The sequence below is a fragment of the Hyla sarda genome, chromosome 10, assembly GCF_029499605.1.
Source record: "Hyla sarda isolate aHylSar1 chromosome 10, aHylSar1.hap1, whole genome shotgun sequence".
In the NCBI taxonomy this organism is placed as follows: Eukaryota; Metazoa; Chordata; class Amphibia; order Anura; family Hylidae; genus Hyla; species Hyla sarda.
This window is the reverse complement of record NC_079198.1, coordinates 21745562-21889740: the sequence shown is the minus strand read 5'-3', so window position 1 is coordinate 21889740 and position 144179 is coordinate 21745562. Positions and strand designations below refer to the sequence as shown.

At 43.6% G+C, this 144179-nt stretch overlaps 2 protein-coding genes and 2 long non-coding RNA genes across 9 annotated transcripts in view; 1 reads left to right on the top strand and 3 right to left on the bottom strand.

The window, feature by feature from the left end:
* Window positions 1–4293, bottom strand: part of PRR12 (proline rich 12) — a 100975-nt gene extending 96682 nt beyond the window's left edge. The window contains exon 1 of the mRNA XM_056543825.1: window positions 4173–4293. The gene's annotated coding sequence lies outside the window, so the exon portion shown is untranslated. The remainder of the gene's footprint in view (window positions 1–4172) is intronic.
* The window catches only part of LOC130294248 (uncharacterized), a 20464-nt gene extending 3397 nt beyond the window's left edge, over window positions 1–17067 (top strand). The window contains exons 2-3 of the long non-coding RNA XR_008848452.1: window positions 15060–15211; window positions 16638–17067. This is a non-coding gene — a long non-coding RNA (uncharacterized LOC130294248). The remainder of the gene's footprint in view (window positions 1–15059; window positions 15212–16637) is intronic.
* A 27959-nt stretch (window positions 17068–45026) lies between these two features.
* PRRG2 (proline rich and Gla domain 2) lies at window positions 45027–108272 on the bottom strand. 6 transcript variants are annotated; one of them, XM_056543834.1, is made up of 7 exons: window positions 108251–108272; window positions 69123–69234; window positions 60924–61087; window positions 54909–54957; window positions 51721–51853; window positions 48872–49027; window positions 45027–46624 (listed from the first exon to the last, which is right to left on the bottom strand). In XM_056543834.1, the coding sequence occupies exons 2-7, from the start codon at window positions 69223–69225 to the stop codon at window positions 46594–46596; spliced, it is 636 nt and encodes a 211-aa protein (XP_056399809.1). In that variant the 5' UTR covers window positions 69226–69234; window positions 108251–108272; the 3' UTR covers window positions 45027–46593. The 6 variants fall into 6 exon arrangements, with proteins under 6 accessions (XP_056399809.1, XP_056399807.1, XP_056399804.1 ...); XM_056543832.1 differs by lacking the exon at window positions 108251–108272 and adding an exon at window positions 103563–104016; XM_056543829.1 differs by lacking the exon at window positions 108251–108272 and adding an exon at window positions 103259–103351.
* A 5775-nt stretch (window positions 108273–114047) lies between these two features.
* LOC130294247 (uncharacterized) lies at window positions 114048–121861 on the bottom strand. Its single transcript, XR_008848451.1, has 3 exons — window positions 121817–121861; window positions 118715–118808; window positions 114048–114277 (listed from the first exon to the last, which is right to left on the bottom strand). It is a non-coding gene; the product is annotated as an uncharacterized LOC130294247 (long non-coding RNA).
* Window positions 121862–144179: the final 22318 nt, after the last annotated feature.

Genomic DNA, 144179 nt, shown 5'->3' with positions numbered 1-144179 from the left:
CTATTTTAGCCCATTTAACAGCTTAAAAAACTTTGCGTGCCTATAGCTTGAGTATTGTGCAATGATACAATGATAACACACATAGACAGGCCACTCTGTCCAAAAGATGTTCACTGGGGTCGGCCACCCTATGCAGGGCCAGGGGATTCTATCTACCTATGGTTATAATCGCATTATTTTTAGAGCCCGGATCTGTCAGATTTGATGGCAAAATAAAGGAACATGGAGAAATTAAATAAAATCTCTACTCTCTATCTCTATATTGTATGTCTATCTATTGTCACGTGCAGTAAACAACACATATATATTATTGTAGGCAGCTGATAAATAATACTAGGTATAATAACCCTAGAGGGAAGAGTCAGAGAACTAGAATGGGAAACCATTGGGAACTCCAAGTCCCTGTTGTGTCTAGGTAAAGGGAAGACGGTATTATCTCGATGTCTGGTCTTACCGGAATGACATCATTATTAATGTCTACATATGGATTGCTTCAGACATCCCACACACCCAGCGAATATCTATTCCTCAGCATTATTGAGTATTCATTAAACACGTGGGATAAACATACCCATACAATTACCGCACATGCGGATTATCTATTTCTTTAAATGGATATGATTTTAAGTGTAAAAAGAGATTTATGGGATTCATATGAAAAACAGGAGCCAAGGGGATGCAAATGTCAATATAGCAATAAGAGAGTTTATGTATAGAAGAATGTAATGGAAAGCCATTGATTTGTGCTGCACGAATGTGTGGTGTAAAATAACCTGTATCATTTCATTGCAATAGACGGCTAATATGAAGACCCACACAGCCTTACCACAGAAATGAGACAGAACGAATAGATAATTGGGACATAAAAGTCACATTTATGAAGCGTCAGGAAAGAGAAAACACTCATCCTTTTTACAATGGAGAGTTGTCCTGGCATGAGCAGTTTATCTCAGGAGTTTGACCTCACGCACACTGTATGTATAGATCTGTAATATGGCACCCATAGGCATTCTCATGTGGACCCATATGGAACCTGTGTGTGATGGCACAGGTTAAAGGATTACCCCACCCCTAGACATCTTATCCCCTATCTAAAGGATAGGGGATAAGATGTCTGATAGCGGGGGTCCCAACCGCTAGGGACCCCCACTATCTCGACTGCAGCACCCCAGACATCCGGTGCATGGAGCAAACTTCGCTCCATGCCGGATGACTGGCGATGCAGGGTGAAGGCTCGTGACGTCACGGCCACGCCCCCTCAATGCAAGTCTATGGACTACGAACTCCCATAGACTTGCATTTAGAGGGCGCGGCCATGACGTCACAAGCAGGGCGTGGCCATGACGTCACGAGTCTCCAACGCTGCACCCGACTCTCTAAATGAACGCCGGGTGCAGCAGGGAGATCATGGGGGTCCCCTGTGGTGGGACCCCCGCCATCAGACATATTATTCCCTATCCTTTGGATAGGGGATAAGATGTCTAGGGGCGGAGTACCCCTTTAAGTGCCCCAGTGCCCTTACACATGCATACTCGGCCAATCACACCTGTTTCCCAAATTGGGAAAGCGCATACAGCAAATGTCCGACTCCTCTGGTGGTGGTTTATCTCCTAGAGCACAATAGGATCAGAGAGCTAAAATCCACTCTCCCCCACCCCTCCATTATCTACCAGAGGGAAAGTCAGAAGACTTCTATACACATTAGATGGTCAGCTGATCCAAAATTGGTGGGTTAGGACAAATTTAGTTACAATGGGCACTGTAAGAAAACTTTTTATATGTTGAAAATCCTGGCAAAACATTAACCTCTTTAATATACAGTACTTCATAAGAAAATGTTATTTTCCTTTTACAGAAATCATTGTCTATACAAAACACCACTAGGGGTCCCCATACAATCCAGAACATAATCCTGTCTGGCTGCAGCATCATCTTTGTCTAAGCTGAAGCACAGACTGGGACAAAGTCTAGGAAGTTAGGGCAGTACTAGCACTCCGCTGTGCTACCTTCTGTCCTATCAGACTGCAGCATGAAAAGGGGGAGGGAAGGGGGTTACAGTGCAGCCTGCAGTGATTGGATGAAGAGACCCAGCACAGCACAGCAAACTCAGTGGGGGGGGGGGGGGGGCTTGGGGAGATGAATCACACAGAGTGAGGGACACGCCTCCTCCAAAGCTGAGAATGACAAACCAAGTAATCAACATATAATAGGTATTTTTGAAAGAAATATAGGTGCTGGACGCATACAAAAAAAGTAACATTTAGTTTTTTGAGGGATATGACAGGTATGTTTAATGTATATATAGTCAGATTAAGCTTTTATAAGAACATGGATGTGAAAAAGTGGTTCCCACCCTGGCAGACTTGACCCAACCATGCGATACATGTATGTCCATCCATTTCAAACTTTTGAGGACCATAGTGAATCCTTTTACTATTTTTTCTTACAGCTTAGAGAAAACTGTATACACATTATTAAAGGAATATTCTCATATCATGAAGTGATATTGCCAGGATATCCCATTACTTCATGATAGCTGGGGATCCAAACTCTGGGACTCTCACCAATACCAAAAATAAAGATGTCGCGGCACTAATCTTCCCTTGCACAGCAGTGCCCTGCTGACCCGTTATGCAGCAGGGCCACATTCAGTGCTACCTTCTGTCCTATCAGATTGCAGCATGAAAAGGGGTCCATGGAGGTCAGACCCCCACCATATACTTTCCATAACTGTTGGCTGAAAAGTTAATTCAACATCTCTCCTGATCTCCCGATACACATGAATGTTTGGTGCGGCTGAGTGTTCGCGTGTTTGTCTATAGGGAAGGCAGCGGTGAGCTGCAACGAGACCGCTCTGGCAGGGACTTATTCCTTCCACAACAAAAGGGTGTGAGACACTGACAGGAATAGTTGGGGATCTCCAAATTTCCCCAAGGTACCTGTAGTGTGGGGATACCAGGTTTCAGGAAGCACACATCTTATCCTGGGAAAGCTGGGTGAAAAATGGGAAATCCAGAATGGGTTAAATCCCTAGCAAGCTAAGTCTCGCCAGGGATTTAACTATTTCTGGATTCCCTATATCTCACCCAGCTTTCCCTGGATGAGATGAGTCCTGTGTCAGGCGTGGATTATCTCGGACCAGTCCCGGTTTACAGACTAGCCAAGATCAGCACAGGTGCTGAAGACAACTGGTCACTGGACTTTAAAACTAGGTGCGAGTCAGGCTGAAGGTGAAGCTATGAGGAACCTACACCACAGTTTGTCGAATCGGTCGAAAGCGTCAAGAACGGATGGCTTTAAAAATGTATGGGTACTGCAATTCCACTTGTGACCTGTTGATGTCAGTGTACAGTCCACCCACTTTATACAGGGGGAGGGAGATTTATCAAAACCTGTCCAGAGGAAAACTTGCCCAGTTGCCCATAGCAACCAATCAGCTCGCTTCTTTCATTTTTAGTAACGCCTGTGAAAAAATGAAACAAGCAATCTGATTGGTTGCTATGGGCAACCGGACAACTTTTCCTCTGCACAGGTTTTGATAAATCTCCCCCTATATGTTTTTGACTTTAAAGGGGTATTCCAAGAAAAAATACTTTTTTTTTTATCGCCCAACTGGCTCCGGAAAGTTAAACAGATTTGTAAATTACTTCTATTAAAAAAAATCCTAATCCTTCCAATAATTATCAGCTGCTGAAGTTGAGTTTTTATTTTTTTTGTCTGGCAACAGTGCTCTCTGCTGACATCTCTGCTTGTCTCGGGAACTGCACAGAGCAGAAGAGGTTTGCTATGGGGATTTGCTTCTACCCTGGACAGTTCCCGAAACAGGTGTCATCAGAGAGCACTTAGACAGAAAAGAACAACTCAACTTCAGCAGCTCATAAGTACTGAAAGGATTAAGATTTTTTTTATAGAAGTAATTTACAAATATTTTCTGGAGCCAAATAATTTCTGGAGCCAGTTGATATATATATATATATATATAAGTTTTTTTTCCTGGATAACCCCTTTAAGACAGTAAGCCAGGGTTTTCCATTGTGTCTCCAGCTGTTGCAAAACTACAACTCCCAGCATGCCCGGACAGCCAAAGGCTGTCCGGGCATGCTGGGAGTTGTAATTTTGCAACAGCTGGAGACTCCCTCTATAGAAAACATTGCAGTAAGTAGTACAATTACCATGTCTGGTAGCGTATCCATTGTATAATTCAACTCCCTCTGCGTCTCCATTCATTGATGCAGCATTTTGTTTTTTTTATTCACCTCAACCCTGCCCCATGAATTTTGTCTTTGTATATTTCTCTTTGCTTTTCAGAACAAATAGGGGGAGCTTTATCAAAATCTGTCCAGAGGAAAATTTGCCCAGTTGCCCATAGCAACCAATCAGATTGCTTCTTTCATTTTTGAAAAGGCCTCAGGAAAATGAAAGAAGCGATCTGATTGGTTGCTATGGGCAACTCAGCAACTTTTCCTTTGCACAGGTTTTGATAAATCTCCCCCATAGTCCCTAGTAGAGATGAGCGAACTTACAGTAAATTCGATTCGTCACGAACTTCTCGGCTCGGCAGTTGATGGCTTTTCCTGCATAAATTAGTTCAGCTTTCAGGTGCTCCGGTGGGCTGGAAAAGGTGGACACAGTCCTAGGAGACTCTTTCCTAGGAATGTATCCACATTTTCCAACCCACCGGAGCACCTGAAGGCTGAACTAATTTACGCAGGATAAGTCATCAACTGCCGAGCCGAGAAGTTCGTGACGAATCGAATTTACTGTAAGTTCGCTCATCTCTAGTCCCTAGGTCCAGGCCTCCCTCACCCAACGTTCCCTAATGCTACAGCTACGCAGATTAGGAAGAGGAAAACAGTTCTATTCGTTAGAATAACCTAAGATTATCAATAGAAATTACACTTTACATTTAACACAGCAGGAAAGTTTCGGCGGAATGTTCTTCCACACTGTCAATACATCTCTCCCCGAGAGCGCTGGGTGCGCAGAGTTTGATATCAGCCACATTATCGACTATATATAACGGCTGATCATTTCTCTAGATGAGTCCACTGGGATCTCAACATCTGTCTCTCTCAAAATCCATATTTTAATGAAGACAGACAACGGTACCACAATGCGCACAAAGAGGCCTGTGCGAATCAATGAGAGCGAAGGTCAGCGCTGCTAAATTAATACGGAGAGCGGCGGTGTTATCAGGAGAGGCGACAAAGCTGAGCTGCCTCCCCAAAGGATTTTGCCCTGTTTGAATGCGCTACAGCAAAGCCCTGTTCGTATAACGTATCTGAATTTGAAATGAGTGGCAGAGGGGTTGAGGGACTATGTGAGGACTACGTACAGAGACACAAAAATTAAAGGGGTAGTCCAGTGCTGAAAAACTTATCCCCTATCCTAAGGATAAGGGATAAGTTTCAGATTGCGGGGGGTCCGCCCCCCGCGATCTCCTGTACGGGACCCCGGCTCGCTTTCCAGATAGCGTGTGTTGACCACCACATGAAGCGGCGGCCGACACGCCCCCTCGATACATCGCTATGGCAGACCCGGGACTAGCCGAAGGCAGTGCCCCGGCTCTGCCATAGAGTTGTATTGAGGGGGCGTGTCAGCCGCCGCTTCATGCGGTGGTCAACACGCCCCCCTCCCGCTGGCTGCCAGGGCCCGTACAAGAGATCGTGGGGGGCCCCAGCGGTCGGACCCCCCCCCCCCCCACCACCCCCACCCCCGCGATCTGAAACTTATCCCCTACTGGATATCTCCTTTAATAGTCTAGACATATCGAGGGGAATTTATTATATTCTGCATCTGGGGCAGTTTGGCAAAAAGTAGGAAAATGGCTTTGCACGAAGGGGGCATGGCCGTCCCCCACACAAAATGTATTATTATTTATGTCTGCTACCAGGTGTAAATTGTAGTGGAAACCTACGTCAGCAAGGGCAACCTCAGAGGTGCGCACCCCTCGTGATGAATCCAGTGCGAGCGTAGACTGGCGGAGGTTTACTTGAAGGAGAACTCCAGACAAAATTAACGTATCCCCTATCCACAGGATAGGGGATAAGTAGCTAATCGTGGGGGGTCAGACAGCTGGGACCCTCCCGCGATCTCCAGAATGGGACCCTGACTCTTTCAATGAGGAGCCTGCATTGTCTACTGGTAGACGGCACGCTCTCCATTCATTTCTATGTGAGCGCCGATGATACCCGAGTGCTGCACTTGAATGGAGCAGGTGCCGTCTACCACACACGTTCCTCACTAAAAGTCAGGTCCCAATCCGGACATCACGGGGGGTTCCCAGCGGTCAGACTCTCCTCAATCAGATACTTATCCCCTATCCTGTGGATAGGGGATAAGTTAAATTTGGCTGGAGTTCTCCTTTAATACTGGAGCGTGAAACACTGTTCTTAGTAAATTACCTGCTTCGTGTGTTGTATTCTCCACTAGCACCATTGCATCCAGGGGTGTAAAGAGTAACAGATATTCTTTGATGCCAATAGCAACCAATCAGCTTTAATTTCTCATATTGGTTTAATACCTGGAGTAGCGGGTCTGCTGTACCACTGTGGACAATGGTGAAAGCCGCACCAGGGAGTGGAGTCTAAGGAGCCTCTGGTTTTCACCAGAGCCTGCCACAAAGCGAGATGGACTTGCTGCGGCAGGCGAACTCCCAGGTCGCTATACTGGTGCGACTTGCCCACAGTGGTGGCAGAGATGAGGCGAGGTACAGATTTGTAAGGAAACTCAGAGTCGGGGACTGGCAGGTAGGTCAGGACAGGCGGCAGTGGTCAGGAAACGTAGCAAAGGTACTGGTACACGGTAGACAGAGCACAGTATGAATGCTTTCTCAGTGGCAATAGAGCACAAAGATCCGGCAGGGGTCAAGGGGAAGTGCAGACACTTATGGGGTCAGCGCACAGCAAGGACCAATTAGCGGTGTGCTGGCCCTTTAAATTTCAGAGAGCCTGCGCACGCCCTAGGAAACCTAGCCTGTGCACGCGCATGCCAGCAGTCAGAGGAAGCTGAAGAGACAGGAGCGTGGAGAGGTAAGTAACTGCCGGCACGGTGAATGCGACTGAAGCCAGACATGCTGGCCGTGGCGCTGCTCGTCCCTGAACCAGTACAGGGAGATGGGCTGTGAGGACGGGCTGTGAGTGCGCCCACAGTCAGCATGACAATTGGTCTGGTAAAATTTCCCTCATAGTCTTGCAACATCTGGAGTGCCACACTTTAGGGAACGCTGTTCTTACTCAATGCAGTTTTAAAATAAAATTAATATGATTATTGACCCATTAACACTGCAGAGATTCCATGTGGAATTTCCTTGCCGAAATCCACTTGCTGCAGCTTCTTATTGATTTCAAAAGGATTTTGCTGTTTAGGTCGCACATCAGAAGTTCTATAGCTGAACATATAGTCAATCCTTAGGTAGAATACAACAGAGAGTTACATTTTTCGATGGGACTGTTCCTTTACGAATAAACTTGAGTGACTTGTGGGCTCTCATGCGCACTCCCAATGTACTTACTGAAGTCTTCTCAGGGGTGTGACAGAGGTTGTAGGTTTATTTCTGCACAGGATCCCATATCAATGGTGTTAAATATTCTGCAACCAACACAATCCAGCTGGCCTAACTAGATGGGTGCCCCCTGATTTGGCAATCAATCCTGATAACTGGACCACAAGGCATGTGGCATCTTTTTTTCTCTGTCAGGCACTTTAGTTTCAGCCCTTCTCCTGAAAGTCCCCTTTGTTAGGAAGTGAACACTGGACACCTTGTCAGCAAAGAGGAATGGCTAGGTGAATGACTGGGTCTCTTTTTCTCTGGTTCTCAACTCGTTCTTAAAAGGGTACTCCGCTGTTAGACCTCTTATCCCCTATCCGAAGGATAGGGGATAAGAGGTCTGATCACGGGGGGCCCACCGCTGGGGACCCCTGGGGGCCCAGCAATCAGACATCTTATCCCCTATCCTTTGGATAGGGGATAAGATGTCTAACAGCGGAGTACCCCTTTAAACTCAGCTAGGGACAGGTGAACCTATACCTGCCATGTGATGCTGGCCTTTAACCTCTTCAGGATGCAGTGCGGGGACCGGACCGAGATACCTGCTGAAATCATTCAGCAGGCATCCCGGCACATTGCCGAGGGGGGGGGGGTCCTGAGACGGATATCGACGGTCAATTTAGACCGGCGATTCCGGTTACCGCCACTCGCCAGGCGGGGACCAGACCAGGATCTGCGGCAATTCTGCCTCATGGGGGTCACATGACCCCATGACACTGATAAAGATGATGATCAGTGATGTAATATACACCACCAATCATCATCTGTACTGTACTGGGAGGTGGCAGTGTTGCCACCCCCCAGTACAGCTGTGATTGGGCGGCCGTAGTGACCACACCAATCACAACAGTATGGGGAGGAGGAGGGAGGTGGGTGAAGGAGCATGTTGCTCCGTTCTGCCCACCATAATTCTGTGATCTGGTGTGCAGGGTAGAGCCCCGTGCTGCCATCTCCCCCCTCAGTGTAAAAAAGTGCCCCCCTGCCCCCTTTCTGTGGCCCCCTGGTACAGAAAGCAATCAGGGACAGTTTAGATTAGGTAGGGACAGGTTAGGAGTAAAAAAAAAATATATATATATTTTTTAAGCGTAACATACTGTAGGTTTCCGCGGGTCCGTAGCACCTTTTGCTGCATGACCCCGGCCCTACTGGGTTGCTGCAGTCTGCCTCCAGCATTTTTATTTTATTTTACACAGACCTTTTATTTTTTATTTTTGCTAAACGTGTGACCTGGCCTTCTTAGCTATAAAAGAGCCATCCGCCACTGTTAGCTAAGGTCCACCGCCACTGATCAGTCCCATAGTACTGATCAGCGTTTTTTTTTTTTGTGGTGCCGGCTCTTTTTCGGGTTATAGTGGCTTTTTAATTTATTTAGTTTTTCGCACCTACAGGCGGTCCATGCCACCAGTACGGCAAAGCAACCTAATGTGGGAGAACTGCAACCTAATTTGGGGGAACTACAAAAAGGTTCGACATCACTGGGTTAGGGTGGGTTAGGGGGGTTAGGGAGGTAGTCTCGCATCACACCACACACAGCACATACACAAATAAAGTTTTCCCCACACACACACCCTCATCCCCATCAGAGTAGGAAAATGGCCCGCAGGGCGTTTTCAGCAGAGGAGGCATATGCCATACTTGCCTCTCACACTGAAAGTGCCACAAAGGACGAGTAGGACCCCACCTTCCTTATTTCCTCGTCCTCCTCATCATCTAGTTCTGGTGATGAGCCACCAAGGCGGCGGAGATGCCGCCATGCAGGACCACACACCTCCTCTGCTCCTGACCCTTTGCCCCATGCTGGTATAAGTCCCCCTGGCGCTCATACTAGTCAAGCCCCCCTGCCCCTTTTTGGAGAACTAGTCTGGACTGAGCTAGTGGGCCACGAGCCTGTGATTCCTGAGTTTGTTGGCGATTCAGGAATCAAGATTCACATCGTCGGGTTTACTGAAATGGACTTTGTTATTATTTCAGTGACAACTTTGTCAATCTGATGGTTGAGCAGACGAATCTGTACGCCCAACAGTTCGTCGCTGCAAACCCGGGTTCACTTTTTTGGCTAGGCCCGGTGGCTGGTTCCCAGTCGATGCAGCCAAAATGAGGACATTTTGGGGCCTCGTGCTGCATATGGGCCTAGTCAAAAAACCCAATGTCAGGCAATATTGGATTGGGGACGTCCTTTACCAGACTCCGCTCTACAATATGGCCATAGCATGTCCCCGGTTCGAGGCCATTTGGAAATGTTTGCGTTATGCTGATAATGCGGCATGTCCCCCCAAACTGATCCTGCGTACAACCGCCTATATAAAATCAGGCCGGTCATCAATCACTTCGGGGCCAAATTTTGGGAGGCCTATGTCCCTGGAAGGGAGGTCGCTATTGATGAGTCTCTCATCAGCTTTAAGGGGAGACTCAGCTTCCGACAATACATCCCAACCAAGCAAGTGCGGTATATAAACTTTGCAAGAGTACCTCATGGTACACTTGCAAGTTTATGGTGTATTAGGGAAGAGATTCCTGTATTGAACCCCCAGAATGTCCCCCCACTCCGGGTGTTAGCGGGGAAATCGCTTGGGGCCTTTCGCACCCATTGCTAGATAAAGGTTACTACCTTTACGTGGATAACTTTTATACCAGTATCCCTCTCTTCACATCCTTTGTTGCCAGATCCACGGTTGCTTGTAGGACAGTCTGGAAGAATCAAAGAGGCCTTCCTTCCTATCCCCTGCAGACTCCTATCCACGGGGTGAGTCCCGTGCCCTTACCCATGAAAACATGTTGCTGGTCAGGTATAAGGATAAGAGGGATGTCCTTATGCTGACCACAATTCATGGGAATTGCAGCACCCCTGTCCCTGTACGAGGTACCGTGGGACCGTTCCTCAAGCCCGATTGTATTCTGGACTACAATCGGTATATGGGGGGAGTTGATCTTTCTGATCAAGTCCTCAAGCCATATAATGCCATGCGGAAAACATGGGTATGGTACAAAAAAGTTGGGAGAAATTTTTGGGTCCATTTTCTCCTATTACCCCTTGTGAAAAATAAAAATTTGGGGTAACACCATCATTTTACTGTTAAAAATCAAATTTTCCATTTTCACGTCCAACTTTAACGAAAAAGTAAAAAAGAACTCAGGCTCACGATACCCCTTGTTACTTTCCTTGAGGGGTTTAGTTTTCTTTCTTTTTTTTCTCCTTATACCACTTTTAAAAATGAAAAAAAAAATTGGGTCTACAACATGTTAGTGTAAAAAATGAAGATTTAGATGCTGCTATTCTTGTGAAACAGGGTTAACAAACTTTCTGAATGTCATTTTCAAAACTCTGAGGGGTGTAGTTTCTATAATGGGGTCATTTATGGGGTATTTCTCACAGAAAGGCCCCTCAAATCCACTTCAAACTTAACTGATCCCTGAAAAATTCAGATTTTGACATTTTTGTGAACATTTTGAAAATTGCTGCTATACTATGAAGCCCTCTAATGTGTGTGCATCGGAATAAACCATCATGCAATAGAGCAAAATGGAATGGAGAGAACGAGTTCTTACATCTAAATTTAAATCCATAGGCAATTAGCTGAGTCCATAGCATGAGTTAATCCTGCTGCTAAAACGGCAGTGTAACCCTTGGGAGCCCTGTTGCCTTACTGGGACTTATGGTGCTTTTCACCCACTTGGAATATATAGACTTTGAGACTGTAAGATTTCCCACGCTGACTAGGGTTCTGACAAGGTCCAGTTACTATCACCACCAGGGCTTGACTTATCACCAGGGCACACTTTCAGAATGGCGGGGCTAACTTGATTCAAAGATTTTCTCAGGCTTCCCTCAGGCTTCTCCACACACGACTTCCACCTCCTTTCCACACTGTACTCAGCACTGAACAGGTCTTAGACTTGGGCAACTCCTCCCCCCCTTTAATATATACTGGAGGCTTTTGGAGTTCCCATTGGGCAGAAAGGGTCACCTGATTATCACTGCTCCTCTTGCTCTTAAAGGCACAGTACATAAATTACGGAATACACAGTGAATATAGAAAATATAATAAAGTGCATATTGAACATAGCAAACATTTTCACAGTAGCCCAACACAAAAGCAGCCGGCATGCCCGAGGAGATCCGCAGCCCACACACCTGACAGCCTTTGGTGCTGGGACACCACAGTCAGGTCCACTTTACAATGTAGTTGTCACGATGCCGGCTGGCAGGTAGTGGATCCTCTGTGCCAGAGAGGGATTGGCGTGGACCGTGCTAGTGGACCGGTTCTAAGCCACTACTGGTTTTCACCAGAGCCCGCCGCAAAGCGGGATGGTCTTGCTGCGGCGGTAGTGACCAGGTCGTATCCACTAGCAACGGCTCAACCTCTCTGGCTGCTGAAGATACAGAAGATAGGCGAGGTACAAGGGAGTAGGCAGTAGCAAGGTCGGACGTAGCAGAAGGTCGGGGGCAGGCGGCAAGGTTCGTAGTCAGGGGAGATAGCAAAGGTACTGGTACACAGGCTATTGAACACACAAGGAACGCTTTCACTGGCACTAAGGCAACAAGATCCGGCAAGGGAGTGCAAGGGAGGAGACTAGATATAGCCAGGGAACAGGTGGGAACCAATTAAGCTAATTGGGCCAGGCACCAATCATTGGTGCACTGGCCCTTTAAGTCTCAGGGAGCTGGCGCGCGCGCGCCCTAGAGAGCGGAGCCGCGCGCGCCAGCACATGACCGCAGGAGACGGGAACGGGTAAGTGACCTGGGATACGATTCGCGAGCGGGCGCGTCCCGCTGTGCGAATCGCATCCCCAACGGCCATGGCAGAGCAGCGCTCCCGGTCAGCGCTGACCGGGGAGCTGCAGGGAGAAGGACGCCGTGAGCGCTCCGGGGAGGAGCGGGGACCCGGAGCGCTAGGCGTAACAGTACCCCCCCCCTTAGGTCTCCCCTTCTCTTTATCGGGTAACTGCCTCCCCTGGGATGAGGACACCGGGAAAGGATGGAGGGATTCCTCAACGGCAGGCAGAACCGCAGGAGTAGGAATGGGGAGAGAGGGCAGAGGGCGAGACCTGGCACGGGGCAGTGTGACACCAGGACGAGGGCCATGAGGGGACACAAAAGCTTGCCTGATGGAACTGGGAGGGGGGGAGGGGCATTTCCTGTGGCAGGCAGAGTCCTTAAAGACCTTAGGGGGACCGAATACAGGAGGAACCACAGAGTTAGGGCAAGGGTTACTGGGAACCGGTTTTAGACAGTTCTTGGCACAAGAGGACCCCCAACTCTTGATCTCCCCAGTGGACCAATCCAGGATTGGGGAATGAAGTTGAAGCCAGGGAAGTCCAAGGAGAATTTCCGAGGTGCAATTGGGGAGGACCAAAAGTTCAATCCTCTCGTGATGAGATCCGATGCTCATAAGAAGGGGCTCCGTGCGGAAACGTATGGTACAGTCCAACCTGGCTCCGTTGACCGCGGAAATGTGGAGTGGCTTGTCAAGACGGGTCACCGGAATACGGAACTTATTCACAAAGGACTCCCGAATGAAATTCCCAGAAGCTCCAGAGTCCAGGCAGGCCACGGCTGAGAGGGGAGAGCTGGCTGAAGTGGAAATCCGAACAGGTACCGTGAGACGTGGAGAAGCCGACTTGGCATCAAGAGACGCCACACCCACGAGAGCTGAGTGCGAGCGTGCGTTTCCCAGACGTGGAGGACGGATTGGGCAATCCACCAAAAAATGTTCAGTACTGGCACAGTACAGACAGAGATTCTCTTCCTTACGGCGATTCCTCTCTTCCAGGGTCAGGCGAGACCGATCCACTTGCATGGCCTCCTCGGCGGGAGGCCTAGGCGCAGATTGCAGTGGAGACTGTGGGAGAGGTGGCCAGAGATCTAAGTCTTTTTCCTGGCGGAGCTCTTGATGCCTCTCAGAAAAACGCATGTCAATGCGAGTGGCTAGATGAATGAGTTCATGCAGGTTAGCAGGAGTCTCTCGTGCGGCCAGAACATCTTTAATGTTGCTGGATAGGCCTTTTTTGAAGGTCGCGCAGAGGGCCTCATTATTCCAGGACAATTCTGAAGCAAGAGTACGGAATTGTACGGCATACTCGCCAACGGAAGAATTACCCTGGACCAGGTTCAACAGGGCAGTCTCAGCAGAAGAGGCTCGGGCAGGTTCCTCAAAGACACTTCGGATTTCCGAGAAGAAGGAGTGTACAGAGGCAGTGACGGGGTCATTGCGGTCCCAGAGCGGTGTGGCCCATGACAGGGCTTTTCCGGACAGAAGGCTGACTACGAAAGCCACCTTAGACCTTTCAGTGGGAAACAGGTCCGACATCATCTCCAGATGCAGGGAACATTGGGAAAGAAAGCCACGGCAAAACTTAGAGTCCCCATTAAATTTGTCCGGCAAAGACAGGCGGAGGCTAGGAGTGGCCACTCGCTGCGGAAGGGGTGCAGGAGCTGGCGGAGGAGATGGTTGTTGCTGCTGTAGCTGAGACTGAACTTGCTGTAGCTGCGACTGTTGCTGCTGTTGCTGTGACTGGAGCTGCTGTAGCTGCGACTGGAGTTGCTGTGTCATGGTGGTCAAGTACGACAGCTGGTGCTCTTGTCGGGCGACCAATGTAGGGAGGTCGGCGGCAGCTGGCAGAGGAACTTCAGCGGGATCCATGGCCGGATCTACTGTCACGATGCCGGCTGGCAGGTAGTGGATCCTCTGTGCCAGAGAGGGATTGGCGTGGACCGTGCTAGTGGACCGGTTCTAAGCCACTACTGGTTTTCACCAGAGCCCGCCGCAAAGCGGGATGGTCTTGCTGCGGCGGTAGTGACCAGGTCGTATCCACTAGCAACGGCTCACCTCTCTGGCTGCTGAAGATACAGAAGATAGGCGAGGTACAAGGGAGTAGGCAGTAGCAAGGTCGGACGTAGCAGAAGGTCGGGGGCAGGCGGCAAGGTTCGTAGTCAGGGGAGATAGCAAAGGTACTGGTACACAGGCTATTGAACACACAAGGAACGCTTTCACTGGCACTAAGGCAACAAGATCCGGCAAGGGAGTGCAAGGGAGGAGACTAGATATAGCCAGGGAACAGGTGGGAACCAATTAAGCTAATTGGGCCAGGCACCAATCATTGGTGCACTGGCCCTTTAAGTCTCAGGGAGCTGGCGCGCGCGCGCCCTAGAGAGCGGAGCCGCGCGCGCCAGCACATGACCGCAGGAGACGGGAACGGGTAAGTGACCTGGGATACGATTCGCGAGCGGGCGCGTCCCGCTGTGCGAATCGCATCCCCAACGGCCATGGCAGAGCAGCGCTCCCGGTCAGCGCTGACCGGGGAGCTGCAGGGAGAAGGACGCCGTGAGCGCTCCGGGGAGGAGCGGGGACCCGGAGCGCTAGGCGTAACAGTAGTACTGTCCTTTAAATAAGTGGCAGATATTCTGGATTATCAGATACTGTTTTAAAGGAATTTCATTGTTTTTTTTTAATTATTATTTATGTATTTATTTATGTTACAAATCCTTTTTCTGGATTCTTCCTTGTTGCAGGATCCCTTATATTTACGGTAGGAAGGTCGCCTCGGCCTGCTCTGATGTCAGCAGACTATGTGGCTGGGCAAGTTCACTCCACTTCTATGAGTAACACTGGAGGAAGGCAATTCATAACATCGAGAGCATCAAGTCGGCTGCATTTTTAGGAGGTGACTAGTAACTTTCCAACCTGATAATTGTTCCCACCACCTCTTCCCTTTCCTGCTGTTTCCAGTCCCTGCTGCTTTAGGGCTTATCACTTACCTCCTGTCACAACAACTGATGTCAGAGATACACACAGGTTAAGTGGAAATGTCGCCGGGCATTGCTATTTAAACAAAAAAAACTGGGTGTATGTATATGCAATGTATCTCTGGTTCACGTTTAATGAGACTGTACAGCAGTGTTTCCCAACCAGAGTGCCTCCAGCTGTTGCAAAACTACAACTCCCAGCATGCCCGGACAGCCAAATGCTGTCCGGGCATGCTGGGAGTTGTAGTGTTGCAACAGCTGGAGACACACTGGATGGGAAACACTACTGTACAAGTTTAGGCCCTGTTCACAGCTTTTTATGTGAACATGTTCTGCAAATGCTCTAAAAAAAAAAAATATTATATATATATATATATATATATATATATATATATATCCACATATACATTGTATGTATGTATATACCAGGTTGGTAGGCATTGCTATACTGTTTTGTCACTGCTATCCTATACATTGAGGTACAGTAAAAAAAAAAAAAAAAAACTGTATAGTGCATGGTTTACAATAGGAGTTAATGGCCAACATATTTCCAAAAAACACCACGCCTGGTATTGCAGTCGTATCAGTATACCTATCAGATCCCACAAAAAAATTATATGTTACTCAGTACTTAATCCTGACCATGTACATCTAATTTTTATGCCTCTATTGCCTGTATTTATTATAAAAATCCTCTTTTCATTAGCTCACAGTGTTAGAAATCCTTTCAGGAAGGGGGCGTGTCCGTAACTTGTGGTGGTGGGATGTGATTGTTGTGTGGTGGGAGGGGGCGTGTAACTCTCTTGTGGTGGTGGGAGGTGATTGGTGTCTCCGCTCATGCAGCCTTGTCCATGAGTCATCTTTTGTCTGTGACTCATGGACAAGCCGATGCTGCTACAGGACTGGTTAGTGTCCCAGTAGGTATGGGGACTCCTAGTGGTGGGATTTTCAGGGACTGTTTTCTGTATTAAATATTAAAACATTTTGACACAACCATATTCCAAAAGTCTTTACAACATATAAAAGGTTTTTGGATCTGATAGTGCCCATTTAATGTAGCTGAGCTGCAACACCAATAAAAATACATGGACAGGTTATAGATGAAAGCAGCAATGTTTTTGTAACCCTTTGATGCAAAGATTAAGCAAAGGTGATGGAGGCTAACAAGCACCAGTTCTTGCTGTCCCAGATGTTTGGTGGGGGTTTGATGGTGTAGTGGATTGGTATGTACTAATATAAATACTCAAATAAAATGTCTATTTTCCAACATCGCTTACTAAGATACTTCCTGAGCTAATCTGACCCCTCCTCCCACCTGTTTGCTCCCCCCCTTCCATCATGCAGCGAATATGGTGCCCCGAATTGGAATGTAGCAGAGATAATAAGAAGTTTATCTAAAGAAGAAATACGCAGAAGAAGACATAACCAATTAGCAGCTTTCAACACCCAATTCAAGCAACCTTTCGCATACGTCATTATATAGACGTCTATATAACCCCTGTACATTTTTTTTCTGGTTAATAAAGAAAGTATCATCTCAACTGACACTGCGTCAGGGTGGTCTTTCTGGCGTGCGCACCACTCTTGATAAACTAAACAGGAAGCGGGCAGATTTTCACTGGGTACAACCATGATCTATGATAGAGGTGTTAACCCGCATCAGAAAGAAGCCACATTCTTACTATGACACCCACTCGCCTACATGTGCCTTCATAGAATGAACTATAGGTGTAGCATGCAATAGCCTTCCACCCAAGAGAAGCCGTCTGGTCTAGAGCCAAGCCCTTGGACAAGCACCTGTTCCAGTTACGCACAATCTTGCTGTACTGAGTATTTCTGCAGCGGAAGAGGCTGCAGGTCTGGCAGCAATCTGCTCAAGACAAATTACACTCTCCTCGAAGGAACTCGATTCTCGATATTCCATTATGCTTCCTATTTAGAATATAAAAGGCAAGTAACACAAACATGAAGGTAAAATAAGTAATAATAGAACAAAAAACAGCTCATACTGGTACAAATATGAGCTGACATATTAATACTGCATACAAATGTCTTAACAATAAAGCTAGGATTTTGGCTATGAGACAGGCCCGCCTTGGCTTTATGCCTATTAGGCCATGACCTAGAACTATGTTCACTATATGCACATTTAGGACATTGTCAGTCGGCAGCCATAACTCCGTCCTTGATCAGGTGAAACGGCGTCCCGCCTCCTCCTTCGGACCAATCGCCGCAACTCCGTCCTCCCTCAGGTGAAATGGCGTCCCACCTCCTCCCTCACACCAATTGCCGTCATCCTTCAGCCACAACTCCCTCATCCGAAACTCCCTCGTCCAAAACGTCATCATGCCTCAGACGATTCTCCCTCAGACGCAACTTCCTGCCGCATAGCAGACGCTGCACAGCATGTATAGCACGGTTGAAACTGTGAAACGTGCACGTGTATACTACAGACACTACATGTGCTATAGCAGGGCCGACACTGAATAGCGTGTACAGCAGAACCCGTATAGCAGAAAGCTGACACTGACTCCGCTCTACTACACGGCAGGAAAGTTTTTCGTCTGAGGGATGACGGAGTTTCGGATGAGAGACTTTAGGATGACAAAGGAGTGAGGAGGGAGTTGCAGCTAACACCTGATGGAGATTGGCCTGAGGGAGGAGACGGGACGCTGTTTCACCTGAAGGAGGACGGAGTTACGGCTGACGACTGACGATGTCCCAAAATGGACACCGTATTGGTGAATACAGTAAATGTATCCATAGATATCCATTGCCTGAGTCTTGTTACGGCCTACATTCGGGTGATTCCCATTAGGGTTTACACTTTTACACATTTTGCTGTATGGAATAGCGCAAGCTGCTGTGCTACTTCTTAGAACCATACACAGCAAAAGACACTAAGTGACATCCATCATAGGTATAGGTCAGAGGTATATGTCTGGGAACTACTATGTATCTCCAATGGATACTGCATTATGCAGTGAGAGAATAGTTTACAATTGCCTGCTAGTTTTACTATTACAGCCATTAATACATTGGTGTACTGGAATATCAAAACATTATTTCAGCAAACAGCTTAAATTCCCCAATTCTCTAGTGGAGCTACAACAATAAATGTATTATAAGTGCCCCCGGCCCTGCACCCTGGCATTCTGGACATTTATGTCCAAACGCCGGTTTCAGGCTGCCGTGGTCGTGATGTCATGCCCCTTCCATTAATGTCTATGGGAGGGAGCGTGACAGCTGTGCTTGCTCGACCCCAGCAGTCATGCGTTCCATAGAAATGAATGGAGGGGACGTGATATCACAACCACGGCTGCCCAAAACCGGCATTTTGAACATAAATAATCGCAGGGGGTGCCCGACAATTAGACACTTATGCCCTATCCTTTGAATACATTTTCTACGTGGGACTTCTCCTTAAATAAAAGATAATAAATTAATTCTCCAATACCCCCCAAATGGTCCCAGTGTCAAATACAACTTATCCCACAAAAATCAAGCCCTCATATTGCTACTTGGACAGTAAAACAAGCAAAATAACACATGTACTCTTGAAATAAAAAATAAATAAATAAATGCTTGGTCCTTTAAGGGGTACTCCAGCATTTGACACCCTATATCTTAAAGGGGTACTCATCTGCTCAGTGTTTGGAACAAACTGTTCCGAACGCTGGAGCCGGCGCCGGGAGCTCATGATGTTATGCCCAGCCCCCTCAATGCAAGTCTATGGGAGGGGACGTGACAGCCGTCACGCCCCCTCCCATAGACTTGCATTGAGAGGGCGGGGCGTGGCATCATGAAGGGGAAGGGCTATGATGTCACAAGCTCCCGGCGCCGGCTACAGTGTTCAGAACAGTTTGTTCCAAATGCTGAGCAGCGGAGTCCCCCTTTAAGGAGGTACAGCATTCGTATATCTCTAGCACTCCCACAAACAGGCATGGAGGGGGCCTGTTGATCCCGGGCTGTCTGGGGACATTCGGGCCCTGTTCTGAAGATCGTGGGGGGGTCTTCCTCTGTGGATAGGGAATAAGGTGTCAAACACTGGAGTACCTCTTTAAGGCCAAAATAGCCCTGGACATTGAAGGGTTAATTTTTATATGTATAAAGTGTATCAGAAGAATAGGTAGTGTTCTTCTCTGAAGTGTGAATCTTAAAACAGACTAACTGGTTTACAATTCTGAATTTGTTTATCCTATAGCGCCAACGCATTCCACAAACGTACAAACTCTATGAAGATGTCGTCCATTGTTGGATTTGAAACTAGGACCCCAGTGCTGCCAGGAAACAGAGCTAACCACTCCCAAATCCACACCTCTGCATGTATAATGTAGATAATATGCCTTGTACTGGAACGTTGTGGTCTTACTACAAGGAGCTGTCATTTGATTTTACTACTGAGCTTACATATTTTGGAAACCCCATTCCTAAAGACTCACTTACATTTTATACTCATTCTGCAGTGCCAACTGAGTCTAGAGGTTTTAGACGACTACTATGTTTTAGACGACTACTTTCAACGTGTTTCATTGCCTCACTTCTACTGGACAACTGGGTAAAGAATTAAGACTTAGACTATGAGTCATATCCTTGAAGTTGTCGTAGACAAAACACATGACTTTTTTGTATTGGATGGGCTGTGGTTACCTTGTGCATATTGTGTCTGGATTCCTGTAGGCTCTGACAATGTTTATCTGTTGACCTTTAGAGAAAAACTGGCCATGGACACTAGATTATTGACTTTGGATCCCAATGATGTAGAAGGGGATCCACTTAAATGGCCAGATCGATTGTCACCTAAAGACTGCCGTCAGGAGAATCAGATTGTTTTTTCCCTGTCTGATATAGCACCCAGTATCCATGTATTTTCCTTTGCCTTAGTAGGTTGCCCTTGTCTAATTACATGTTACTTGACAATAAAACACAACAAAAACCACAGAGGCCAGTTTACAAATCCTTTCAGATTCTTAAAGGGGTTATCCAGGAATAGAAAACAGAGCTACTTTGTTTCAAAAACCACTCCCCATCTGTCTCCAGGTTGGGTGTGTTTCTGCAGCTTAGTTCCATTGAAGTGAACAGAGCCAAGTTGTTAAACCACACCCAACCTGGAGACAGACGGGGAGATGTTTTTGAAAGAAATTAGCTGTGTTTTTCTATTTCTGGACAACCCATTTAAGGTGGCCCTGTTGTCTACAGGGAGGGGAGGAGTTATTTGCAGCCAGACTGTTCTGACACTTGCCTACCCCTCCCAGAACAATAGAGTAAGGTGGCAAATATCCATAAGGCCTGACCCTTTTCTTCACTGACATCATCTGTTGGTGGAGAGTCAGGAGGCCACCATACACCTTAGACAGTCAGCCAAACCCACTGAAGGAGGTAGGTTCAGACAACTTTTAGTCTAAGGTGTATAGGTGCCGTTACACCAAACAGTCTAAAATGCACCAAATTAATCACAGCGGCTCAGGCTGTTCAAAAAATGTGGTGTATCTTTAGATTTATGTAACTTTTTATACAGACTATTGCTTGGCTTATTTTTCTATACCAACATCTTGTTGACATGTTACTGCAAATTAAACCATGCCCCTTCTTGTCAACCAACACTCTCTCCTTGTTGAGTATGGCACAAAATATGCATAATAAGTTTGTCTAACACAAGATGCACTAAATCGGGGATACTCAACTTATTTTATCAAAGGTCTACTTACCTGGGTCTGTTGTCAGGTGAAGATTCAAGCTGAACAAACAGCGAGTGACTCTGGAGGAGGAAGCAGTCAGTGAGTGTATTTTGGAGGAGTAAGGCAGTCAGATGAGGGGTCTGTGGAGGAGGGAGGCAGGGAAGGAACCCCTTCTCTGCCTTCTTATTAATAATGCCTTTTTGTGCAAAACTACTTACCGGCCATTCCCATGTGTCCCTGTCCTCATCTGGATGCTGCTTGGTGCAGGCTGCATATCAACCACTTTGTGAAGCCTGTCCTAGGCAGACATCAACAGCTGCTTCGGTTAATTTCTTGGCCGCAGGACTGATGCAGCCTGCAGTCTAAAAATGAAAGTCATGGAACAGAAAGTCGATAGCTTGTGGCTCTATGAAAGCTGTCAGCTGTGTCTGCGTCCTGAAGATACAGACACATTTAAAAGCTGTGCCTATGTACAGTACAGGTCAGGGAATCCGACATCGGACAGGAGTCCCTGCTCTTGTACAAACATTCAGTGTTGCACAATACTATCCTTTCTATTGTCAAACTCCTATTCCTGTAGTGTAGTTAGCGGCTATGTATACAGTGTATGCATGGCCACTCATTAAGCACAGGTGGCTGATGCCACCTTCTCAGGAACTCTGTAATCTACTGCCTGAGGCGAGATACTCAATTTACCTCACTGCATCTGCTGCCGATGCAGATAACTGATTGAGGGGGCCACAACACACATTACCTACCAGGCACAGTGCCATACATTCAGTATTGGCTGTGCCTGGTATTGCAGCTTGTCCCATATAAGTTATTATGAAGAGCAACAATATCTGGTCCAGCCTCTATGGAGTCTATGAAGCTGTACATATTAACGCTATGCTCCTTCAATCAGCTGATAACAAAGTCAGACCCACACTACTCTGATATCGATTGTTTATTCTAAGACTAGGCTAAAAATATTCAAGCCCCGGAAAACACCTTTAATAACCTAATTTTTCACTGATGGTGCTCTGAATAGAAAGTGTCTTATTTTTCAAGTTGTGCTAAAGGATTTCATAGTTACTTCCTTTGACATCACATTGCATGTATTTGATATATTTATTTGCATTGGCAGTCAAAGACGGAATTATTTTTTAGATGATTTGGGAAATAGTTAGGAAACATTTCGCTTATTGACCTACCATAAAACCAGTTGCATAGTCTGGGTGGCCAAATGGTGGACTTATTCCTCCATATCTGGTAGACACATACAACCTCTAGAATAGGTAATGAGGAATAGACTTGGTTCTGTGTTCCCAACAGGTTGTGGCCCGCATTCTAACCCCACCTCTGACAGCAAATGGGAAACCCATGTCACAACTGGTGAGGAAACTAGGCAAACTGGTTGTGGCATAGATGTTTGGGCTGAGAATGTGTGGCCACTGGAAGATGGATATTAGAGAATTCATTACAAACAAAAGACTACGAGAGCGGCACCACAATTAACAAAATAGCTGACACCAAATAACAAATGGAGAAAGGATACACTCAGCGGGCATACAGGCAAAGCTTGTCCAGTGGTGGTGCTAGGAAACGAATATTGGCAACAATCAACCATAAGTAAATACAAAGAAAGAAAGGCATTCCTGCACTCACCACAATGGTACAAGATAACCGTCAACTCTCACAGGTCCTCCGTCAAACTGGCAGATATGCTTAGGGTAAGGCGCTCAGAGGCGACTGCCGGCGGTTTCATGCATAGAGACCATGCGTTTCTTCCGGCCTCAAAGGCCTGAAGAAGCGCATGGTCTCTATGCGTGAAACAGCCGGCAGTCGCCTCTGAGCGCCCCACGCTAAGCATGTCTGCCAGTTTGACGGAGGACCTGTGAGAGGAGACGGTTATCTTGTACCATTGCGGTGAGTGCAGGAATGCCTTTTTTTTTCTTTGACTTTACTTATGAATAAAAATATACCCCAGCGTTGTCAGGAGGACAATTGTCCTAGCCACATCGTCCTCTTGACAACGCTGTTGTTACAGTGAAACATGTTGAGGGCGGCTGTATATTACTATTTTAAACTGCACGCCGTCATAGCGCTCACTATTGGTGTACTGCAGCACCATTTATACAGTACATAGCAGACAAGGGGATCCTTGCTGATATATGAATGAAAAATGTCATTGTTGTACTATCACGGCATATTTTTATTCACGCTTGGGGATTTTTTAAAGGGGTACTGCGGTGAAAAACTTTTGTTTTTTTAAATCAACTGGTGCCAGAAAGTTAAACAGATTTGTAAATTACTTCTATTAAAAAAATCTTAATCCTTCCTGTACTTATTAGCTGCTGAATACTACAGTGGAAATTCTTTTCTGTTTGAAACACAGAGCTGTCTGCTGGCATCATGAGCACAGTGCTCTCTGCTGACATCTCTGTCCATTTTAGGAACTGTCCAGAGCAGCATATGTTTGCTATGGGGGATTTCCTTTTATTCTGGACACTTCCTAAAATGGACAGAGATGTCAGCAGAGAGCACTGTGCTCATGATGTCAGCAGACAGCTCTGTGTTTCAAACAGAAAAGAATTTCCACTGTAGTATTCAGCAGCTAATAAGTACAGGAAGGATTAAGATTTTTTAATAGAAGTAATTTAAAAATCTTCAGTTCACAGTGTAGAGACAGCACCGGCACAGCTGCGGCAACACCCTATTGTTCTGTGAGCACTAACGCAACCAAATGCTGGGAAAGCAGGGAGTAATGAGGTAATGCCGTCCGTACCGACCCGGGTGCTCAATCCTTTGTGAGTATACAAAGTAAAATCCAAGAAGAGCAAAGAAATAAGGAGGCACTCACGGTTTTGTCGGGGTGACAGCAAGCTTCTTTATTTCAGGTGCGGCGTGCGATCATCGGCGTGGGACGCCAGACCAGTGCAGAAAGGGAGTGACAAATGTTTCACGCCCCTTCTGGGCGTTTCTTCAGATTTACAAATCTGTTTAACTTTCTGGCACCAGTTGATTTAAAAAAAAAAAGTTTTTCACTGGAGTACCCCTTTAATTATGTGAATTAATAAAAGTTACATTTTAGGAGGTAGGAATATGGGGGGAATTAGTGACTCCGGGCTTCGGCCCAAGGGTTTGTTGGTATTCTCGTGTTAGGACCCCTCATCCTCCCTTTGTTGGGTACTAAGGTGATTATTATTCCGAGACAGAACGAGAATATGACTAAGATATGACTAAGATGTCCATGCGCACGTAGCCTAATGGAGCTAAGGAGAGAGCAATAATAGTCTCAAGAACAAAGCAATGTAGCCCACAGATATAAGGTTAAGGTCAGTTTCAGCTTCTTTGCAGTCTTAAGAAATAGTGCTCTTTTTAAAGCCTTAGCTTGAAACCGCTCATTTCACACTGCTCACCCCAGGTACTGCTCTACCCCAATTGTAATCCAAGGAGAACGTAAGTGAAAGTATGACCTATTTCAAAAGCCATCGCTGCTTTTGTATTTTAGGAAACAATTGCAGCGATTTTCTGTTGCTGAGCGCCTATGGAAAGTATTAGCACTCGCCTCTAAATAGCATGGCGGGTCACAGTCTTATACAGCAATTAACATTACAACATAAAGATATACATAATAAAGTCAAACCTCTGCTCACAATATGGTTTAATTCCCCTAAGGGAGAAATAAATGCTACTGTTAATAGTGAGTTTTTCCTTTTAATGGGGATCTTGGGTTAGAGGGAAAAAAAATAATATAAACCCAAACAGATTTTCATATGTAACCTATAACATGCTCAATTACTTATGCAAATAACTCTGTAAATGTAAGTTTAACTCTATATGTCAGAAGCATAATAAAGCAGACTTCAAGGCGCACGCAGAGCCTCAAGGTCAGGAGTGTTTTACAAGGGTGGTGTTCTTGAGCTGGGCCCCTGCGCTCTGGTGCCTGCAGAGATGTGCCTATTATATTGCCTTGAAATTCTGCAATTCACAACTATCATTACTGCTGACGAGAATGAAGACTGACACGATACACAATGCATTTAATGGATTTTTATCCATTTATCATTCACTGGTAAACGAAAGGCTGAGTTAAAGTTTTCCCATCAGGCTGTAGACATCAGTAATGAATAGTATCTAGGAACATGGCAACTCTTGTACGTACCCAAGGGAGGACGAGGTAGACCATGTCTTTCTTTTGGGACCTAGGAGAGAGCGGGGTCCATATTTGGTGTCATAATAGGGTGGCCATTTTTATATGTGTCATTTATGCCCCCAATATACTGTACATCTGTACACTGCATAATGTTCAGTTTAGCACAGTGCTATTTGGCGACACTGTTTTTGTTTTTTCCTATTTCCCTTCCAAAAGCCATAACTTTAATTGACAGGGAAGTATGGAGGCTTATTTTCTTGTGGGACAAGTTGTATTTGTACAAGTTGTATGGCACCCTTTATTTTACTACTAGCTGAGTAACTGACATTGCCTAGTCTGCATGCTAAACCAGCTTTCCCCGTTTCCTGAAGGTCCAGCCTTGAAAGATTGTTTGTCCTTCCTGTACTTCTTACTGCAGCAGTGCTGCTATGCCCTCTCCCTGTCCTCACACTGCCCCCCGCAATGTCTTCACTCCCCCTTTACTCTTCTTTCAGCTTGCCATGAAAAAAAAATTCCGCTTTGTCCCCTCTCCATGCCCCCAATTATTCTTTCCACATGCCTGCCGGACATTTAAATAATGCTTTACTATCACGTTGGTCTGGTGGCAGGATGTTAAAAACTCCTGGGCAATCCCTGCAGCCTGAGAGTAACACAATCAGGAGATTGGACATGGTACTTCCAGTACATCTCCTGTTTGCATTACTCTCGGGCTGCAGAGATTGTTGATTTCGGGACATCCCTAAACTATACTACATTTTTATTTGACAAATAATAAAGATTTGTACCAAGTTTACTTAAAATATCTCCGGCTAGGAAGTTATGCTAGAACATATGTATCCTCTTAGAGTAAAAGAAAGCTTCCTGGCACAACCACTATGAAACAGTTCAGACTGGTGCAAAAATTCAAAAGCTTCACTATGCGCTTCAGGTAGCGTGTCTGATTGGGGTGGTGCTACTCGTGCATGAGGCAGAAATTGTGCAATAACTCCATAAAGACAGAAAAAACGGAGCACTCACCACTTTGTAGTTACAGACAGGTACCTCTTTATTTTTCACGGGGCAACAACCGTATCGCGCTGTTGTGCTTCTTCGGGCCCCTGCTAGAACATACATATACCAAATCAAGAATAACAATAGCTAAATTATAAACCTTTTATTACAAAAAAAAAACCCTATTACAGAATAACGTACACAAATCCCCATAAAAACAGTAGATATCAATTAGTTCACAAAGTGCAATAATAATAGGGAAAATCCCCCGTGATACATGCCTCACCCGACGCGTTTCCCCATAATTCAATGAAAGAACATACGGTTCATCAGGGGTACAAAAGCAATTAAAGTGGTCGCTTTTGGACAAAGATACACATACACGTAATGAATACAAAACATATACATAATCATGCGATGAAAAACGCTCGGCTCTGCTAGTTATCGATGAGAACATACAAATACACATATATACAAACATATGTTGAGTTTTTGATCTATATATAGGTATGTATCGCAAAACAAAAAAATGTTTGTGTGACATGTTCATTTTATTTATGTGGGTCAGTTCAATTACAACAATACCAAATTTATATATTTATATGTTTTACTACTTTTTTTTTTTTTCTATGTGAACTGTGTGAGGGCTTATTTTTATTTGCACTGGAGCTGCAGTTTATATTGGTGTCTTTTGAGGTAACTATTATTGGTGCCTTTTGGGGAATTAGCCATTTGTTGTTCAGGATAAATAACATATTTTGATATACTGTATATTCTAAAATAGTGCCATGAAAAAAATAGAATTTGTCCTGCCAGAAAACCAAGCTAGTTTACCGTTACTTTGACAGAAAAATATAAAAGTTATGGTTTTCATAATGCAGAGATTAACAAAATAAAAAAATAAAATTAATTAATACATTGCTGCATCATTAAGTTGTAAACTAGGCTGCATCCTTATGGGGATTGATATCCTCCAGGCATTGTATTTACTTAAAGCAGGGCGAGCAGTCTTCTAAAGTTTAACTTCACAACCTACATCAGACATAACAGTTAAATAAAAGGCAATGCCCCATCTTCCTCAAACACATCTTAAAGGGTACCTCTCATCAAATAAACTTTTGATATATTATAGATTAATGTATGCAGAATAACTTTACAGTTGCATGTTATTAAAAAATATGCTTCTTTCTATTTAATTTTCCACTTTGAAGAAATGACCACTAGGGGTCTCCCTACCAGTCCTGGCAGCAAGCATTTCAGACTCATGCTGGAGTCCTAAACACTACGAGCTGCCAGTCTGCTTTTTTCACAAAGGAGAACACTCAGAGCTGCCAGCCTGCTTTGTTCACAGCCAGTTTGGCTGTGAACAAAGCAGGCTGGCAGCTCTGAGTGTTTAGGACTCCAGCATGAGTCAGAAATGCTTGCTAACAGGACTGATCGGGAAAAATACAATAGAAAGAAGCATATTTTTCATTAACATGCTATTGGAAAGTTATTCAACATTCATTAATCTAAAATATATCAAAAGTTTATTTGATGAGAGGTACCCTTTAAAGGGAACCTGTCACGTTGAAAATGCAGTCCATTCTGCATGCATCATGTTATAGAGCAGATTAAGCTGAGCAGATTGATATATAGGTCCATGGGGGAGGTTTCAGGATAACTTTTCATGTATTTAGGAAACATTTTACTTATTCTACTAAGTAGGACCACCCAATGAACTACCTTGCCCAGAATTTGCAGAGGTTTACATCCATAAATGACAAATTATTCTGGAACTTTTCCCTCAAAACTATATATCAATCTTCTCAGCTCTTTCTGCTCTATAACATGCTACCTGAAAATTGGAGTGTATTTTCGATGTGACAGGTTCCCTTTAAGAAGTATAGAGCTTGTTTACTTGGATCCCAATGTCTAGTGTTCCCTAGCTTCCTACAGATCTACAGATACCAGATTGGAATCCTTACTTCTGCTTTATTCTGAATCCATTTTTTTTTATTTATGGTAAATGAATGTTTTGTGTCATATGGTGGGCCATTCTGTAGGCACAGGTACACCTGGAAAGTGACATAGGACATTAGTCTTTGCAGCTTCATTTCAAGCTGAGCAAACATGGTATGAAGAAGAAGAGTGTAAAATTCATCTCAGTAATGATAATGATGTGAAGCTGGGGAGGAGGCTCGTGTGTGCTGGTTAATGGTGTGCTTCTAATGGTTCGTACACTGCCTGGCTGTGCTTAGATCTATCTGCAGTGAGCTGTATACGACAGATGCAAATATCCAGCACAAAAACAAGAACTTGGTGACTGTGATACTTCCCAGGATATAGGAACTATTGGAGTCATATATCATTCCCTGCGACTTTCAGTTTTGTCTGCAGCGGCCTATATGAAGAGGTGTGCACCTCTTCATACATGCCGACTAGTACATTTGAACAGCAGGCCAGGAAAAATAGACCTGGCCTGCTGTGCATAATTAATACACTTAGTGAGTCGGGTGCAATGTGTCCGGCTCACAGAGTGTAAGGAGCTAAGTAGTGAAGCTTTGCATCACTACTAACCTGCACCGCTATATACTGTACAGAAGCTGGACCAGTCACTTAATTGGCAGTAATTCCTGCTCTGAGCCATGGCAGCAGCTATACTGCTGCAGGTGCAGCTGGAGCTGGGCACAAGGCATATATTGTATGCCTCCTGTCCAGCCAGGAAAGAGTTAACTAGTTAACGGTGAGTTAACTGTGCATCACTATTTAACTCTTCTGGGAAGAGACAGTAACCAGTGTTCTATATCGATCGCTGCTTACTGTGCCCCCTTGCTGGGCTGAGTGCTCTGTGCTGGCCTAACATGGAAGAAGTTAACTAGTGATGCTGAGCACCGCTAGGTAACCCATTCAGAGACATACATTAACCAGCAATCCATATATATGCAGGTCGTGTTCTCATTTACTATGTTTTTTTTTTTCTTTTTTTACATGTTAAAAACATTATGTGTGAACACAGATCTTAAATAGTTTGTGGGCTTTTCCCTACAGTTTTTTTTTGTGTTTTTTAACTTTTTGTTTTTCAGATACAAGTATATATATTTTTAAATAAATAACATGGTTAACAAGACTATGAGGGTGTTTTATTGTAAATATTTTTTACCCTGGTAATGCCAGCCTGCAACTGTTTTGTATCTTGCTGGTTATGAAAAATAGGAGGGATTTCGATGATTGTAAAATCATACCTGCTCACTCTCATCTCAAAAGGTATATTTAAGCAGGGTGGAAGTGGAGTGCTGGGAAGAAGAAGAGATAATACCAAGTTTTGTCTATCTCTGTAAAGGGCCTTTAAAGAGTACCTATCATCAACTATACTGTCCCTAATCCCCCCCTCCCCATCTGTCCCTAACTCTCACTGACTATATCCCTGTCTTTATTTGTACCTCAAACCGCCTATAAATACCTTTTTCTCATCCCCTGTGGCTGCCCAAATTCCTGCCGTGAGCTAGGGAGGAAGGGGGCATGGCACAGCAGGCGCGACGTCATCTGATGCCTGTTGGGGCACACTTCCCCCCTTCTTCCTCTTCACACAGATATATATATATATATATATATATATATATATATATACACATATACATATATTTAATGCCCATTACCTTGCTGCTCCCTCCTGAAACTTTGATCAGACTCAGGAGAGGCAGACCGATCCTCTCCAGTGCAGTCGTGAGTAAGACCTCGATCAGACATAGGAGAGGCAGACCCAATCCTTTTCTGTGAAGCTGTGTGCTACACTGACATTTGGCAAGCCCACGCCGGCTCTCCTTGCAAGGGGGAGCAGCCTGATGACGCGGCTGGCCAGGTCAGGAGCGCCCGTGCTGCGGTCACAGTGCTTGCTCCCGCCTGTCTGATTGACAGGCGAGGAGTTGCGTTGTGCACTAAGATTTTGGTTATCCAGGAATAGAATAGAGCTAATTTCTTTTTTTTAAACGCTCTCTGTCTGTCTCCAGGTTGGATGTGGTTCTGCAGCTCAGTTCCATTGAAGTGAGTGGAGCCAAGATGTAATACCACAAACAACCTGGTGACAGATGTGGAGTTTTTGAAGGAAATTAGCTCTGGTTTTTGAAAGAAATTAGCTCTGGTTTTCTATTCCTGGATAACTCCTTTAATATATACTGTACCTCTCTAAATTTTAGATACTGTGAATACTTTGAATTTTATACAGTATGCTGTGCCACTTTTCCCCCCAGAATTTTATATACTAGGCCTTTCTAAAATGTATATATGGTACCACTGTGCCCTCTGAGAATACTGCTCTGTCATAAGGCCTGGCTCCTGGGGATGGACAAAAGTAGCCTTATAGCTTAACTGTGCTGCTTGCATCTCACAGGGAACACTGAAAGGCGGTACAGGGAGCCGCGGGCAGAACTAGCTCCGGAGCAGTGCATTAACTAATTTCTTGACTTATTTCTTAAATGGACACTGTCAGATTCCAAAACTTTTATATGTTGTACATCTTGGCAAAACATTAACCTTTCTAATATACAGTACTTCTTTGAAAAATGTTGTCTCATTTTTTATAGAAATTGTGCCTTATAAAATTTTTTTTAAAAAAAGACCACTAGAGGTCCCAATACCAACCAGAACGTAATCCTGTCTGCCTGTAGCATTATCTGAAGCTGAAGCACAGGCTGGGACAGAGTAAGTGATCTAGCACTCCCCTGTGCTCACTCCTGTCCTATCAGGGAGAGGAGGGGGTTACAGAGCAGCCTGCAGTGATTGAATGAAGAGACTTAGCATAGCACAGCAGGGAGGAAGTGAAAACATGGTGAGTAAGGGCAGGCTCAATGCTTGCCTCAGACATGCCCCTCATGAGCAGTGGATTTCAGAATGAGTGAGCAGCAGAAGAGAGGGATTTGTGAGCCAAATACAGAAGCTAGGCACATAAAAAAAGACATGAAAAGCATCTAAAAGGACAGGGATGTTTTAGAGTGCTATAGAGTATTGGGTGTCATTCAGCTTTACGCTCGTATTTGGAACAATTTTTATTCAATTTCCAATATGCTGGTTTGGTAACATTTCCAGATTACTGGGCGTCAGCTGGGTACGTTACGGGCCATAATAATTTTGACAACTCAGATGGAGCCATTTGCCCCCTCAGGTTTCGGTAGAAATGGGATTCATTATGATCTTAGTAGCTCTAGTGTTTGTGCCACAATGACTGATTTTGCAGATAGACAGATGCAAATGACAACCAAATACATGATTAAAAAAGGAAAAACATGATTGTGCATGTGCACATTATATATGCAAATCTGATGGAAGTAACACATAAGCATAAATATAATATCACCTTTAATTGTAGATTGATGTAAAATCACGGTAATGGATGCACAATCTAGCAAAGAACAAGTAAAGTGCAAGGGAACAAAGTATAAGAGATTATCTGTCTTCTTCAATTTATTCTTTGCTAAAGCAGACTCCTGCAAAACCTGGAATGACATCAGGAGCTGCCCTGTTTTTTAGTCATCAGGAGTCTTGGCCGGGCCTCATCTCCTCCGCAGACATTGGGGGAGATCTATCAAAACCTGAGTTGCCCATAGCAACCAATCAGATCGCTTCTTTCATTTTGCAGACGCCTTTTCAAAAATGAAAGTAGAGATCCGATTGGTTGCTATGGGCAACTCAGCAACGTTTCCTCTGGACAGGTTTTGATAAATCTCCCCTAGGGTATGTTCACATTACGGATTATGAACGGAATCTCCTCAATACTTCGGCGGTAGGACCGCGCGGCACTGCGTCGTCACCATTGACGGCTATGCAGTGTTCGTGGACTTCCGCGCAAAGAATGAACATGTTCTTTCTTTGCGCGAAACAATTTCAACGCCGCTGAAATTCCACAGTGTGAACGGGTCTCGCGGTAGACCCATTCACACTGATGTTTATGTTCACAGCGCGTAATTCAGTTCGCGGAATTCCGTAGTGTGAATATACCCCTATTCTGTCCAATTGCTCCACCTATCCATTGCAATAGAGTAGAGCTTTGAGAATTCACAGGAATACAAATGGCGCTGACCAGGATAGAAGGAGCAGGAGTCACAGCACTTCAGGTAGGTTACTTTATTCTGACCAAGATGCCACGCGTTTCGCTGCGCATGCGCAGCGAAACGCGTTGCATCTTGATCAGAATAAGGAAAGGGTCGTTCAATATATGCCAGTACCCTGAAATGCGTCTAGAATAATTTATATAGACGCACTGCTAACACTCTTTCATCCAGCAACCAGTGCGGTCCAGCTAGCCACGTATTTGGACTTTATTTGGGGATTCTAAGATCACTGCCAACGTCAGACGGTGAAAACACGAGATTCTTCCATACCTGCTGTGCATGCTACATCTCCTCACCAGACATTGGGGGGGGGGGGGAAGATTTATCAAAACCTGTCGAGAGGAAAAGTTGCTTAGTTGCCCATAGCAACCAATCAGATCGCTTCTTTCATTTTGCAGAGGCCTTTTCAAAAATGAAAGAAGCGATCTGATTGGTTGCTATGGGCAACTCAGCAACTTTTCCTCTGGACGGGTTTTGATAAATCTCCCCCATTCTGTCCAATTGCTCAGCTTATCCATTACAATAGAGTAGAGCTTTGAGGATTCACAGGAATACAAATGGCGCTGACCAGGATAGAAGGAGCAGGAGTCACAGCACTTCAGGTAAGTTACTTTATTCTGACCAAGATGCCACGCGTTTCGCTGCGCATGCGCAGCGAAACGCGTTGCATCTTGATCAGAATGAGGAAAGGGTCGTTCAATATATGCCAGTACCCTGAAATGCGTCTAGAATTCTAGACGCATTTCAGGTACTGGCATATATTGAACGCATTTCCGAGTACTGGCATATATTGAACGACCCTTTCCTCATTCTGACCAAGATGCAACGCGTTTCGCTGCGCATGCGCAGCGAAACGCGTGGCATCTTGGTCAGAATAAAGTAACCTACCTGAAGTGCTGTGACACACTGCTGCCACTCTTTCATCCAGCAACCAGTGCGGTCCAGCTATCCATGTATTTGGACTTTATTTCGCGATTCTAAGATCACTGCCAACGTCAGACGCTGAAACCACGAGGATCTTCCATACCTGCTGTGCATGCTACATTTATTCTTCCAAGTGCCGTATCAACCAGAATCACCGCTGCCAGACCAACTACGTAAGCCCGTCTCTCTGTCACAGTCTCTGCCGGACCTGACACAGTTTCATCTGCCGGAGGTTCATTTTCCTGCGGCAATACGGGATCCCTGCTATCGGACCAGCCCAAGCAGCGCTTGCCAGCGCTCCCACGTTCTTGGACCTATTGCAGCAGCACTTTGTGAACCATCGCTTTCAAAAACGCACAGCTTTACCAGATCCCACATACCAGCGTCCGAACTTTCAGGTAATATGTGTCTACAACGGCATTAGATACGGGTCACTATCTTATATAGGGGAAACCCTATTCTAGGAACTTTATCATACCATTGGATCGCCTAATTCACTAGACTGCATTGTAGCAGTGTGTAATATACAGTACTGTACTGAGTTCTATCCGAAAGTCCCACAGACGATGAATCCAGTAGAGACTGAGGCTGAGCAATGTGCATGGCTGCTACATTCACTCAGGAAGGCAAGAGACCTCCATTAGTGGGAATAACCCTCTAAAGAGTTTTTGGAATAGTATTTGCCAGTACAGCAGAGCTTCCGGCCACCTGCTGTGCAGAGATCGCACTTTATCGGAAAACACTAGAGGGGCTGTAGTGCTAAACCAGCAATGTGGCCCCTTCATTCTCTGGATTGGTAGGAATTCAGACCGTCACCAATTAAAAAATGATGGCATCTACTAGCAATGTGCCACCAGTTTAGGAGATTGGAATAAATTCTTAAAGTGTACCTGTCACGAGATTTATTGAAAAAATAGATAAATAAAAAAAAAAAAAAAAAAAAATGCTCCAGGTTTACTCATTAGCTAGTGCTGATCTTGTCCGTTTACTAAAACACTGTTTTTATTTTTTTTATAGCTCCTAATTCCCATGTTTATTTTACTCACACTGCATACAGTTCACTGAGAAGGAGGGGCGTTCCCTTTTCCTCACATCTCATGTGGGAACTTGATCCTCCACGCCTCAGAGCTGACAATAGGCTGCTCTGTGCACTGAGGCTCTGTGATACACCCCAGCTGACAGAGCAGGCTGATTGACAAGCCGGAAGCCTACACAGAGCCCTGCTTGTCCCGCCCATGTTTTCTGTATTTTGTCCCAGCCCAGACACACAGACAATAGTTGCAGGGGCAAGAAAGTGTTCTGGACAGTGGAAGGACCCCTAGTACTAAAAAGTATGGAGCATTTTTGTAACCCAAAAATATACACATTTTTTCATACCTACCAACTATCCCGTGTCCGGCGCACCATTACAGTTTTTGGGGTCATGTCCTGGAACAGCCCCCTTATGTCTTGCTTTTATTTAGACTTCCTGGTTCTCCAGAGCAGAAGCAGCATTATAGCTAAAAAAAAACAAAAACAGTTCCCAGTGCACCAAAAATTCTCGTCTGTGATTGGTGGGAGGTCAAGCTGGCATCCAATCAGATTCTCTGCTTAAATGTCTCGGGAATGCTGATATGTTCTCCCGACTTACCTGACTACTAGTTCCCTCCATAAAGCTGCAGCTTGACCATGCCATACTGCTGCACCTAGGAAGAGTTTGGCCTGCGCTGCGGAGAAGCTCCACCAGGTAAACCTCATAAAGGTATAACCGGGGGTGGGGGTTGGGATGCATGGCAATTAGGTTGTGTGAATTTGGCCTAAAATGTTTTTTTTTCTTTTTCTGGAAGGTTCATAGCTGGAAGAAATCATTATGACGGTCTGATCATGGAGAGAGACGAATAAGAAAAGTGAACGACTCCGATCAGAGAAAGACGTCACCTGATGTAACTGCACTGTAATCACTTATATGTTCTGTCAAGGTAAGGATTGTGTTTTTTATCAGTCTGTCGCCTGTGTATAGGAGATCCTTCTAAACATTATTTACTCCGCTGCAAAACATTTTTTTGAAAATAAACTGTTGCTAGAAAGTTAAACAGATTTGTAAATTACTTTTATTTATACACCTTAATCCTCCCAGTACTTAGCTGCTGTATACTACAGAGGTAGTTTTTTTACTTAGAATTTCCTTTCTGTTTGACAGTGCTCTCTGCTGACACCTCTGTTCATTTTAGGAACTGTCCAGAGCAGGAGCAAATTCCCATAGCAAACCTATCCTGCTCTGGACAGTTCCTGACATGGACAGAGGTGTCAGCAGAGAGCACTGTGGTCAGACAGAAAATAAATAAAAAAAAGGAAAGAACTTCCTGTGGAACATTCAACAGCTGATAAGTAATGGAAGGATAAAGGGGTACTCCCGTAGAAATATATATATATATATATATATATTTTTTTTTTTTTTTTTTTTTTTTTTTTTTTTTTATCAACTGGTGCCAGAAAGTTAAACAGATTTGGAAATGACTTCTATGAAAAAAAAAAATCTTAATCCTTCCAGTACATTTTAGGGGCTGTATACTACAGAGGACTTCGGCTGTCCGGGGCATGCTGGAAATTGTAGTTTTGAAACAGCTGGAGGCACACTAGTTGGGAAACACCGATCTATGTTATCTAAAAAGTTTTTGCAAATGACCCCTTTATTAGCCATATAGTGCTGAAAGGGCATAGAGATGAAGGTAAGAGAAGCTTTTGGCCTGGTGGGCCCCGCTCAGCCTGCAGTATTACATTGTCTCCCATTCATTTGAATAGGTTTCCAGTAATATTACATTTCCCCTGCAGTGGCTGAAAGAAATATGGGTACAAAATACAAACCTTGCATATTTTTCCAGACTCCATAGAATTTGCATAAAACATCAAAAACATGATGATGTGCACAGCTACACTGAGTATGACTAAATATGCAGAATGTACAGCACAAACCACAGTATACAATTTCCTGCTGTTCCAATGGAGACAACAGTGTGGAGCTTCCCCTAAAAAATCCAATTGGGGTCTCTCGTTCACCAAGATCCTCCCACTGCTTTCCCAATCCAGATGGGTAGGTCTATATTGAACAGGACTAGACATGAGCGAACTTACAGTAAATTCAATTCATCACGAACTTCTCGGCTCGGCAGTTGATGGCTTTTCCTGCATAAATTAGTTCAGCTTTCCGGTGCTCCGGTGGGCTGGAAATGGTGGATACAGTCCTAGGAGACTCTTTCCTAGGACTGTATCCACCTTTTCCAGCCCACCGGAGCACCTGAAGGCTGAACTAATTTATGCAGGATAAGTCATCAACTGCCGAGCTGAGAAGTTCGTGACGAATCGAATTTACTGTAAGTTCGCTCATCTCTAAACAGGACCAATCTGACATCATTCTGGGATTTAGGCAACATGTACCTCACTATGGTGGGAGAATCAATAGCCTGGAAGACTTTAAAGGAGTACTCCGGAGAGATTATTATTTTTTTTTTAATTAACAGTAGCTGAAAGTTATACAGGTTTATTAATTACTTCATTTAAAAAAATGTTAATCCTTCCAGTACTTATCAGCTGCTGTATACTCCAAAGGAAGTTGTGTAGTCCTTTCCAGTCTGACCACAGTGCTCTCTGCTGACACCTCTTTTCGTGTCAGGAACTGTCCAGGCAGGAGCAAATATCCCTATAGGAAGCCTCTCCGGCTCTGGACATTTCCTGACTTGGACAGAGGTGTCAGCAGAGAGCACTGTGGATGGACTGGAAATAACTACATAACTTCCTCTGGAGCATACAGCAGCTGATAAGTACTGGATGGCTTAAAAGGATTACTCCAGTGGAATTTTATTTTTTTAATCAACTGGTGCCAAAAAGTAAAAATCGGAATCCTTCCAGGACTTATCAGCTGCTGTACAGTACAGAGGAAGTTCTTTTCTTTTTGAATTTTTCTGTCTGAACACAGTGCTCTCTGCTGACACCTCTGTCCATGTCAGGAACTGTACAGAGCAGAAGAAAATCCCCATAGCAAACCTATCCTGCTCTGGACAGTTCTGGACATGGACAGAGGTGTCAGCAGAGAGCACTGAGGTCAGACAGAAAAGAAATTCAAAAAGAAAAGCACTTCCTGTGAAGCATACAGCAGCTGATAAGTACTGGAAGGATTACGATTTTTAAATAGAAGTAATTTACAAATCTGTTTAACTTTCTGGCATCAGTTGATTTTAAACCTTTTTGTTCTTCCGGAATACCCCTTTAATAAGCATTAACCTTTTGGGAATTCGAATTGAAACATCTAGAATGTTTTAATTCGAATCCCTTAGACTATGATGAAATGCAAAAATAAATTCCTCACCCCAAAAATAAAAAAAATAAAATAAATTCATTAATACATCTAGGATACTAGGAAAACGAGCTCTATCATGACAAAAAGAGGGCTTGTGCAAACATACAAAAATTACAGCAGCACTCTGCAGATCACAAGGCATGTCTCAGCCCATTGTAGAATGCATCTGCATTTATAGATCTCTCCCCATTTGGGTATAGGGGCAAGCAGAAGCCACCTGGGACCACCCTGAAGACCTGATATTGGCTACAGGTTCCCCTGAAGAGGCCCTTCACCACTTCAGACTAGTGTTGAGTGATCTTACAGAAAATGGGGCCGAACCCGACAGCTTGGCTGTTGCTTGGTTTAGTCTGCATTTAGGCACCTGGAGCACTTTAAAGTAATTTAAAGGGGTACTCCGGTGGAATATATATTTTTTTAATCAACTGGTGCCAGAAAGTTACACAGATTTGAAAATTACTTCTATTTAAAAATCTGAATCCTTCCAGTACTTATCAGCTGCTGTATGCTTCACAAGAAGTTATATTTTTTGTTTTGAAATTCTTTTCAGTCTGACCACAGTGCTCTCTGCTGACACCTCTGTCCATGTCAGAAACTGTCCAGAGTACAAGAAAATCCCCATAGCAAACCTCTCATGGACAGTTCCTGATATGGACAGAGGTGTCAGCAGAGAGCACTGTGGTCAGACTGAAAAGAACTCTAGAAAGAAATACAACTTCCTGTGGAGCATAACAGCATCTGATAAGTACTGGAAGGATTAAGATTTTTAAATAGAAGTAATTTACAAATCTGTTTAACTTTCTGGCACCAGTTTATTAAAAAATAAAAATAAAAAAAAGTAGATTTCCACCGTTATAAAAAAAGAAAGTTTTTAATACAGCTGTCACGCCCCCTCCCATAGGCTTGCATTGAGGGGGAAGAGCGTGACGTCACACGGGGGCGGAGCCATGATGTCACAATACTCCGACCCCGTGATCGCCAGTCATCAGACCCGGAGCGAACATGCTCCGGGGGCTGATGGTAACGGGGTGCTGCGTGAAAGATCACGGGGGTCTCCAGCAGCGGTACCCCCGCGATCAGGCATCTTATCCCCTATCCTATGGATAGGGGATAAGATGTCATGGCGTTGGAGTACCCCTTTAAGATGCGACACCAAGTGCCAAAAATGCACCCAACTTCTGGCACAAAATCCTGGTATAGTTTACGCCAAGTAGTAGTCTAAACTGAGACTAGACAGTCTAAAAATACAACAGCTCTGGTGCTTTCCTAAACCTTTAGGCTAGGTTCACACTACGAAATCTCTGGGCAGAAAATTTCCACCCGGAGATTCCGAGTGCGGCCAAGGACCGGGCGAGTGTTTCCGCGAGTATTTCAGCCTGAAGAATGAGCAACGCCATTCTTCAGGTGGAAATTTCCAACCGGATTTTCCATTCACAAATTCCGCTCCCATTCATTACACTATACATTTTAGCAAGCGGAATTTCTGCCTGCGATTTCAAAACGGAATTGTAGGCGGAAATTCCGTAGTGTGAACCTAGCCTTAGTGTCATGTGAAATGTGAGTATCAGCCAACTAAAGTGTGTGACCGCGAGGGCCTCCCTTCCTGTCAAATCAGACTCATTCACTGCATCAGTCTGTGGAGTAAGTGGAAACCTAGCTTCATGGTACGTTCACACGGGCGGATTACCTGCAGAATGTCCACAGCGGATCAGTTTTTGCTACCATTGACTTCAATGGGTCAGCAGAAAATTCAAAATAGAGACAGATTTGCAGATTTTCCTTTGGACCCATTGAAGTCAATGGTAGCAAAATCCGCTGCAGATTTTCCGCAGCAGATATGCTGCGGAAAATCTGCAGGTAGTCAGTCCGTGTGAACAAGTCCTTAGTGTGAAATGAATTTTGGGCTTATTAGAAGAAAAAAATATATATATACAGTGATCCCTCAACTTACAATGGACTCAACATACAATTGTTTCAACATACAATGGTCTTTTCTGGACCATTGTAACTTGAAACCAGACTCAACATACAATGCTATGGAATCTGCAAAACGTGTCAATGGCTGGAAGAACCGACCAATCAGAATGGACATTTCACTTGTAAAACCCCTGTAGTCCTAAAGTGTATGCACTGACTGATGTTTGGTAGCGCCCCCTACAGTACAGGGAGGTATTACATGTTCTGTACTCTTTACCTGTGCCAGGGTTAGCTGCTCCTTTGGGCATCAGGTGAGGGCGGCTCCATTTTACTTTTTTTTTTAGGACATTGCGTGTTCTGTACAGGACCCTGAAGAAGCTTCTGTCCTCTACATAGACCAGTGTTTCCCAAAGAGGGTGCCTCCAGCTGTTGCAGAACTACAACTCCCAGCATGCCCGGACAGCCGAAGGCTGTCCGGGCATGCTGGGAGTTGTAGTTTTGCAACAGCTGGAGGCACCCTGGTTGGGAAACACTGACATAGACAGTGATTTACAGCTCCCAGCAGATCTTTATTACTTTTATATGTAAGGATTTGCTTTATATATATATTAGTTATCTACTTATTTTTCTTTAATCCTCACTTTTTTCCTATTTTTGGATGACATTTTGTTGGCTTCAGAACCAATTACCAGGTTTCCATAGAGTTCTGGTCTCAACATACGATGGTTTCAACATACAATGGTCGTCCTGGAACCAATTAATATTGTAACTTGAGGGACCACTGTATATATATATATATATATATATATATATATATATATATATATATATATATATTTATTTTTTTATTTTTTTTATCTTAAAAGTGATCATCCATCTTATAACTAATATATCATAACCTATCTAGTCTGCAGATCAGCACTGCACTATTATGTCCATCTATATTCCAAACTGCCTAAGGCTTCCCACAGGCAGTGACTGTGCTGTCTGTCTGCTGTTGCCGACCATAGCTCACAGGAAGACAAGTGCCGCGTTACTATGAGCACAGTCTAGGACAGTGGTCTCCAACCTGCGGACCTCCAGATGTTGCAAAACTACAACCCCCAGCATGCCCGGACAGCCTTCGGCTGTCCGGGCACGCTGGGAGTTGTAGTCTTGCAACATCTGGAGGTCCGCAGGTTGGAGACCACTGGTCTAGGATGATGTACAGAACATACAAATTCCTTCCCCCAGTCTATAAGTGCATGGGGTAAATGCATTGTAGCAATGATAGTCCCCGACTCGATCCCCTGCGGATGGTTGATGAACTGATTAATCAGCAATTACATATTCTTTTTATCATGCATGTCATTACACCCAGGCTAAACAAGCACTAATCATTTCATTAGACATTGAGATTGTATGCGCCACTCGTAAGTCTGCATTTCAATGGTGTCGTTATTATTGGGAAAGGAAAGGCGGATCTAGTGCAGCGCCCTCTCCATACACACTGTTTCGTCTCTTCACCACTTGGCACGGATCTATCCTTACATTGCATGTCAGTGTAAGGCTAGGTTCACGCCACGATTGGTACCTCCAAGACACGGATATTTCGGGAACACGTCAAAATGACATTTAGACGTGTCTGTGCTAGGACAGGCGCAGGTCCCTTCATTTCAATGACCTGAATGTAGTCACCTAGGGGGAGATTTATCAAAACCTGTCCAGAGGAAAAGTTGCCCAGTTGCCCATAGCAACCAACCAGATCACTTCTCATTTTTAACAAGGCCTGTGAAAAATGAAGGAAGCAATCTGATTGGTTGCTATGGGCAACTGCACCACTCTTCCCCTGCACATGTTTTGATACATCTGCCCCCTAGTGACTACATTCGGGGAATTTTTCTTGGACTGAAAATAGCTGCAAGCCGCGTTTTTCAGTCCGAGCCAAAACTTACGTTAAGGAAATGACCCGAATGAACTGGCCGACTGCGCTCGGGCGATTGAAATTGATTGGGGCCTGTGCCTGTCTGAGCACGGACACGTCTGCGTGTCTTTTTGACATTTTCCTGACGTATCCGTGCTTCGGAGGCACAAATAGTAATGTAAACAAGGCCAGGGGCGTAACTATAGGGGGTGCAGTGTTAACAGTTGCATCGGGGCCCTGGTGCCTAAGTGGGCCCCCAAAGCACATCTGCCCTTTAAGAGACCTGCATTATAATTGGCACATTGGGCCCTGTTGCAGATTTTGCATTGGGGCCTAGAAGCTACAAATGATGCCTCAAAATGAGGCCTAAGGTAAAATTTTGGTGCAGCAAGACATGACTGGTGCAATGCACGTGCACGCCATATACTTTAGCTCACACCACGTCAGAAGCACCTATGGGCTACAAATAGAGACCAGGGGTGCCATGACGGCCCGCAGCAGTCGCACCCCCCTCCCCGACCCCGGCTCTGTGGTTGAAGCAGAGGTCAGCAAGGGGTGTGAGGTAAATATTTTCACAGCACCCCCAGTTCATTGGTCCCCAGAGACCAGGGGGGTTTGGGGGCTCCCTCACACAACTAGTAGGAAAGCCTGGTGCTGTTTAGTGTCCCCCTCATCCCTCAGGAGTCACTGACCTGTCTCCAGAAAACCATTCCCACCCTTTCTATCCTATTTAGAATATTAAAAAAAATAAAAAATATAAATACTTCTAGCAAAATTTATACGTAACATTCTTTTTCTGTTCTTGTCGCAGTTTTATTTGGTGGGAACTCAAGGCCAGAGACATTGGGGAAGATTTATCAAAACCCGTCCAGAGGAAAAGTTGCTGAGTTGCCAATAGCAACCAATCAGATCGCTTCTTTCATTTTGCAGAGGCCTTGTTAAAAATGAAAGAAATGATCTGATTGGTTGCTATGGGCAACTGGGCAACTTTTCCTCTGCAGAGGTTTTGATAAATCTCTCCCATAGTCCATTGGGGAGTTAGACCTAGCGATGGTACCCCACGGGTTCACCTCTTAGGCAGAGACTCATGGTATACCGGGTTGGAACTTAGTGCTCGCAGTTTGCTGAGGCAGGCATATGTGTTAAAGGGGTACCCCGGTGGAAAACAATTTTTATTTAATCAACTGGTGCCAGAAAGTTAAACAGATTTGTAAATTACTTCTATAAAAAAATCTTAATCCTTCCAGAAATTATCAGCTGCTGTATGCTCCACAGGAAGTTCTTTTCTTTTTGAATTTCTTTACTGTCTGACCACAGTGCTCTCTGCTGACACCTCTGTCCATGCCAGGAACTGTCCAGAGTAGGAGCAAATCCCCATAGAAAACATCTCCTGCTCTGGACAGTTCCTGACATGGACAGAGGTGTCAGCAGAGAGCACTGTGGTCAGACAGAAAAGAAATAAAAAAAAGCAAAGAACTTCCTGTGGAACTTCCTGTGGTCAGACAGAGAAGAACTCAGAAAGAAATAAATCTTCCTCTGTCGCATACAACAGCTGATAAGTACTGGAAGGATTAAGATTTTTAAATAGAAGTAATTACAAATCTGTATAACTTTCTGGCACCTGTTGATTTAAAAAAAATTTTATTCCACCGTAGTACCCCTTTAAGTTTTCATTAAAATGTTATAATCAATAAAGGTGTGGCCTTTACAATACCACAAGTTTTCAAGCCAGTTAATTTATGGGGGAAGAAGGTTAGGTCACAGTAAGGTATTCAGTAAGGCTGCATTCACACTTCGTTTTTACATTACGGGTGCCGGATCCGGCTGGGGGAGGGGCAAACCGGGCACTCCCGTAACCCAGCCAGACCAGCGCTGAAATCCATTTACTTTAATGAGCCGACCGGGGTCAAACGGTGACTCCCGTCGGCTCATTTTTGACCCGTATCCAGTTTTGTGACCGGACCTAAAACCGTAGTATACTACGGCTTTAGGGACGGTCAGGAAACCACATATGGGTCAAAAATGAGCCGACCGGAGTCACCGCTTGACCCCGGTCAGCTCATTAAAGTGAATGGATTTCAGCGCTGGTCTGGCTGGGGTATGGGAGAGCCCGGTTTGCCCTTCCCCAGCCGGATCCGGCACCCGTAATGTAAAAACGAAGTGTGAATGCAGCCTTTTAAGGTTGATGCATATCAGGCTGTCAAGAGCATTCATAGCTACAGTATTTTGAGACATGTCATAGTTTACCAAGCACGTTGCGACATAAGGAGTGCGTTTTTTTTTTCAGGCTTCCATTGCTTTAACGGGTACAATGGCTAAGGCCGCATTGGAATTCTGCCGGAGATTCCGCATTGTATTCAATGGGATTCTGCTGCGCTGTGCCCATGGCCGAATTTCGATGAACCTGTCCATTCTCTCTGCGAAATCGGCACGAAATGTATTGCCGTCTATGAGAATGCATTGCAGTCTATGTTATGCCAGTCTGCAGAATGTCTGCACGGAAATGTTCCGTGTATGTCGCAAAACAGAGTACACAGGTCTTATAGAACAGTGTTTTCCGACCAGTGTGCCTCTAGCTGTTGCAGAACTACAACCCCCAGCATGCCCGGACAGCCGTTGGCTGTCCGGGCATGCTGGGAGTTATAGTTCTGCAACAGCTAGAGGCAGCCTAGTTGGGAAACACTGCACTACAGTTTCATATTACAGTACCATAAGCATTAGATGTTCCGCCATATGGTTCCTTGGTGTGGCACAATATCCTACATGAGAAGGAATACCACTTCCAATTATAACGAGATGGAAAATCAGAACCTGTAAAAAACGAACACCGTGACGCCAATGTGAACTAAGCCTTAGGCTGTCTGGGCATGATGGGAGCTGTAGTCGTGCAAGAGCCACGGGTTGGGCAAGAACACTGGTGGAACTAATAGGTTCCTGTAAGAAAGCTGAACGCAGAGTTAAACCTTCTTATCTTTATTTAAAAATACAAATTTAATTAAGGCAACTTTTCAGTGAAATGTGTTTGTAATACAAGGGAAGAAATTTTAAAAACGATATTCCTGTTCCTGCTCCATCCCCATGACCCCCCCCACCCCCCACCCCTCCTAAACACACACTCAAGAAAGGCACAAGTCTCCTTGGCATTTTAAAGGGGATACCATAGACAGATCCGAAGATCATATATAGCTACAAAAAAAATCTGCAACACATGGCCGAGCTTTGTGACGGAACATGGCCATAAAGGGATTGTCTGGTGATGACAGAGGGTTTCAGCCCCTGATCCTCCATCGCTGCCATCCCTGATGGTGCCCAGTCCCTACTGATAAGCACTTCCTGCTTTAATGGAGGTTGTGGACACTTAAAGGGGTACTCCAGTGGGAAAAAAAAAAAATTTCATATCAACTGGCTCCAGAAAGTCAAACATACTTTTATAAATTATTTCTATAAAAAAAATCTTAATTCTTCCATTACATATCAGCTGCTGTATACTACAGAGGAAGTTAAGTTGTTCTTTCCAGTCTAACAACAGTGCTCTCTGCTGACACCTCTGTCTGTTTCAGAAAATGTCCAGAGTAGGAGCAAATCACCATAGCAAACCTCTCCTGCTCCGGACAGTTCCTGACATGGACAGAGGTGTCAGCAGAGAGCACTGTGGTCAGACAAAAAAGAACAACTCAACTTCCTGTGGGGCATACAGCTGCTGATAAGTACTTGAAGGATTAAGATTTTTTTTTATAGAAATAATTTACAAATCTGTTTAACTTTCTGGCACCAGTTGATTTGAAAAAATGTTTTTCCTTTCCACAGGAGTACCCCTTTAACTATTTACAGGATGGCAGTAGCAGGATATTGGGGGACTTGACGATCCCTTATCTACTTTAAAAAAAATTTTTTTTTTTATCTCTGGACAATCCCTTTAAAAACAACAAACCTTTCTCCCCAACCCCATGAGAAAATCCTGCACCACTGGCAGACATACTTATGTAACATAATAATCCTGACAACACAAGACACGTGACATAAAATGGACCCCTATGGAGGCAGCCATTAGGTGTCTAATGCTCCTCATGAATGTGATGTCATTCAACAAAATAGCTGTCCCCACTGGAACGTTTAAGGCTAGGTTTGCATGTACGTCGGAGGCTCTACTTGGGGTCTTCATCGCAGGAACTGTTTAAGTAACTGGACAAAAAAAAAAGGGCAACGTGCGATAGTTTTTGTCTGGTTATAATCCAGTGAAATGATGGAAACCAGACGGACCCCGTTAAAATCAATGGGGTCCATTGGAGTCTGTTATACAGCACATCGGCCAGCTGCCGAATGGATCCCTGACACAGGTATGAACCTAACCGAAAAATTTTTCCCGTTTTTTTTTTTCCCCGCAGGAACAGAGTAACCTATTGATATATTTTTGTGGTGGTAAACTGTGAAGAAAACCCATTACACATCAGCAAATACATTTCCTCCTTGCCAATGGGAGAACTTGTTCTTCATCGATCGTTCCGATATACTTAAAATGACCAGCGGTTCATCTGTGTGCCTATAGCACGCCCAACTGGGTTCACAGCACTTAGGTTTTAATGAGTCCTTAAGTCTTATATACCTCTTCATGGTGACGTGGCCGGCATTGAGTGTAAACTGTAAGGCCATAGAAGAGAGAGAACTGGTGGCTTTCAGACCCGGAGAGTCACGTTGTCGCAGATTTGACGGCATTTCCTCTGGAATCTATAGCACTGCTGGATATTGTTGTGTAGTCAAAGCAATTACATTTAAAATATTCAGCGGAGCTGAACTAAACCGTTCTAAGTCAGCAAGAGCTGGGCACAAAACCCCCTTCTGGTTCTGATTCCAGCCGGAACATTGGAATTTTTTCTCTCTCTCCTGGCTTTATTAAAGAATCTTCCCTCATCAAATATCCCTGAAATCTAAAATTTTCACATATTACACAGAATATTCCAAACCAAAAGCGAGAGGGAGAGGATTCTACCAATTCCTGCCGTCTAGCAAATGAGTTCCTTAGAGTTGTGCCGTGTCTGTACGGAGGATAACAAGCTCATATGTAATTACAAGTCCAGCGACCAAGGCCGCGTCTCAGGGTCCGGACAAAAGCCGTCTCTTCCAGTAGAGCGTAAACATTAATAAAAAAAAATCCACCATGCCGGTTCAGTGGTCTTCTCTTTGGCAACTGTATATTTCAGTAGTATTATTAAAATCCATAGACAGTATATTTTGCTTCATTGAAAATAGTCATCCTCTCGAATCACACGCCGGTCATACAGGAAAAAAACAAAAAAGAAGAAAGAAATCACGCATCATGTTGACTCAGCAGCTTCAGCTTGGCTGGTTTAATCTGGCAGAACCTCTGTGTAAGAAGAAATAGCAAAAGTAATATGTTAGTTATTAATACTAAATAATTAACTAGATTTGCTAAATTAATACTACTGTATATTGTATCATAGAGGAAATGTGGTTATTGTAAGTAGTGATCCGATCTAGTGAGTAAGATATGTTTCACCAGTTTCCACTGGCATGTTGGGAGTTGTAGTTGTGAAACAGCTGGAGGAACATTGGTTGGAAAACACTGCTATAGGGGTTGTAGAGCTAGTTCGTGCATTCAGGCCGGAGCCTGAAAGGGGTACTCCGGTGAAAAACCTTTTTTTTTTTTTTTTTTTTTTTTTTTTTTAAATCAACTGGTGCCAGAAAGTTAAACAGGTTTGTAAATAACTTTATTAAAAAAATCTTTATCCTTCCAGTACCTTTTAACAGCTGTATGCTACAGAGGAAATTCTTTTCTTTTTGAATTTCTTTTTTGTCTTGTCCACAGTGCTCTCTGCTGACACCTGATGCCCGTATCAGGAACTGTCCAGAGCAGGAGAAAATCCTCATAGCTAACCTATGCTGCTCTGGACAGTTCCTGACACGGACAGAGGTGTGGGCAGAGAGCACTGTGGACAAGACAGAAGAAATTCAAAAAGCAAAGAATTTCCTCTGTAGCATACAGCTGCTAATACGTACTGGAAGGATGAAGATTTTTTAATAGAAAAAATTAAAAAAATCTGTTTAACTTTCTGGCACCAGTTCATAAAAAAAAATAAAAAAAACGTTTTCCACCAGAGTACCCCTTTAAGTGATACATATAAGTGTAATGGTTTTTCTCAGAATTGGTGAGAAATCTCCTCTTAATGGGAGATGATGGTTATTGAACACCAGCTTTAACTATCTGGGCTTCAATATAGCAGTCTCGTTACTGGGCCCAGAGGACAGTTTACCACACCACTAGGTTCCCAGGAGAGCAGGTTGGCTGACCGCTCTTGTCCATTCCAACTGTGCTGCTATGGGTCTCAGGGTGGCTACCCGGTTCCTGAGCAAGCCTTATGGCGGGTGCACTGCAACCTCGTATACTATGCCCTTTGTGCCTCTGAGGGTCCATACAGCTGCTAACATCCCAAATGACTTCTCCCGACTACCCATGAGTGTGGATGGACGTCTTCAACACTTGAATTCAATACAAAGACTTGGCTTCAACACTGAATGCAAGAATACCACTCTCAGAAAACAATGCACATCAGTATAAAAAAACCTCAAACCTTACACTTCCTACAGAGAACAGTAATTGTCTGTTTTAACACAATATAGGGAGCTCTGACCACTTGGCACCACTTGAACCATTACAACTTGCAGGAGGAGGATAAATTACAGACTGTGATTTATGGTTCAGTCTTAGCTGCTTCAGTCAACCGTAATTGCTTTTCCTTTTTTCCACAGCTCATGCGCTTACTCTTCTGATGTACTCTACTATGGGCTTTGACCAGTCCTCCGTACACTCTCCAGCTTCCAGTAACTCCACTGCCTGGCTTCCTTACACTGCGGTCTCTTTCTTTCATACTTTATATCTACCACATATTCCTGTGACATCTCTGAGGGCCCCATTGTGCTCTCTCACAAGATCCACAAGTACTAACAACGATATGGAAATGTGGAATATTGTTCCTCTGAATAAAGGTGCTGGTCCCCAAGTATTGTATAAGATTTTATTTGCAACGCGTTTCGATCCCGGACAGGTATCTTCATCAGGCATGCCTGATGAAGATCCCTGTCTGGGATTGAAACACGTCGCAAATAAAATCTTGTACAATACTTTGGGGCCAGCGCCTTTATTCAGAGGAACAATATTCCACATTTCCATACTGCATCTCCACCGGACAGATTGACGTCACTCTAGTAAGTTCCTCGTGGCAGCGGTCTGGCTCTCCCTCTCTCCAGACGCCACTGTAGGTGTTGTGCCCTGAGCGCAACACATAGGGGTAAGGACCCATCTCTGCTGCACACTAATGCATGCTCTGCCTATCCTTTCTTAGGATTGCTTCCTCTGACCTACAATCTTGCTACCCAGGCACAACAACATGTTGTTTCAGCCACAAACTGACTAACTTCCTGACCTTAGACCTTTATATTTGCAAGGACAGAGGCAGCCAATGAACAGCTACCAAAATACAACATAAGCTCAACATAAACAAAGAATGTACCCAAAATAATACAGCACAGTACAATATAGTACATATTGTGTAAGTATGCACATACAGGTCTATGAGGTTTACTGTTTGAGTACCTCTGATAAGGTGGAGGAGGTGCATCATATGTTCCAGACGCCTCTAAAGCCTCTTCATAGGATGGCAGCCCAGGGGCTAAAGGTTCAGGTAATGGAGGCTCGGTCAGCGGGAGAGCTTCAGGAAGTGGTATATTACTAGTGAGGTGTACCGGGGGCCTGAAAGGAAAAAAATTTATAATTAAAAGCAATTGTCAAACAATATCAATAGATACACAAGTAAATGCAACAGAACATTCACCACTTTGGATTTGTATGGGGGTCAAATCTACCATTAAAATGTTGTTGTTTATTCTTTAAATTCCTATTCAAAAGAAGCAACCAATCATAGGTTCTGCTGTGGTTCCCAATAAAAAAAATACATAAAAATTAAAAAGTAGGAAAACTTAAATCCAGCAGAAGAAATAAATCTCTTATTTTTATTCACCCATGCCTGGTCTATTTCTTTTATTGGTCCCGAGTGCTACGGATCTCCAGTTTATAGTATTATCTAGGGTCTTTGGATTTGCCTTTCCGTGTCTATGCACCAGTACGTAAGGCTTTTCAGCCCAGGACTGATCCTGCTGTGCGGCTTCTTCTGTTTCCTATAGATGCTGAGCTTCCACACACGTGCCTATATGGCAAATCTAATCCTATATAACACAAAGCACACAGTGCAGCTGCCGGCCAGATGTTAACTCAGCAGTATAGAAAATTATTTAAAAAAAACAAAAACAAAGACTGAAGTGGTACAATGGAAATATACGCTAACACCATCTCTGTGCCTAATTCTATATTATTCCAATCAATCACTACAAGTCATGAAGAATATCTAATTTCTCTGCTTTTCTTCAATTTGCTTAGGTTAAATGGAAGACAGAATTCTAAGCTGTGTTGATTTGTTGCAGCCGACCCATTCATCTGACCATTCATCGGCAATATCTGCTATGTGTATATACCGTAAAGAGAATCGGTCAGCTCTCCTGACATGTCTGCATCAGTAAACCTGGATTCTTTATAAAATTTAACAATTCTAAAGCATCTTTTTTTTAGAATTCTTCATTGTCTTGTTCCTCTGTCATTTGAATAAGTTGACAACTAGGCGTTACACTACACCTTGGCAATAGGGGAGGGACATGTCACTACATGCGGACATGGTCTACACTTGTCTTCCTTGCTCCTGTACGGCTGCTGGTATCACAGAGCTCGGGTCCCTGTAGTGGGGCACTTCCGAATTTAGAAACGGAAGGTCATAGGCCCGCTCAGGTAATCATCGGCCACAGCGGTGTCCTGCCTCAGCCATCAATTGGCTAATTGGGCCTGCAACGTTATGTCCACAGCAGGAACAGAGCCCTGAGGTACCTACAGTGGGGTGAGAAGGGGTAACTGTCTTTTTTTTATTTTATTTTTTTTAAAGTTACCCTCTCACTGAGCATATCTAAGAAAAAAATAAAATAAAAAAAAAACAAGCTGCCCAGACATCCCCCTTTAAGAAGAGGAATGATAAATCCAGTTGTCAACTTTTCCAGGAGGAACAAAAAAGAACAGCAAAACTCTGAATTTTAGGAAAAAAATATTCTCCAGAAATCAGAAGAGATGACCTCTATCAGTAACCAGATAATAAAATTCTGCATGCCCAAGCTGTGTTACATTAAGTTTAATGTCCTTTAACCTCTTCCAGACATTTGATAAAAGGTGGGTCAGGTTGTATGTAGCAGGCCCAAGGGTTGAGCTCATTCCATACACTGCAGGTGTAAGTTGCTACTGGTCTAGGAATGGAGATAATTCCAGTAATGACTTTTTAACCACCTAGATGCCATTGGCAATAGCAGTTGTTGCATCTAGATGACTATAAGCCACATGCCAGTTACTTCCAGTGTCCAACTGCTGCTGCCACTGTAGGCAGGGTATAATCGAAGACCAGTAATACACAGTGCACTGCCAATACATAGGCATTGTAGTGTACTGTATGAGTGATGGCATAGTTAACCTCCCTAGGACGACTAATAAAGAAAATTTCAAAAATGTAAAAAAGTATAAAACCAAAGCCCTTAAAAAAAAAAAAAAAAAAAAACACCCTGTTAAAATTTTTAATAGAAAAAGAACTTAACATATCAGGTATGGTATTGTAATTGTATTTCTATAAATTTAGTATCCATAACCTGTAATATTATTACTCTCCTGAAACGCATCCAGGGCCTTTTTGATCTCTTTGTGTTCACCATGACCACTTCCTCTGGCAGAGTTCTATAGTCTCACTGCTCTTACAGTAAAGAACCCTCATCTGTGCTGGTATAGAAACCTTTTTTCCTCTAGACAGAGGATATCCCATTCGTGATGGTTGGGAAACATTGGTATAGACAAACTGGATAGGGTGCAAATTAAAGTAAGAAGACTAACATTGTGATGCTGTGTGTGTGTGCGTATATATATATATATATATATATATATATATATATATATATATATATATATATATTTTTTTTTTTTTTTTTTTTGGGGGGGGGGGGGGTCTTTATTTGGTCAATCTAAAAAGGGAAGGAATAGGTAGACAAGCATCTTATAGTCAGGGCTGGTGCAAGAATTTTTTCCACCTTAGGCAAAAACTAATTTTGCCACCCCATTGACTCCACCCATTGGGCCACCCTTTGACACGCCCCACCTTACTACTGACACACTGTAACAAGCCTCCTCCTCATGTAATTCGCTTACTACTGGGGTGACACTGTAACAAACCTCCTCCTCATGCTGCTGGCTGAGCGAGTGGTTGCTGGTTGTCTAACTTTCTTGCGGCAGTCAATCAAGAGGGCGCTTTAGGCAGCTGCCAATTTTGCCTATAGGCTAAGCCGGCCCTGCTTAGAGTGCACACATACCTTCCATGTCTTGTCCGCTCTTTGGCTTTGTATCGCACACAGTACATGATAAGAACAGCTATCATTATAAGCAATACGAGCCCTGCCACCAGTCCTGCAACCAGGCCTGCAACATCCACAGCAGGGGAGTTTCCTGAAAATACAGAGATGGTTAGATGTGGTGGAAAATACGGTAGGCCCTGCAAATCAACCATCGCCCACATCCTATACTAGTACACATCATATAAAAAAAAAAGATGAGGGAAACCATGAAACGTAACTTGCATCAACGTACAGAAGAGCCCTAACCACGTGTTAGAATGGAGCGTATGATCTAGAAACCATAAAACATTACAGACATGAATAATGACAGCCTTTGTACGCGGCTACAGAATATGTTAGAGGTGTATAAATAAATGACATCTCCCCCCACTAGGAAATTAACACTACTTTACTGACCTATTGTGGTCAAGAAAGGACCTTCATTGCACACTATTTCTACATTGGATAACTTAAGGTTCCTGGCCCTCTTGTACATGCAATACCGAGGGCGTTTACCAAACGGCCTATGATATTGTGATGCTATGGTGTATAGCAGTTGTCTGCAATGTGAGGCTTTAAAGGGGTACTCCGGTGGAAAACTGGTGCCAGAAAGTTAAACAGATTTGTAAATTACTTCTATAAAAAAAATCTTAATCCTTCCAGTACTTATTAGCTGCTGAATACTACATAAGAAATTATTTTCTTTTTGGAACACAGAGCTCTCTGCTGACATTACGAGCACAGTGCTCTCTGCTGACATCTCTGTCCATTTTAGGAACTGTCCAGAGCAGCATATATTTGCTATGGGAATTTTCTCCTACTCTGGACAGTTCTTAAAATGGACAGAGATGTCAGCAGAGAGCACTGTGGTCATGATGTCAGCAGAGAGCTCAGTGTTTCAAAAAGAAATAAATTTCCTCTGTAGTATTCAGCAACTAATAAGTTCTGGAAGGATTAAGATTTTTTTTTATAGAAGTAATTCTACAAATCTAATAGTGATAAGACGAGAAAAGAGAGGGCACACACAAGACGACTTCACCTTGGCTAGGATGAAGCGCAGTCTCGGCAACCTATATTGGCATCTCCTGCGGGGTGCACATACGAAAGTATGAAGTATCAAATATAGACAAAAAGAAAGGAACGTACGTGCACTCACCGGAGACAGGTTGGTATGGGAGTCCGGTTCATGGGGAGCTGGATCACAGCATCAGCGCAGGTGTTATGACTCTCAGAGGCTACGCCGGCAGTTTCACACGCGAATGCGTGCTTCTTCCGTCCGGAAGAAGCACACATTCACGCGTGAAACTGCCGGCGTAGTCGCTATCCATGCATCATACACTGCCTCCTTTGCTTGGCGTGCACCTTTATTATCAAAATCTAAAGAGAAAAGAGAGAGCACTCCATAGCATGAAACCACCGGTTTAGGGTCCAGAACAGGATATTGGATTAACTCTTACCAAAGGCGGTTTTGTGACCTCACACACATCAATGGTCAGCGTGAGCGAGTATGAGGCCCGGTCTGCAGCCTTCCCAGCCAAGCGAACGGTACCCAGAGTAGTGGGACTTCCAGGAGTAGTGGGTTTCAGCGGCACTGACATGGAGTAGACACGTCAGGTGAGTAGGAGAAGGGTTTATTTAAAACAATGCAACGCGTTTCACCGCGCTTGCACAGTGAAACGCGTTGCATTGTTTTAAATAAACCCTTCTCCTACTCACCTGACGTGTCTACTCCATGTCAGTGTGGTGTCCCGGTACCGTATTGTATACGATACCTGTGTAAGAGGTCCCCATAGCCAGAGTCCCTAGGACGTCGGGGTCCTTTTGTAGATCTCCCCTTGTCACCTCTCACTTAGTCAAAAAAGTATATAGCAGTTTTATTTAATATTTATATCATTATAAGTATACAAATGTATATATTTAGTTATCTACCTGTATGGAGCATAGCAGGACCTGCGGGTCACGTGATCAGGTTGAAACTCTATGGTTTTGCTACAGGACCTTTGAAGGTTCCCGTGACGTGTTCACCCACAATGCACTGTAACGGTGAGTGACAGTCGTTACGGACCAATCCAAAACGGCCGGCCCCTGCCCATATAAGGGACCCGCGCCATCTTGATCCTTCTCTTGGGTTGCTGACTCTGGAAGAGGTAGGACCTCCGCAGCTTACAAGACAAATTACTAGGTGAAAGCCTTGCGGCCTAGGCCTATAGCATAGCGGATAGACTAAGCAATTCCCCGCTACTCATCGCAGGATCACTGGACCTCAATATTCCCCTAAATCCAGCGGATCTCTGCTATACAATTCTCCACGAGCCAAATTGGGCTTATATGATCCCAGCTGACTGTCAATCGCTGCTCAAGCTGTATGTAAAGAGACTCTGTTATCTGGACTGTTACCATTACTTCATGCACAGAAACTCCTCAGTAAAAGTTCCTGCAAGTTTTCAGTTAACAGCGGTTGTGGACAATCCTTTATTTCTGCATCACCTATTGCTTTTGGGAAGGGTGGCAATAGGCCTATCAAGAAAACACAGTATTTAACCCTCACCCTGGCGTCACGAGTGACAAGGGTTAACAGCGCCCTTAATTATCCTGCACACCGGCACCCTAGACACCCTACACCCCCACGGGACAGTGTCCTCTCCTCTGCCACCACATCAGCGCCGCTGAAACCCACTACTCCCGCCTTTGGTAAGGGTTAATCCAATATCCTGTTCTGGACCCTAAACCTGCGGTTTCATGCTATGGAGCGCTCTCTCTTTTCTCTTTAGTTTTTGCACATAATAAAGGGGCACTCCAAGCAAAGGAGGCGGTGTATGATGCATGGATAGCGACAATCTACTACAATTCAGTATAAGAAACAGGATAAATCTGCATTAGGCTGGGTTCACACTAACAATGGTGTCCAACTGACATGATGGTAACCTGTCAAAACGTGGTGTGAAAGCACCCTAAGTGAGGCGTACTGTGCTTTGGAGTTTGATCATACATGTATACAGGAAATAATGTGAATGTAATGTCCATGGGGCTCGTGCCTGTCCATACATGTATACGTTGGCATCCCATTTTTGACAGGTCGCTGACACTTACATGACACGGAGTGCACAATTGTGATGTGAACCCAGCGTTACCCATAAGGTCTTCCTGAAAAAAATGTGATCACTTACCTGCAGCACCTCCCTGCCCATTGTGTGCATAGTTTTTCCAAAAGTCTTTCTGAAAGACATAAATGCATATAAGAACATTACAAAATTATGTAGAAATATTACGGTTCAGGCAATATGACATATACAGAGTGCACAGAGAAAGGCTATGTTCACTCAGCAGAATTTCTGCAGCAGGAATTCCATTGAAGTGAATGGGCAATTCATTCCTGCTGAATTTTCATGCAGAAATTCTGCCATGTAAACATAGCCATTGAAAACCATGGCTGCTCTATTCCCAAAACAGTGTCAGCTGTCCAGAGTCTGTCAAGACATGATGGTGTGATAGCCTGGGGGATGTAGGGTATGGGGAGTGTCGCTGTGCGGTTATTAAAGGGTGCTTGTTAACCCTTGATATTCGTGATGCCAGGGTGAGGGCTCTTCAATTATGATTTTCCTACCGCCACCCTTCCCAAGAGCGATAGGGAGGTAGATAAGAATAGATTGTCCACAACCGGAGAGTTTCTGAAACAGTATTAACTTTTACTGAAGGTTTTCTGCAAGCTTCAATAGTATAACAGTCTCTAGCATAACAACGGCTTTCCTTGGAGATTGACAAAGGTTGGGACTTTAGCATTTAAAGTCTTTTAGTACTTTGTGTTGTTCCACTGGATTTAGGGGAATTAGTTGCGGTCCAGTAGTCATGCTAGCTTTAGCGGGGATTTAGATGTGAACTCACGGTTTTGGTTCCGCTGAGGCCGGCAGGTTTTGAGGCCTAGAGTGTCTTTGAAAGTTGCGTAGATCCGTCCTGTTATTCCGGCAACCCAAGAGGGCGATAACTGGACGCAGCTCCCTTATATGGGCAGGGGCTGAACTAACTAATTGGTCCATACATAACACGTGACCCAAGGACCTCCTAAGGTCCTCCAACATACCATAGAGGTTGCTAGCATGGTCACATGACCGAAGGTCCTGCGACGCTGAACAAGGTAAGTACTATACATTACTATAGAATATATATATATATATATATATATATATATATATATATATATATATAAATAAAATTATTAAATATATACATTTATTACTATTATTATTAAAAATAGACTTTAGGAGAGGCGACTAGGGGCTGCCCACCTGAGGAACCCTACCTGAACGTAGTTACTCTGACTTTGGGGACCACTACACTAGGTACGGTATGCAGTACGGTACCGGGACACCACAATGGGAGTCGTGGTTTTGCAACAGCTGGGGAGCCACAAGTTGGGGAACACTGGTACAGTATATAAAATAGCAACATTCCAGGTATTAACCCCATTAACCCCCTGTTTGATAAAATGCAATTTTCCTTTTAAAAACTATGGGGGAGATTTATCATTGCTTTTAGAGCTGTTTTTTTTTTTTGTCTATGTTTTGGTGCAATTCGCATATTTAGCGACTTTTATGCGTCTTTTGAAATAGACAGTTTCACTCTTTTTCCTACCCGTAGAACTTTTTCTTTTTGGCCATGCAGTGGTTACGTATTTATCATTTGCGACTTTAGTCAAAAGTTGCTATTTTGTGAGCAAAGGTACTTTTCTTTTAGACGCAAAGCTACACCACCTACCAGTAGGCATGAGAAATCACTTCTACCTTCCACCTTTAACCTCTTGTTTACGACAGCGTCCCACTCCCCTTCTATGACGTGCTCAGGAGCTGAGCGTAGGTCATAGCTGGGTGGTCCTGGCGTCTATCTGCCACCAGGACCCATCTCTAATGCCAGACATCACCGATCCCTTTAGGGCTTTAACCCCTAAGACACCGCAATCAAATTTGATTGTAGCCTCTTAAATGCAAGTAAAAATGTCCCGGCTGCTCTGTGAAAGTAAAAACACCTAACCTGCCAAATTCAGGACCCGGGAAAGTGTCTACTTCCCTCCCTCACAAGCGTCAAGAAAAAGTGTATGTAGTAGATCTTTTCCCACCACAGCAGAGCTGCGCAAAATTCCTCATCCTGCTGGACCTTCTTGATAAATAAGATGCACGCTAGTCAAACCCACCACCCAAATAAACGTAGGAAAATAGCTCTACCGTAGACATTCTTTGATAAATCTGGGCCTATAAACCTATTGGCTTTAAGTGCATTCTGGTGAACTGTCACTAGAGGGCGCACATTGTTTTTTGACAGAACAAAACCTGTTTGGTTCTTTATGTAAAGGTCACTTTCTTTTTATTTTTTTTATATATTTATTTTTTTTATTCATTCAGCAAATCAGTCCACAGATCATTTTTATTAACCTGATCCAAAAATACCTGCATGGATTTTCTCCGTGTCTTTAACATCTGCTTTTACCTTTGCAAAACAATTCCTAAAAATCAAATATCTTTTCTAGGGATAATTTTTTTTTTCCCTATTTACCCGTTGCAGTGAAAATAGATAGAACGCAACCTCCATTAGTTACAAACCATAGGTAAAAAAAATAAATAATTAAAATAAAAAAAACACGAGCAAGGTCAAAACCTCATAGCATCTAATATAAATCAAATGTATTGCATTCAGCAACACTGTACTATGCAGAATAGATGTATCAGCCTGTGCTGGTGATCACACACACAATACACATTAGGGTTAACATCCTGAACTAAGATCTGTGACCCCCAAAATGCAAAATTGGAAAAAAAAAATTGCATTTTGGCCAATATAAGTAAATATTTTATTGCTTAGCAAAGCTAAAAATAATCTAATTCTTGAATATTGAAAATTTTCTGTTAAAATTTTATTTTGATAAATAAGTAACTAATCACATTGTATTTAATCTACTTGATTTTAATCTATATATTTTTTACAGGAAAAAGCGACAGATAAATGTATAACCCCATTCTTGTTGTGCATTATATCGTCCGTCATGCCCCCATGCAGGCAATGCATCCCCCCCCCCCCCCCCCCCTTTTTCAGAGCTCTGTGAAAGGTTTCTGGTGGTAATAGCCATCTGGCAGCAAATCACTGGCGGCACAGTTCAATCAGCCCTCAGGTGTCCATGGCAACCGCACCGCCAGAACTGTCAATCACACGCCGCTCTGATCTCCATCAATAATGGGACTGGATTACGTGACTACACAGGAGCTCGCTCGTCTCTGCGCATCGCACTTTCCATCGCAGATCGGTGAACGTTTATATACAGTAAAACTAAACTGCGCTAAAGAGGGTCTGTCAGAAATAGGAATGGCATACGGTGTATGAGAAGGGTTTGCAGTCATTCTGAATATTATTCATGGGGGGGGGGGGGGGTACAGCAGACATCTGGATTTTATTTTATTTAAATACGACCGCCAATAATTCCTATCCACGTAACATATTTTTATCATCATTCCCGGGAGGTATTAATATTATTGTCTGAATGAGACTAGGCCAGTGTTTCCCAACCAGGGTGCCTCCAGCTGTTGCAAAACTGCAACTCCCAGCATGCTCGGACAGCCTTTGGCTGTCCGGGCATGCTGGGAGTTGTCGTTTTGCAACAGCTGGAGGCACCCTGGTTGGGAAACACTGGAGTAGGCATTCAATAGGGGATTGCCAGAGTTGCTGTACCAGCATATTGACCAAAAAGAGCCAGAAGCAGATAGCTCCTCACACTGTGTAGTGGCCGTGCTGGGTTACTGCAACACAGCTCCCATTCACTCCAATGAAAGGTGAACTGCAGGAACCCCACAGAACCTCTACATAATGTAAAGAGCTGTCTGATTAGTTTTTTTTATTTTTTATTTATATATATATTTATTAAACACTTTCTGCAACTACCGCGACTCTTGCAAACAGATAAGGGACAGGGTGCCGGGTGTTCTACCCCACAAATAAAATGCTGATGGCCTTTCCTAAGGATAGATTGTCATCCCTGGGGTAGGGAGAAGCAGCTCGGATGCTAGCCAAAAAAAAAAAAAAAAACTACTTGGAAGGTCCGCCCTAAACAGTGTCCTCCAAGTGGGCGATGTTCTCTACACTACTCTAAGTGCAAGGGCATCAAGAATAAATCAGGCAGTGGTCAGGCAAAGAGCCACCAATACAGCAAACAAAGGGTTAATCAAAGAATCAAAAACTAAGAGGGCAGCAAAAGTACAGAATGTCAGGGAAAGGGATAGTCAGGTCCCAGGCAGCAGGCACGGCTGCTGTCACCACAACTGACTGGCCAGATGCCCGTGCCTCCTCTTAAGCCAGGCCGCCCGTTCTCATGATAAGGAGTGATGTCCTGCCCAGAGAGAAGGAGGAATGGAGCTGGAGCCCAGAGCAGGTATGTATGATATAGGTCATGAATTATAAGTCTGGGAAAGACCCTCTACCATATTAAAGGGGTTGTCTCAAACATCATAGGATGTCCCACACTAGGGGGATTTCTATTCTATTTCCTAGAGAAGGGATCTGCTAAGTAAGAACACTGGCAAAGTCTTTCTGGCACCACAGTTTGACCACTTCCTCCTCTGGCTGACTGTGCCTGGCACTGTATTAGGCTGTTGCTCAAGGCTTCCAGAAATCAGATTCACAGCAATTGTTAGATTTTTAGATAAATTTTTCCCTATTATTAAAATAGGTTTGCACTTTGGTGGAACTATGTAATTTTATTAGCCATGCTTAGAATGCAAGCTCTTTAAAAAAAGAAAAGAAGCAATTTTAACCTGTTCCCGACCCATGGCTTACATGACGGGGGCCCGCGGGTCGGGTTCGCATCATGACCGGGAGATGTCCGCTGGGATCAGATTGCTCCGATATCCGTCATTTAACTAATCTGTATAGATCACGGTATTTAAACAATAAATGTCGCTATTCCCTGGTGTCTAGTGGTCCCAGTGGTGGTGGTGGTGGTGGGGGGGGGGGGGGTCTATGGGTTGTCCTCGGCATCTTCCCTGGCTCGGAGATTGCTTAAAGGAGTTTCAGATTGAGGGGGGTCCAACCGCTAGGGCTCCACACAATCTCCTATACGGGGCCCCAGCAGCCCGCAGGAAGGGGGCGTGTTGACCATCGCACGAAGCGGCTGCCGACACCCCTCCTCATTACAGCACTCTATGGCAGAGCCAGAGATTGCCGAAGGCAGCGCTCTGGCTCTGCCATAGAGTTGTATTCAGGAGGCGTGTCAGCTGCACTTCGTGCGGTGGTAAACACGCCCCCTTTCCACGGGCTGCCGGGGCCTCGTACAGGAGATCGCGGGGGGGCCCCAGCGGTCGGACACCCCCCCCCCGCAATCTGAAACTTATCCCCTAGCCTATTGCTGATTTTTGGTTACATTTCATCCCAAAAAAATCAGAATGAAAGGTGATCAAAAAGCCGGAACTACACAAACAAAAGCTAAAGCTCGTGGCGCAAAAAAACAAACCCTAACACACATCCGTAGGTGAAAAAATAAAAAAAGTTATAGAGGTGAAAACATGGTAATGAACAAATTTTTCTTTTTTTTTCAAGATGTAAAAATTTTTTTTAACCGTAAAATGAAACAAAAATTATTCAAGTTTGGTATCATTGGAATTGTACTGACCCATAGAATAAAGAAGGAATTTCAGGTTTACCGTATTATTGCCCGACGAAATTGTGTAATTCCATATTTTTATGCATATACATTTTTTTTCTGGCTTTGTAATACATTGTATGATATGAAAAAAAAAGTTAATCTGTGGAAAGTCCAACTCGTTACGCAGAAAATAAACCCAATACAACTTTGTCAGTCGAAAAATAAAAAAAAGTTATTGGTCTTAGTAGGTAAGGAGGAAAAAAAAAAAAACGTGAGCCAGAAAGAAAAAAAATTAGCTGGGTCATGAAAGGGTTAATGGAGACGCTTTATAGAAAAAAAAAACTTCTCCATTATACATTATATTCTCCTTGAATCCCCTGCACATCACAGATGTTTTTGTTGTTAGTAGTTAAGGCGACATCTGTAGCATTTATTGTAGGGCAACGCAAATGTAAATTATTTTCAAATCGTAAATAAATAAAATTGTCTTATTGTGGGGAATCTCATAGTAAAGTTCATGGACACGTCACACTACCTAAAAAAAACAAAGAGTAAGTGCACTCACCGTTTTCTGTTCGTCTTCAAAGCACTCCCGCGCCTCCTCGTAGTTACACACCTCCTCGTAACATTCCCGCTCCAGGTTACCCTTAGTAAATACCTCAAAATCCCAACTGTTGTACCGTAACTTGCGGGTAATGAAGGAATTTGCCTCTTGATCATCCAAGAACACTTAAAGAAGAAGAAGAATTCAAGACAGATTTACATTTTATAAATTTAACTGCACCCCATCCCCCAAAATACATCCATAGAGTCTCCCTATTTTATCCTACTGGCCATTTGCATTTGTAGGGTCACTTAGGTTCTTGTTTTTTTCACCTTCCACAAGGAGAAATCCGGCCACAATGAACTTATCCCCTATACACAGTATAGGGAATAAGTAGCTGATTTGCAGGGGGTCAGACCGCTGAGATATGGGTCACCAGATATTTTTAATGTCTGGCAAGAATGGACCTGTCTTTGTTGGTTTGTACGCCTTAGGGTGCGTTCACACGGCCGTCTGTCCCCCGTTGTTTTATCCCCGTTTTGTTTGCTTTTTTGCAGGCTGTAAACGAATTCAAAACGGTTAAAAAAAAAATCCCATTCATATAAATGGGGTTTTTTTTTTTTTACAATCCGTTTGCACCCGTCTGCACTCATTTCTGTTTTTTTGTTGTTTTTTTTACGGCAGAAAAAACGGCACATGCAGTATTTTTTCTTCCGTCCATAAAAACGGAACACAGTAAATTTTAAATTGAAGTCTATGGCAAATGGACAAGCCTTTAATGTCATCCGTTTGCATCTGTTTTTTTTCAATCCGTTTTTTTGATCCGTTTTTACTTTTGAGCATGCTCAGAACAAAAAAAAAAAATTGGGGGGGTTTATTAACTGAACAAAAACGGATACAAACGGATAACATCCCTTTGCATCCGTTATTGTCCGTTTTTTTTAAAGTCCGTTTTTCATCTTTGACGGGAAAGGAACGGGACGGGTCTAGATGGCCGTGTGAACGCAGCCTTACCCACACCCAAGAAAGGTTTTCTTTCTAACAATTGTGGCTGAATTCGGAAAGGATCTTAATGCCAATGGCAAACTTTACAGGGCCATAGAGGCTGCTTTCCTATAGAAATTGCACTACACCTCCATGGTTTATGTCATGCACTGCCGCTTTGCTCCATTGAGATGAATGGTGATACAATACCAGACAAAACTCATGGATATGGACAGTACTTTTGCCCCAATGGGCAGCACTTTTCCCAATAACTAAATAATTACAAATTTTATTAAGATTTGATATTTTTCTATAAGATCATCACATTGGACATTATTATTTATATTCATAGCACCCTTGGTTCCAGGGCAAAATACATATAAACACAAGTACAATGAACATGAAATAGTAAATGACAGCCTGATATAGAGGGAGGGCAGAAGAAGGACAACAGAGCGCTCCTGGGTGGAAACTTCCAGACTAGGTCGGATTAATAGGGTGAGTGAAGAACACACTCACCTGGTGCGGTTGTGCAAGTTCCAGGCACAACACTGATGTACACTTAGTAACGCAACTGCTGCGGCTTCCCATGCTGGATCCACCGGCGTGTATCAGACAGACAATCAAAGGAAAAGGGGAAAACGGAAGCTTGAATCGCGCTATTGCAGACAGGTTCTCAGGATGCAGGTAGGTGTCTGTTATAATCTTTTATTCTTTTCATCACACAACGCGTTTCTGGATATTAATAATCCTTTCTTCAGGCGTGATACAAGACACAGGGTAACAAGAGATATATATAAAAGGGAAGTGACGTATCGCACCTGGATACCGCCACGCCCACAGTTCGCAAACAGGTAAGTATTTACATCACTGTTATAATTATTAAAAAGTAAAAATATAATAAAGAACTACAATATACCTGATAACAGAAAGGAATAATTTGTATAAAAACAACAATAATAAAACAAAAATAAAAACACTAAATACATTAATACATAGAAACCGCAATAAAACCTGTACTAAAAGGCCGTTTTTTCTATACACTCATTTAACCCCTCGGGCCACAGTGTTAAATCTAAAGATCCAATAAGACTCACGGTCAATTAACCGTTGGTACCGATTGGAACTATTTTCAGGAATTTGCTCAATTATGGAAACCGATAAACAATCAGTATTCTCAGAGTGAGTCAGAGTAATATGTCTTGAAACACTGTGTTGCATGAACTTTTTTGCACTATTAGGAACGATGTTTGTTCATTCAGGCTCGCAAACTTAGCACTGTACGTCCAATATACCGGATCCCACATCTACATGTCAATAAATAAACTACAAAGGAGGATGCACAGTTTGTACTATCCCTGCATTTCACTACCTCATGAGTTGAAAATGATGTTAGCTGAGCCGTATTTTTAGGGGGAATCCATTTGCAACAAAGGCATCGCAAGGTGCCACATTTGAAAGTACCTGATTTCGCAATTTTTTTTACTAATTTTAGAAGTAACCTCTTTACTCACTATTTTTACTCTGCTTGGGGCCAAATGGTTTCTGAGGGTTTTTGCCCTACAAAAAGTTACATTGGGTCTCTTTGGTAAAAATTGTTTTAAAATAGGATCTGCATGCAAAATACCCCAATGTTTAATGAGTATCCGCCGGATCCTATCTGAATTATTATTATAGGTAGTAATAAAATTAAACTTCCTTTTATTATTAGTATTTTGGATAACAGCATTTTTTCTTTTTTTTTATTATTTATTCTCTGGACTAGCTCTTTGTGCTTTAAAGTGCTTGCTTTCTGAAATGCCGTGGACACAACTTTTTTGGGGTAACCCTTTTCTAAAAATTGTTCCTGCAATATCTTAGATTGCACAAAAAAATCGGTATCAGAACTACAGTTTTTCCGCACATGCTGATACTGTCCATAAGGGACATTTAAAATCCATTTCGGATAATGGCAACTGTTAAAATTCAAGAAGCTATTTACATCTACCTTTTTAAAATGAGTGCGTGTCTGTAATTCATCTGTATTGTTTTTAAAAACTTCCAAATCTAAAAACACGCAACTGGTAGATGAAATTGTTGGAGTAAAAACCAGTCCCCAATCATTTTGATTAAGTTCATTGATGAAAATTGATGCTTCATCTTCAGTGCCATTCCAAACAATAAACAAATCATCTATAAAACGTTTATAAAATAAAATGTGCGGATTTAAAATGTGTAGGGACTCGAAATGCTGTATATATATATATATATATATATATATATATATATATATATATATATATATATATATATATATATATATATATATATATATATATATATATATATATATATATATACCGTATATACTCGAGTATAAGCCGAGTTTTTCAGCACGATTTTTCGTGCTGAAAACACCCCCCTCGGCTTATACTCGAGTGAACTCTCCACCCGCAGTGGTCTTCAACCTGCGGACCTCCAGAGGTTTCAAAACTACAACTCCCAGCAAGCCCGGGCAGCCATCTGCTGTCCGGGCTTGCTGGGAGTTGTAGTTTTGAAACCTCCGGAGGTCCGCAGGTTGAAGACCACTGCGGCCTTCGACATCATCCAGCCCCCTCTCACCCCCCTTTAGTTCTGTACAGTACTCACCTCCGCTCGGCGCTGGTCCGGTGCTGCAGGGCTGTCCGGAGAGGAGGTGGTCCGGTGGGATAGTGGTTCCGGGCTGCTATCTTCACCGGGGAGGCCTCTTCTAAGCGCTTCAGGCCCGGCCCCAGAATAGTCACGTTGCCTTGACAACGACGCAGAGGTACGTTCATTGCCAACGTACTTCTGCGTCATTGTCAAGGCAACGCCTCTATTCCAGGCCGGAAGCGCGGAGAAGAGGCGCCCCCGGTGAAGATAGCAGCCCGGAACCACTATCCCACCTGACCACCTCCTCTCTGGACAGCCCTGCAGGACCGGACCAGCGCCGAGCGGAGGTGAGTACTGTACAGAACTAAAGGGGGGTGAGAGGGGGCTGGATGATGTCGAAGGCCGCAGTGGCCTTCAACCTGCAGACCTCCGGAGGTTTCAAAACTACAACTCCCAGCAAGCCCGGACAGCCGATGGCTGCCCGGGCTTGCTGGGAGTTGTAGTTTTGAAACCTCTGGAGGTCCGCAGGTTGAAGAACACTGAGGGCAGATGATGAGAAGAGGATGATGAAGGGGGGGGGGTGTGGGATGATGACAAGGGGATGATGAAGGGGGGTGGGGATGTGTGGGATGATGAAGGGGGTGGGGATGATGACAAGGGGATGGTGAAGGGGGGAGATGTGTGGGATGATGACAAGGGGATGATGAAGGGGGGGATGTGTGGGATGATGACAAGGGGATGATGACAGGTGATGATGATGAGGGTCTGGATGATGACAGGTGGTGATGATGATGAGGATGTTAATGACGGGTCTGGATGATGACAGGGGGGGGATGATGTATTTCCCACCCTAGGCTTATACTCGAGTCAATAACATTATTTATATATATATATTATATATATTTTTTTTTTTTTTTTTTTTTTTTTTCTTCTTCTTCTTCTGGGATTTTGGGTTGAAATTAGGGGTCTTGGCTTATACTCGGGTCGGCTTATATTCGAGTATATACGGTAAATTTGCATAACTTGGGGCAAATAGAGTCCCCATCGCACAACCGAGCGTCTGTCTAAAAATGTGTCCATTAAAAGAAAAAATATTGTGCTCCAGAATAAAATCAATGGAACAAAGTAAAAATTCCAACTGGGCACTCGATATAACAGCATCCTGTTCCAAATAGTATCTGATTGCACTAAGCCCTTTTTCTTTTAAAATATTAGAATATAAGGCACTGATATCCAAGGTAATAAATAAATAATTAGAATTATCAGTGTTTTTAAAAAAATTGTAAATCTTGTATAAGCTGGGTTGAATCTCTCCAAAAACTAGGCAAATCAGAAACATATTGCTTTAAGAAAAGGTCCACAAAGTGAGATAGATGGGAACTAATAGCACCAACCCCTGATATAAAGGGTCTCCCAGGGGGGGTTGCTTTGATCTTTGTGGACCTTTGGTAAATAATAAAAAGTGGGAAGTTGATAATTTTTAATAATTCATATTCATTCTTGTTAAGCACCTGTGTATCAAACGCATTTTTTATAAAAAATAAATATTCATAGTATTTTCCAGAAGGGTCATGTGATAATACCTCATAATAAATCGTATCCGATAAAATACGCATAGCTTCCTTAATATAATCTGATCTATTTAAAATAACTGTACCACCCCCCTTTATCCGCAGGTCTCACTATAATGCTATCATTCTGTCTTAGTGATTTAAGTGCTCTGCGTTCTTCTGGAGATAATGAAACCCCTTGTTTGACTAATAGGGATAACTTAATATTCCTAAAATCATTACCAACCAATGAGTAAAAGGTCTCAACAAAGTTACCTCTATGTCCCAATGGATAAAAAGTGGATTTTTTATGCACATCCACATGTTTTCCAGGTACATCTAAAGTACTAGTGGTGTCATCAGCAGGGTTCACCAAAATATTTGTCTCATTTTCCTTAAATGCAAAAAAACGTGTAAGGGCCAATTTGCGAATGTATTCATTCAGATCCAAAAACAATTGAAAAGGATCCGGAGCAGTAGATGGGCAGAATGAGAGACCCTTGGTTAGAAGGGAAATCTCATTCTCGCCTAATACATGGTGATGATATATTAAATATTTTTATTGGTTTTAATGTATGGACCGATTGACTAATTTTATTTCCTTTTTTACGGCCCCCCTACATCCCCGTGGTCTATTTTTCTTTTTATGCTTTTTATTGTCACCACGGGTGAGGTTGTCTCCGGATGTGGAGTCAGTGGGGAAGATGGCATTGTGGTTGATTTGATTGCTGTGGACAATCGTTGTTTCAATGGGAAGTATTGCGGTAAAGTGTCCCGCTTCGGACTGATGATGGGTAATATCGTGGTAGTATTGGTGAGAACAGGACGGGAGACTAAAAAAGAAATATTGCAGATGGAGTCCTCAGAATCTGTAATAGTATTGGCGTTTCATTACATGTGTCTAATGTAACAATGTTCCCATGAGTGACAACAGCTGAAGAATCAATTGTATCCAAAACCAGAGTGGTTTCAGCATCAGGAGTGTCATGCACAGTACATATGGATAATGGACACTGATAATTCTAATTATTTATTTATTACCTTGGATGTCAGTGCCTTATATTCTAATATTTTAAAAGAAAAAGGGCTTAGTGCAATCAGATACTATTTGGAACAGGATGCTGTTATATCGAGTGCCCAGTTGGAATTTTTACTTTGTTCCATTGATTTTATTCTGGAGCACAATATTTTTTCTTTTAATGGACACATTTTATAGACAGACACTCGGTTGTGCGATGGGGACTCTATTTGCCCCAAGTTATGCAAATTTATATATGGGGCATTTCGAGTCCCTACGCATTTTAAATCCGCACATTTTATTTTATAAACGTTTTATAGATGATTTGTTTATTTTTTGGAATGGCACTGAAGATGAAGCATCAATTTTCATCAATGAACTTAATCAAAATGATTGGGGACTGGTTTTTACTCCAACAATTTCATCTACCAGTTGCGTGTTTTTAGATTTGGAAGTTTTTAAAAACAATACAGATGAATTACAGACACGCACTCATTTTAAAAAGGTAGATGTAAATAACAATTTTTACCAAAGAGACCCAAAGTAACTTTTCGGAGGGCAAAAACCCTCAGAAACCATTTGGCCCCAAGCAGATTAAAAATAGTGAGTAAAGATGTTACCGTACTTCTAAAATTTGTAAAAAAAAATTGCGAAATCAGGTACTTTCAAATGTGGCACCTTGCGATGCCATTGTTGAAAATGATGTTAGCTGAGCCGTGTTTTTAGGGGGAATCCATTTGCAACTCATGAGGTAGTGAAATGCAGGGATAGTACAAACTGTGCATCCTCCTTTGTAGTTTATTTATTGACATGTAGATGTGGGATCCAGTATATTGGACGTACAGTGCTAAGTTTGCGAGCCCGAATGAACAAACATTGTTCCTAATAGTGCAAAAAAGTTCATGCAACACAGTGTTTCAAGACATATTACTCTGACTCACTCTGAGAATACTGATTGTTTATCGGTTTCCATAATTGAGCAAATTCCTGAAAATAGTTCCAATCGGTACCAACGGTTAATTAACCGTGAGTCTTATTGGATCTTTAGATTTAACACTATGTGGCCTGAGGGGTTAAATGAGTGTATATAAAAAACGGCCTTTTAGTACATGTTTTATTGCGGTTTCTATGTATTAATGTATTTAGTGTGTTTTTTTTATTATTGTTGTTTTTATACAAATTATTCCATTCTGATATCAGGTATATTGTAGTTCTTTATTATATTTTTACTTTTTAATAATTATAACAGTGATGTAAATACTTACCTGTTTGCGAACTGTCGGTGTGGCGGTATCCAGGTGCGATACGTCACTTCCCTTTTATCAGGGCCAGATTAAGGCTGCCTGGAAGACGGAGCACTTCATTATGATGGGCCCCCCCCCCCCCCGCCTCCTTTCCCGTGTTTTTCCCTGCTCATCATCCCCCCCTACTCATCATTACCCCCCCTGCTCATCCTTACCCCCCCTGCTCATCATTAACCCCCCTGCCAATCATTCCCCCCCCCCCCCCCATCATTGCTCCCCCCCTCTTCCTCCTTTTTCTATTTTTCATATTTCCTTACCTGGCCGCGCTCGGCCCACATGACCCGACGCATCACCTGAGCCTACCGAGCGCGGCCAGGTAAGGAAATATGAAATATAGAAAAAGCAGGAGGAGTCCGGGGCGGGCCCACAGGAGCCGCTGCTGGTCACTGTTTTAAAGTGGCCGCGGTTGGGCTATCGGGGGGGCCCCGATCCGCTACTGAGCAGCCCGCAGGGATGTCCCGAATGTGACGGGGCCCCCTGCGGGCACGGGGCCCGGAGCAGGTGCTCCATGAGTGCCAATGATGATCCGGCCCTGCCTTTTATATATCTCTTGTTACCCTGTGTCTTGTATCACGCCTGAAGAAAGGATTATTAATATCCAGAAACGCGTTGTGTGATAAAAAGAATAAAAGATTATAACAGACACCTACCTGCATCCTGAGAACCTGTCTGCAATAGCGCGATTCAAGCTTCCGTTTTCCCCTTTTCCTTTGATAGAGGGAGGGGGTCCTGATCAGATCTCAGAAATGCTCACCTGTCCGGCTTGACTTCAGCATAGACAGGAGACGGGACTCCGCAGCATTCCCAGTGGTGACTATAAATGCCTGAATTAGCAGGAGGCATCCCGCCCACCGCATGGTGTCGACCTGTCAGAGAAAATGGCAACTATTTAAAAATAGGTCTTCACAATAAAAGAAACAACATGCAGCACATATTTAACTACTAATTGTTAGATCTTGCATAAAACTAGCCAGGTAGCTAGAGACCCTACATTTGGTTGCTATATCGACGATGTATTAACCAAAATGTAAGAACATATGTTTGACATAAGGAAAGCTACTGGGACATATGGAAAGCTACATTCTGTTTATCTTTGCTTTATTTAAAATAGACATAAATTTAAATATATAGACACATTTGAATTCACTGCTTCCTGTTAGTGATTGTGAACAACCTACATAATTTTCTGAATCGCCTTAGAAAACAGAACCAGCCCTGTGATCCCAGCGAGTGTGGATTCACAAATGTACTTTTATTCCACTTGAAATGCCAATTTCCTCCATCTTAGACGAACACTTCCCTTAATATATCCCTTTTTGTATGTAAAGTGTGAGGTTTTCCTGTGACTTAGTTTATGCCAAGTGTGCCCCTGAGGAAGAGGTAACGCAACCTCAATACATGTTAGCTTTATGGCATTTCAAGTGAAATAAAAGAGCATTCTTAAATCCACACTTGCGGAGATCCAGCGGTTTCTGCCATGATCCAGGGGCTTTTTCTGTTTTCCAGGGTGATCCATTATCGGTGTAGGCCATTAGCCATTATTGGAGGCTACACCATACTACTTTATTATAAAGGCCAATATAAGTTGTTGTGGCAAGAAACCCAATGCAAAAAAGGGGAGCGCTCCGCCAAAAGGAAACGTGAAGATTTTCTGATGTTCACCATATGCTGTACAGTGGTCCCTCAAGTTACAATATTAATTGGTTCCAGGATGAACATTGTATGTTGAAACCATTGTATGTTGAGACCATAACTCTATGGAAACCTGGTAATTGGTTCTGAAGCCCAAAATGTCATCCGAAAATAGGAAAAAGTAAAGATTAAAGAAAAATAAGTAGATAACTAATAGAGATAAAGCAAATCCTATGTCAGTGTTTCCCAACCAGGGTGCCTCCAACAGCTGGAGGCACCGTGGTTCGGAAACATTGGTTTATGTAGAGGACAGGAGCTTCTTCAGGGTCCTATACAGTACACACAGTGTCCCAAATAGAGCCGCCCTTACTTGGAGTCCAAAAGGAGCAGCTATCCCTGGCACAGGTAAGGAGTAGTACAGAACCTTTAGTCCCTCCCTGTACTGTAGGGGGCGCTACCCCAGACAGCCAGTCAGTGCATGCACTTCAGTAATACAGGGGATTTGCCAGTGAATGCCCATTCTAATTGGTCAGTTCTTCCAGCCATTGAAATGTTTCACAGATCTGGACTGTCCATAGTATTGCATGTTGAGTCTGGTTTCAAGTTGCAATGGTCCAGAAAAAAAAACATTGTATGTTGAAACTACTGTATGTTGAAGCCATTGTAAGTTGAGGGATCACTGTACTATGAGAAGTTCTATTGTTTTTTTTTCTTTTTTTCCAGATCACATTCTGACACAGGTTTTTGGCTTTTTAAGTAAAAGGGTAAATTCACATGGGACGGATTAATTACTTTTATTCATTAGAGGGGTACTCCGGCGCTAAGATGCCTGACCTCGGAGCCGTGACGTCACTATGCTCAATCCCTGTGATCGCTAGTAATCAGACCCGGAGCGAGCATGCTCCGGGGGCCGATGCTAACGGGGTGCGGCGTGGATGATCACGGGGGTCCCCCGCAATCAGGCATCTTATCCCCTATCCTTTGGATAGGGGATAAGATGTCTTAGCGCCGGAGTACCCTTTAAATTTTACCCACTGAATTAAAAACAGAAAAAGCCACAGAAGATTACAGTACCATGCATGTGGATGAAATATATATATATTTTTTTACATATAGAGATGTACCTGCAGGCAGGTTTTTTAAAATCTACAACATTTTAATTTTGGATGCAGAATGGGCATAGATTTTCCCATTTAACATAGAAGTAAAAATCTGCAATTAAACAGACATTTTTTGGTTGGAAATACAGGCCATAAAAATGTTGTGTGAGTGTGGAGTCAGGGTGTGAGGTACAGGGTAGATGCCCGGCAGATGTTATGGCCCAAGGGGCAGATGGTATTAACCCTTACTTGTCGTGACGCCAGGGTGTGGTTTAGCCTTAAACCACCCGAAGGTAATACCTTTGATCCTGGGTTAGGCAGGGGCAATGAAGACACCAATGCAAGATTAAGGATAACGGCAGCTTTACTGAGGCAAGACAGGTGATATAGTCTTTGCAGTACAGCCAAATATCACAGGGAGGTGACCAGTGACACAGGGGGACCTCGCAGGCTTGCTGGGACTTGCAGTAGTTTGACTGACTTTAGCGCAGGCCACGATGACTACAGATGGACTTGACTTGACAGAGATGGTGACTGACAATAAGATGACTTGACTTACTGATGACTAACTTGTTTCTGCAGGACTTTAGGCTCAAGGCCTCCAATGCTCTGGACACAGACACTGAGACGACTGCAATGGACCTCAGCATACAGCAGAAGAGAGAGATTACAGCCCCTCCCATGGTTATCTAGGGGGGCTGTGCAAGGAGCCCATAGGTCACTTAGGGGGGGGGGGGTCACCTGGTCACTGGAGCCCTATGGGAAACAATCATGTGGTACAAAGACTAAAGCAACAGTACATTAAATGAGGCAAACCTATATCCATAATGGGGGTTTGCTGCAGTGGAGCCCTGGGGACAAGCAGGGACTCTGCCTGACAGGGCAGGAGGACAGTACGGGGCCATATCATCCCGTACTGGGACATCACATGAAGACAGGGTTTTCTGGAAGACTGGGACTGCGGTTTTTGAGCCAAAGTAAGAAGTGTATTCAAAAGGAATAAGAAATATAAAATGAAGAGTTTATGTTTCTCCTTGTTGCTGGATCCACTTCCGGCTTTGGCTCAAATACTGCAGTGGTAGTCTTCCAAAAAACGGAGTGAAAATCCAGCCTAACTATAATAGAAGAATGTCAGCAGAAGAAGACTCCCTGCTCCATCTAGTCTGCCTGTATGGGATTTCCTTTTTATGTATATAAATATATATTCATGACAGGTAGGTTTAACCTCATCTACTGTGGATATACCAACCACATCTGCTTCAAGAATTTACCCCATGTCAGTAAAATAACATTTTCTCGCATTAGAACAGAGTCTCAGGAAAGACCAAATAAACCAAATCCATAAAACTTTCCTTCCGCTCCGAAGCTACTGTATCCTAAGCGAGAAGGTCAAAGGGCAGTCTCCATATAACTGGCAGCCAGACAGGGACACTCCTTTATATTATGTGCATTAGTCATACAAGGGCTTTCCCTTTCCCTGGATACCAGAACTCTCTGCACAGACTAAGAAATATAATGGTTGTAAAGCCAACATAGATTTTAGCTATTGAGATTTGATAAAATGTAATTACCATATGTGAGACTAATCGTCTCAAAGTGAATGGCAGAGTCAGCAGTCAGAGGAATGAGTTACCAACATGTAATCAGAATACAATGTCAGAACAGTTCTTATCAGACAAGAAGCATGTCCATGACAATGCGAGGCTTTGTCCGCTGCCGCAGCACATCCCACACAGCTTATCTATTTCAGCTCTGTCTTTATTGGGGGGAGATGAAGTTTCAGCTACAAGTGAGAATCTAGGAAGACTTGAAGTGTTGAAGACAAGTGATTCCAAAGTCTTTGTGGTGTCCCGGTACCGTACGTTGTACTGTACCTTTTGTGCTAAGTCTCCAAAGTCAGAGTTCCTGTGTATCGGTAGGATCCTCCTAGTGGAATAACTCCTTGTCACCTCTTCCTTCTTTAATTTTATGTGTTTGATGTATATAATTTATGTATATGTATAGTACTTCCAGGACCTTAGGTCACATGACTACTAAGCCTACTGTTAGGTTAAGAACCTTTCAGGTCAGGTGCTCGTGTCACGTGATGTACCACAATGCTTTGTAATAGGACTGACAGGTCTGGGGGCCCAATAAGCTTTAGATATAAGGGCGCTGTTATCCAATCCTCGCTCTCTTGGGTTCCGGACTAGCAGAGAGAGGGAGAGAAGCTCCGTGAATACTTTCAAGTTAAATCTAGGCCTGAAGCCTGCTAACTTCAGCCGAATACAAAACCGTGAGTTCAATCTAACTCAATCCTAATCCTATGTGACTAGTACTGAACCTAAATCAAACCCCTAAATTCAGTGGAACAGCGTAATCAAGCATTAAAGCTTATTCACTAAACGGTCCCAGCCAAACCCGTGAGGAGCCTAAAAGTCTGGTTCTCTGTTAAGACTGTTGCTATGTTTAACCTGCATAAAATCTGCAGTAAAGTTATCTTCAGTTTACTAAAATTCCGGCTGTGGACAATCCTATATTCCTCTCTATCGTTCCTGGGATGGGTGGCGGTAGGATATATATATACAGAGAGGAACCCGCACCCTGGCGTCACGACAGTTATGGGTTAATCCAACACCCTTTCATCACTGCACAGCTACACCACCTATACCCTACACCCCGAGGTTACCACATCTTCATTCTGTACTTACCTTGTTTCTTAGGCTTCATGTACACAGTTGTATTATGAAGCTGTGTTTTACCAACCTGTAATATTTGCCGGTAGACCGCAATATGACCATACTGTACCTCTCTGTGACTTTTGTTTTAGAAGTCGGAAGAGATTGTTTGTTTGTCCTGCCCGATTAAATGTCACATATTACGTGTATTTATTTTCCTGTACAAGCTTTTTGCTTTAACAGCAGAACACAGAGCTTTTTAAGAACACCATATGGCAGGGTGCAGAGTGCCGGAAAAACTGATTCCTCAAAACGTGTGTACAAATTACAACCTGTATACAGTTAAAAAACGTATACCGTTTGAAAAACGATGTCCTGTTGCATCCGTTTTTTTAAATAAAAAAACTTAAGTTTTTAACTTTTCTCTCCATTTTGAATAAAGTTTCACTTGTTTGATTGAAATTCCAAGAAAAAAAAACTGTGCAAATTAAAAAATCGTATGGTGAAAACCGGATGAAACCGTATGCATACAGGTCTGTACGGTTCCCATGTTAAAAAAAAAAAAACGTATACAGTTTAATACAGTTTTTCACCCGGACCAAAAACCGTAGTAGACTACGGTTTTGGGTACGGGAAAAAAAAACAGACAAAACCGTACAGGATGCAAAACGGATACAACCGGATGCATCTTTTGGCATTTGGTCTTCAATGGAGAGTCAATATATACGGTTTCATACGGTTCAGTATGCTTTTCACATTGAAAACGTATACGGTAACTGTATTGCAAAAACGTGGTGTGAATGCAGCCTAAACAGAAAATGTAAGGGTTCTGCGGGTCACAACTCAAGTTCTCTAGGAGAGGGCACTCATACTTACACAGGATGACAACTTAACATATTTATTGGGCCTCACAGCCACAAGTGTAACACAGATACATTCTTACTGGATTGTGGCTAAATTTGTCTAATATATTTTACAAACTAATAGTCCCAAGGAGGACCTCTTCGATACAGGAGCACTGTCTAGACCAGTGGTCTTCAACCTGCGGACCTCCAGATGTTGCAAAACTACAACTCCCAGCATGCCCGGACAGCCGTTCCCCAAACCTAGTACAAAGGATTGTGGATCTAACACATGACCCGAAGGTCCTTAACCTCAAATATAACACAAATATCATTGATCACGCGACCTAAGTCCTGTATGTTACTTACACTACATTATACCATATTAAATATATACAATTTTAAAGAATACTAGGAGGCGACTAGGGGTTATCCCACCAGGAGAGCCCTATCAGCATGAGGAACTTTGACTATGGGGACTTACAACCAAAAAGGTACGGTACCGGGACACCACAACAGATTTAGACCCCTTTTCCTATATGTACTCTGCTACAGCGATGGCTGCAGCAGGGCCTGCTGGCCGGCACCCTAAGGGCCTGCTGGCCGGCACCCTATTAGATGGCATGATGCTCCATGTAAATGAGTCTCAATCCCACTTATCATTGCTCGTTTACAGAGCCTACTCACAGCCTAAGTGTCATGCAATGAGGGGTGCAACATTCAAGCGGCCCTTTGGTGTTATCAGCCATCAACAGCACATGTGTGGGGCCCCAGTACCTTAGTGCGTCCTGTCAGGTAAACATTGCTTCAGGTGCCTAAGCTAGGCCCTGCTGCTCAGGTGATGCTTTAATATTTGTTATGATCTTTGCCTGTTAATTTATATTGTGTTACACTGTACCTTTAAGGAATGTACAGGATATCTGTAAGAGGTATAATGCAGAGTACCCATGTGACCCTGATTGCCCAATGGGAGGCCTTATATAGTGTGTGTGTGTGTGTGTGTGTGTGGGGGGGGGGGGGGGGTTAATCAGTTTATTTTAATCTAAGTTTAGTTTCAGTTTACCTGAGACTAGTGCAGAGCTTTATGTGAGCTGCCGTGTGGAGAAGAGACAGCAGGAGTGTGAGGTGATTCAAGGGAAGGCTAAATTAAATCTTCAAGCAAGCCACCACGCCATTCTGCAAGTGTTCCCCGCACAGAGATTACTAATTGTCAGCATAATACCCGGTGAGTCGATGGGCCACACAGAGATAATTCATACCCTGATGGTGTAGCGTTGCTTGGACACTATCTGAACCCTAGTCAGTGTTGGAGGCCTCAGCAATAAGTCTAAAATCCCAAGCAAAATAATACAAGTCACAGAAAATCTACAGGGCTCCCAAGGGTTACACTGCATCTCCTCTCATCTGCACTGTGTATCCTCGGACCGTGTAGGTTAACGGTGCCCTGGTGTCACGAACATACCCATACACCCTCCACTATTTTCATCCACCCAACATTAATGAAGCCAGTGAAGTTTTTGTTCATGCTTTTGCAGCATATTTTGCATGCCTTTTGCAGAAAAAATAGAAAATATGAATTTCCTTTGAAAAGGAAGGCACGGCACTCCATATGGCAGTGGTATCCAACCTGTGGGCCTCCAGATGTTGCAAAACTACAACTCCCAGCATGCCCGGACAGCCGTTGGCTGTCCGGGCATGCTGGGAGTTGTAGTTTTGCAACATCTGAAGGTCCGCAGGTTGGAGACCACTGCCATAGGGTACACTGTGTAGAACACACACACAGAAACAGCTGGTGATCTGCTCACCCGATTACATTGTGCAGAGTGAGCACAATGGGGGAGATTTATCAAAACCTGTCCAGGGGAAAATTTGCTGAGTTGCCCATAGCAACCAATCAGATAGCTGCTTTCATTTTTTAAAAGGCCTGTGAAAAATGAAAGAAGCGATCTGATTGGTTGCTATGGGCAACTGGGCAACTTTTTCTCTGGACAGGTTTTGATAATTCTCCCTCAATATCACTAAGATTTTTCTGTAAAAATTTTTACCATAGTAACAGCTTGTAACGTTGGAAAAAAAAAAAGACCAGTTCATCGAGTTCAACCTAAGAGGAGAAATTATACAAAATGGTGTTCTGAAGGGATTTATAGTTTTTTTTGTTTATGTGAGCCGAATTTATTAACCCCCCCCTTGATAGTATGATAAGTACATAAGCAAAACCAAGGCAAAAAAATTACTTCAGAACTTTCTTTCAAAAGACAATGATAAATTCCTCCATGGTGTTAAAGGGTACCTATCATCAAAAAAAAACTTTTGATATATTATAGATTAATGTATACAGAATAACTTTACAATAGCATGTTATTAAAAAATATGCTTCTTTCTATTTAATTTTCCCCTTTGAAGAAATGACCACTAGGGGTCTCCCTACCAGTCCTGGCAGCAAGCATTTCAGACTCATGCTGGAGTCCTAAACACTCAGAGCTGCCAGTCTGCTTTGTTCACAAAGGAGAACACTCAGAGCTGCCAGCCTGCTTTGTTCACAGCCTGTTTGGCTGTGAACAAAGCAGGCTGGCAGCTCTGAGTGTTTAGGACTCCAGCATGAGTCAGAAATGCTTGCTGACAGGACTGATCGGGAAAAATACAATAGAAAGAAGCATATTTTTCATTAACATGCTATTGGAAAGTTATTCAACATTAATTAATCTAAAATATATCAAAAGTTTATTTGATGAGAGGTACCCTTTAACTGGTGTAAATATATTGCAATTTACATAACTGGTTAGAAATCAGCTCTCCACAAGGAGTTAACCCATTGCAGGTATAGTGTCTACCACAGTAGCACACAGTGATAATCCGATGCGTTAAATCACTATTGAACTCTGGACTGAAGTGAATCACTCGATCATTTATAAATAAACCACTGTCCCCAACAGCGTATTGTCAGATATTACAGTTTGGAAACTATGTGACACTTGGATGATCTGTTAGAATATTTAAGGTGCATTCACACACACAGTATCGTGCGCATCAAATCTGAAGCTGACGATTTGAAGCGGTGTTCAGTCATTTAGTTTCTATTGAACTCCCCAGCCTCAAACCTTGTCCATCAAATATGCACAGGACACTGTACATGTGAACGCACCCTTAAAGGGGTACTCCGGCCCTAAGATATCTTGTCCCCTTTCCAAAAGATGTCTGACCGCGGGGGTCCCACGGCTGGGGACCCACGCAATCTAGCATTCGGCACCCACCTCTGAGCTGCACGCCGCGCTGCCAGCTCACAAACTGCTGGGTGCCGACCACGGGGCCGGAGTATCGTGATGTCACAACTCCGCCCCGTGTGACATCAAGCCCCGCCCCCGCTATGCAAGTCTATGGGAGGGGCGTGACACCCTTAAAGCGTACCCGTCAGATCCAACAAAAAAATCTTTTTTTTAATATATCACTCAGTATCTAATTCTGACCATGTACATCTGTAAGTTTTATGTGTCTAGCACCTTTATTTTTATTACACTTTTAATTTAGCTCACTAGTCTGAATTCCTCTCAAAGGGAGGGGGCGTGGCCTCACTGTGCAGGTCTCCGCCCCCTCCCTCAGTATGCTATCTGCTCACATCTCCCCTAGCATTAGCAAAACTACAACTCCCAGCTTGTCCTCACTGACAGTAACGGGACACAAGATGACAGTGGGAGGATTTTTCCTCCAGCTCTGAGCCCTGCGCTCACAGCTGTCAATCAAGGAAGTGTGTCCATGACATAGGTGATGACTCATGGACACAGCAGGACTAATATGTGTCCAAGCAGGCAGGGGGGGGGGCAGTTTGACTGTCTTTTTCAGTGTGAAATACTGAAAATGTTCTAATGAAAGCAATTGCAAAACCTATTGGTTATACATGATTTACAACATCAAAAGTTTTTGTATCTGACAGTGCCCATTTAAAGTATGTTTAACCTATAAACGAGCCTTGGAACAGGATTAGGCATTATCAACCAAACCAGAATCTCCTTCAAAAGGAAGAAAGTTTCAAGGCTCTGATGGGTCAGACACTGATTTACACGATTGATACCTATAGGTGGTGCTGCAATGATGGAGGGACCTTCTCCAATCTATACAGAAGTCTGGAAGAAGCCAGGACTCAACACGGAAGTTCTGATTTGTTCTCTAGAAACCAGAGAAGGCAGTTGTTGAAGCTCAGCCTTTCAGGGAAATAGCTTTTCAGCCTTTTGGCTAAGAACAAGTGTAGTTTCTGTTCTTATCAGGTAGTCCGCTTGTAGGAATGGATGGCTACATGGAGAAGCAGGTATACCGGGGAGTTCCGGGGCTGGTGCCACAAAACCAGTTCAACGGCTGCCCTGATGTGACCCGTTTCCTCTGGGTCTCGCCACGAGGTTGGGGGGTGTAGAGCTGAGGTACATTTGTGCCTCGGGAGTGGTGACCCTGAGGTGCCTAAACTCACTGGATGCAATCCCCATGGAGTTGAAGCACTGCACCTTAACTCTTCACCTTTGGCACTCACCCTTGGTATCCCGGCCTTCTGGATAGGATCAGGGAAATTTTTATAGATCCGGCCGGATGACCGGGCAGTATATCTGCACTCATCCACTTATTTTTTTTTGTATGTCACTGTGCCACTTTTAAGTGTTTGTTTTGTACACAGGATTTGTCAGGATACATTAACCCTTCTGGGTGTCCCTCCTGGCGGTCTAGGGGAGGTGTGTGTGGCCATCAGGTTCCTCACCTCCCTGCAACCCCTGGGCATTTTGGCTTCCGTCGAGATGCCATCAGTATATGGCTTTCTTGGCTGATACCATGGTTAACGCCTAGGTTGAAGCCAGGGGCATTTGTGGCCCCCTTAGTAGCTTCGGCGAAAAAAAGGCATCGAACCTGGATCCTTGCAGGTGCCTTTTGGCCCGGGGGTGAAGGGCTTAGCGATAGACCGCATCCTTTGTGCACTTTTTTTTTAGTGTGACATGTTGGCACTTTTTCTTGCACTTTGAGTGATAGAGAGAACTTGCCTCAGCCTTCCAGGGAAATGGATTCACAAAGAGCTGTCCCTGTCCCCCCCATAGGCCATGAGCACAGATGGGAACAAGCTAAAGGGACCCACAAGCTGGTACACTGGCAGCTTCAGGGATTGTTATGTGAAGTGTGTAAGTGGATTCAACAAAGACTGGTGATCTGGCATGTGGCAAAGGGTAGACGGCAGCCATATTGACTCACTTCTGCACAGATGGTGAGCAGAGCCTTCACTGGAGGGGGGAAACTAAGTTTAGCACATGGAAGTGTGAGATTGCTCAATTAAAGGGGGACTTCAGCCCGAAGTAACTCATCCCATATCCACAGGCCCCAGTGATCTCCAGAACGGGACCCCACCCCGCTCAGTTAGGAGTGCGTGTAGTCTACCTCTGCAGCTGACGACACACAATCCTGAATGATCCCATGATCAGCTACTTATCCTCTATCCTGTGGATAAGTTAATTCTGGCTGCAGTACCCCTTTAAACAAAGGCTTCACAAATAGTCGCAGTCCCAGCTTGTTGTCATGATATTGTGCACTCTGTCTTACCTTTCATAGGTGTGGTGAGCAGATGGAAGAGCAATGGTGACTAGGGTGTTGCGATGATAGTGTAGGGTCTATTGGTGTTAACCCTTAAATGTCGTGACGCCAGGGTGAAGTTTCCTCAATGTAATGGTCCTACCACCAACGTCCCACAAACGGCAGGGAGAAATAACGGAATTTCCACATCAGATTTTATAAAGTAATTTTACTGTATATTTTATGCAACCGTCTTTGAGAGAGAGAACCGTGGTCCAGGTTTCTCACATGTTTGCTGGGATTCAGGGATCAATGAGCTTTGATTGCTAGCCACTGTGCTACTATTTTTAGGAGATTTTGGTTTCTAATAGTCACACAGGATTCAGTAGTTTGAGCTGTGAGTAACTCACGTCTAGTGGATGAGGATTCTTAGGCTTATGGCCTAGCTTGAATTGATGAAGCTGATGAGATGATGAGATGTGCTTTCTTTAAGTGCCAGGAACAAGAGAGTAAGAGAGAGAATCTAGTGGCAGCAGCCCCTTATATATTAAGGGGGTGGGACAAAGCTCATTGGTCAGCATAACCTGTCAGTCCTGACCCAGTGAACTCTGGGTATCAAATGACCCAAAAGGTCTTTAAACCATAGTACAATTTAATTAAAGGCACGTGACCTCTAAGGTCCTATACAGAGGTATTCTTATATAACATATAAATACATTAAAATACCATTTATATGAGGCAACTAGGGGTTACCCCTACAGGAGAGCCCTATTGACATGGAGGGACTCAGTCTAGAGTCCCCTCAGCCAAAGGGACAGGACCAGGTCCTGTACCGGGACACCACAGATGAATGATGCCACCGAAGGAATCACCACTTTTTATCTGTTGTGGTAATAAAGTGAACACAGATTTTAACAGTAACAACAAGTCCTCCAGTAAAATTTCCCTCATCTTAAGCCAGAATCAGTGTCAATTCTTCTGCACGTCCAGCACAATACCTCACTACAAACACTTCTTTTCGGAAGGTCACTATATGTGGCTCAGGGCACTAAGTGTCAAGTAAGTGCAGATCATCTGGGATTGGGCATTACTGGAACAGCAGAAGCGGGGGACTGGGGAACTACAGTATGGATCACTTTCTATGTTCCCTTAGAGTGCTGGATACCCAGCAGTAAAAGAAAAAGTTATTGTGATATACAGTACAGTCTACCACCAAGTATTGAACAATAATTGCTACACTTTGTATTTTTACTACACACACTAATCCACAGAACATATTATATAATATAACGCCAATTATTAGGTATTCAGCGTGTTCACCTAACAAGTATTACCATTGTACAAGATCTTATATGAATACTATTATAATAATCTTAGTTTACATTTCTGTTGTCCCCTGAGGGGATTTAACTCCATTATGAAATGAATAGGATACGAAGGGTGTGTGCAGGTTGTCCCTTCAGCACAATACATATGTAGGTGTTGCAATGCGCAGTTTCACTTACACCAAGGCGTGCGGCGCCTCAACACTTCTGTCAAACCTGCAGTCAAATTAGTTTTTAATAATACTATAAAGCTGTGTTTACAGGGTGATTTTTTTTAACACTTATTTTCGAGCTAATTGGCTGAATTTGCAAATTATTTTAAGGTTCTACTTTGCAGCTCTATAGGATATTTAAGTTAACACTTTTAAAGGTGCATTCACACAAACACACACACACACACACACACACACTAGATCCGCCACAGATCTGAAGTTTTTACAGCCGCAGTTGTAAAAATCGGCAATTGCAAGGCTATATTTATGGGTTTTTTTATTGAAAGGTCAGTAAAGTAAATGCCGTGTAAAATACACAACTGCCAAATCAAATTTTTTTTTCATCTGCAGCGGATTTGGTGTGTGTGAATGTACCCCAAGTGGTCTGCGGCAGAAATCCGCCACCGAGAGCCCACCCCCCCCATTTAAACTTGCAGCGGGAAACCCGTGTGTCTTCATCTGGATGACTCAAAGTCAACAAGTAAAAGGGCACCTATCTTTTGAACTGGTCATACACACCAGCTGGTGCTCAATAGCTCTAGCTCCCAATCATATTCATACACTACGAACATGTGTGTTCTTAAAGGGGTATTCCAGAAAAAAAAAAAAAATTATATATATATATATATATATATATATATATATATATATCTCAACTGGCTCCAGAAAGTTAAACAGATTTGTAAATTACTTCTATTAAAAAAATCTTAATCCTTTCAGTACTTATGAGCTTCTGAAGTTTAGGTTGTTCTTTTCTGTCTAAGTGCTCTCTGATGACATCTGTCTCGGGAAACGCCCAGTTTAGAAGAGGTTTGCTATGGGGATTTGCTTCTAAACTGGGCGTTTCCCGAGACACGTGTCATGGAGGGGCAAGCTGTGCCTAACTAGCTTGCCCCCTGACTGGTGAGCAGTTAAGGGGTTAAGAAATAATACAGGCAAGGTTTTTAGCCCCCTCCCCCGCCTGTAAAAACTTGTTGGTAACTATAGTGGTATGTCCCATGGGTGGGGGGGGGAGTGCACCAATCAGGGGTTTAATAGTTTTCCGGGCTTTCAGGGGCCCTCCCCTGGGTATTTATAGCTGTGGTGCCTCCCTTCCCCCCTCAATCTGCCCAGGACCCGGAGTTTTGCCCTCCCTCCCTATGATAGCAAAATAGCCATCTCAGAAATAACAGGATTCTTCTACTGAAAAGGTAGGCAGCCACATATTGTGGAAGATCAGATGAAGGTAAAGTGGAGCCTTAAAAGGGGTACTCCGCTGCTCATTGTTCCAAACGCTAGAGCCGGCAGCTTGTGATGTCATAGCCCCGCCCTCTCATGATGTCACACCCCGCCCCCTCAATGCAAGTCTATGGGAGGGGGCGTGTCACGCCCCCTCCCATAGACTTGCATTGAGGGGGAAGGGTGTGGAGTCATAAGGGGGCGTGGCTATGACGTCACAAGCTCCCGGCTCCAGCGTTCGGAACAGTTTGTTCCCAATGCTGAGCAGCGGAGTACACCTTTAAGATTGAATTGGTGATAAGCATTTAAACTGAATGTGGGTGTTCTTCTAGTTTCAATCCAGTTTAAAAAAAAAAAAAAAAAAAAAAAAAAAATTATATATATATATATATATATAAAATACAAAAATACATAAAATAAAAAAGAAAATGTAGGATATAAAAAAAGAGAAGTATAATTCTCTATGCGATGAGACTTATGATACACGTGTAGTAATGTGTATTATAGATTATGAAATGAATGTGGTATACAATAATGCCACATACGGTAGGTCATTCACTTTGTACGCATCTTACGTCACCACTACCAAAGACTGTACTGTACAAACAACAGAGGGGGGGGGGGGGGGGGGTCAATCCATGCAGTAGTCACTTGTGTCTGTCAGGCAATAGGTAACTTGGCCAAGCTTCCATGTAACACAATCCAAGTGTCCAGTCCAGCAGCAGCATTAAGCATGTCCGATTCTTTGTTGACACAGAACATAATCCCAAAGGCCTCTTAGGCTATGTTCACACGGCAAAGCACCAGCAGAAAATGCCTTCACTAGGACCACTCGGAAATGCGCAGTCTCAGACAGTAGTGCATTTCTGTGCAGAGTCCGCCGAGGCATGTCTGTTCTTTCTGCCGAAACCAGAATTTGAATTTCCGCGTCAGATGTTTCCGGCGCGGAAATTCTGATATGTGAACAGCACAGCAGAATCCCGTTGAAATTAAATAGTGTTGAACATAGCCTAACAGTGCCTTAAAGAGGTTATCCAATATCTAAAAACGTATCTCCTACTGCAGGATAAGGGATAAGTGACAGATCGTGGGGCGTCCGAGCGCTGGGACTGCCCACGATCTCACATACAGCTCCCCGGCTGTATGCATGAATGGAGTGTGTTGACCACAGCACAAGGCTGTGACCAACACGGCTCCTCCATGCATCTCTATGGCACACCTAGAGATACCCAACCCCTGTATCTCCGGCTCTCCTATACATATACATGGAGGGGGTTTGTCGGCCAGAGTTTTGTGCGGTGGTCAACACGCCTCCATTCATGAGGAGAACGAGGTGCCATATGGGAGTTGGCGGGGGTCCCAGCAGTCAGACCCCCTGCGATCTGACACTAATTCCCTATCCTGCAGATACGGGATAAGTTTTTAGACACTAGATGGCAATACATCTTCAATAGCTAAAGGCTGACGGTTCAGCCAACCGCTATTTGTCTCATTTGCCAAGTGTATTAGATTCCACTGCTCCATGTTGGGTATGCCTAGTCCCACCTTCATTGCCCAAATATGGCTATTAGCAATGGAGGCTAATACAATAGTTTTTTTCAGTAGCGAACTGAAAATCTGGGTAAGTGATATCTCGTAATTCGGTACATCTACAACCCTGTGTATTGGGTTTAGCACAGGTGAACCGGCTGTCAGTTTCCTTTTAATGTCAATGGAACACAGATGAATGTGACGGCACAATGCCAATCTAAAAATGTCTCATTCTTTACTTTTCCCACTGATCCAGAAGCTGTGGGTCTGAATTTATACTCTCATCTACCTTTCTAAAGGACTAAACATTAGTAAGAATCCATGGGGATTTGCTTTTTTTGGAGACCCAATATGCCAAAATGCTTATGCCTTTTACAGGGCCAGAGCATGGCACAGGGTCTCTTTGGCGTTCTTTAAATCCCTGTGCACCATGCAGCACCTCGTGGTAAAAAGGGGTACTCCCCTGGAAAACATTTTTTTTTTAAATCAACTGGTGCCAGAAAGATAAACAGATTTGTAATTACTTCTATTTAAAAATCTTAATCCGTCCAGTACTTCTCAGCTGCCATATGCTCCACAGGAAGTTCTTTTCTTTTTGAATTTCCTTTCTGTCTGATAACAGTGCTCTCTGCTGACACATCTGTCCATTTTAGGAACCGTCTGGAGCGGGATAGGTTTTCTATGGGGATTTGCTCCTACTCTGGACAGTTCCTCACATGAACAGAGGTGTCAGCAGAGAGCACTGTGGTCAAAGGAAATTCAAAAAGAAAAGAACTTCCTCTGTAGCATACAGCAGCTGATAAGTACTGGAAGGATTAAGATTTTTAAATACAATAGACCATTTAAAAATCTGTTTAAACTTTCTGGCACCAGTTGATAAAAAAAAAAAAAAAAAAAAATTTGTACCCCTTTAAGTTTTGCCTGGAGTGTTCTAACAAGTTTCCTATAACTTTTTCCTATTAAAAAGTACATCGTGTAAAAATACACAAATGCTGTTGTGTTGTGTGGTTTCCCCATTACCACAAATATGTCCTGGCTAAAGCTGCAAACATAACATTGCTAGGGCTCAAAACACACAACTGCTTTGTTGAATGGGAAGTCCTAATCCCATAATATAGTCCTTGGTATAATTTTACATGTTGCACCTGACAAATACCAGATAGAGGTGTATAAATCTGACCAGAGGCTGTCACCGGACTGGGCAAAATATTCAACACACTCTGGTGGTTCACGTTCTTTAGCTATTCCGAGTCTTTACTGGGAATTCAGAAGCAAGCCATCATTTTGGTCAAATAAGACCACATTGTAGAGACAGGATTCCTTTCTTTGAAAGCACCTTGCCTTTCTAAATAACTTGGTGGTTAAAATGATTCGATAAGGAATTATACCCTACATCCAGTGTTCAACAATATTTTTGACACAGTCAACCTAGTTGGCATGCTTTCTATATTTACTTAATTTTACAGGGAGAATCTGAGCAAATAACGGGAAATTATTAAAATGTACCGTACATGGTTTGTAGCCACAAATCGTACCCTGTGTAAACTATCCCAACGCCTGCCTCTGTTGGAAAAGCCAAATCCTTTTGGTCGGATACCAGACGTTCAGTCACCCAGCAAAATACCAAATGCTTGATGTAAAAGAGGAAGAACAATGGAAGACTGCAAAAACTATGAACAGGGAATGCAGTTTTATGTTGAACAGATTTAAAAAAACAAAACAAAAACAAACCACATTCAGTACACTACAACAAAAAGGATTGGTTTCTTTAAATGTTGGCCATGCCCAAGATTAGGTTGGTTAATCTCATGTCCCCTGAATCCACCCCCCCCCCCCCCCCCCCATGAACATGCATGTGTTGATAAGCTGAGCACCAAACAGTAACCGGACATCTTTTTAGGCATGTTCCCCCAATGTCAGCAAATTATGTTTATTTGGATTTGAGGGACATTTTTACAGATACAGAAAAAACTAAAAATAAGTCAGTTTTTAAAGGCATAATAAGGTCTTAAACTTTCAGATTTTTTTTCTGCCAAAGCCAGAAGGCTATTTGCAATGTAGAAATTTTTGGGATGTTTAAAGCAGTACTGGCATTCGTAAAAACTTTTGACATGTCAAAAGTTTAAAGTCGTACTGGGTCTCAGTCCCGAGTTCCCCTGTGAATGAAAGTCTACTTACTGATATCCAATGCGATTTAAACTTTTGATATGTCTGGAGGAGATGTGAAACGTTTAATTTAGTGACACTAATGATACTAAGGATAAGGGATAAGTGTCAGATCCTGGGGTCTGACTGCTGGGACCCCCTATGATGTCCTGCTATGGTGCCCTGGCTCGCTGCATGAAAGGGGCATGTCACCCACTGCATGCGGGTGTCCCAGTGGTCGGAATCCCCCCCCCCTCCCCCTTAGGATATCCTTAGGATAGTTGTTACATCCAGGAGTTCTCCTTTAAGCTCCAAAACAATCCCAAAATCCATCCATAAATGTATCCAAATGTCAACCAACAAACATTATGCTGTTGAAATAAAAAAGAGGCAGGTTCGTTCATTTACTTCCTTTTTTTTATTTATTTTTTTTTACTATAAAATGAAAGTTCTTGGGACATTTTAAGTGTAAAAAAAATTACCTAAAAAAACTGCGAGGGAGATTCTCAAAATTCCAAAAACGCCCAAAAAATTAATTCTGATTTCCTAAAACACACTAGTGGCTATTCTGCCACCACTATCCCTTCTCAGTCTTACATCAAGGAAACACAATTCATCACGACTTATCTTGTGAGTACATTTTAGACCCAAATTGTTTACGTTCAATCCATCAATAAAATTGAAACACACTAGTAGCAGAATAGCCGCTAGTGTGTTTAGGAAATCTACGGCAGGCAATAGCCTCTTGAAATGGGAGAGCCATCATCCCCTGCCACTAAAATGGGGCATTCCAAAAGCACAAATATCTTAGGGTAAGAAGGAATTGTTCCAATACTGATAATTTTGAACATCGAGGCTCGGGATCTACATCAGAGGTTCCTGGAGCGTGGTTATTCTAATTCTGTGTTGAAATCAGCATATCATGAATCATTGCTCTGAGATCTGTACTTGTCCCCAAAACTAAGACCATCACTGATAACACTTCAAGGATCATAGGCACTTTTGACACCGCAGCAGGCAAAATTAGACAGATCATCACCAAATTCTGGCCCATCCTCACTGCAGATCCAATGTTTGTGGATCTAGTGGGTGAGCGTCCCGTGATCACTTATAGAAGAGGGAGGAATTTGAGAGATCATCTCATGCATAGCCATTATGTATCACCACCTTCCAAGAACTTGGCTACACCAAAAAGTGACAGGAACATACCGATGTGGTGCATGCAAAGAGAACTCCGCGCCGGAGAATATTAGAACACGTGAGGGATAATAACTATCACAGAGACAATTCCAGGTTTTAAAGAGTCAAACAAAGATGCTTTATTGATAGGCTTACAGATAACATATAAGGAAGAGCATTGAAATAATGAAAAGGAACCAACGGCCCAATTAGGCCATAACCAAAGTAACAATTGGTACAAGTGATGCATTAGATATTAACAACACATTAATAAGCAGCACAAAATCATAGTGGCAGAAAAAAGGTATAAGGTGTTTGACGGCTGGTCATCCCCGACAATGTACAATAGAGTCCCTCCCACCCCTCAACACGGAGATCAATAAAGCGAGAAACTGCAGCGGACGTTAGGACAATGGGCTGAAGATAACCACGGTTTCCACAAACGATCAAAGGAGGACACAGCATCATCTCTAATAGCAGATAACTTTTCGTTGAGCAAAATGAGGTTAACTCTATCCACTACCTTTTCAAAGTCTAAGGAGGGTTTTTTCCATTGCGATGTGCTATATAAATTCTAGTAGCCATCAAGATAAATTGAGCTAGACTAAAGTGACCAAAGGTCATTCTCTGTGGCTTAGTACCAAGCAAGCAAAAAGCCGGGGTACGTGACACATAAGTACCAAAAAGGGAGCCTAAAAGATCTAATACAGTCGTCCAAAGGCCCACCACCACCGGACAACCCCACCATATATGATACATGGTTCCCCTTTGACCACACCCACGGAAACATAGAGGGGAAACATCGGGGTAAATCGAGTGAAGTCGCGAGGGAACCATGTACACACGGTGCAGAACCTTCAACGTTGTCTCCATCAATGTCACTTGCCAACTCCCCTTCCCCAAAACCACACAACCCTCCCTCCATTGAGGCAAAGACAAGGTGTGATGCAGGTCCGCTTCCCACGCTAACATGAAGGGCAGTTTCTGATCAGGAGGGGGATCATTAATATGAGCATACACTAAGGAGAGGAGCCCAACATGCATGGGTCTATAGAGAATGAAAGCTTCATACATAGTAGGGTGTAGTGTAGTCGTGCTACCCAGAACAGTACTATAATAGGAAAATATCTGGTGGGCTCTAAAGGATTCACCATCAGGCAGGTCATATCTTCGTTTGAGAGATGTTAATGTGTACATCAATCGGTGGTCAAAAAAAGTCATAGAGTCGTAGCAGTTTATTATCAATCCACCAGTGGATAAGGGAGGGAATAAGACCAGGTAAAAAGAGAGGGTTGCAAAGAAAAGGAGTCAGAGGAGAAGCGGAGGATTGCAAGCGGAATTTGAAGCGAACCAGACGCCAGAGAGACAACGAGTAGAGGGCAATCTGTGCCGACGTAGGGACCAGCGTAGCTATAGGGCACGAGGTCCACATCAAGGATGCATAGGAATAAGGGGACAACAAGGAGTCCTCCAGTCTCATTCAGCGAGGTGCACTATCCAGAGCATTCACCAATGCCAGTTGAGCCAATCGTGCAGCATAATAGTACTTAAGAAAATCAGGCACCGACAAGCCACCCGACTTCCTATTATAGTGCATGATTCGCCTGGAAATACGCGGTCTTTTGTTCGACCAAATATAATTAAAGGCGTCCCTTTGCAAAGCAAGCAAATCACGCTTTGCTACAGGTATAGGCAGTGATCTACACAAATACAACAACTTAGGTAAAACTACCATTTTTATCACGTTCACCCTACCCAACCAAGAAATGTAGGGAAAATTCCCCTTGGCCAAATCAGATCTAATAGATTTATAAAGAGGAACAAAGTTAGTGCTATACAATGATGAAATGGATGGGGTAAGTTTCACGCCCAGATAGGGCAAACCCGCATTAGCGTTTTTAAAGTGAAATGTACGTTCAATGGTGTGTTGCAAGGACACCGATATATTACAGTACATAATTTCAGATTTAGTAACGTTGACCCTCAACCCCGACTGCATAGCAAAGGAGTCCAGCACCTTAAAATGATTGGGAAGGGAAATGAGGAGGTTTGTAAGAGTCAGCAATAAATCGTCAGCGAACAAGTTCACTTTATATTATGAAGATCCGATAGTGGTACCTAAAATATCAAGATGATCTCTAATCATTTGTGCCAGCGATTCCATAATTAATGCAAAAAGGGCTGGGGACAGGGGGCAGCCCTGACGGGTACCCCGGCCTATAGAAATCGGACGGGGAGAGGTAGATGGCAACTTTAGATATGCAGTAGGGGTGGAGTATAGAAGGTGTAGAAGAGAAACAAATGGGCCAGCAAAGCCAAACTTGTGTAAAGTGGCGAACAAAAAAGGCCACGATACACAATCAAAAGCCTTCTCTATACCAATACCAGGTTTTAGAAGTGATCAGTGTAAATCAAAGAGTTGCTGATGTAGACAGATGTACAGAAGCACAGTGGATTTACCACTTGGGCACACTATCACCAAAGGGACTAAATGACTATCTTTCCTTTACATGATTTATCTAACCTCTTCTACCTCTCGATAGTCATCCCTTACCCTTTGTAAATGTTGTTACTATACATTTTTTAATCTTTGTAAATTGACACTACATGGTCATATAACATAGGGGCGTATAATCCCAGTCGTACTACTAGTTAAGGCCACATGATAAATATGAGACGTGGCTAAGTATTGTGAATCAACACTGTCATGCCATTATATGTTGACTAAATATGAATATCGGAGATCTGGGCTTCAGTTTGATATCCTGTAATAGCATAAGTGTTTTAAGCTAAAACCTACATTACATTAAATTTTTCTATTTACTACCTTAATAATTGCGTCTAGTACTATCAAATAGGTTTGCAGCAGCAGCATCACGATAACTTGTCACTTTATTCCGGCAATTGGTGTGATCCCTTATTGTTTTGTACACATTGTTATGGACTTATCTAAGATATTAATCTTGCTTCCCCATTACGTCAGTATAATATCCTGTTGACAATAATACACTATCAGCAATAAGCGTGCATTTGACACGCACGCCATGATGCTCGAACATCCGGCGCTTGGTTACACACTCAGCCCTATGATCAGAGACCTGTGATGTGATCTAGATGCAGTATGCAATATAAATAGGGGTGGGAAGGTACGCGATAGCCAGCGCTGGCCTCCATAGCCCACCATCCTCACTATGGGACGTCCAGAGCTATCTTCCTGCTGGCTGGAATGCATCGGAATATGCGATAAGTACCATATTTTTTGCCGTATAAGACGCACTTTTTCTTCCCCAAAACTGGGAGGGAAAAGATGGTGCGTCTTATATGGCGAATACACCCCTATCGCGGCGGTCCCTGCGGCCATCAATGGCCGGGACCCGCGGCTAATACAGGACATCACCGATCACGGTGATGCCCTGTATTAACCCTTCAGATGCGGCGATCATAGCTGACCGCCGCGTCTGATGCGAAAGTGACACTAGCCCGGCTGCATCGGGAGGGACCTTACCTGCCTCCTCGGTGTCTGCTCCGTGCCGGGATCCCCTGCATGGCCGGCGCTCTCCGTCGTCATCCAATAGGAGCGGTGTGCGTAGCGACGAGATGGCGGCGACGGAGAGCGAGGATACCCGGCAGCAGAGATGTTCCGGAGCGACGGGTACACCCTGGAGACACGGCGACAGCGGTGGAGGGCGACATCCAGGGCAGCGGTGATAAGCGGTGACGGTCCGGAGCGGCGGGGACACGTGAGGATTACCTCCTATACCAGTGGTCTTCAACCTGCGGACCTCCAGATGTTGCAAAACTACAACTCCCGGCATGCCCGGACAGCCAACGGCTGTCCGGGCATGCTGGGAGTTGTAGTTTTGCAACATCTGGAGGTCCGCTGGTTTAAGATCACTGTGACCTATACTTTACATTGTATTCTAGATTTTCCTAATTTAAAATTGGGTGCGTCTTATATGCTGCAGCGTCCTATAGGGCGAAAAATACGGGTATATCCAGCGGGTGACATTACACACCTGGACTCCCTTCTTTTTGCCTGCATACTAGCTATGGCTGCTATCTGAATATATCTGTTTACTTATTCTATGTATGGCTAGAGCACTTTTGCTGAACATTACCATATCCATGTATCTGCACAAAATGATTGCTTCGTGGTTTGGTTGATGTTCAAGTATTGATAAGATACTATCGCATATTGATATATATTTTTAAACTTACCTGAGTACAAGACATGTCACTATAGTTCTATCCTGTGCTATGGTTGTCCCTACTATGCATATCGCTATTTGGGCGCATTACTACTTGGGCAATTGAGCCCCATGTTTTATCTTTTTTTTTTATGTATTTTTTGACTAAATTAATCTAAAAGTACTGAAAGGATTAAGATTTTTTAATAGAAGTAATTTACAAATCTGTAACTTTCTGGCACCAGATGATTAAAAAAAAAAAAAAAATTATATTATATATATATATATATATATATATAAAATATATATTTTATTAATGATAATAATAATAATAATAATTTTTTTCCACAGGAGTACCTCCCACCATCCTATTTTTTTTTTTTTTTGCCAGCCCGTTGCCCCCCCCCCGCTACGGCACTAGCCCGTTCCCTCCTCCCCCCCCCGCCCCGCATACCCCGTTCCCTCATTACACTTGCAGTTACTGCAGAGTCCGGCAGCGGGCGTGCAGGGACAGCGGCGGCGGCGATGTGCGGGAGGAGTGGCCTCCCAGCCAGTGGCCGGGGAGACAATGCGCTCGCTCCTGCCTGTCTGATTGACAGGCAGGGAGCGAGTGCAGCCTAACTGAAAAAGGACTAATTGCCACTCCAAAATCAGTCCTTTTTCAGTAGCCGGTTTTTAAATGTAAATTAAACCTTTTTAATGAAAAAAAAAATAATAAAAGTATATTAGAGATATGTTGTAGTACATAAGTACTACAACATATCAAAAAATAAAAGTTGGTGACTGTGCCCATTTAAGGTTAAAAAAAAATAAATGGTCTGTGTACATGGCCCAAAGAGAAGGTACATTGTTGCTCGACTATATTATGACAAGCTACACGTCTTGGCCCTCCACTTTTGTGGACAAGTAAGTGAAGTGCAGGGTTTTGGGAACAAGGATTGTCCTAACATTTCTGAGCCCTGGACAACCCCTTTAAGTGCTTATTTACACTACAGACATTCAGTCAGTGGGGCTCCCGATTGCAGCCAGCGCCGCCGTGTCCATTTTGTGAGCGGATGTACCTTCGCCACCGGAATTCCTCTGTGGCGAGTCCACAGTCTGAGCAGAGCAGCAGAGTCCTATTAAAAACTGTAAGCAGAATTCCGCCAGCAGAATTTAGAACGATCAGTAGATGGTCATATAACAAAGCACCATCACATTTACAAGCGTAAGGCAATGTGGAGATAGAGACCAAGACCGTCCCTAGACAAAGGATAGGAGGTAAGATGTCCCTTCCCGATTTCCACGTTGACGATTTGGTATGTGACACCGACCCCTTTAGGCTTACTGGGGCCGAGTATTGCCATCTGGAGTTCTGCCTATGGGTAATGTGACTTCATTATTGATTTATAAGATCCCTGAGACTGGTGTGTGGCCTTTTACAGTATTGGCAGTTCAGGTCTTTATTTTTGGTGATGAAATATTCTTTATTGGTCTGTAGATCACATAGCGTCAACTTTGAGATGTCTTTATGTTTGGTGTTATACAATCTAGGGATTTTTCTTCCATTTTACATACTCTATCTTCTCTTGCATCAGGTGAATTACCTATGTACTTTCTCTCTAGGGTATATCCATAAGAGATGGAATATCTAGGGATTTGCAGCAGAATACTGCACAGTATACTTAGATGAGATTTTACAAATCTTTTCTACTCTTTTGACCTGAGGTACAGATTTTCAATTCCTGTTGCAGATTTTTACCACATTTTACACTCCCTGAATGTAGGGGGTTAAAATTCTACGTAAAATACTGTGAATTCAACATGGATTCATGGCAAAGTTCAGCAGATAAATCCACCATGTGTGGACATATCCTTTAAAGGGGTACTCCGCCGGAAAACATCTTATCCCCTATCTAATCGATCTCTGCTGCGGCACCCTAGTCATCCGGTGCATAGAGCGAACTCCGCTCCTTCAGCTGCCATGCCCCCTCCATTCTTGTTTATGGGAGGAGGTGTGACGGCTATGTACTAGCAGTCACGCCCCTCCTCCCATAGACATGATTGGAGGGGGTGTGGCGTGATGTTACGAACACGGAAGCTCCGGCCCGGAGATCATCGGGGGTCCCCAGTGGCGGGACCCACATGATCAGACAACTTATTCCCAATCCTTCGTATAGGGGATAAGATGTTTTCCAGCAGAGTACCCCTTTAAATGGTCACAGTTTCAACAACCTTTGCATAAATCAATAGTACAAGCAAATATGATAAATATATGTATCTTACTTCTCTTATCAGGCTACTTTCCCTCCCTTCTAAACTCATCATTCACTCTGAAAAACAGCTCAAGTCCATTTTGTCTTATCAGCTGGCTAAAGGATCAGGTTGCATGCTGCCCATACGTGTCTATGAGGAAGGAAGGGGTGAGGAAGGAAGGGGTGAGGAGGGAAGGGGTTGTGGCTGGAAACAGCCAGAGGCAAAAAGAGAGAATGCAGGAGCTTACGGTAAGTGTTACATCTCACCCCAGTGCTGCATTGACAGCTTAGGCTACTTTCACACTACTGAAGAGGCTGCGTTACAACGTTACAAACGGACGTTAATGGCTTTTTTTCCCCCCCCTACTTTGTCTGTCATTAACGTCCGTTATAGTAACGGAGCCTAACGGTAGTTATAACAGGCAAAGAGGATTAGAACTCCCGTTATTGCGGCCGAAGATAGCGGGAGAAAAAGACAGCGCATACACAAATTTTTCTCCCGCTATCTTCCTAACGGACATCACCTACCAGGCAAAGGCGCTAGTGTGAAAGGAGCCTTACATTGCTCTATAATGTCCTCCATGCTGCTTCTGAGGGTGTGCTATAGAGATATACTGGAGCATGATGCCCTCTTCTGTGTGTGCAGATTAGAGATGCCATAGATCAGTGGTCTCCAACCTGCGGACCTCCAGATGTTGCAAAACTACAACTCCCAGCATGCCCGGACAGCCGTTGGCTGTCCGGGCATGCTGGGAGTTGTAGTTTTGCAACATCTGGAGGTCCGCAGGTTGGAGACCACTGCCATAGAAGTTAGTGTCCACCGATTGGCTCAGGGACAACTGAAATTCAGAGATTAATCCTTTGATGTACCCAGGGTCCTGGGTTCAGGACTTACAGGCTTTGCAACCAATGGGATTAGTCCAGCCCCCCTTGTATATAAAGGTCTGTAGTCTGTAAATTCTCTCTCTTGTCCTCTCTTGTTCCTGCTCTTATCTCCCGGATCCAAAGCAAGCACAATCAGCATATCTTCATTCATCTCAACTAGGCCAAAGCCTAAAGAACCAGCAGCCACTAAAACCGGGAGTTATAAAGCTCAACCTACAAATCCTGTGTGACTACTATTCTACTCAAATCTTTTAATTAGCAGCACAGTGGCCTGATTAAAGCTAAAAACTATTAGTCCCAGCAAAGCCTGTGAGGAACCTGCATCCCGGTTACCTCAAGAGAAACTGTACAATTGTAAAGACTGTTGCATTAAAATTCAAGTATAAGTGCCCAGTTCTCTCATAAATTCTGCTGTGGACATTACGTTTATTATCCCTGCTGTTTGTGGGCCGGTTGTCGGCAGGATCTCTAATACTAAGCAAACCACATCCTGGCGTCACGACAAGTAAGGGTTAATACCACCAGACCCTGTAATATCCTTGCAACACCCCAGATACCACATAGCCTTCTTGTACGTTGATCTGCATTGCCGACTGTCTGCGCAACACATTTTGTTCTAGGGCCCAGGGCAGTGTTTCCCAACCAGGGTGCCTCCAGCTGTTGCAAAACTACAACTCCCAGCATGCCCAGACTGCCGAAGGCTGTCCGGCATGCTGGGAGTTGTAGTTTTGAAACAGCTGGAGGCACACTGGTTGTCCAGGCATGCTGGGAGTTGTTGTTTTGCAACAGCTGGAGGCACCCTGGTGTGGAAACACTGGCCCGGGGATTAAAAGGTAAAGCAAATAAACTTTTTCATGTGAATGGGATTTTTACAACCTGGAATAAACCTCGATATCTGTCCATTTAATGTTAAAGAAGAGACAATATTTGTCTACACATTCTAATTCACCATACTTAAATGTTACGACACCCTGATCAAGGAGCGGCCTGTTTTTATTTATCATCCTGGTTATGTAATGGATTGTGACGTGACAGATCCTCTGTATTTAGTCAGAAGCTGACGGTGCATCCAGCTGAGCCGCCAAATAAATAACCGATAACAGGTTTTTAAAACATGGAGCGTTATGGGGAGGAGAACGCTGGAAAGAAATAGTTTTCTGCATCACGCCCTAGCTTCTGGGCAAGAAGGATTCATTTCCACTGATCTCGCGGTAAACAAAACATAGCAGCGAATACGTTGGGACAGATCATGCCAGGCAAATCCCTGAAATTCTCATAAAAAGACTTGTCTACATTGAAAACTTCTCAAGTCCCCATGACTGCCTCTTTGGGGGACATGGGGGGGGTGGGGGGTGAGGTTGCAACCTTTCTTGCAAAAAAATTACCGGCCATGCTAATTTGCATAATTCCTTATATATGTGTGGTGTCCCGATACAGGACCTTGTCCTGTCCCTGTCCTAGGTCCCCTCAGTTAGAGTTCCTCCATTCCACAGTGCTCTCCTGCAGTGCTTACCCCTTGCTCACCTCATATAAATGGATTTCTGCATATTGTTAATTAGGTATAAAAGTTGTGTATAAAGTTGTACAAATGTATAGGACGTTCCTGGATCATGTGATTGTGGTGTCCCGGCCCCGGATTGCATCCGTTGCCTTGTGGTCCCCAAAGTCAGAGTCCCTAGGTGTAGGTGGGGTCCTCATCCTTAGCTAGTCCCTTGTCACCCCTTTTGTAATTAAAATTATTTAAATTTAATGTGTATATATTTGTATAGTAAGTGTACTTACCTAGTTAGCGTCGCAGGACCTGCGGGTCACGTGATGCGTTCCAAAGACTCTCTGGTTTCTGTGTATAGGACCTTTGGAGGAAGTCCGGTGTTCACCCATCAGGCTATGTAACGGTGAGTGACAGCTGACCATGAACCAATCCAAAAGGCCCCGCCCCTGCCCATATAAGGGCGCGGCGGCCATTAATCGCCCTCTTGTTCCTGGGCTGTTGACAGGGAAGGATCTGCGCTGCTGTCATCAGTGAGTTTAGGCCCGAGCCTTGCGGCGACGGCTGATCTTTACTAAACTGTGAGTGTAATCAATCCCTAAACACTCTGCAAGATCACCGAACCATATCTGACCCCCAAATCCGGACGGACCTTCGCAAATTACCCTAAATTCTGAGACTTATATGAAAAGTCAAGGTCCGCAACTACTGTCAGTCACTGAGGTGGAAAACTTTCATTTATTTTTTAAATCAACTGGTGCCAGAAAGTTAAACAGATTTGTAAATTACTTATATTAAAAAAATCTTAATCCTTCCTGTACTTATTAGCTGCTGAATACTACAGAGGAAATTATTTTCTTTTTGGAACACAGAGCTCTCAGCTGACATTGTGAGTACAGTGCTCTCTGCTGACATCTCTGTCTATTTTAAAGAACTGTCCAGAGTAAGAGAAAATCCCCATAGCAAACATATGCTGCTCTGGACAGTTCCTAAAATGGACAGAGATGTCAGCAGAGAGCACTGTGCTCGTGATGTCAGCAGAGAGCACTATGTTCAAAAAAGAACGGAATTTCCTCTGTAGTATTCAGCAGCTAATAAATACTGGAAGGAATAAGATTTTTTAATAGAAGTAATTTACAACTCTGTTTAACTTTCTGGCACCAGTTGATTAAAAAAAAATTTTTTTTTTAAGTTTTCCACCAGAGTACCCCCCTTTAAACATTAGTGTGAATGGGTTCCGAGTTCACCCACTCACTGCATAATTTCCGGACCCGCCAAAAGAATGAACATGCTCACTCTTTTGTCAGAATTCAGCGCAGATTTCATTGCCATCAATGAGGATGGCACAGGTCCATGCGGTCCTAGTGCCGACTGATATTGATGGCGGCCACTGCACTCGGAAAAAAAATCACCTTGGAATTCTGTGTGAATGCATCCTAAGTACCCTTTGTACACTATGGAATTTCTCAGTTCAGAAATTCCGGGGTAGCAGACTTCCATTAACTTCAATAGGATTCTGATGCACACTGCTAAATTTCTGCTGCAAAAATTCCGCCATGGAAATTCCAATTCAGGACTCTTCAAAAAGAATGAACATGTTCTTTCTTTTGGCAGAATACTTGCCGCCAATGTGGATGGCGCAAGTCCTAATAATCATAGTGCCGATTTATTCAGGATGCCTGCTATGTATGGAATGTCCACCTGGAATTGCTCCGTTCGGATATTCTGCAGTGTGCAAATACCCTAACGGTGCATTAAAGGGGCTATCCATCATAAGGTGATTTTAGTACGTACCTGGCAGACAGTAATGGACATGGCTTAGGAAAGATCTGCGCTTGTCTTGGGGCTAAATGGCTACGCTGTGAGATTACCATAACACTGTGAATTGCTTTTTGTGAACTGGCATTTCCTATTTGACTTTTCTTATTTTTTTTTTTTTACTACAAATCCCACAATTCCATTTTCCTCCGTCCCACACATCAGCCAACCCCCCCCCCCCCATTGAAACATAAATGAGCTGCATCCATTCAAAAGACCTGAGGTTTTCAATCAGGGTGTCTACAGCTGTTGCATTAGTTGCAGATTGATCTCTCTCCCACCAAGCGATTGCTCCACCCATTGAAGCAGACAGGCTCCCTGTCATCAGCTGACTAGTGATGTCATGTCTCGGCCGCATTGCAACCTGGGAAAAATCAGTCATTTTGTATGTTAAAAATCAATATTGGAGGTGAAAATCACAGAAGAATTGTGAGAAAACCGTCACACACAGGTACAGACACTATATTGTGAACTACACAAACTTTACAGCCCCTGTAGCATAGTCAAATAAAATAAAAATCCTGGAATATCCCTTTAAGGACCTTTGGGTCATGTGATACCCAGAGTTCACTGGGTCAGGACTGACAGGTTCTGCTGACCAATGAGCTTTGTCCCACCCCCTTAATATATAAGGGGCTGCTGCCACTAGATTCTCTCTCTTACTCTCTTGTTCCTGGCACTTAAAGAAAGCACATCTCATCATCTAATCAGCATCATGCTTACATGGGGGACCTGTTTATTGTTTCTGCGGAAATTCCGCCATGTGCCCAGTGCAGCAGAATCCCATTGAAATCAATAGAACACGGGCAGAATTTCGCCTCAAATGAAAGCCCAATAGACTTCTATGGGATTCCATACTTCTGAATTTTCGCATGTGGAATTTCCGCACCAATTACACATAAAATCCGCACAAGCCAGAAACCACCCAAGGAAGCGGAATTGGTGCAGAAATTCTGCCGTGTGAATAGACCCTTTCTGTTCTGCTCCATAGAGGATATGACAAAGGGCATCTATTAAAATCATTCAGCATAAAAAAAAAAAAGGTGCTTAAAGGGGTATTCCATGAAAAAAAAAAAACTATTTCATATAAACTGGCTCAAAATTTAAAGGGGTACTCGGCCCCTGACATCTTATCCCCTAGGGGATAAGATGTCAGATCGCCACGTTCCCGCTGCTGGGGACCCTGGGGATCGCTGCTGCAGCACCCCGCTATCATTACTGCACAGAGCGAGTTCGCTCTGTGCGTAATGACGGGCGATACAGGGGCCGGAGCAGTGTGACTTCATGGATCCGCCCCTCATGATATCACGGCCCGTCCCCTTAATGCAAGTCTATGGCAGGGGGCGTGCCGACCCCTCCCATAGACTTGTATTGACGGGGGCGGGCCGTGACGTCACAAGGGGCGGAGCCGTGACATAACGATGCTCCGGCCCCTGTATTGCCCGTCATTACGTGCAGAGCGATCTCGCTCTGCGCAGTAATGATAGCGCAGTGCCGCAGCAGCGATCCCCGGGGTCCCCAGCAGCGGGACCCCGGCGATCTGACATCTTCTCCCCTATCCTTTGGATAGGGGATAAGATGTCTAGGGGCGGAGTACCCCTTTAAAACAGATTTGTAAATTACTTCTATTAAAAAAAATCTTAATCCTACCAGTACTTATCAGCTGCTGAAGTTGAGTTGTTCTTTTCTGTCTGACAACAGTACTCTCTGCTGACATCTCTGCTCTGGACAGTTTCTGAGAGAGACAGAGGTGTCAGCAGAGCACACTGTTGTCAGACAGAAAAGAACAACTCAACTTCAGCAGCTGATAAGTACTGGTAGGATTAAGATTTTTTAATAGAAGTAATTTACAAATCTGTTGAACTTTTTGGAGCCAGTTGATAAGAATAATTTTTTTTTCATGGAATACCCCTTTAATCATTTACATTGTACAATGCAGTTCTCTGTTGTAGGAATCTTTTATACTGAAATCATAGCCAACTATGGACACTATTTGTATGTGCCTCTGAGACATATGGAGTTTCTCTTTTTCTCATGGATTTCCTGTGAATCTGCAGAATGTTGCACGCTCTATTGCACCCATGCAGTTACTTTTCCCTAGAAACGTTCTTTATGTCCTTACATCCGTCTTAAAAAGGTACCTGAGAAATAGGGGGTTAGTTTAAAAAGAAAAAGTGAAAGCACCTGTCCCACTACTTCCTTATGAGAAAAGCAAACAAGGCCGCTAAAACAATATTTTACCTGTTAGCCCAAAGAAAACATCATACTTAAAGGGGTACTCCGGTGAAAACCTTTTTTCTTTTAAACCAACTGGCTCCGGAAAGTTAAACAGATTTGTAAATTACTTCTATTAAAAAATCTTAATCCTTCCTGTACTTATTAGCTGCTGAATACTACAGAGGAAATTATTTTCTTTTTGGAATGCTTTCTGATGACATCACGAGCACAGTGCTCTCTGCTGACATCATTATAATAATAAGTCTTTATTTATTGTTGTCCATTCAGCAGCTAATAAGTACTGGAAGGATTAAGATTTTTTTTAATCGAAGTAATTTACAAATATGTTTAACTTTCTGGCACCAGTTGATTTAAAAGAAAAAAAGGTTTTCACTGGAGTACCCCTTTAATATTAAACTGAGCTCAAATGACCCAGTAGACCGTATAAGTCAATGCAGAATCTTTGACCATTTATTTTATCCCATGGGATGCCTGCATTTAAACCAGTGTTTCCCAACCAGGGTGCCTCCAGCTGTTGCAAAACTACAACTCCCAGCATGCCCGGACAGCCGTTGGCTGTCCGGGCATGCTGGGAGTTGTAGTTTTGAAGCAGCTGGAGGCACCCTGGTTGTGAAACACTGGTTTAAACATATGGATTGCAAGAGGTTGGCTTTACAGAGTCCGTAACACAGGTAACTCCTTGCCTCCAGCTGATGCAAAATTCGCATGCTGGGAGTTGTAGTTTTGCAGCAGCCAGAGGTCCACAATTTGGAGACCACTGCAATAGAGTCTTACTATGTGCCTATAAGGCCTCATTCACCTGGCGGAATTTCGGAGAGAAATTCAGCAACAAAAATTCTGCACGTCAGAGTCACGCGGATGGGCCTCCAAACCTCACTGCCGCAGGGTAGCCCTGTGAGTATCCTGATCGGAGAATATGCAGCATATTTCCCACTGAGCAGAACATTTTTGCGCAGCATGAAATATGCTGAGTATTCGCTTCGTGGAACTGTACACTAAAAGGTGCCCATACACATGCGATAGCTATTCTGGTAATTTTCTTCTGGTAAAAGCACATTCACATTACGGAATTTCCAGCCGAGAACATTCTTAGAAATTCCGATGCAGCAGTCTCCCATCGTTTTCAATGGGATTCTGCTGCACCACGCACACTACAGAATTTCCCTGGTGGAAAATTCTACTGCGGAATTTCAAATTCCGGACTCCACTGAAAGAATTAGCTTGTTCATTCTTTTGGTGGAATCCGCTCAGATTTGCATTGCCGTCAATGTTGATGGTGCATGAATGCCAGAATGGCGCTGCTATGCCAGAATGGAAGGTATTTATCATTTTTACCTGTTGTCGTCAGTTTCTTTTTACCATTTTTTTTTTTTTTTTTTTAACTTTGGTTTTTACAGGCGTGCGCCAAAATATAAATTTGGCGCACGTCTGTAAAAACCAAAAGTAAAAAAAAAAGAAAAAAAACTGAGTACAAAGAAACTGACAACAGGTTAAAATGATAAATACCTTCCATTCTGGCATAGCGCTTAATGTCCTTTAGTAACTTTGGCGCATACCATATTCTACCTTTGGTATGTGTTTTCCATGTCAGAATATGGTTGGCGGTGATTTGCGCCAAACATGCAGAAAAAAAAAAAGACAGATTAGCACCAAAATACAATTGGCGCAAATGATAAATTACTGACCACTGCTATATCATACACAGGACCGTCAAAATCCTAGCAAGTTTACAAAATGACAGTAAAAGATAATGCGGCAAACTTTGGGAGCAAAAAGACACTGCACCCAAAAAATGCACCAAATATACGCAATAAAAGACAGAAATCCATTGATAAATCCCCCCCCCAATTGTGTAATGTGAATGCGCCATAAGTCAATGACAAAATATGCACCAAAGACATCACCTGTGAACGTACCCTGGGTGTATATAAGTCTTATTTTTGTAACAAAAAAAAAAACACCATATGCCCAGATATGAATGGGGGGATCCTCATGAAACAACCCATTTGAAAGGGAGTTTTTCCCATAAAACAAATATAAAATATCTAATTAGCTGTTTCTGCATCCCACATGGGCGCTTCCATTCTTGGAAACAGCGAGGGTCCAACAACATGCCGTAAAAGTTTCTTTCATGGGGAAGCCCCTCTATGAAGAATTTTCTCACAAGCCAAGTGCTTTCTTTGCTAATCTTAAACGGCTGCCTTCTGATAGGTGACCCTGCTAGACCACTGTGAAGACCCAGAGGCGTCACTCCATACAGAAACGCCCTTCTGGATTTCACAGAAAAAAAAAAAAAAAGATGGAAGCCTGTCCCCATTGCTAAAGCATGGCCTGTCAAACTGCTGTTTAGTTGAGAGCAGTGGCATACACATCCTCTTTCTTTAAAAAAACATATTCTGTGAACTGATTCTGTAAAACTACAAGTTCCAGCATATAAAAAAAAAATAAAAAAAAAAATAAAAATCGCAAATGCCATCCTAAATTAAAAAAAAAATATATATATATCAAATTATTTTTTATTTTATTTAGGATGGCATTTGCAATTTTTTATAATATATATATATATATATAAAAAACAAAACTGTCGAATATACTCAAGCAAACACTTATGCTCTTACTGATAATTCTAACAGTACAAAAACCACACAAACAAAAAAAACATACCTGCAAATAAACAAACATACTTGGCATATTTACGAGCTGACACCGAACAATCAAGTACTTCAAGGGAATCGATACAATTATGGGATTATAAGGTTTTCGCAGTAATCCCACAACACAGGGTGGGTAAATGTTGTGCTTAAGAGGAAATAAAAAATGTGTCACTTTCTGAGCCATGCACTGCCGTAACAAGTTAAGACACAATAAAAACAGCAACGATACAACAATGCGCTTAAAAAAAATAAATAAAATAAAATGGAAAAAAATAAAATAAAACACGTCAAACACAAAAAGCTACCGTACTCACCACTTGGAGATTTCGGCAGGTAATGAATCACGCGCCCTGGAATTAAAACAGCTGGAGCGCCACTTGTCAATAGGAAATAAATTGCCCTCCTTTCAAAAAAAAAAAAAAAAAAAAAAAATTGAAGACTAAAATTAAAAAAGAAAAAAGAATACAAAGTGGTTGTAGCTTCCAAAAAGAGCAATAGAAATCAATAACCCTTTGCCCAGGACATGTCCAGTTTCAGGTCACTACAGACCCAGCAGGTTATTTAACACAATGCACTTGATATTCCATTCCAGAAATGAAGCCGCCGAATATGTTGCAAAGACTGTGCTTCTAGTATTAAAGAAAAAAAAGCAGATTTCAAGTGATTTGCTGTAGTGAAAGCTCCAGTAAGAGGGGGGTCTACTTTCCAATGCTGAATCACAATGTTCCTCCTTTTCCTGTAAGCTCTCCCTCCCCCCCTTCTCCTTTCCTTTCCTGTGCCAGTACAGCCCCTACTACTAATATGAGGTTTGGCTGTCAGCCTCAGGTATCTAGAGGAGGAGGCGGAGGTGGAGGAGGTGTGTCGTGCAGGTCACATGGACAGCTGGGGAACAGGTAGAATTCGGTGCAAAGGGCTGGAGGCAGGTGTATGCGGGGAACCTTGCATTCCTGCATGACTTTCATATGTGAAAGCTTCAAAGCCGAATTCCTGTCTTGATCAAGAGCGATTTCCCATAAGATCCCTGCAAATTATCCCTCTAAACCAGTGGTCTCAAACTGTGTCCCTCCAGATGTTGCAAAACTTCAACTCCCAGCATGCCCGGACAGCCAACGGCAAATTATCCCTCTAAACCAGTGGTCTCAAACTGTGTCCCTCCAGATGTTGCAAAACTTCAACTCCCAGCATGCCCGGACAGCAAACGGCAAATTATCCCTCTAAACTAGTGGTCTCAAACTGTGTCCCTCCAGATATTGCAAAACTTCAACTCCCAGCATGCCCGGACAGCCAACGGCAAATTATCCCTCTAAACCAGTGGTCTCAAACTGTGTCCCTCCAGATGTTGCAAAACTTCAACTCCCAGCATGCCCGGACAGCCAACGGCAAATTATCCCTCTAAACCAGTGGTCTCAAACTGTGTCCCTGCAGATGTTGCAAAACTTCAACTCCCAGCATGCCTGGACAGCCAACGGCTGTTATTAAATTAGGGATTAGGGCAGTGGCCTCAAACTGTGTCCCTCCAGATATTGCAAAACTTCAACTCCCAGCATGCTGGGAGTTGAAGTTTTGCAACATCTGCAGGGACACAGTTTGAGACCACTGGTTTAGAGGGATAATTTGCCGTTGGCTGTCCGGGCATGCTGGGAGTTGAAGTTTTGCAACATCTGGAGGGACACAGTTTGAGACCACTGGTATAGAGGGATAATTTGGGTTTAGGGCAGTGGTCTCAAACTGTGTCCCTGCAGATGTTGCAAAACTTCAACTCCCAGCATGCCCGGACAGCCAACGGCTGTTATTAAATTAGGGATTAGGGCAGTGGTCTCAAACTGTGTCCCTTCAGATATTGCAAAACTTCAACTCCCAGCATGCTCGGACAGCCAATGGCAAATTATCCCTCTAAACCAGTGGTCTCATACTGTGTCCCTGCAGATGTTGCAAAACTTTAACTCCCAGCATGCCCGGACAGCCAACAGCTGTTATTAAATTAGGGTTTAGGGCAGTGGTCTCAAACTGTGTCCCTCCAGATATTGCAAAACTTCAACTCCCAGCATGCCCGGACAGCCAACGGCTGTCCGGGCATGCTGGGAGTTGAAGTTTTGCAACATCTGCAGGGACACAGTTTGAGACCACTGGTATAGAGGGATAATTTGCCGTTGGCTGTCCGGACATGCTGGGAGTTGAAGTTTTGCAACATCTGCAGGGACACAGTTTGAGACCACTGGTATAGAGGGATAATTTGCCGTTGGCTGTCCGGGCATGCTGGGAGTTGAAGTTTTGCAACATCTGGAGGGACACAGTTTGAGACCACTGCCCTAAACCCTAATTTGATAACAGCAGAGGGTGCAAAGCAGCCGAGGCCTGGATATTACACACATGCACAATACAAGCCTTTATTTAATTTTTCCCCCAAAAAAAATCTTACTAGTTATCCGGCTACACACACAGATCTTGGTATTGTTCTTTGTCTATTATTTGTTATTCCCGTCGGAGGATCTGGAGGGACACAGTTTAAAGGGGTATTCCGGTGAAAAACTATTTTTTTTCACATCAACTGGCTCCAGAAAGTTTAACAGATTTGTAAATTACTTCTATTAAAAAATCTTAATCCTACCAGTACTTATCAGCTGCTATAGTTGAGCTGTTCTTTTCTGTCAAACAACAGTGCTCTCTGCTGACACCTCTGTCTGTCTCAGGAACTGCACAGAGATAGCAAACCTCTCCTGCTCTGGACTGTTCCTGAGACAGACAGAGGGGTCAGCAGAGAGCGCTGTGGTCAGACAGAAAAGAACAGCTCAACTATAGCAGCTGGTAAGTGCTGGTAGGATTAAGATTTATTTAATAGAAGTCATTTACAAATCTGTTAAACTTTTTGGAGCCAGTTGACATGAAAACAATGTTTTAATCGGAATACCCCTTTAAGACCATTGCCCTAAACCCTAATTTGATAACAGCGGAGGGTGCTCCCGGGAGAAGCGGCCGAGGCCTGGATATTACACACAGGCAAAATACAAGCCTTTGTGGTGGCCCAGTACAGGAGTTTCACCCCTGTACCCTTGCTGCCCTCTCAGGCAGACTCCATTCAGTGACTCCTGGGCTGCTCTTTTGTCTGTATTCCCTAAACAGTTAATAAGCCTTCATGTTATCTATTGTAATGTATATAACTTGTCATATACCTTAAAGTAATGTTGCTAAGTGTTGTAACCAAGGAAGGTACCAGTGACCATGTGACCTACAGGGTGATCTATGGGACCCCTCCAGAGTCTCCCCCATATAAGCTAGTTCAGTCTCTTAGGCCAAGTCTTTTCTGAATATGGTGAGGTCAAGTCCTGAGAGAATGTCTGGCGTCCTGATGAGGTCTGAAGCCTACCACGCAGCCCGATTCCACAAATCCACTACCCCACAGGTGAACGTCAAAACCTGGTAAGCTACAAACAGGGTAAAGTCTGTCTAGTCAGTCCCAGTCAAGATCAATCTGTGTCAAGTCAGCGTGGTCCTGCAGCAAATTGTCCAAGTCCCCTACAAGTCCCAGTGAGCCCTAAAGTCTCTGAAGTCACTGGTCACCTCCTTGGGCCTGGCTAAGCTATCAAGACTGTTACACCTGTCTGACTCCGTAAAGCTGCCGTTGTTCCGTAACTTGGCGTCTGAGTCATTATTTGCCCCCGTGCCTAGCCCAGGATCCAGCTGTATACCTTCGGGTGGTGAAGAGGTTAAACCACGCCCTGGCGTCACGAATACAAGGGGTTGATAATATCTGCCCCTAGGGTAATAACATCTGCCCTCATCACACCTTTTATTTAATTTTTCCCCCCCCAAAAAAAAATCTTACTAGTTATCCGGCTTCACACAGATCTGGGGATTGTTCATTGTCTGCTATTTGTTATTCCCGTCGGAGGATCTGCCAGGCTCTTATGACTCTGGGTCTTGTTTGTTAAAGGTGAAGATTTATACAATATAATAAATCTGCCTTCAGGCCCTTAAACATGACCTCCCGGTTATTTCCTATCATTATATAAGGCTGACGGTTTTTGTTTTTTTGGCTCTCCATGGCTTCTATGTGTGCACTGAGTGCTAAACAAATGTGCGCTTTGTTTTCGGCTGGTTTCTCACGAGTGCGATATGGCCACGTTTCTGCTGTCTGTATTATGGCAGCAAATCCTCACAGGACCCGAACTGACAGCATCGTAAATACATCAGGACACTTAGGGGATGTTCAGACTGACGAAATTCCACAAGGAATTTCTTCAGCGGATCTGCGCCACCCGAAATCGCCATTCATTTTGCTTTGAATTAACCCCTGAAATTCATAGTCCTATAACTAATGTTAGGGCCCACACCAACCTAAATAAGGTTGGGGGGCGCACGGGAACAGGTCCCCCATGTTTAGTCTAATTTCTGTCCTCCCCCTGCCCTCCCCCTGTTGGAATTTGGCGGGATTGGCCTCACAGGCTGGGGTGGGATCCGGAGCCCTGACTTCTTCCAGCAGTGTGCCGCGCTGTTCCTCTTCCTCATGGCGGCTAGCGTGGAGCATCCTCCCACATTTTTGTCACGGTCCCTTATTAGAGTGGTTTTTCCCTCTTTATGTTTATTCTTAAAGGGGTACTCCGGTGGAAAAAGAATGGTTTCAAATCAACTGGTGACAGAAAGTTAAACCGATTTGTAAATGACTTCTATTTAAAAATCTTAATCCTTCTCATGGGACTTGTAGGTGGAGGAAGGAATCTCCAACAAGAAATAGCCATTTCACAAAAAGTTAGCCACAGTGTTATGGTAATCTCACAACATAGCCATTTAGCCCAAGACAAGCGCAGATCCTTCCTAAGCATGTCCATTACTGTCTGCCGGGTACGTACTAAAATCCCCTTATGGTGGACAACCCCTTAAAATTCATTGTTATCGGATGCAGATCCTCTGTTTAGACAGGAAGATGTGCGACCGATAACGATGATTTTATTTGCAGCGCAAAAGATTTGTCTGAAGACAAATGCCCTTTTTTTTTTCCGCTTACATTAGAAGTCTATGTGCCCGCAGGACAGAGATCACTGTGAGCCGTGGAGAGAAAAGCACTATGAGTGAATGATCCAAACTTTTGACAATATGTCTCTGTGACATCATTGAAAACTGTCGTGATGTACTAACAAACTGCAACGCAAACCGATTGTGTGTTTTCACCCTAATGGCTGCCAGTGCTACCCAGAATCTGTAATTCATGTAAAAAAAAATCAAGGTAAATAAAAAAAATGGCTAAAAATAATAGTAAATATCTTCAAGAGGACAACTCAGGGAATACCGCCTTCCCAGAATAAGCCGAAACTTTCAACAATGACCTTTTTCAATTCATTTATTAGCATATAAAAAGCAAGGGAAATGAAGGGAGTCTTCATTACATTCACTCAAAACAAAATTTTTTTTTTCTAGTTTCAGTTTTGGGTCCAGGACACAACCGGCTTTTCTAGTCATTAGCTGTGTAGAAACCATCATTCCAGGCAGTGAGCAAACACATGACCTCAGGGGTTTCAGCTAATGATCGAACAATGTAAATCCTTCAAAACGTGTCTGCTATTCTTACAGATTTCTCTGTTATTCTTATTGATTCCTCTGACTCAAGAAAATAAGGGCTCATACACACAAATCAGTACAAGTGTCTTGCAATCCCCCAGACCACTGCCAACAAGTAGAGACCCCAGGACAGCAAAACGAGCCCGGCCATCGGGATCACAATCCCCACAGGTACCTGGCTACTTCCAACTTGTTTTTTTTATACCATTGTCACACGTGTTGACATATATTGGAGGTTTATAGCACTGGACATACTGTAAATGGAATAAGGTAGTGATCTTAGAAGGGGGTTTTAAATTAAACAAACCAATTACCCGGCGTTGCCCAGTCTTCATACCTAAATCTTCCGGAAGATGAAAAGCAACAATGATGGTCCCAACCTCATATCCTATCCTCATACCTCATATCTAGACCTCATATCTCATCCTCACGTCCCGTCCTCATATCCTATCCTCATACCTCATCCTCATATCTCCTCATATCACAAATTCATATCTCTTCCTCATATCCCGTTCTCATATTACAACCTTCTATCTCTACCTCATATCACAACCTTATATCCCGATCTCATATCTTGTCCCCATATAATTTCCCTTCTATCCCTTCCATATATATCCTATTCTCATATCTCTTCCTTATATTTTGTCCTCATATGCCGACCTCATATCCCGTTCTCATATTCGCCCTCATATTTCACACCCAGCACTAACATTTCTCTACACCTTCTTGCTAGACAGTCGGCAGGCAGGATGTTTAAAAGTCCCGGGCAATCTCTGCAGTAGGGATTGACCGATAATCACGATTTTGGGCATTATCGGTATCGGCAATTACCTTGCCGATAATGCCCCGCCCCCTGCACAGGTGTGTTGCTGTGCACGGGCGTCACTGTGCAGCGGCGTCTATGCAGCGTAATAGGCCAGAGCCTGCCCGGAGTGGAGAAGATGACCCCCGGAGAAGAAGAACAGCCCGGACCGGTTCACCCTCCACCCGGAATGCCGCCGGACACTACAGGAAGGATGGATGGCCCGGACCACCATGACAGGTAGGGGGAGAGAAGCGGGTGGTGGCGGCGGCGGCCTATGGCACCGCAAAAGCCACTGCAGTGCATTGATTTAAAGCGCCCGCTTTAAATCAATGATCTGCAGCGGTGTCGAGGGGGGATAAATAGCCGATAACTTATACTGGAATATCGGTATAAGTTATCGGCTATCGGCCCTAACCTCCACCGATTATCGGTATCGGCCCTAAAAAAACGATATTGGTCGATCCCTACTCTGCAGTTGACTTAATGCTACTATATTTTTATGACATTTTGTCAGTCTTTGTAATATCTTACAAGAATATAGCAGGAGCAGACATTTGTCCAGATTTTCCCAGTTAACACAATACATTTCCACACGATCCATCAATGCAATAGCTCACTTTTAGACTACAGTAACAACAACGCATCTATTTTCATTACTGAAGAGGCTTTTAGAATGACAATAGCCTCATCATGATTCATATAAATTACAGGTGTTCCTAATGCTATGAGATCAGCATTTAGCGGCGGACGTGGTGCTTCCTGACTTGGTGCAGGGATAATTAGAGGCTGTTCTCCTTCATTTACGGCCCGCTTTGATGATTGCCCTTTACAACACAAAATCAATGCTGTGCGCAGATTTACAGCCTTTAAAATCAAGTGCCAGCTCCCCGCCATCTCAGTTATCATTAAAGGTGGAATAAGGACATTTCTCGCTCAAATATAAAAACCAGCATGGGGGTGGTGCTCAGATACCAGCTGGACAAGCTGAGATACCAGAGAGGCAGGGGAGTCATCAATGCCCGCTGTTCTTCCGGACAGAGATAGCTGGGCACAGCTGGCACTTCATGGGTTTCAAGGCTGTATTCATTTACTATAATAAGTCATGAAGACTATAAGGTTTATCAGAAATGGTAAAAGTAAATCTGTTGCCCATGGCAACCAAGTTCCATCTCTACTTTTTCAAACAAATGGTATATATTATAGCTCAAGCTCCGCTTGATATATATGTGGTGTCCCGGTACAGGACCTGGTCCTGTCCCTGCCTAAAGTCCCCTCAGCCAGAGTCCCTCCATTTCCATAGGGCTCTCCTGCAGGGCTTACCCCTGGTCGCCTCATATAAATGATGTTGATATATTATTTAAAGGGATACTCCACTGCAAAATATTTTCTTTTAAATCAACTGGTGTCAGAAAGTTAAACAGATTTGTAAATTACTTCTATTAAAAAAATCCTAATCCTTCCAGTACTTATCAGCTGCTGTATGCTACAGAGGAATTTATTTTCTTTTTGAATTTCCTTTCTGTCTGACCACAGTGGTCTCTCTGCTGACACCTCTGTCCATTTCAGGAACTGTCCAGAGCAGGACAGGTTTGCTATGGAGATTTTCTATGGGGATTTTACGCTGGACAGTTCCTAAAATAGACAGAGGTGTCAGCAGAGAGCACTGTGGTCAGACAGAAAGGAAATTAGAAAAGAAAAGAACTTCCTGCGGAACATACAGCAGCTGATAAGTACTGGAAGGATTAAGATTTTTTAATAGAAATAATTTACAAATCTGTTTAACTTTCTGACACCAGTTGATTTAAAAGAAAATGTTTTCTAGTGGAGTACCTCTTTAATGTATAGGAAATAGAAATGTATAGGACCTTTCCCGGGTCATGTGATATACAGTTGTGATGTATAATTGTTTAAAGGAGTAGTCGAGTGGTGACCCAGTGGTGAACAACTTATCCCCTATCCTAAGGATAGGGGATAAGTTGCAGATCGCAGGGGGTCCGACCGCTGGGGCCCCCCGCGATCTCCTGTACGGAGCCCCGACAGCCCGCGGGAAGGGGGCGTGTCGACCTCCGCACGAAGCGGCGGCCGACACGCCCCCTCAATACAACTCTATGGCAGAGCCGAAGCGCTGCCTTCGGCAATCTCCGGCTCTGCCATAGAGATGTACTGAGGGGGCGTGTCGGCCGCCGCTTCGTGCGGGGGTCGACACCCGCTATCTGGGCGGAGAGCCAGGGCCCCGTACAGAGAGATCGCAGGGGGGGCCCAGCGGTCGGACCCCCCGCGATCTCAAACTTATCCCTTATCCTTAGGATAGGGGATACGTTTTTCACCACTGGACTACCCCTTTAAGGACCTTACTGGGTCATGTGATGTAACCAGAGCAATCTTATTCTACAGAGAATGCCAGGTGACAGTATCAACCAATCAGCTATATACTTTATTCTAGGAGGGCTGAACAAGAGACTGACCCCAATAATTATTCATGACCAGCCAGTTTTGTACGAAACATTGATAAAAGTGAGGATGACTGCAGTATATGTCATTGAATATATTTACCTTATAGGGCTGTCTCACATTCAGTTTATAGGTTTTTTTTACCTACCCATAATGATCAGATGATTGAAAAGAAAAAGAACATGAAAAATCCTGAAAAAACACCTGTGTAAATCAATCTGTGTAATAAATCCCTAAATCACATTTCCCATTGACTTCTTGCTAACATCTGGATTCTGTATTTTTTATAACTAAAATATAATTAAAAAAAAAACTGCACTTTGAAAACTTTTCTCTATGATCCGACCTAACTGGTTGTCAGGAGTTTATTTTTAACATTGGACAGAAGGTGACGACACAAATGTATAATGTATGATAAATGTCTATAAAATGTGTTCATGGGATAACAGAAGGCAAAGGTAAATGCTAGAGATGAGCGAACAGTAAATTCGATTCGTCGCGAACTTCTCGGCTCGGCAGTTGATGACTTTTCCTGCATAAATTAGTTCAGCTTTCAGGTGCTCCCGTGGGCTGGAAAAGTTGGATACAGTCCTAGGAGACTCTTTCCTAGGACTGTATCCACCTTTTCCAGCCCACCGGATCACCGGAAAGCTGAACTAATTTATGCAGGAAAAGTCAGCAACCGCCGAGCCGAGAAGTTTGTGACGAATGGAATTAACTGTAAGTTCACTCATCTCTACTAAATGCACTTTGACAATAAAAGCTCGAATAGCTCAGTTCTAAAGTCAATAAGACTCTGGCAGGCTTTCTTTGTCAGGCCTTTCCTAAAATATACCTATACAGTGGTCACTCAAGTTACAATATTAATCGGTTCCAGGACGACCATTGTATGTTGAGACTAGAGATGAGTGAACTTACAGTAAATTCGATTCGTCACGAACTTCTCGGCTCGGCAGTGGATGACTTATCCTGCATAAATTAGTTCAGCTTTCCGGTGCTCCGGTGGGCTCGAAAAGGTGTATACAGTCCTAGGAGACTCTTTCCTAGGACTGTATCCACCTTTTCCAGCCCACCGGAGCACCTGAAGGCTGAATTAATTTACGCAGGAAAAGTCATCAACTGCCGAGCCGAGAAGTTCGTGACGAATCGAATTTACTGTAAGTTCGCTCATCTCTAGTTGAGACCATAACTGTATGGAAACCTGGTAATTGGTTCTGAAGCCCCAAAATGTCATCCAAAAATAGGAAAAGTTGAGGATTAAAGAAAAATAAGTAGATAACTAATACAGATAAAGCAAATCCTTACATATAAAAGTAATAAAGATCTGCTGGGAGCTGTAATCACTGTCTATGTCAGTGTTTCCCAACCAGGGTGCCTCGAGCTGCTGCAAAACTACAACTTCCAGCATGCCCCAACAGCCGTTGGCTGTCCGGGCATGCTGGGAGTTGTAGTTTTGCAACAGCTGGAGGCACCCTGGTTGGGAAACAATGGTTTATGTAGAGGACAGGAGCTTCTTCAGGGTCCTATACAGAACACACAGTGTCCCAAATGGAGCCGCCCTTACTTGGTGTCCAAAGGAACAGCTAACCCTGGCACAGGTAAGGAGTAGTACAGAACTTGTAGTTCCTCCCTGTACTGTAGGGGGCGCTACCAGACAGCCGGTCAGTGCATGCACTTCAGTAATAGAGGTGATTTACCAGTAAAATGCCCATTCTGATTGGTCAGTTCTTACAGTTGTGACACGTTTCACAGATCTGGACTGTCTGGACATTGTATGTTGAGTCTGGTTTCAAGATACGATGGTCCAGAAAAACACATTGTATGTCAAAACTATTGTATGTTGAGGCCATTGTAAGTTGAGGGATCACTGTATAATGGTTACTGGGCAGACTCACGATTGCACTGGCCCTTACTCCCACACAGCTCACTGACTCTACTCTTCGTATCTGGGGGCGGCTTCACCAAGACGAAAAACTGGTTTGCAGTTTTTTTTTTACGCTATTTATTTTTTATTTTTATGTTTTTTTTACTGCAGTGAATAGTTTGCATGTTAACCTTTGTTTTGCCATAAATAAGCGAGTTTTAATCTAGTTTTTGAACCCAGCCAAAAGACAGGAATGAGAAGGCCGATAAGGATCCACATAGCTGCAGGTGGAAAATCAACACCTAGAGCATTTCTCAAGTTCCATCTTGTCTTCACATACAGGTCACCAGCATTTCCTGGACACAATAAAATATAGCTTTAAAAAGAAAGAAACAAAACGTATAGAAGCATAATTGTAAGAAACTGGTGGCAATGGTGCTATTTAAAAAAATCAAAAAAACATATATACAGTGGTCCCTCAAGTTACAATATTAATTGGTTCTGGGACGACCATTGTATGTTGAAACCATTGGATGTTGAGACCAGAACTCTGGAAACCTGGTAATTGGTTCTAAAGGCACCAAAATGTCATCCAAAAAATAGGAAAAAAGTGAGAATTAAAGAAAAATAAGTAGATAACTAATATAGATAAAGCAAATCCTTACATATAAAAGTAAGAAAGATCTGCTGGGAGCTGTAAATCATTGTCTATGTCAGTGTTTCTCAAGAAGGGAGCCTCCAGCTGTTGCAAAACTACAACTCCCAGCATGCCCGGACAGCCAACGGCTGTCCGGGTATGCTGGGAGTTGTAGTTTTGCAACAGCTGGAGGCACCCTGGTTGGGAAACAATGGTCTATGTAGAGGACAGGAGCTTCTTTGGGGTCCCAAAAAAGTAACATGGAGTCGCCCTCACCTGGTGTCCAAAGGAGCAGGTAACCCTGGTACAGGTAAAATGTACAGAACATGAAATACCTCCCTGTACTGTAGGGGGTGCTACCAGACATCAGTCAGTGCATACCAGATAACGGGGGTCCCCAGCGGCGGGACCCACGCGATCAGGCATCTTATCCCCTATCCTTTGGATAGGGGATAAGATGTCTAAGCACCGGAGTACCCCTTTAAAAAACTACAGGGGCAGTGACCCCAGCCATAAACTTCTTAAAGGGGTGCTCTGCTGGAATACATTTTTTATTTTATTTTTTAAATCAACTGGTGCCAGAAAGTTAAACAGATTTGTAAATGTCTTTTATTAAAAAAAATCTTAATCCTTCCAGTACTTATCAGCTGCTGTATGCTCTACAGTAAGTTCTTTTCTTTTTGAATTTCCTTTCTGTCTGACCACAGTGCTCTCTGCTGACACCTGTGTCCATTTTAGGAACTGTCCAGAGTTGGAGCAAATCCCTATAGCAAACCTATCCTGCTCTGAACAGTTCCTGACATGGACAGAGGTGTCAGCAGAGAGCACTGTGGTCAGACAGAAAAGGAAATTATAAAAGAAAAGAACTTCCTGTGGAGCATACAGAAGCTTATAAGTACTAGAAGGATTAAGATTGTTTAATAGAATTAGTTTACAAATCTGTTTAAAGGGATAGTCTAGGGGATCTTTCAGATCGCGGGGGGTCCGACCGCTGGGGTCCCCCGCGATCTCCTGTATGGGGCCTCAGCTCGCTGGCCAGATAGCGGGTGTCGACCACCGGACAAAGCGGCGGCCGACACGCACCCTCAATACATCGCTATGGCAGAGCCGGAGATTGCCTCTGCCATAGAGTTGTATTGAGGGGGCGTGTCAGCCGCCGCTTTGTGCGGTGGTCAACACGCCCCCTTCCCGTGGGCCCCATACAGGAGACCGCGAGGGGCCCCAACAATTGGACCTCCCGCAAACTGAAAATTATCCCCTATCCTCAGCATAGGGGATACGTTTTTCACCACTGGATATCTCTTTTTAACTTTCTGTCATCAGTTGATTTAAGAAAAAATGTTGTCCAGTGGAGTACCTTAAAAAAAGGCCACAAAAATTGTCCATTTTTTGTACTCAATGATGCAGTTTATGTGGCATTTTTCAAAAAATAATGGTAGTTTTGTTTGTGGCTTTTAATTCCCTACAAGTATGTTTCCACGGTATATACCCGTATTTTTCGCCGTATAGGACGCACCGGCGTATAATACGCACCCAATTTATAGGTGCAAAATCTAAAAAAATTAAGATTTTGAACCCAATAGTGGTCTTCAACCTGCGGACCTCCAGATGTTGCAAAACTACAACTCCCAGCATGCCCGGACAGCCAACGGCTGTCCGGGCATGCTGGGAGTTGTAGTTTTGCAACATCTGGAGGTCCGCAGATTGAAGACCACTGCAGGAGGAGGTAATACTCACGTGTCCCCGCCACTCCGGACCCGTCACCGCTGCCCTGGATGTCACTCCATCGCTGTCGCCGTGTCCCCGTCACTCCGGAACGTCTCTGCTGCTGGCCGGGTATCCACGAGGAAGGAGAGCGCCGGCCATACAGGGGATCCTTGAACGGAGAAGACACCGAGGAGGCAGGTAAGGTCCCTCCCGGTGTCCTGTAAGCACTAACCCGGCTATTCAGTTGAGCTGTTCGGGACCGCCGCGGTGAAATCGCGGCGGGCCTGAACAGCCCGACTGAACAGCCGGGTTAGTGTCACTTTCCCTTCAGACGCGGCGGTCAGCTTTGATTGCCGCGTCTGAAGGGTTAATACAGGGCATCACCGCGATCGGTGATGTCCTGTATTAGCCGCGGGTCCCGGCCGTTGATGGCCGCAGGGACCGCCGCGATAGGGGTGTATTCGCCGTATAAGACGCACCGACTTTTCCCCCCCAGTTTTGGGGAAGAAAAAGTGCGTCTTATACGGCGAAAAATACGGTACTAATGTTTCCCTAAGTTTTCCGCTTTCCCTACATTTTCTTTTTTTAACAGAAGCTTTGATCTTTGAGGTTTTCCTCATCTCAAATCCACTACATTTTCTGTGGAAACCTTAGTAAATATGTTGGGATTTTTTGAAAATGTTGGGGACACTTTCCCTTTTTGGCGGCCACACCCCTTTTTTTGCGGGTTTTCTGAGTAAAATGGAAAGTTGGTCGGGTTTTTACATTGTTTGGCGCAAATTCTGGTGCAGACACAATTTGTGACACAATGCGCCAAATTCTGGCGCACAACCCAACAAAACAGGTTGGGTTTCCAATAGTAAATCAGGACCAATGTGTATTATTATAAATTTTTGGTGGCATTTTTTTCAAAGTTTTTTGATTCAAGTATTTCTCTATGCGAAAGAAAAAAATAACGTAAAAAAAAAATGCTAATATGCATCTTTCGTTTTATTTTATTTTTTTATACCAATAGAGAAAAAACCACCACAAACTAGGTAAATAAAATGGCATAGCTAGAGGATGCTGTGATTTAAAAAAAAGTCACTTAGGGTAGGGAATTTTGCAAGCGGAATTCCCTCAAAGAAAATCCGTAAAGGGATTATGTTGCTACCATGTGACTTCAATGGGCAGCAACATAATCCGCTCAGTTGTGAATTTGTCAACTTCACAACTGAGAACTTTAAATGCACTGACTTTTTCACATTTACATATTTTGCACTTAAAGGGGTACTCCCGTGGAAAACTTTGTTTTTTTTTTTTTAAATCAACTGGTGCCAAAAAGTTAAACAGATTTGTAAATTACTTCTATTAAAAAATCTTAAAGGGGTTATTCAGGAAAAAAACTTTTTTTTATATATCAACTGGCTCCAGAAAGTTAAACAGATTTGTAAATTACTTCTATTAAAAAATCTTAATCCTTTCATTACTTATCAGCTTCTGAAGTTTAGGTTGTTCTTTTCTGTCTAAGTCCTCTCTGATGACACGTGTCTCGGGAACCGCCCAGTTTAGAAGAGGTTTGCTATGGGGATTTGCTTCTAAACTGGGTGTTTTCCAAGACAGGTGTCATCAGAGATAACTTAGACAGAAAAGAACAACCTTAACTTCAGAAGCTCATAAGTACTGAAAGGATTAAGATTTTTTTATAGAAGTAATTTACAAATCTGTTTAACTTTCTGGAACCAGTTGATATATATATATATAAAAAAAAAAGTTTTTTCCTGGAATACCCCTTAAATCCTTCTAGTACTTTTTAGGGGCTGTATACTACAGAAGAAATGCTTTTCTTTTTGGATTTCTCTGATGTCTCGACCACAGTGCTCTCTGCTGACATCTCTGTCCATTTTTGGAACTGTCTAGAGCAGGAGAAAATCCCCATAGCAAAGATATGCTGCTCTGGACAGTTCCTAAAATGGACAGATATGTCAGCAGAGAGGACTGTGGTCGTGACATCAGAGAAATTCAAAAAGAAAAGCATTTCCTCTGTAGTATATAGCCCCTAAAATGTATTGGAAGGATTAAGATTTTTTAATAGAAGTAATTTACAAATCTGTTTAACTTTCTGGCACCAGTTGATTAAAAAAAAAGTTTTCCACAGGAGTACCCCTTTTAAATCATTTTGTATGAATTTGCGGTTGTGGATTTTCCTGTCCAGTGTGGATGTATCCTTTGGGGGAGAAAAATCTGTGGGTGATTTACAATGGTTGTAAAACTTTGGACCATGTTAGTTGTAGCACAACTTTCTTCCCCATAGAGAAATATCTAGAAGTTGTAGGATATATTGCTGCAGTAACCTGTGATAGTAATGAAACCATAAACCACCATGGAGTCCGAAACTTGAAAAACATATCCAGGTGGCGTGTAAACACACACAATCTGTAAGGTAATGCAATATCCAACCATTACTCACTTCCTCCGTGACTGTTGTTCTGTCCTTAATTGATGCCTCATTATTATAACTGCAAAAACCAACCAGTTATAGGGACAATTTGGGTGGAATTATCCTGTAATTACACATTAAGTATTACAGGTCAGGACTATAAAGAAGTTTATATTATATTGTGATGTTAGTAACAGGTACAGGGCTGTGAGTAATAGTCACTAGAGATGAGCGAACTTACAGTAAATTCGATTCGTCACGAACTTCTCGGCTCGGCAGTTGATGTCTTATCCTGCATAAATTAGTTCAGCTTTCCGGTGCTCCGGTGGGCTGGGAAAAGTGGATACAGTCCTAGGAAAGAGTCTCCTAGGAATGTATCCACCTTTTCCAGCCCACGGGAGCACCTGAAAGCTGAACTAATTTATGCAGGATAAGTCATCAACTGCCGAGCCGAGAAGTTTGGGACGAATCGAATTTACTGTAAGTTCGCTCATCTCTAATAGTCACTATTAACCATGCAATAGCTAGTGTGACTAGGAGCTATGAGCAATGACTATCTAAAAATACAAATAATATAAAAAAAAAATAATTATCTATTAAACCAATTTAAAGGGGTACTCCGGTGAAAACCTTTTTTCTTTTAAATCAACTGGTGGCAGAAAGTTAAACATATTTGTAAATTACTTCTATTAAAAAATCTTAATCCTTCCAGTACTTATTAGCTGCTGAATGCTACAGAGGAAATTCCTTTCTTTTTGGAACACTGATGACATCACGAGCACAGTGCTCTCTGCTGACATCTCTGTCCATTTTAGCAACCATGCATAGCAGATGTATGCTAAGGGCAGCATGGTGGCTCAGTGGTTAGCACTGCTGCCTTGCAGTGCTGGGGCCTTGGGTTCAAATCCTACTAAGGACAACAATAAATAAAGCATTATTATTATAATAACGTCAGCAGAGAGAACTGTGCTGGTGATGTCATCAGAGAGCATTCCAAAAAGAAAATAATTTCCTCTGTAGTATTCAGCAGCTAATAAGTACAGGAAGGATTAAGATTTTTTAATAGAAGTAATTTACAAATATGTTTAACTTTCTGCCACCAGTTGATTTAAAAGAAAAAAGGTTTTCACCGGAGTACCCCTTTAATACTAAAAGTAAAACAGCTCAACAGGTACAAATAATAACTTTATAGGAAGTGCACTTTGGGTGAACTGTGAATGTCAGCATCAAGTATCCCCTACATCAGTGGTCTTCAACCTGCGGATCTCCAGATGTTGCAAAACTACAACTCCCAGCATGCCCGGACAGCCGTTGGCTGTCCGGGCATGCTGGGAGTTGTAGTTTTGCAACATCTGGAGGTCTCGCAGGTTGAAGACCACTGCCCTACAGGATTGCACAGAAAAACCTGGGAAAATCCAGCTAAGGGCTGCATTCACACCACGTTTTTGCAATACAGTTCCGTATCAGGTTTTTGATGAAAAACTGATTCCTCAAAACCGGACTAAACTGTATCAAAACCTTGTGTACAAATTTTAACCCTTATACGGTTTTTAACTGTATACGGTTTGAAATATAATGTCCGGTTGCATCCGTTTTTTTGTTTTTTTTTAAGAAAGAACCTTATACGTTTTTTACTTTTCACTCCTTTATGAATAAAGTTTAACTTGTTTGATTGAAATTCCATGAAAAAACTGTGCAAAGTCAAAAAACTGTATGGTGAAAACCGGATGGAACCGTACGCACATATGGTTCTGAACGGTTCCCATTGACTCCCATATACGTATACGGTTTAATACGGTTTTTCACCTGGACCAAAATCTGGTCTCTATGCCTACGGTTTCGGATACGGTCGTATACGTTTTTTTGCGGAAAATCGTATACGGTTACCGTATTTGAAAAACGTGGTGTGAATCACACCACGTCTTTCAAATACGGTAACCGTATACGGTTTTCCGCAAAAAAACGTATACGACCGTATCCGAAACCGTAGGCATAGAGAATGCATTGTAAACCGTATTCCAAATGTTGTGTACGGTTGAATCCGTTTTGCCTCGGATACGGTTTTGCCGATTTTTCAATCGTAGGCAAAAACGCTGTAGTCCACGTTTTTGCCTCCGGTTGGAAAACCGTATGCGCTTCTTTTAACATTGTTGTCTATGAGAACCGTACACAGAATTTCAGAATACGGTTGCACACGGTTTTTCTAATCCGTTTTTGGAGTTGATACATGCGCAGATTGGAATTTCAATAGAACAATAGTAACTTTATTAAATTGCTGGAAAACTAATTCCAACAAAATAGCAAAACCGTTGGCAAAAACTGATGCAAACGGATACAACCGTACGGGGAAAAACCGTATACGTTTTAATTTGGAGTCATACGATTGTATAAGGTTGCATACGTTTTTTTCCATACGTTTTTTAGCGGAAAACCGTATACGGTAACCATATTTGAAAAACGTGGAGTGAACCCAGCCTTAGGCAGGGCCGACCTTTGGGGTGTGCGAGCTGTGCGGACGTACAGGGCGCCATAGCAACAGGGGCGCCGGGCGGCCGTTACAGCTCACAGCTCGCTGTGAGAGCGCAGTCTGCGCAGAGATCAGGGTAGAGTTGTCGCGCTGCTCAGGGCCAGACACACTTAGAACTCCTAACGCTCGCTGCAGACACAATTTTTTTACAATCCCCGCTGCTGTTTCCTGATCTCCGCTCTTAGAGAACAGTGGGGCCAGACACATAGGGGGAGATTTATCAAAACCTGTGCAAAGGAAAAGTTGCCCAGTTGCCCATAGCAACCAATCAGATCGCTACTTTCATTTTTATCAAGGCCTCTGCAAAATGAAAGAAGCGACCTGATTGGTTGCTATGGGCAACTTTTCCTTTGCACAGGTTTTGATAAATCTCCCCCATAGCGAGCGCTGTAGGCGGGACAGGCGCTCCCACAGGCAAGACACACTTCACTACATCCCCACTGCTAAGCGGGAATATGGGCAAGGCATCAGCGCTGCAGGGATGAACAGAGAAGCAGGTTGCTCTCAGGGCTCGAGTCCTGCAGGAATGGCGTTCCTTTGCTTTTTCCAGAGGAGGAACGCCGTCCCTGTTACATTAGTCCTGCAGGACCGACCTCTGCTCTTACCCTCCCTCTCTTCCCCTGGCCCGGACTGCTGAATGTGGAGATGTAGGACTTGTGATGATGTCACCATCACATGTTAGGGGCGGAGCTAAGCTGTGGAGGAAAAGGAGAGATTGGCCCTCATTTACTATTCTAAACCCGACCTCTTTTGTCGGGTTTTTTTGGCGCATCTTTGTCTGCGCCATGTCGCAGACATCGTGCACCAGTCTGCGACACTATGCGACATTTTTTCCCGACGGACCCGATGTGGATTCTCCCAAACCCAAAAAAGGGGCGTAACCCGACATTTCTGAGCTTTCCCACGAATTTATAAAGGTTTCCAACCCGAATTTGTTGAATTGTTGTGGATTTTTTCCCGACAGCTCAGAGGAGTTGGAAACCAAAACCAACAAAACCCACGTGCGACAAACAGGATGCGACATAATAATAAATACCAGAGGAAAAAAGCAGTCGGGTAAGAAAGCAAGATAGACTTACAACCCGATTTTCTTAGTAAATGAGGGCCATTGTGTTTTAAGGACCTGTGTGATGCTGTGGAGGAGGCGGAGCTGAGCTCGAGGAGAGGTCACATGTCACTACAGTAAGGTAATTACATGGAAGGAGATTAGTACAGTGTCACCCCGGTAGTAAGGAGAATACATGAGGAGGAGATTTGTTACAGTGTGTCACCCCGGTAGTAAGGAGAATACATGAGGAGGAGATTTGTTACAGTGTGTCACCCCGGTAGTAAGGAGAATACATGAGGAGGAGATTTGTTACAGTGCGTCACCCCAGTAGTAAGGAGATTACATGAGGAGGAGGTTTGTTACAGTGTGTCACCCCTGTAGTAAGGAGAATACATGAAAAGGTTTGTTACAGTGTGTCACCCCAGTAGTAAGGAGATTACATGAGGAGGAGGTTTGTTACAGTGTGTCACCCCAGTAGTAAGGAGATTACATGAGGAGGAGGTTTGTTACAGTGTGTCACCCCAGTAGTAAGGAGATTACATGAGGAGGGGGTTTGTTACAGTGTGTCACCCCAGTAGTAAAGAGATTACATGAGGAGGGGGTTTGTTACAGTGTGTCACCCCAGTAGTAAGGAGATTACATGAGGAGGAGGTTTGTTACAGTGTGTCACCCCAGTAGTAAGGAGAATACATGAGGAGGGGTTTGTTACAGTGTGTCACCCCTGTAGTAAGGAGATTACATGAGGAGGAGATTTTTTACAGTGTGTCACCCCAGTAGTAAGGAGATTACATGAGGAGGAGGTTTGTTACAGTGTGTCACCCCAGTAGTAAGGAGATTACATGAGGAGGAGGTTTGTTACAGTGTGTCACCCCAGTAGTAAGGAGAATACATGAGGAGGGGTTTGTTACAGTGTGTCACCCCAGTAGTAAGGAGATTACATGAGGAGGGGGTTTGTTACAGTGTGTCATCCCAGTAGTAAGGAGATTACATGAGGAGGAGGTTTGTTACAGTGTGTCACCCCAGTAGTAAGGAGATTACATGAGGAGGAGGTTTGTTACAGTGTGTCACCCCAGTAGTAAGGAGATTACATGAGGAGGAGGTTTGTTACAGTGTGTCGCCCCAGTAGTAAGGAGATTACATGAGGAGGAGGTTTGTTACAGTGTGTCACCCCAGTAGTGAGATTACATGAGGAGGAGGTTTGTTACAGTGTGTCACCCCAGTAGTAAGGAGATTACATGAGGAGGGGGTTTGTTACAGTGTGTCACCCCAGTAGTAAGGAGATTACATGAGGAGGAGGTTTGTTACAGTGTGTCACCCCAGTAGTAAGGAGATTACATGAGGAGGAGGTTTGTTACAGTGTGTCACCCCAGTAGTAAGGAGATTACATGAGGAGGAGGTTTGTTACAGTGTGTCACCCCAGTAGTAAGGAGATTACATGAGGAGGAGGTTTGTTACAGTGTGTCACCCCAGTAGTAAGGAGATTACATGAGGAGGGGGTTTGTTACAGTGTGTCACCCCAGTAGTAAGGAGATTACATGAGGAGGAGGTTTGTTACAGTGTGTCACCCCAGTAGTAAGGAGATTACATGAGGAGGAGGTTTGTTACAGTGTGTCACCCCAGTAGTAAGGAGATTACATGAGGAGGGGGTTTGTTACAGTGTGTATACAGTTAAAATCTGTGACTGAGCAATGAGTCTTGCCCTGTTACTAAACTCTTATAAACCGTGGGCAGCTTTATGCCTGCAGCCTATAAGAAGCCTGGAACCGTGCAGGATGTCAAGTTTTAGCTTGGACGTTTTATTTATTTATTTTTTTGCGCAATTTGCGGGTTGTATTCAAAATTTTTTGTTTGTTTTGATCCCAGAGATTGAATGTCCCACCCATTGTGAAGGTCCTTATAAAGGGGCACTCCTGTAGAAAAATATCTTTTTGTATTGGGGGGGGGTGTCTGAACACCTAAGGCCGGCCCTGGTGTTAGGCTACGGTTTTGGGTATGGGGGAAAAAAAAAAAGACAAAACCGTACAAGACACAAAATGGATGCAACCGGATGCATCGTTCGGCATAAGGTTTTCAATGGAGAGTCAATGCATACGGTTTTCAATACGGTTCCGTACGGTTTTTACATTGAAAACATATAAGGGAACTGTATTGCAAAAACGTGGTGTGAATGCAGCCTAAAACTGATCCTCTGAAAGGTCATAATGATTTCTGGAAGCCTGCATTTTTTTTTTGAAGAACATTTGGTACTGTCCATAGATTTAGCTTTCTGTTTGGTTTAACACTCTAAGGCTGGGTTCACACTACGTAATTTCCTAGTGCAATTCAGCAAAAAAAACAATTCCAGTGCAGAAGAAGAGTCCTATTGTTGTCAAGGGGATTCCTCTGCACAGCGCACACTGCGGAATCTTGGTCATTCTATCAGCAGAATACGCATTAAATAACATTGTCGTCCATGGGGAGGGCTATGTCTGTGTGGTCCTATTGTGCTATAGCTGCCCTTGGAATTCTCCATGTGAACCCAGCCTAAGGGAATTGCCATTAAGCTGAATAGCCCTTTGTTGGCAGGAAATGTTGTGGCAGTAAAGTTGGCAGTACACTTTTGATTTATCTCTATCAAATTTAGTGGGAGCAGCTGGCCATCTAATACAGTGATCCCTCAACTTACAATGGCCTCAACATACAATAGTTTCAACATACAATGGTCTTTTCTGGACCATCGTAAGTTGAAACCAGACTCAACATACAATACTACGGACAATCCAGATCTGTGCAACGTGTCATTGGCCGGAAGAACCGACCAATCAAAATGGGCATTCACTGGTAAAACCCCTGTATTACTGAAGCGTATGCACTGACTGGTGTCTGGTAGCGCCCCCTACAGTACAGAGTGGTATTACATGTTCTGTACACTTTACCTGTACCAGGGTTACCTGCTCCTTTGGACACCAGGTGAGGGCGACTCCATTACTTTTTTTTACTTACAGGACCCTGAAGAAGCTCCTGTCCTCTACATAGACCAGTGTTTCCCAAGCAGGGTTGCCCCAGCTGTTGCAAAACTACAACTCCCAGCATGCCCGGACAGCCTTTGGCTGTCCGGGCATGCTGGGAGTTGTAGTTTTGCAACAGCTGGAGGCTCCCTGCTTGGGAAACACTGACATAGACAGTGATTACAGCTCCCAGCAGATCTTTATTACTTTTATATGTAAAGACTTGCTTTATCTATATTAGTTATCTACTTATTTTTCTTTAATCCTCACTTTTTTTCTTATTTTTGGATGACATTTTGGGGCTTCAGAACCAATTACCAGATTTCCATAGAGTTCTGGTCTCAACATACAATGGTTTCAACATACAATGGTCATCCCAGAACCAATTAATATTGTAACTTGAGCGACCACTGTATACATTATATGGTGTGTCCCAACCCCCCCCCCAAAGGCATTCACTGTATTACTGAAGCGTATGCACTGACTGGTGTCTGGTATCAGGGAAGAGAAGCATAGATAAAATATCAGATCCACGTTCCCAGAATGGTTTAAAAAATTAGGGCTTTTCCTAGTTTTGGAGCAGGAAAATATAGATTTTATTAAAGACAAGAGACGAAATTACTTTCTTTTACTACTGACAGCAGCAGCCAATCATATAACACAAAAAGAGAAAAAAATTCATGCATATGCAAATGAAGGATAAAACGTTATCAAATCCGCAGGTAGCATAGTCCATAAAACCGCGGGTATGAACTGTGACATCCTCTTTCTTGATGCAAAACTGCATCCTTGGAGAAAAACTGGAATAACATCAATAAGGAACAGGTCTAGAAACATACTGAAGAAGTCATAGAATAAAACGCCAGAATTTAGGCTGAAAAATATAAAAAATAGGGATGGGTTATTAGGGAGGGATACCGTATATACTCGAGTATAAGCCGACCCGAGTTTAAGCCGAGGCCCCTAATTTCAACCCAAAATCCCAGGAAAAGTTATTGACTCGAGTATAAGCCTAGGGTGGGAAATACATCATCCCCCCCTGTCATCATCCAGACCCCCGTCATTAACATCCTCATCATCATCACCGCCTGTCATCATCCAGACCCTCATCATCATCACCTGTCATCATCCCCTTGTCATCATCCCACACATCCCCCCTTCATCATCCCCTTGTCATCATCCCACACATCCCCCCTTCATCATCCCCTTGTCATTATCCCACACATCCCCCCCTTCATCATCCCCTTGTCATCATCCCCCCCCTTCATCATCCCCTTGTCATCATCCCACACACCCCCCTTCATCATCCCCACCCCCCTTCATCATCCTCCCCCCCTTCATCATCCTCTTGTCATCATCCCCCCCCCCCCTTCATCATCCTCTTCTCATCATCCGCCCTCAGTGGTCTTCAACCTGCGGACCTCCAGAGGTTTCAAAACTACAACTCCTAGCAAGCCCGGGCAGCCATCGGCTGTCCGGGCTTGCTGGGAGTTGTAGTTTTGAAACCTCCGGAGGTCCGCAGGTTGAAGACCACTGCGGCCTTCAACATCATCCAGCCCCCTCTCACCCCCTTTCGTTCTGAGTACTCACCTCCGCTCGGCGCTGGTCCGGTCCTGCAGGGCTGTCCGGCGAGGAGGTGGTCCGGTGGGATAGTGGTTCCGGGCTGCTATCTTCACTGGGGGCGCCTCTTCTCCGCGCTTCCGGCCCGGAATAGAGGCGTTGCCTTGACAACAACGCAGAAGTATGTTGGCAATGAACGCACCTCTGCGTCGTTGTCAAGGCAACGTGACTATTCTGAGGCCGGGCCCGAAGCGCTTAGAAGAGGCCTCCCCGGTGAAGATAGCATCCCGGAACCACTATCCCACCGGACCACCCCCACAGTCCTGCAGCACCGGACCAGCGCCGAGCGGAGGTGAGTACTGTACAGAACTAAAGGGGGGTGAGAGGGGGCTGGATGATGTCGAAGGCCACAGTGGTCTTCAACCTGCGGACCTCCAGAGGTTTCAAAACTACAACTCTCAGCAAGCCCGGACAGCCGAAGGCTGCCCGGGCTTGCTGGGAGTTGTAGTTTTGAAACCTCTGGAGGTCCGCAGGTTGAAGACCACTGCGGGTGGAGAGTTCACTCGAGTATAAGCCGAGGGGGGTGTTTTCAGCACGAAAAATCGTGCTGAAAAACTCGGCTTATACTCGAGTATATACGGTAATACTCGTCTCTTGTCTTTAATATAATCTATATTTTCCGGCACCAAGGTTAGGAAAATCCCCAATTTTATAACAAGACAAGAGACTCCTGTTATGCAAGTTCAAAGCTAAAACAAAGATTATAAAAATAAAATGTATATACGACATATAAGAAAAACAATACATGTTATAATTAAATAAGAACCGTAGATACATGACGTTCTGGTCTAAAATAGAGATCACGAAAAGTACCGTATTTTTCGCCCTATAGGACGCACCGGCGTATAAGACGCACCCAATTTATAGGTGCAAAATCTAAAAAAATAAAGATTTTGAACCCAATAGTGGTCTTCAACCTGCGGACCTCTAGATGTTGCAAAACTACAACTCCCAGTATGCCCGGACAGCCGTTGGCTGTCCGGGCATGCTGGGAGTTGTAGTTTTGCAACATCTGGAGGTCCGGAGATTGAAGACCACTGCATAGGAGGTAATACTCACGTGTCCCCGCCGCTCCGGACCCGTCACCGCTGCCCTGGATGTCGCTCCATCGCTGTCGCCGTCGCTCCGGAACGTCTCTGCTGCCTGCCGGGTATCCTCGCTCTCCGTCGCCGCCATCACGCCGTTACGCACGCCGACGCATGTACGCGACGACGTGATGACGAGGAAGGAGAGTGCCGGCCATACAGGGGATCCCTGAACGGAGAAGACACCGAGGAGACAGGTAAGGTCCCTCCCGGTGTCCTGTAAGCACTAACCCGGCGGTGAAATCGCGGCGGTCCTGAACAGCCCGACTGAACAGCCGGGTTAGTGTCACTTTCCCTTCAGACGCGGCGGTCAGCTTTGATCGCCGCGTCTGAAGGGTTAATACAGGGTATCACCTCGATCGGTGATGTCCTGTATTAGCCGCGGGTCCTGGCCATTGATGGCCGCAGGGACCGCCGCGATAGGGGTGTATTCGCCGTATAAGACGCACCGTCTTTTCCCCCCCAGTTTTGGGGAAGAAAAAGTGCGTCTTATACGGCGAAAAATACGGTAGACTCAGAAGACCCATCTGCAGCCTTGAGGATATCAGATAGAGCACCTCCAAATTGAAAAACTGTAGTAGACATAGCGCCCCTAGTGGAGTGAGCGCCAAAAATAGACGTATCTATGCCTGCTAAAGACATAGCGTATTTGACCCATCTGGCTAGAGTGGGGGAAGAAACTGGAAGATGTGGTTTAACATAAGATATGAGAAGTTCAGAAGAGGATGGAAGACGAAAGGGAGATGTTTTTAGTTCATATGTTCTTAACCCCTTAAGGACGCAGCCCTTTTTCACCTTAAGGACTGAGCCCTTTTTCTCAATTCTGACCACCGTCATTTTACGAATTAATAACGCGAAAACGCTTTTACCGAATATTCTGATTCTGAGATTGTTTTTTCGTGACATATTCTACTTTATTTTAGTGGTAAATTTTCGGCGTTAATTGCATCCTTTTTTGGTGAAAAATCCCAAAATTTCATGAAAATTTTGAAAATTTTGCATTTTTCTAACTTTTAAGCTCTCTAATTGTAAGGAAAATGGATATTCCAAATACATTTTATTTTTCTTCACAAATACAATATGTCCACTTTATGTTGGCATCATAAAATGGACATATTTTTGCTTTTTGAAAAAACTAGAGGGCTTCAAAGTATAGCAGCAATTTTCAAAAATTTCATGAAAATTGCTAAATCTGAAGGGACAGATGTTACAGAACTACAACTCCCAGCATGCCTGGGCAGTCAAGGCATGCTGAGAGTTGTAGTTTGGCAACATCTGGAGGGCTACTGTTTGGGCACCACTGTAACAGTGGTCTCCAAACTGTGACCCTCCAGATGTTGCAAAACTACAACTCCCGGCATGCCCAGACAGCCTTTGGCTGTCTGGGCATGCTGGGAGTTGCAGTTTGGCCCCCCTAGTGGTTGCCACAGTAAAGATCGATTTACTTTCACTTTCAATCCCCCCCACTGTCGATTCCCTACCTGATCAGGATCCTGCAGGCTCCAGCGAAGATCCCAGGTCCCCAGGCATCTTCTCCTGCAGGTACGGCCTCCATCTTCTTCCCAGAGCCCCTCGACATCCAGAGGCGGGCAGAACGGGGGGTTGCCATGGCAACCCCCTGTCCTGCGCTGCCATTGGTCAGAACTCCGTTCTGAGTAATGGCAGGGGATAGGAGTAGATCGCAGCTTTGCGATCTCACTCCAATCCTTCAGGCTGATCGGGGTTGTTGCTGACAACTCCGATCAGCCCTATTTTCCGGGTGATCGGGTCACCAGAGACCCGATCAGCCCGGAATTGGAGAAAATCGCATGTCTGAATTGACATGCGATTTTCTCCGATCGCCGACATGGGGGAGGGGGGTCTCAGGACCCCCCTGGGCGATGTGCCAGGGTGCCTGCTGAATGATTTCAGCAGGCATCTGGCTCCGGTCCCCAACCGGCTAGCGGTGGGGACCAGATTTCCCACGGGCGTATGGATACGCCCTCGGTCCTTAAGGACTCGGAATGCAGGGCGTATCCATACGCCCTGTGTCCTGAAGAGGTTAAAGGGGTACTCCGGTGAAAACTTTTTTTCTTTTAAATCAACTGGTGGCAGAAAGTTAAACATATTTGTAAATTACTTCTATTAAAAAATCTTAATCCTTCCTGTACTTATTAGCTGCTGAATACTACAGAGGAAATTCTTTTCTTTTTGGAATGGTCTCTGATGACATCACGAGCACAGTTCTCTCTGCTGACGCTATTATATAATAATAATAACGCTTTATTTATTGTTGTCCGTAGTGGGATTTGAACCCAAGTCCCCAGCTCTGCAAGGCAACAGTGCTAACCACTGAGCCACCATGCTGCCCTTAACATATATCTGCTATGCATGGTTGCTAAAATGGACAGAGATGTCAGCAGAGAGCACTGTGCTCGTGATGTCATCAGTGTTCCAAAAAGAAAGGAATTTCCTCTGTAGCATTCAGCAGCTAATAAGTACTGGAAGGATTAAGATTTTTTAATAGAAGTAATTTACAAATATGTTTAACTTTCTGCCACCAGTTGATTTAAAAGAAAAGAAGGCTTTCACCGGAGTACCCCTTTAAGCAACGAACAACACAAAGTTGTTTATTATGACTGGGAAAGAAGGATAAACTACTTTCTGTAAACCAGTCCTGGTGCGTCTAAAAATAGAAAATTGTACACCATGAGGAGAAAAAGTACGATGAGTAATATCTAGGGCTTTAACATCTGAGATTCTTTTTAAAGAAATTAAGCATAAAACAACTGCAAGTTTGACAGATAAGTGTTTTAAAGATAAGAGATCATCATCTGGCCAAGAGGATAAGAGATTAAGAAGGTGGTGAACATCCCAAGTAGAATGATACTTAGGAGTAGGGGGTCTTTTAAAACGAATACCTCATAATAATTTACAAATAAGAGGAAGTTTACCTATAGGTAAGGAATTGAGTGGTTCGATATGCTTTTCCAGAATCAAAACATTCAGATAAGAAGTTGATTATATGATTCAAAGGTGCATGTATGGTATCCAGATCCCGTTCCAAGCACCAATGACACCAGAATTTCCATGCGGAACGATAAGCTTTTCCTGTACCTGGAGCCAAGGCTTCTGATAAGGGTGGGTTCACACTACGTTTTGTCCCATACGGGAGCGCATACGGCAGGAGGGAGCTAAAAGCTCGCGCTCCCGTATGTAACCGTATGCGCTCCCGTATGCCATTCACTTCAATGAGCCGACCGGAGTGAAACGTTCGGTCCGGTCGGCTCATTTTTGCGCCGTATGCGCTTTTACAACCTGACCTAAAACCGTGGTTGACCACGGTTTTAGGTCCGGTTGTAAAAGCGCATACGGCGCAAAAATGAGCCGACCGGACCGAACGTTTCACTCCGGTCGGCTCATTGAAGTGAATGGCATACGGGAGCGCATACGGTCACATACGGGAGCGCGAGGTTTTAGCTCCCTCCTGCCGTATGCGCTCCCGTATGGGACAAAACGTAGTGTGAACCCAGCCTAAGATGTTTTGAGCCGATTGTGAAAGTCCAAAATCAGATCTGTCTGTCCCGATATGAACCATGCTACTAGAGAGAGAAGACCTGATTGGACAGGAGGATGAGGGAATCCCTATGGATTGAGGAGAATGGAATGGGATGATGGAAGAATTCTGGGGAAATCAATTGTCATACTCAGAACATGAGGAAACCAGTTGGCCACCATGGTGTGATCAAGACCATGGTTGATTTCTGTGCTTTCACATGTAATCGAACTCTTGGAATGAGAGTGAATGGAGGGAAGGCGTACACAATTTCCGATGGCCAGGTTTGAAGTAAAGCATCTGCACCTATGACTTTGGGATCCGGGCGCCAGCTGAAAAATCGAGGTAGCTGATGATTCAAGCAGGATGCGAAGAGGTCTAGATAGAAAGGTCCCCAAAGAAGGTTGATATGTTGGAAGATTTCTTGATTCAACATCCAGTCACTCGAATCAACAAGATATCGGGAATTCCAATCCGCTACCGAATTGGAAATTCCTGGAAGATATTCTGCTTTGAGGATGATATCGCTGTCTAAAACAAAATGCCAGAATTTCTATTTTGTACCTCTTAATCGATTTACATATTGGACTGCTGATATATTGTCCATCCTCAATAAAATGCCACAATGGGATTTGTCCTTGAGAGAAGGAGGCTGCTAATAAGCAGTTGATATGGAGGAGAGATTCCTCTATGGACCATCTGCACCCCATCCGAGGAGGCTCGCATCCCATTCTATCACAAGATCCGGCATGGAATTGAAGATAGTTTTACCATTCCATGCCTGAACGTGTTCTAGCCACCAAAGAAGTTCTTGCCTGGTTTCTAAAGTTAAAGGGGTACTCCTGTGGTTAATTTTTTTTTTAACTATATGGCATCTTCTTTGTAAGTTTTGTTTTTTTGCAATATACATGTGTTATATGTTTTGGCAGCATGTGTGTGTTTTTCTTACCTGTTTGTTGGGCAGGACGTTCTGTAGTTCAGAGGGTTTTCTTTTACTGTTGTCCACAGTTCTGAGTCTATTGTGGACAAGATGTCACAGCTTTTTTTTTTTTTTTTTCCCCTCTGTCTGCAAGAGAAAAATAAGCCACGCCCCCTCATCTCATCCAGCTGAGTACACAGCTCCTCCCCTCCCCCTGCTCTGTATTCTAAGGACACAGGTCTGCACAGGAGAAGGACCTCACAGAGAAGATAAGTGTTATCTGAAGGGGAGGATGAGAAGGTGCACGGGCTGGGGATATATGGACTGCAGGGGAAGAAATCTCATACTGGGAATGATCTCTATGGGGGAGATTTATCAAAACCTGTGCAGAGGAAAACTTGCCCAGTTGCCCATAGCAACCAATCAGATCGCTTCTTTCATTTTTCAAAGGCCTTCATAAAAATGAAAGCAGAAAGCGGATTGGTTGCTATGGGCAACTGGGCAAGTTTTCCTCTGCACAGGTTTTGATAAATCTCCCCCTAAATGTGAAGGGGAAGGGGGGGACTCCTGAATGACAGACACATGCTGGGAGTTGTAGTCCCTGTTGTGTGTGTGTATTCTAGTGTTTACAAACCAGTGTGCCTCCAGCTGTTGCAAAACTACAACTCCCAGCATGCCCTGACAGACTTTGGGCATGCTGGGAGTTGTAGATTTGCAACAGCCGGAGGCACACTGGTTGGGAAACACTGTTCTAGCCTATTCAGCATACACATCATGTTACACCAGTGTTTCCCAACCAGTGTACAACAAAAAACACAAATAGCCAGCACAACAACATGATATACGAGTGCATGCTGCTGTGGCAAATGCAAAGTATACAAACACAAAAATTTCAGCGGCACATTTTATCAAAATTTTTATATATTTTTTAAAGGCTCTCGGTGCACTTTTTGATCAAAACGTGTACTGAGAGCCTTTAAAAAAGATATAAAAATTTTGATAAAATGTGCCGCTGAAATTTTTGTGTTTGTATACTTTCCCAACCAGTGTGCCTCCAGCTGTTGCAAATCTACAACTCCTAGCATGCCCAAAGGCTGTCAGGGCATGCTGGGAGTTGTAGTTTTGCAACACCTGGAGGCACCCTGGTTGGGAAACACTGGTGTATGCCCTACAGAGGTGTGGTGAACTACAACCCCCAGGAGACTACAGAGGCAGCATGCTGGTGTTATACTGAAGACTCCTGAATGACACATGCTGGGAGTTGTAGTCCTTTTTGTGTGTGTATGACAGTGTATCCCAACCAAGGCTGATTATATTAGTGTGCTGTGTATAAGGGGACTGACCCGGGAAAATAGTAGGGTGGGTAAAGGGCGGAACAAACATACAAAAAAAAAAGCAGCCGCCCCACACCAGCAAGACATGTGGCATGCTGGGATTTGTAGTTTTCAGCACAGCAAGAAACAGGAAATAGAAGCGAAGATCGGAAAACAAAGTGGGGGATAAAAAGACAACAAAGAACGGAAATAGAGTAGGCTAAACAACAAGAATAGAAATGAAACAAAACAATTAGGGTAAGTCAAAAACGGAAAAACACGTTGACCACCGGAGTACCCCTTTAAGGCTATCTCGTCCGAGTAAGGCTTCTTTCACACTACAAAATTACTCAGTTTTAAAGATCCGTACGAAGTTCTGTCTGAAAATCGGCTGTAAACGGCAGTTACAAAATCCTATACGGCCATTAGAAAATCCCATTATAGTCTATGGGATTTTCTAATAGCCATTTTAACCTGTTATAGCCCGTTATTAATAACGGCCGTTATTTTGTGACGGAAGATAGTAATGGGAGAAATAGTGCATGCACTATTTCTCCCTTTACTATCTTCCGTCACAAAATAAGGGCCATTATTATTATAATAAATATATATGTGAGCAATAAGATAAACAATAGAGATAATATACATATAAAGATATAGAAAAAAAATATTCCTTATCTTGTGTTGCTACTGGCAGCAGCAAGAAAGAGGATGTCACAGTTGATACCAGCAGTTTTATGGACTATGCTACCTGCTGATTGGATAATGTTCTATCCTTCATTTGCATATGCAAAAATGTTTTCTCTTTTTCTGTTATATGATTGGTTGCTGCTGTCAGCAGTAAAAGAAAGTAATTTGCATAATAGGAGTCTCTTGTCTTGTTATAAAATCTAGATTAATGGTGTATTCACCCATACAGTATGATGTGCAGGATTTCAAGCTGCAGATTTGAAGCTGTGTTCAGTGTTGAAATCTGTAGCATAAAATCTGCAGCTACAAAACCTGCGCATCAAACATGAGCAGGATACTGTACGTGTGACGTGTGTAGGGTCACACGTAGCGTATTTGCTGCTGCATATTTTCCCGCGGATTCAAATCAATGGGTAGCAAAATTAGTATTCAATGTATAAGAAAATATGCAGCAGCAAATATGCAGCAAAGTGCAGCAGATGTGCTGTAGCAGATTTTGCTGCCCATTGACTTCAATGGGTTACAAAATCTGCTAAAGCAAATCTGCAGCAGGAAAATTTGCCGGCTGAACGTATTCTAAAGGGGTTTTCCCATGAAAGACACTTATCCCCTATTTAAAGGGGTACTCCGGTGAAAACCTTTTTTCTTTTAAATCAACTGGTGGCAGAAAGTTAAACATATTTGTAAATTACTTCTATTAAAAAATCTTAATCCTTCCAGAACTTATTTGCTGCTGAATACTACAGAGGAAATTCCTTTCTTTTTGGAACACTGATGACATCACGAGCACAGTGCTCTCTGCTGACATCTCTGTCCATTTTAGCAAACATGCATAGCAGATGTATGCTAAGTGCACCGCGGTGGCTCAGTGGTTAGCACTGATGCCTTGCAGTGCTAGGGACTTGGGTTCAATTCCCACTAAGGACAACAAGAAATGAAGCATTATTATTATTATTATAACGTCAGCAGAGAGAACTGTGCTCGTGATGTCATCAGAGAGCATTCCAAAAACAAAAGAATTTCCTCTGTAGTATTCAGCAGCTAATAAGTACAGGAAGGATTAAGATTTTTTAATAGAAGCAATTTCCAAATATGTTTAACTTTCTGCCACCAGTTGATTTAAAAGAAAAAAGTTTTTCACCGGCGTACCCCTTTAAGTACAGCACTCGGCTTTCTTTGGTTGGCCCACAGAGTTGAATGGAGCAGCAACATGCATGTCCCACTGCCGCTCCATTCAAATGGAGGGACACAGGACCACCCATTCTTGTGATCATTGGGGTCCCCACCAATCAGACACTTATTCCCCATCCTTTTTGTAGGAAAACACCTTTAATTATAAATTCCTCTATGGTCTGGAATTCAAAGGTCTAAATCAATGTTTCCCAACCAGGGTGCCTTCAGCTGTTGCAAACCTACAACTTCCAGCATGCCCGGACAGCCGAAGGCTGTCCGGGCATGCTGGGAGTTGTAGTTTTGCAACAGCTGGTGGCACCCTGGTTCGGACACATTGAAGTGAATGAAGACAGCAGAGTTTTAGGGGCTGTGGGATGGCTATGTGCTCAATTAAAAGGAGAACAAACAACATCTATATAGTTTTAGTATACAGAACTCCTGCTTTGGTCTTGTTTTGCTTACGGCTTTCTGCAATGTGTGAATAAGAAGCAAATGGCAGCAGAATGATCTGAACTTTACCTGAAGGTTCCGGGTTAAGAGTTTTACAAGGAAATACGTCTTTGTCTCAAGAGCACGAGAAAAGCCTCTCAGGTTTTGCAATAATCAAATATGTAAACACAAGAACAGATATTAGAACCTGAGCACAATTTATATCTAGGGCTATTTCCACACTGTGCCTCACAGTATTTGTCAGAGCTATATGTGAGGGATTATTCAACATAGACCTCAGATGTATACCTCCGACAAATACCTATCAAGTACACCTATGGCTGGTGCTGCCAGTCTAAGTCTTACATAAGGTCAATTTTTTTTCCCTTTATATGGCTCTATGGAATTGTGCAGCTGTCTGTATCATTACATACAGCAAACTCCAATGTGCTGTATACCACTCAAATGGAGACCAAAATCAGTGCCCTACAATCAATAGTAGAAAGATAAATAGATCGGTGCACTCACCCTCCGGATTATAAGAATGTAGCTTTATTTCATATCCAAGCGATTAAAATGCAACAATCTGAGTAGCAGAGCGAACATGCAGGCAGGATCGTCTCACCAGGCGGGCACCCTGCCTGCATGTTCGCTCTGCCTGTATGTTCAGGCGGGCACCCTGCGTGCATGTTCGCTCTGCCTGTATGTTCAGGCTGGCACCCTGCCTGCATGTTCGCTCTGCCTGTATGTTCGGGCGGGTACCCTGCCTGCATGCTTGGATGGGCACCCTGCCAGCATGTTTGCTCTGCCTGTATGTTCGGGCGGGCACCCTGCCTGCATGTTTGCTCGGTACACGCCCGGTGAGACACTCCTGCCTGCACGTTTGGATATGAAATAAAGCTACATTCTTTTAATCCGGAGGGTAAGTGCACCAATCTATTTATCTTTCTACTATTGTTACATATCGGGTTGCACCACTAGGAATCATTTGTAACCAGTGACTTATCACACTTATAGCTGTCTGAGGTTGGACTGTGCCCGGTTACCTGCATCTACTATAGTGAGTGCCCTACAATCACTCTTATTATACCAGCAGAACGGTATGTTAAAGGAGTACTCCGGCACGCACTTTTCTCATGTTATCCCGTCCGGGCTGCAAATTAAAAGAAAACAAACTTTCTCTTACCTGCCAACGAGCCCCCGGAGCTCCGGTACAGGTGTTCGGTCCCCGGGCTGTATTCTTCTTACTTCCTGTTAGCCCGACACGTCACACGGAGCTTCAGCCTATCACCGGCCGCAGCGATGTCCCGCCTCGGCTGGTGATAGGCTGAAGCTCCGTGTGACGTGCCGGGCTAACAGGAAGTAAGAAGAATACAGCCCGGCGACCGAACACCTGTACCGGAGCACCGGGGGCTCGTTGGCAGGTAAGAGAAAGTTTGTTTTCTTTTATTTTGCAGGCCGGACGGGATAACATGAGAAAAGTGCGCGCCGGACTACTCCTTTGATGTATACTTACCCAAACAATGAAGGAAAAAATTATTTGATCCTCCCCTGCTGATTTTGTACATTTGCCCACTGACAAAGAAATGATTGGTCTATAATTTTAAGGGTCAGTTTATTTGTGAGGCAAAATAACAACAACAAAAAATCCTGAAAAACACATTTCAAAATAAGTTATGAATTGATTTGTATTTTAGTCAATGAAAAAAGTATTTGATACTGGCTTCCATGTGTCTTTTGTACAGGTAAAAAGCTGAGATTAGAAGCACTCTCCTAAAGCAATCGATTCATCAGATTGTAAACTCTCCACCATGGCTAAGACCAAAGAGCTCTCCAAGGATGTCAGGGACAAGATTGAAGACCTACACAAGGCTGGAATGGGCTGCAAGACCATCGCCAAGAAACTTGGTGAAAAGTTTACAACAGTTGATGAAATTATTTACAAATGGAAGAAACACAAAATAATTGTGAATTTCCCTTGGCTGGGTGCTCTATGTAAGATCTCACCTTGTGGGGTTTCAGTCATCATAAAAATGGCCGCGGGGACCCCACCGCGATCTCCCTGAAGCACCCGCATTGTATGCAGGGCTGTGTCTCCAGTGTCGGAAACTTCCGGGATTCCGAGACTGGAAACGGATGTTATCCTCCCATTGACATGAATGGAGGGGGCGTGGTGTGACGTTACGGGAGGGGAGGGGGGGGGGGCGTGACTATAGTAGAAACCCAGAAGTTTCCGACACTGTAGACGCAGCCTCGCATACAATACGGGTGGTGCAGGAAGATCGCAGGGGGCCCCAGCAGCGGGCCCCCCACGATCAGACGTTGCATCCCCTATTCTCTGGGTACGGGATAAAAGGCAGCTGGAACCATATTTACCAAGAAAACAATAGGTAACACATTATGTGGTGAAGGACTGTAAACCTGTAGCGCCTGCGAGGTCCCCCTGCTCAAGAAAGCACATGGCCTGTCTGAAGTTAGCCAGTGAACACCTAACTTGGAATCTGATTGATGATTGTTTCTGTGGACAGGTGTCTTTTAGAGAGTGCTCCTTATCTCAGCTTGTTACCTGTTTAAAAGACACCAGGGAGCTAGAAGTCTCATTGATAGGGTATTGAATACTTCCCTTAATAAAATGCACATCAAATAATAACTTAGATAAATGCGTTTTTCTTGATTTTTTTTGTTGTTGTTATTATCTCTCTCATTGTTCAAATAAACCCACCATTAAAATAGACTGATCATTTCTTTGTGGGTGGGCAAACATACAAAATAAGCAGGGGAGCAAATAATTTTTTCTTCACTGTATCTGAGTCATGCCTATTCAGTTCAATGGTGAACAGGCCGGGCTTCTAGTTCAGGAATTCATGGACGCTGACCGGGAGAAGGACATCAGACAGGTAGGATACCTGAACAGAGGATTGTATTGTGGATAATGCAACGTGTTTCACCACGCATGCGTGGCTTCATCAGGCAGGTGCCTGATGAAGCCACGCATGCGTGGTGAAACGCGTTGCATCATCCACAATAAAATCCTCTGTTCAGGTATCCTACCTGTCTGATGTCCTTCTCCCGGTCAGCGCTGATGAATTCCTGAACTAGAAGCCATTCACCATTGTCTCATACCATTGTCTTCACCATTGTCTCATATCAGGAAGGCTGCAGACCCGGATCATTTTCTACGCGATCACCATTGTTGTGTATGGGCTACACAACTATGTCGGGTGAGCGGTGATTCTTCCCCCTACCCTCCCCTTACATTGTAGTGATTTTACTCCACAAGGAGCGCCTCCGTTTTTTTTCTTTTCTCTACATATTCAGTTCAATGGACCTAGTGTGGTGACACAGGGGTGCAAGGAATACCTGATCACTCTGTGACGCCAGGGCACTGTTAGCCTATACACAGTCCTAGGTTGGAGACAGCTTCTCCTGGGCCAGACACGGGGAGTAAAGAAACACACCAACGTCGGGTTACGGATAACTGCACAGGTCACATGGCTTACACTGGTCCTCTGCTCTTAAAGGTACAGCACCAATAAATAACATATAATACAGTGCATATGAAAAATATAATAAACATTTGATAAAGCGCTCAAACATATCATATATGACAACCAGTCTCTTAGTAGGCCCAAAACCTGTGCCGTAGGTCTGTCCGAGAAGATCCGCAGCCCACAGGACAGTCTCTGGTGCTGGGACACCACATTAGTCTACCAGTAACCACATTTGGTCCATTTCTGAACATATACTTTAATCTTATGGGACTCAAAACAGCAGCAGGCACCGCACACAAAATAAAAGCTCATAAATGGACTGTACTCGTAGACTATCATGTTTTGTCTGTATTATGCTAGTGTGAAACTGGCCTATGCTCACAAGAACACCATTTTGCTAACGCTAGGTTATAGGCCAGTTGAAAATCTGCAGTTCTGTATTTAGTGATATTTTAGATGAATCAATATTCACGTGCCTGAAAAAGACAAAGTTGTTTTTAGTGCTAATAGGAAACTCATTGTCCACATAGCTTTACCGTGTAGTGCGGTCAGCTTCTAAAAATATGAGATAACTGTTAATAATTAATAGGAAGAAAAGGAAAACGTAAAGTGAGACTCATTCTCATCCACACGTGAGGTTCATATGTTCAGTTTCATCCGCTTTACTATCTGTCATCACTAACAAACATTAGGACCCCTTTTTCTGAAGACCCCCCGGTAGTTAGACATCATATTCACACTTTTATGACATGCTTTAGAATTTTTTATTATTATTACTAATTATTATTATTATTATGAGTTAATGTTCGGCTATAAAAATAAGTATTAATGCAATTAAACTATTAAATTATTATTATTATGAGTTAATGTTGTTCGGCTATAAAAATAAGTATAAATAAGTATAACCAGCTCTCCTTCCCTCACCACTTAGATCAGTGTTTCCCAACTGGTGTGCCTCTAAGCTGTTGCAAAACTACAACTTCCAGCATGCCCAGACAGCCTTTGGCTGTCTGGGCATGCTGTGAGTTGTAGTTTTGCAACAGCTGGAGGCACAATGTTTGGGAAACACTGAGTCAGGGCCTGTTACCTAACTCAGTGTTTCCCAACTTGTGTGCCTCCAGCTGTTACAAAACTACAACCCTCAGCATACACTGACAGACTGTGCGTGCTGGGAGTTGTAGTTTTGCAACAGCTGGAGGCACACTGGTTGGGAAACACTGACTCGGGTAGTGGTCTGTTGTTATGATGTCACAATAGTGTTTGTCTGTATCCCTAAACTGCTTTTATTGTGATGATTATAATATTGTGATGATAAAGTCACAATAGTGTCGTTTTTACTTGTTTTTTTCTCTTTTTTTTTGTCCTGAAAAAATAAAAATACAAAAAATGCCATAAAAAACTGTTCTGTCATTTTGCACTTCCAAGATGCAGTTTTTGTGTCTTAAAAAAAAAGTTGTGTTTTTTCCCCCCCTGCATTTTTATCATGACAAGTCATGTGATTCTTTCATCATGTGGCTCAAGGATTTTCACTGAAGAAGCGATAGTAAAAGAAAACGCCAGGGAAAACTCCAATGCTAACCTCACAGGGCATTTTTATGGCGTCTTTTTTGCTCCCATAGGCTGGAATTCCACTTGGTTTTTGGGGGGAAAACGCCAATTCTGCTGCATTGCGTTTTTTTTCTGGGGGAGTTTTTCAGTCAAAAAAAAAACGCTGGGGAAAAAAACAAGTGGAATCCTAGCCATAGACTTCTATGGAAAAAAAAAAACCAAGATAATGTACAAAAAACAAACAACAAAAAACGCCATAGTGTCAACATGCTACGATTTTAGAAAACTGCCACTGACCCCAAAACCGCAAAAAAACTTGCCAAAGATGAGTGAAAAAAAAAAAACGCCAAAAATGTTATAAATCCCTATTTACTACCCGCTGACATCTGGCGGCAGAAGTTTTTTCACCAAAAAATATGTTGTGCAGCATTTGTGGCATTTTATTTTGGGCGTTTTTGGACAAAAAAAAAAAAAGTGGAAACTTAGGCTAAGGCTATGTTCAAACGGCCGAAAATTTGGAGCGGAATCCGGCCAAAAAAAATTCCGCTCAGACATTTTATTGCAGCAGTGTCCCATTATTCCCAGGGGGATTCTGCTGCACTGTGCTGAATTTCTGTGGCAGAAACATCTGCAGCGGAAATTCCTATTCTGGCCTCCGTAGAAAGAACTGAAATGTCAAATCTTTCTGCGGAAACCTCTTGGAAATGTATTGTCGTCTAAGGACATGGCGCATTTCCAAGCGGTCTTAGCAGGTGCATCTTCTGCAGGCGTCCGCTGTCCGTGGAGTATCCACCCGGAAATTTTCCAGGCGGGCATTTATTGAAATGAAGCCACATACGCACCTGTGCCAGCAGCTGTCTGGGCATGCTGGGAGTTGTAGTTTTGCAACAGCTGGAGGCACAATGTTTGGGAAACACTGAGTCAGGGCCTGTTACCTAACTCAGTGTTTCTCAACTTGTGTGCCTCCAGCTGTTACAAAACTACAACCCTCAGCATACACTGACAGACTGTGCGTGCTGGGAGTTGTAGTTTTGCAACAGCTGGAGGCACACTGGTTGGGAAACACTGACTCGGGTAGTGGTCTGTTGTTATGTCACAATAGTGTCTGTATCCCTAAACTGCTTTTATTGTGATGATTATATTATTGTGATGATAAAGTCACAATAGTGTAGTTTTTACTTTTTTTTTTTGTCCTGAAAAAATAAAAATACAAAAAATGCCATAAAAAACTGTTCTGTAATTTTGCACTTTCAAGATGCAGTTTTTGTGTCTTAAAAAAAAGTAGTCCCCCCCCCCCTTGCATTTTTATCATGACAAGTCATGTGATTCTTTCATCATGTGGCTCAAGGATTTTCACTGAAGAAGCGGGGGTAAAAGAAAACGCCAGGGAAAACTCCAATGCTAACCTCACAAGGCATTTTTATGGCGTCTTTTTTGCTCCCATAGGCTGGAATTCCACTTGGTTTTTGGGGGGAAAACGCCAATTCTGCTGCATTGCGTTTTTTTCTGGGGGGGGTTTTCAGTCAAAAAAAACGCTGGGGAAAAAAAACAAGTGGAATCCTAGCCATAGACTTCTATGGAAAAAAAAACCCCAAGATAATGTACAAAAAACAAACAACAAAAAACGCCATAGTGTCAACATGCTACGATTTTAGAAAACTGCCACTCACCCCAAAACCGCAAAAAAACTTGCCAAAGATGAGTGAAAAAAAAAAAACGCCAACATTTTTATAAATCCCTATTTACTACCCGCTGACATCTGGCGGCAGAAGTTTTTTCACCAAAAAATATGTTGTGCAGCATTTGTGGCATTTTATTTTGGGCGTTTTTGGACAAAACAAAAAAAAAAGTGGAAACTTAGGCTAAGGCTATGTTCAAACGGCCGAAAATTTGGAGTGGAATCCGGCCAAAAAAAATTCCGCTCAGACATTTTATTGCAGCAGTGTCCCATTATTCCCAGTGGGATTCTGCTGCACTGTGCTGAATTTCTGTGGCAGAAACATCTGCAGCAGAAATTCCTATTCTGGCCTCTGTAGAAAGAACTGACATGTCAAATCTTTCTGCGGAAACCTCTTGGAAATGTATTGTCGTCTAAGGACATGGCGCATTTCCAAGCGGTCTTAGCAGGTGCATCTTCTGCAGGCGTCCGCTGTCCGTGGAGTATCCACCCGGAAATTTTCCAGGCGGGCATTTATTGAAATGAAGTCACATACGCACCTGTGCCAGCAGCTGTCTGGGCATGCTGGGAGTTGTAGTTTTGCAACATCTGGAGGGCCATAGTTTGGAGACCACTGGTGTACAAAATAACGTAGTCGACTACGCATTTCTATACAGCAAAATTAAGCGTACTGTAAGGAAAACAGTAAAACTGAGTCAAGAATGCAGTGTGAACCCAGCCTTATTTATGTGCACTGTGGTAGTGATATGGGGCTGACCGGGCATGCTGGGAGTTGTAGTCTTAAAACATCTGGAGGGCCGAAGTTTGGAGATCACTGGTGTACACAATAACGTAGTCGACTACGTATTTCTCTACAGAGAAATTAAACAAACTGTTGTGGAAGAAGTTAAACGGGGCAAAAATGCAGTGTGAACCCAGCCTTATTTATGTGCACTATGGTAGTGATATGGGGCTGACCGGGCATGCTGGGAGTTGTAGTTTTACATCTGGAGGGCCGCAGTTTGGAGACCACTGGTGTACACAATACCGTAGTCGACTATGTAATTCTATACAGAAAAATTTAACGTAATGTTGTGCAAAAAGTAAAACGGGGCAAAAATACAGTGTGAACCCAGCTTTATTTATGTGCATTATGGTAGTGATATGGGGCTGATCGGGCATGCTGGGAGTTGTAGTTTTACAACATCTGGAGGGCCAGTTTGGAGATCACCGGTGTACACAATAATGTAGTCGACTACGTATTTCTATATAGAAATATTTTAAGTACTGGTGTAAAAAAAACACTGTGAACCCACTATGGCACTATGGTAGTGATATGGGGCTGACTGAGAATGCTGGGAGTTGTAGTTTTACAACATCTGGAGGGACGCAGTTTGAAGACCACTGGTGTACACAATAGTTGACTACGTATTTCTATACAGAAAAATGTAACATACTGTCGTGGAAAAAGTA

Coding starts and splice junctions, on each gene's coding strand:
- PRRG2 (XM_056543829.1), bottom strand. CDS start 103,285: ATGCCAAGTATGTTTGTTTATTTGCAG. Junction 69,235..103,258: donor GTATGTTTGTTTATTTGCAG/GTATGTTTTTTT, acceptor TTTCTCTGACAG/GTCGACACCATGCGGTGGGC. Junction 51,854..54,908: donor TGGGCAGGGAGGTGCTGCAG/GTAAGTGATCAC, acceptor CTGTATTTTCAG/GAAACTCCCCTGCTGTGGAT.